At 43.2% G+C, this 144179-nt stretch overlaps 2 protein-coding genes across 9 annotated transcripts; both read right to left on the bottom strand.

The window, feature by feature from the left end:
* Positions 1-2962: 2962 nt before the first annotated feature.
* Positions 2963-46989, bottom strand: LOC102960464 (adhesion G protein-coupled receptor E4-like). The gene is made up of 17 exons (XM_007090652.2): positions 46959-46989; positions 42947-43039; positions 39562-39612; positions 37045-37164; positions 32217-32366; positions 29518-29558; positions 28756-28891; positions 28051-28158; positions 24897-25081; positions 24142-24309; positions 21604-21798; positions 12361-12596; positions 10349-10415; positions 9444-9535; positions 8095-8275; positions 6041-6136; positions 2963-3670 (listed from the first exon to the last, which is right to left on the bottom strand). Exons 2-17 carry the CDS (start codon positions 42975-42977, stop codon positions 3563-3565), a joined length of 1965 nt encoding a protein of 654 aa, XP_007090714.1. The 5' UTR covers positions 42978-43039; positions 46959-46989; the 3' UTR covers positions 2963-3562.
* An 11542-nt stretch (positions 46990-58531) lies between these two features.
* On the bottom strand, positions 58532-142465 carry ADGRE1 (adhesion G protein-coupled receptor E1). 8 transcript variants are annotated; one of them, XM_042977972.1, is made up of 30 exons: positions 142354-142463; positions 140196-140249; positions 134308-134393; positions 128766-128912; positions 126399-126554; positions 126173-126292; positions 124371-124517; positions 121974-122123; positions 107471-107626; positions 107243-107362; positions 105441-105587; positions 102951-103100; positions 88410-88565; positions 88180-88299; positions 86377-86523; positions 81778-81918; positions 81555-81692; positions 79855-79943; positions 78141-78224; positions 74673-74850; positions 73736-73855; positions 72328-72539; positions 71215-71385; positions 69534-69728; positions 68056-68291; positions 64951-65017; positions 63625-63716; positions 60920-61088; positions 60706-60810; positions 58532-58892 (listed from the first exon to the last, which is right to left on the bottom strand). In XM_042977972.1, exons 1-30 carry the CDS (start codon positions 142401-142403, stop codon positions 58887-58889), a joined length of 3909 nt encoding a protein of 1302 aa, XP_042833906.1. In that variant the 5' UTR covers positions 142404-142463; the 3' UTR covers positions 58532-58886. The 8 variants fall into 8 exon arrangements, with proteins under 8 accessions (XP_042833906.1, XP_042833908.1, XP_042833909.1 ...); XM_042977974.1 differs by lacking the exon at positions 86377-86523 and having other exon boundaries at positions 142354-142464; XM_042977975.1 differs by lacking the exon at positions 121974-122123.
* Between the last annotated feature and the right edge of the window lie 1714 nt (positions 142466-144179).

Genomic DNA, 144179 nt, shown 5'->3' with positions numbered 1-144179 from the left:
ATAGATAGCCAAAGTATGGAAAGAGCCCAAATCCATTGACTGATGAATGGATAAAGAAGACGTGGTGCCGGCGGTGTTGTGTGTGTGTGTGTGTGTGTGTGTGTGTGCGCGCGCACACACGGATTACTAGTTGGTAATCGAAAAGAGTGAAATTTTGCCAATTGCAAAAACATGGATGGAACTAGAGGGTATTATGCTAAGTGAAATTAGAGAAAGACACATATCACAAATGTGGAAGTTAAAATACAAAACAGATGAACATAAGGGAAGGGAAGCAAAAGTAATATCAAAACAGGGAGGGAGACAAACTGTAAAAGACTCTTAAATACAGAGAATGGAGGGTTGCTGCAGGGGTGTTGGGTGAGGGGATGGGCTAAATGGGCAAGGGGCATTAAGGAGGACACTTGTTGGGATGAGCACTGGGTGTTACACGTAAGTGAAGAGTCACTCAATTCTATTCCTGAAATCATTGCTACACTAGATGTTGACTAACTTGGATTTAAATTAAAAAAAAAAGGCATAATCAAATTATGGAAAAAGCCCAAATGTCTATCGACTGATGAATAGATAAAAAAGATGCGCATGCACACACACACACACACACACACACACACACACACACACACTCTGGAATATTACTCAGCCGTAAAAAGAATGGAATATTGCCATTTGCAACAGCATGGATGGAGCTAGAATGTATTATGCTTAGTGACATAAGTCAGTCTGAGGAAGACAAATACCAGAAGATCTCACTCATATGTGGAATTTAAGATACAAAACAGATGAACATAGGGGAAGGGGAAAAAAAGGGAGACAACCCCTGAGAGAACAAACTGGGGGTTGCTGGAGGGAAGGTCGGAAGATGGGCTAAATGAGTGGTGGGTGTTAAGGAGGGCACTTGTAACGAGCACTGGGTGTAGTACGTAAGTGATGAATCACTCAGTTGTACTCTTGAACCCAATATTATACCACATGTTAACTAACTAGAATTTAAATAAAAACTCAAAACATAAAAAAAGAATTCCCTGTAGAGTTTGTTAAGCCATGGATTCCTGGGCCCCCAACTGTAGGGATTCTGTGTCTGGTGGTGATTCTCAGGTGACATCTGAGATTTGCATTTTTAACAATATCCCAGGCCATGCTGATGATGCAGATCCATAGACCACAAGTTTCTCAAACTTTGACTTGCATAGAATCTCCCGGAGATCATGTTAAAAAGAAGGGTCCTATTCACTGGATCTGGGATGGAACCGAAGATTCTGCATTTGTACCAAATTTCCAAGTGATTTGCATGCCACTATGCTGCTGATTTTCAGGCCACATTTGGGCAGCAAGACAGAGCAGCTAGATTTCTATTAGTTGCAACTGAGAACATCCATGATTCATGCACTGCCTATATGTATTTTTGCAGGGAAAAGACTCACTTTTTAAAAATCTGACTCTCAAAGTATTCTGTGATGCAATAAAAGAAAATCTTAAGAGCCCCCGGCTTGGAGTCTCTTAATTTTATTTCCTCTCCTCTGCAGCACAAACCCAAGCAGGGGACCCTTCTCAGCAAAAGTACATGTTGCAAAGAAGCAGATGTGGGTTTTGATGAATAGTCTCTGCCACAGCGAGGTGGGCAGATCCCAGAAAAGAAAGCTGGCCAGACAAGAGGTGTTCCCCATACGTACCACCCCCTTGGAGTGCAGAGCATGTGCGTAATAACCACATTCTGACTGAGTATTCATTTCCTGGAACAGCTGGGTGACCACAAAGGACTTTTTCACTATGAACTAATGCCTAAGCCAGTAATTCTCAATAAGATCACTTCTGTTCCCAGGTAGCAATGTCTGGAGACATTTCTGATGGTCACAGTGGGTGTGTGTGGGATGGGGGAGGTTACTGGCATCTAGTGAGTAGAGGCCAGGGATGCTGCTGCAAATCCTGCAATGCACAGCAGCTCCTGCCCGCAAAAAGAATTATCCAGGCCAAAATGTTAACAGTGCAGAGCTTGAGAATTAATGTTCTAGGTGGAGGCAGGGAAACTATCACTTACCACCTTGCAATTGATCATTAAAACATCTATCATTCTTGCCTTCCAGAAGTTTATAATCCAGGCAGGAATGATTTACAAGCACACACGTATCACGTGTGCAATAGCACACAAAATATAGGGTAAGTCACGTCATACTGACGGTAATAGAGTAAGGAATTTCACTGAGGTCTAGAAGAATAAAGGGCTCTCAAAGGATGAAGACACAAGTTCTTAAAGAAAGCGAAGGGGGTGAGCAAGGCAGATAAGAGAAAGAAAGCAGACTTGATGTTGGGAGGAAGTGAAAATATTGAATAGAGAGCTCCAAACCCGAAGCGCCTAGAACATTTGGCTTGTTTATTCACTTTTTGCAACTGTTTTGGATGCAAAAACAGCAGCGACATTAGCGGGGCTTAAGCACAAGGATCTGTCAACTGCCCAGGAAGGTTGCATTTCATGCAAGTTCTATTAGTGTATATTTGAAATTGCAGGATTTAAAAAGTCACACCGCAGGCATGCATTTTGAAACCATGTGAATCTCCCCAATTTGTCTCCCTGAGACGAATCACATAATTTTAAAGCCAGCAAGTGGAGTGAATCATGCATTCTGTTTGCATCGCCACCATGTGGAAGAGACACTTAAGCTGATTAAGCAGAAAAAGGGACAGTCTTTGGTTCATGCCTTAAAAACTGCACAAGAAATCTCTTCAAATGAATCACGGTGAGTCTCAGCTGCTATTTTTACATTTCCTGCTGTTATTATTTAAAGTTGCTTTTAAAATACTGTCTGGTAACAAAGTTAGCCATACATTTATTTATTTTGGTGCCGAAAAACACACTAAATCCAATGACTTTGAAAACAAAATTAGAAATGTTAAAACTAAATACATAAGGCCAAAGGACTGCTGTGACACCCCCCCCCCCCCGCCGCTATTGGTTTGGCAGTATTTCCATGAGGACATGATGTGACATTAAATATATGTGCTACTAAAGCGAGTGCTTGAGATCACACTAAAATTAACCCGAGTATATGAGTAGGTTTGAAAGTCATCAAGCAAAGAAGACAGTGCTGGTCTCCTGACCACTAGACATTTCCTTAGGACGCCCTCCTGAGTGGGATGGAGGTGTATTTTTACAACGCAAGAATACAACCCTGTTTTTAATATTTATTCATATGGGAGTTATTGAACTATGAAAATGTTGAGTGATGCAAGATCTTCAGGAGTATAAAGTGGAGCCAAAAATTCAGAGAGAGAAATCTGCAAGCTGAATCCAGATGTTGGCCAATAAATCCTGGGCAAGGTAGTATTAGCTGGAAGATGAAAATCCCCTTATTTCCCTCGTTGTTAAAAAGAATTCTCTGAGCATTTAATGGCACACGATATACACTTCTGGGTTTGGGGGTCTCAGTAGTCTCTCGACACCCCTTTCTTTCTACGGAGACAGAAGCCAAAAAGGGAAAAGAGTCACGACTGCTTTCAGGAGAAAGACAGATGGTGGCATTTGTCCCATCCATGTGTCACCACAGGGGGCGCTGTCCACAGCAGCTCAGTTTTCTGGTTTTAGCCAAAGAGCAGAGATCAGAGTCTGAGGCTGTGGTTGAACAGACGCAGCGTCTCTTCTGCGATAGAATTCTGATGATGTTGTTGGTTCCTCCTATTTGGGGGGAAATAATGTGTAGAAAAAGCTGAAGAGAAATTAGCACCTCAGAAATTACCTAGGACTTCCAGCAGTGCCTAGATAGAACAAGCAAGAATTTCTCTAAGGTCCAAAGCTCAGTAAAGAGGTCCTAATATATGGCTTACAGCCTCTCCCGTCCCCAAACACCATCTGCGATGGTCTTTTTATTTGTTTGATCTTTTCACAAACATTTACAGGGTGTTTACTGTGGACCAGGCAGCGTCCTAAGCTCTTAGCACATATGACCTCACTTACTTCTCATGATGAGATAGATACTATTGCCATCGTCATTTACAGATGAAGAAACTGAGGCACAGAGACATTAAGTGGCTAGCGTAAGCTGATGCAGCCTGGAACTGGTGGAGTTGTCACTTGAACCCAGGCACGTTGGCTCCATTCAAACAGTGACGAATCGGGGCACCTGGGTGGCTCAGTCGGTTAAGCGTCCGACTTCGGCTCAGGTCATGATCTCGTGCTCCGTGGGCTCGGGCCCCGCATTGGGCTCTATGCTGACAGCTCAGAGCCTGGAGCCTGTTTCAGATTCTGTGTCTCCCTCTTTCTCTGACCCTCCCCTGTTCATGCTCTCTCTCTCTCTCTGTCTCAAAAATAAATAAATGTCAAACAGTGACGAATCACTTAAATGCTACAGAGGATCAGTAATGACTGTAAGGATGGATATGTGCTTTTTAGAGAGAAAAGTGTTGTCCAAAGATAAGGGGACAAGATTACTGTTTGGGGCCTTCTATGTAGCTGACTTTTGATAATTTTGTATTAATAAAAAGCAGCGTTGACATGGTTCAGAGTAGAGCAAAGTGCTTTCATGTACATTGTTTCGTTCCTCAATCAATTGGGCATTTCAATGATGAATGAATTGAGGCTCAGAGAAGTTAAATTATTTGCCCATCATCTACCACCTAAAACCTGAAAGAGTCAAAATACGAACTCAAATCTGGCGAACCCCAGAATCCACACTATGGATTCTACTATGTGACATGTTTTGGGGGACTACAAGCATTGGGAAAGTTCTTTTACACAGTTCAGGTTGACATATCCTTTGGCCGCTGCTGATTCTAGCCAAGAGGTGAACCTGTGGCATACACTGATAGGACATAGTCAGCAGCCACTAAGCAGAATTGTCCTTAATATGAGAGTGCATGTCCTATCAAGCTGGTCCCAATATTGTTGACAATCTGGGGTGACAACTCTGGTGACAACTAAGGAAAGCTGTCAACTTTCAGAGAAAAACAGACCCAAGTTGGAACCCTCTACCCAGCTGAGTAGCTTTGAGCAAATCATGTGGACTCTCCCAGTCTGTTTGCTCATCTGTAAGCAAGGAATTTAGACACTCAACATCTTTTGTGGGCCAGGCATTGCTCTAGGTAGAAGGAAAACAATAGTGACCACAACAGTGAAACTTACAGGGGAGCAGAAGCTGACCAAAAGCAAATACTTCAATGTTTTTAAGACTAAGACAAATATCATACAGAGAGGCACATCATACAGAGAATTAAAATAGAATGTAATGACAGAGACTGTGAAGGGCTGTCACCGTGACCACCTTACTGAAAACCAAACTCCCCTCACCCCGTGCGTCCTGATTTCTCTTCACTGCTCTGTATTTTTCTATAGCACACATCACTTTGTGATGTACTGTATAATCTACACTTGGGGGTTTATTGTCAGCCCCCCCCCCCACCTCACTCCAACATCAGTCCTGTGAGGGCAAGGATTTTTGTCAATGTGTCCACTGCTGTTTCCCCAACACCTAATACAGTATCTAGCATGTACTGGATAATCAATAAATATTTGTTAAATGAATGTTGTTAAATTATCATTTGGATATTTGTGGAATATCCAAATTTGTGGAAAGACTGGGGAGAGGGAGAGAAAGAGAGAGAGAGGGTGAAAGAAAGAGAGAGAGAGAAAGACAGGGATGGAAGGAAGGAATAAAGGAATGAATAAAGGAGGGAAGAAGGAGGAAAGGAGGGATGATAAAGGAGGGATAGAGGATAGGGAAGGAAGGAGGAAGGAGGGAAGGAGGGATGATAAAGGAGGGATAGAGGATAGGGAAGGAAGGAGGAAGGAGGGAAGGAGGGATGAAGGAAGAAAGAAAGGGAGGGAGGGGAGAAGGAAGGGAGGGAGGGAAGGAGGGAGAAAGGGAGAGAGAGAAAGCAAGCAAGCAGAACTCCACTGGTTTTGGTCTCAAAAACCAGAAACCAGCAGCATAATGCAGGAAGCTAATGAAATTTCTCTTTTCTTTTAGATCAAGGACCAGGAAGCTCTTGGTTGTAGGAGACGTTGGGTTTAGCAAGTACACATCACTGCAGAGAAGCTGGTCTTACTTACCATTTTGGTTTGGATCGTAGAGCGAGATACGTCAAAGCTTTCAGTCTCAGTCGCTTTCCAGATCCCACTAAACCACTTCTTGTATTCCATTCGCACCTGAGGAATACAGAGGTTTGTGTCATGTCCAGAGCTTGGTTAGAGAGAAAGGACCCCAAATAGGAGGCCAAAGATATAGATGCCAAGCCCTATGACTGCCTTTTCATTACTTTTCTGTATAGTCCTCTTGTTAATTCATTCTGAAATTCAACTTTCTCATTGTGGAAAAGGCATTTACTAGATGTTGGGCACTACAAAGTCTCTACAGAGAGGTGAGACTTTGAACCCAGTGGTTCATCAAAGTGGTGGTTATGATGATGCTGAGAACAAGGAGGAGGAGGATGGTGAAGGTGATGATGGTGATGCTGCTGGTGGCGATTATAAGGATGAAGCTATGTTCAATACACTTTGCACCATATGCAATGTAATCTTCCATAAACCAAAGGAGAAAGGCTCTTCCCTTATCAGCAATTGAAGGTAAAGAATCTGAAGCTTGTGGAAGTACATGGACTTGCCCAAGGTCATACAGACAGAATTCAACACCTCATGATTCTTACTCAGGGCCCCAAACTAACCACTACGTACAAACACCCCCTGTGATTACACGGATTCCCTTCATGTAACCTGCTTAACATGTCTGAAAAAGATATTTAAATACTTAATACTCAACATTATTTTACCAAGACACTTAAGTTGTACTTCATTTTTGGGTGTGAGGAGTACCAAGCATTGAGAAGGCACTAGAAGACGACAGAGAAATTAATAAAGTGTTACGATGGTCTTTTTGCCACAAGCATCTTAATTGATGGTAGTTCCACTCAATAGCAAAGGGAGTGTGGGGAAGTCAGGAAAATTGTTTCCAATATTCTATGAGGAGTAAAATTATAATAATGACCCTCACAAGAACTGCGTGAGGAGATTCATATTGCATGATCTCATTTAATTCTCAACCCTGTGAGGCACGTATTGCCATATACACAGATGAGAAGATTGAGGCTCAGAGAGGGTAAGAAAGCTGCCCACACAGCAGCCTACTCAGTGTAAAACCTAACACTAGAGCTGAAGTCTCTCTGTTTTTGGCATATTATGCCAAATTTTCCAGTGCCCCTCCCTAAAGTGCACTACACTGTAAGAGGATTATGTGTCCTCTTTCTGGTGAACTCAGGTATGGCCACATGACTAGCTCCAGCCAATGAAAGAGAACTAATTCAGGTACAGTTGGCCAGGATCTCCTTTCCCTTTGCCACAAGAATACCAATATTCCAGATAAGGGCTGCCCCTTCAGCCTGTATCCCAGAGTGAAGACAATGTAGATCAAGACACAGTTATGTAGCATGAGCAAGAAATAAACTTTATTGTTGTCACCCACTGAAATTAGAGGGTGGTGGCTATTTGTTACCACAGCATAATCTCCCTTAACCTGACTGATAAATTCTCTGCTATGGACTAAGTTGTGTCTCCTCAAAATTCATATGTTAAAGGCTTAACCTCCCAGGATGATTGTATTTGAAGATATGACCTTTATAGGAGTGACTAAGAATAAATGAAGTCCTAATGGTAGAGCCCTGATCCAATAGGATTAGTGTCCTGTTAAGAAGAAACAAAAGCTCTCTCTCCTTGTCTCTCCTATGGAAGGACACAGCAAAAAGGTGGACTTCTGAAAAAAAAAAAAAAGAGCATTCTCACCAGAACCCAACTGCACAGTCACCCTGACCTCAGATTTCCAGCCTCCAGAATTATAAGAGATATTTCTGTTGTCCAAGCCACATGATCCATGATATTTTGTTCTGTCATCTCCAGCTGACAAAAGCACACTCTTAAGATAGAGATTGGAATGTGAAATTTAGTCAGATGCACCCAGAACACACAGCATACCCAAGCAGCACCTAAACCTTTTTCCCAGAATCAAGGCAACCACAAGATACAAATATAAAAGATCAGAAAAGGGTGAGAATGTGAATAGCCATTCAATAAGATGGTGGGACTCAGCTGGTGATAAATAAAACAATTAGCCTTACCTGGTGATTAAGGAGACAGTGTACCACAAAGAGCAAAACCCCCTGCAGGACATTGATGATGGTGAATGTGTAGGCAATGACTGATCCGATCACCTTCCCGAACTCTTCAACCATAAAATAGCCAAGGCCCCAAGAACAGCCCAGTATAAATAGCTGAGCAATGGCTTTAAATGTCATGACTCTGGGAAGGAACAGGAGTAATAATAACTATCACTGATCATTATATGTTGGGCACTGTGCTAAATGCTTTGCACACATTACCTGATTTAAACTTAGCATCACCTCATGTGCTTAAGTGACTCATGCAAAGTCATACTACTTGAAGATGAGGCAGAACCCATGCTTTCAATCACTGCTTCTGAGAATAATGCTTTCTCCTATTCTTGGAAATGATTTATCTGAACCTATTGGAAGATGTGTGGAAAGTGCCTTCTAGAAAGTTGTACTGAAAATGTGTACTGATGATGATATCATGACTTCAGATCATAGCATGCTGTTGGGCTTCTTCAAGAAAATTGTGTTTTATCAAATAGAAGGGTTGTTGATGGCAACTGTCTGGGACAGCTGACGTGTGTGAGTGTGTGTGTGTGTGTGTGTGTGCATGCACATGGTGTGTGAGCCTACACTCATCCACACATGTGTAGAAGGATGAGGAAACACCAAGAAGGGGGACACTCTGACCCGCTAGGGCAGAAAACACCAAAGCTAGGAGATGTTGGTTTGTATGATAAGTAGAGGAGATCAAAGCCAGGGTCTGAAGTTGGAAAGATGCTCCTTAAGTTTTGTTCATCTGACTCACCAATGCACCTGACTCTTGCCCACTTTTGGGTAACATGAGTACCTGCTCCTCATATCAATGGGGAATAGTAGTCATGCCCACCTCATAGATTGGAGTTATAGGCATTCAGTGAAACAATATTGGTAAATTCCCATCATCTATCAAGTTCCTAGTTAATATTAGTTGTTCTTATTATTTCCAGTTATTTAGATCAGTGCCAGTAAGAACTGAGTGTCTACACCCAAGGATAATGGAGCCCCCAGAAGTGGGTGGACTCACGAGGTTGGGGAGAGATGATAATATTGATACTCTTGGCATGAATTTCATATGAACACTATGCTACACACAGGAGCACCCAATGAATATTTGTTGAGGAAAGAGATCAAGGAGTACATTAAGCTACCTGAAAATTATAGTTTTTACTTCTAGAAATTGTACCCCACTTACCCTTTATCCAGTACCAGGATATTTTATATTAGATTTTTATATGGGTTTTTCATTCCCAGTCAGAAAGAAAAGTAGTCCTGTAGGAAAAAATCTGTGGATACCACGGATTCTAGGGCCTTCTTACCTGGTATCCTGAATGGTAGAAACTTCTTTGTTGAGGGAGGAAAGTTTACTTCTCAAAATCCACAGGATTTGAAAGTAGAACACCAAGTTTATCTGTGGACACAGAACTAAAAGTTGACTTGGAATTTTCTCTGGAGTCCAGGTCATGCAACCTAGTTTGAGTTGGACCTAAGAATCTTTCCCCAAAATATACAGGCCTCGTTGGATGCTATGCTATGGTCTGGTCTTTTATACAGCACATTGTGTATATATGAACTTGTGGCACTTGGTGCTTGATTAGGGTGACTATATAATTTATCATTCAAACCAAGACACCTAGAAAGTGAAAGAGTACTCTTGATAGCTATACCAGGACAATGATCTGATCAGGAAGCTGCTGACAAACAGGAAAACATATCACTCTATGAAGAGTAGATATTTGCTGAATATTTGTTAAAATTTTTTTAAAATGTTTACTTATTTTTTTTAAAGAGAGGGAAAGAGAGTGCGAGTGGGGGAAGGCCAGAGAGAGAGAGAAACAGAATCTGAATCAGGTTCCAGGCTCTGAGCTGTCAGCACAGAGCCTGATGTGGGGCTCAAACTCACAAACTACGAGATCATGACCTGAGTGAAGTTGGATGTTTAACCGACTGAACCACACAGATGCCCCACTAAATAGTTGTTGAATGAACAAATGTGGGATTTTTAGAAGAATCTCCAGCAGAGGGTTATATTACATCAGAGTAACAAGTGAACCAGGAGGGAGCCTGGGAAAGAGATATGAAGACAGTGTTTTCAGGAAGAGGGGTAAATCACATTAGACTATATTTTCCTTATCTTCACCTCACTTCTGCTTTAACAGAAAGAAACACACTATGCTTGGCAAACCCAGGGCAGGCACATCAATAACTATCACTAGTCACCCACCAAGATAATGACTGCCACTGGTCCCATAAAACTCCAGATGAACGCTTTATCATGCTTGAGCCAGCAGCTGTTGAGAGAAAGGTGTGCATTAGCTATTTCTCAGAAGGCAAAGGTCTTGAATTCAGACTCCTATAGCAAGATCCAACCAGTGCCAGGAATCATTTAATTCAGAGCCTGGACTTTAGATGGAATCAGACATGGTCCTCATCTGACATAAGCTGTGCGCTCTAAGCCTCAGTTTCCCCAAGTGTAGAGTGGGGGCAAACAGAAGGATTAAAAGATTAAATAATTACTGTGGTTATATGCAAAGTCTTGAAGTCAGGTAGGGTCACTCCTATGACTTTGTTCTCCTTCAATATTGTGTTAGCTATTTAGGGTCTTTTTCTTCTCTGTACAAACATTAGAATAATTTTATCAATATCTACAAAATAATTTTCTGAGAATGTGGTTGAGAATGCATTCAATCTACAGATCAAGTTGGAAAGAACTGACAGACTGACTTCTTGACAATATTGAGTTTTCCTATCCATGAACATGGATTATCTCTCCGTTTATTTGAAACTTCTTTTATTTCTTTCATCAGGATTTTGCAGTTTTCCTAATATAGATCTTGTAGGAAACATTAAAATGAGATAACGTATATATAAATTTGAGTACAGTTCCTGGCAGAGGTAAGGCTCAATAAACAGTACCCTAATAATGATTGCTATAAGAAAGAGAGTAAAAATATTAACAGCTACAGCAAGAAAAACTACCAACACAAATTAAATATGTTCCATATACCAAATACTCAGCTGCCCAAATACCTTTTATTATGTCATGGCTTATGTTGGCAAAGTTAGCATAATTTATTCTAAACAGAGACCTCACAGCATAAAACTGGTCAATTTAACAAGCAATTGCCAACACTGAGTGGGCAGAAAAGCTCCCACACTTAAGTTCTATTCTAAGGGTTGTAAACAATAGCCCACAGGGCAAATCCAGTCACCCCATGTTTTTATAGATGAAGTTTTATTGAAACACAGCCACACTCATCTATTAACATATGGTCTATGACTTGGCTTCTCTCTCACTACAAGGACAACACTGGGTAATTGCCACAAAGACCATACGACCTGTAGAGACAAAAACAGGTACAATTTGGCCTTTTATAAAGTTTACCAACCCCTGATCTACCCTGCCACTGTACCTCCAGAATCATTCTGGCAGGATGTATGGTTCAAGCTGGAGATGGGGCTTCTTTTTTTCAAGAGGGACACCTTCGTACATGATACCTTAGTACATGCATACCTACTTCCTAACCTAAGCCCCATTGCCAATATACTAGCTTCTTCAACTAACTTTATGGAGCTTTCTAAACTTCTTTAGTCAGGCTAAAAATGCTGCCTTGGGAATTCTGAACTTACTCTCTTTTTAGCTGTGACCTTGAGAAAGTTTCTTAGATGGACTAAGTACCAGGTGTCCTGTGTATGAAGTAACGAACAGTGCTGATTCCACAGGGTCATGGGGAGAATAAGAAAATACTGCGTTATCTCTGATACAGAAGAGGACCTCTAGATTTATTGCTATTGTTGTTACTCTTTACATTTGGGGGATTAACCTCAACCTATTCAACCTACTCTTTCAGAATCCTACAGAACATAGAGGCCACAGGGGGGCTTTTATGTTCCTGAGTTTCCCAAATGTGCTTTTCTTTCTCCCTAATTTCCTAAACTGAATTCAAAATTTTATGTGTAAGTACATTTGTCTGAAAGGTACATTTCCCTATTTGGGGAAATAGGCTCTAGGTTTTACCAAAGTTCTTAAGAGGATCCAACCCCAAAGATGCTGAGAACCATTCCTCTAGGAATTTTGAAGAGAAAATAGAATTCTGGCTCAAAAAAAAAAAAAAAAAAAAAGGATTGGTTTGATGTATAGCTCACAACAGCAAATGTGCTGAAATATTTTTTGATTTCAGATCTTGCATCAGCCATGGGCACAACTTCTACCCTAAAGGCACACATCATTCTTACCGATCATATGTTCCATAATTTTGGGGTCCTACTATTGCAGACACAGCCACAATCAGAGCTGGAACCCCATAGCCAAAAGGGTACATGAACCTCTTCTTGAATTTGCTTGCACTGGTGTAATTGGCCACCTTGAGGTTTCTGACAGTTAGGAAAAGATGTAGCCCTTCAAGGAGCATCCAGGTGAAGGAGGCCAGGTAGAGGTAGTGCAGCACACCAGCGATGATGGAGCACAGCACCTGCAGGGGAGACAAGAGTTAGGAGTGTTGTCTCCACCTGATCTAATCCTCAGCAGTTGACATTTCCTGGATGTTGACCTGCATTTTCTTTTTATTTAATGTTTATTTGCTTTCGAGAGAAAGACAGACAGAGCATGAGTGGGAGAGGGGCAGAGAGAGGGAGACACAGAATCTGAAACAGGCTTCAGGCTCTGAGCTGTCAGCACAGAGCCCGACATGGGCTCAAACCCATGAACTGCGAGATTGTGACCTGAGTCGAAGTCAGAGGCTTAACCGACTGAGCCACCCAGATGCCCCCTGCATTTTCAATCCTAACACCTATGACATTTTGCCTATGGGCAACACATTTTGGGGAGCTCTCACTGGCCCATGCTTACCCCATGGATGGGGCAGGCCAGAAGTGCTGAGGAATAAATACCACACAAACAGTCCTCAGATCCATGATGGATCAGAGTTGGTAGATGAATATTCCATGGCCCTTATCCTTTGGGTAGGTGAGATGCTTAATTTTTTGTGTTAACTGAGCTAAGGGAAATGCCCAGATAACTGGTAAAACATTATTCCTGGGTGTGTCTGTGAGGGTGTTTCAGGTATATATTACCATTTGAGTCAGTAAACTGAGCAAAGAAGATAACCCTAACCAATGAGGGTGGGCATCATCCAATCAATGGAGAGCCTAAATTAAATTTTTATGGAGGAAGAGAGAATTTGCTCCATCTATTTGAGTTGGGACATCTCTCTTCTCAAGCCCTCAGACGTTGGTAGTTATGGTTCCAATAAAAAAAAAAAAAGACTATTTTACAGATTTTTTTTTTTTTTACAAAAACAGAAGGTAGGCCTGACTCAGCCTCAGCACTGTCATTTGCCAATCTCTGCCCATTTTCTAATGAGGAAACTAAAGCCCAAAGAGATTAAAATCTCACCCAAGATCATACAACTAAAAAATAAAAATGGATTTGAAATGCAAACCATCTTTAAAGACTATACTTAATCTTTTTAAATTTTTCTTATTGCTTATTTATTTTCGAGACAGAGAGGCAGAGTGAGAGCAGGGAGGGGCAGAGAGAGAAGAAGACACAGAATCCGAAGCAGGTTCCAGGCTCTGACATGTCAGCACAGAGCCCAATGCGGGGCTTGAACTCATGAACTGTGAGATCATGACCTGAGCTGGAGTTGGATGCTTTAACTGACTGAGCCGCCCAGGCACCCCAAGACTATACTTACTCTTTTTTAAAAAATTTACATCCAAGTTAGTTAGCATATAGTGCAACAATGATTTCAAGGGTAGATTCCTTGAATCTGTGCCTCTTACCCATTTAGTCCATCCCCCCTCCCACAACCCCTCCAGTAACCCTCTGTTTGTTCTCCATATTTAAGAGTCTCTTCTGTTTTGTCCCCCTCCCTATTTTTATATTATTTTTGTTTCCCTTCCCTTATGTTCATTGTTTTGTCTCTTAAAGTCCTCATATGAGTGAAGTCATATATTTGTCTTTCTCTGACTGATTTTGCTTAGCATAACACCCTCCAGTTCCATCCACATAGTTGCAAATGGCAAGATTTTATTCTTTTTGATTGCCAAGTAATACTCCATTGTGTATATATACCACATCTACTTTATCCCTTCATCCATCGAGGGACATTTGGTCTCTTTCCATTCTTTGGCTATTGTTGATAGTGCTGCTATAAACATTTGGGTGCTTGTGCCCCGTTGAAACAGCACACCTGTATCCCTTGGATAAATACCTAGTAGTGCAATTTCTGGGTCATAGGGTAGTTCTAGTTTTAATTTTTTGAGGAATCTCCATACTGTTTTCCAGAGTGGCTGCACCAGTTTGCATTCCCACCATCAGTGCCAAAGAGCTCCTCTCTCTCCGCATCCTCGCCAAAATCTGTTGTTGCCCGAGTTGTTCACATTAGCCATTCTGACAGGTGTAAGGTGGTATCTCATTGTGGTTTTGATTTGTATTTCTCTGATGATGAGTGAGTTGAGCATTTTTTCATGTGTCGGTTGGCCATCTGGATGTCTTCTTTGGAGAAGTGTCTATTCATGTCTTTTGCCCATTTCTTCACTGGATTATTTGTGTTTTGGGTGTTGAGTTTGATAAGTTTTTTATAGATTTTGGATACTAAACCTTTATCTGATATGTCATTTGCAAATATCTTCTCCCATTCTGTCGGTTGCCTTTTAGTTTTGCTGACTGTTTCCTTCACTGTGCAGAAGCTTTTTATTTTGATGAGGTCCCAGTAGTTCATTCTTGCTTTTGTTTCCCTTGCCTCCAGAGACGTGTTGAGTAAGAAGTTGCTGTGGCCAAGATCAAAGAGGTTTTTGCCTGCTTTCTCCTCGAGGATTTTGATGGCTTCCTGTCTTAGGTCTTTCATCCATTTTATTTTTGTGTATGGTGTAAGAAAGTGGTCCAGGTTCATTCTTCTGCATGTTGCTGTCCAGTTTTCCCAGTACCACAGGCTGAAAAGACTGTTTATATTCCATTGGATATTCTTTCTTGCTTTGTCTAAGATTAGTTGGCCATGCATTTGTGGGTCTATTTCTGGGTTCTCTATTCTGTTCCATTGATCTGAGTGTTTGTTCTTGTGCAAGTACTGTACTGCCTTCATGATTATAGTTTTGTAGTACAGCCTGAAGTCTGGGATTGTGATGCCTCCTGCTTTGGTTTTCTTTTTCAAGATTGCTTTGGCTATTCGGGGTCTTTTCTTGTTCCATACAAATTTTAGAATTATTTGTTCTAGCTCTGTGAAAAATGTTGGTGTTATTTTGGTAAGGATTGCATTGAATACGTAGATTGCTTCGGGTAGTATTGACATTTTAACAATATTTATTCTTCCTATCCAGGAGCATGGAATATTTTTCCATTTTTTTGTGTCTTCTTCAATTTCTTTCATAAGCTTTCTATAGTTTTCAGCATATAGGTTTTTCACCTCTTTGCTTAGATTTATTCCGAGGTATTTTATGGTTCTTGGTGCAATTGTAAATGGGATTGATTCCTTGATTTTTCTGTTGCTTCATTGTTGGTGAATGGGAATGCAACCGATTTCTGTGCATTGACTTGATATCCTGCAACTTTGCTGAATTCATGAATCAGTTCTAGCAGTTTTTTGGTGGAATCTTTTGGGTTTTCCATATAGAGTATCATGTCATCTGTGAAGAGTGAAAGTTTGACCTCCTCCTGGCCGATTTGGATGCCTTTATTTCTTTGTGTTGTCTGATTGCACAGGCTAAGACTTCCAATACTATTTTGAATAACACTGGTTAGAATGACATCCCTGTCTTGTTCCTGACCTTAGGGGGAAAGCTCTCAGTTTTTCCCCATTGAGGATGATATTATCAGTTGTTCTTTCGTATATGGCTTTTGTGATCTCAAGGTATGATCCTTCTATCCCTACTATCTTGAGGGTTTTTATCAAGAAAGGATGCTGTATTTTGTCAAATGCTTTCTCTGCATCTATTGAGAGGATCATATGGCTCTTGTCCTTTCTTTTATTGATGTGATGAATCACGTTAATTATTTTGCAGCCTTGCATCACAGGTATAAATCCCACTTGGTCGTGGTGAATAGTTTTTTTTAATGTGTTGTTGGATCCAGTTGGCTAATATCTTGTTGAGGATTTTTGCATCCATGTTCATCAGGGAAATTGCTCTATAGTTCTCCTTTTTAGTGGGGTCTTTGTCTGGTTTTGGAATCAAGGTAATGCTGGCCTCATAGAAAGAGTTTGGAAGTTCTCCTTCCATTTCTATTTTTTGGAACAGCTTCAAGAGAATAGGTGTTAACTCTTCCTTAAATGTTTGGTAGAATTCCCCTGGAAAGCCATCTGGCCCTGGAATCTTGTTTTTTGGCAGATTTTTTATTACTAATTCCATATATTTACTGGTTATGGGTCTGTTCAAATTTTCTATTTCTTCCTGTTTCAGTTTTGGTAGTGTATATGTTTCTAGGAATTTTTCCATTTCTTTCAGAATGCCCATCTTATTGGCATATAATTGCACATAATATTCTATTATAGTTTTTATTTCTGTTGTGTTGGTTATGATCTCTCCTCTTTCATTCTTGATTTTATTTATTTGGGTCCTTTCCTTTTTCTTTTTGTTCAAACTGGCTAGTGGTTTATCAATTTTGTTAATTCTTTCAAAGAACCAGCTTCTGGTTTCATTGACCTGTTCTACTTTTTTTTGGTTTTGATAGCATTAATTTCTGCTCTCATCTTTATTATTTCTTGTCTTCTGCTGGTTTTGGGTTTTGTTTGCTGTTCTTTTTCCAGCTCCTTAAGGTGTAAGGTGCATCTGAGACCTTTTTTCCTTCTTTAGGAAGGCCTGGATTGCTATATACTTCCCTCTTATGACTGTCTTTGCTGCATCCCAGGGGTTTGGCTGTGGTGTTACCATTTTCATTGGCTTCCATATACTTTTTAATTTCCTCTTCAACTACTTGGCTAGCCATTCATTCCTTAGTAGGATGTTCTTTAGTCTCCAAGTATTTGTTACCTTTCCAATTTTTTTCCTGTGGCTGATTTCAAGTTTCATAGCATCGTGGTCTGAAAATATGCATGGTATGATCTCGATCTTTTTGCACTTGCTGAGGGCTGATTTGTGTCCCAGTATGTGGTCTATTCTGGAGAACATTCCATGTGCACTGGAGAAGAATGTATACTCTGCTTCTTTAGGATGAAATGTTCTGAATATATCTGTTAAGTCCATCTGGTCCAGTGTGTCATTCAAAGCCATTGTTTCCTTGTTGATTTTTTTAAACGTTTATTTATTTATTTATTTATTTATTTATTTATTTATTTATTTATTTTGAGGCAGAGACAGAGCATGAATGGGGGAGGGGCAGAGAGAGAGGGAGACACAGAATTGGAAGCAGGCTCCAGGCTCCAAGCCATCAGCCCAGAGCCTGACGCGGGGCTCAAACTCACGGAATGCGAGATCGTGACCTGAGCTGAAGTTGGACGCTTAACCAACTGAGCCACCCAGGCTCCCCATCCTTGTTGATTTTTTGATTAGATGATGTGTCCATTGCTGTGAGTGAGGTGTTGAAGTCTCCTACTATTATGGTATTATTATCGATGAGTTACTTTATGTTTGTGATTTATATATTTGGGTGTTGCACATTTGGTGCATAAATATTTACAATTGTTATGTCTTCTTGGTGGATAGACCCCTTAATTGTGACATAAGGACCTTCTTCATCTCTTGATACAGTCTTTATTTTAAAGTCTAGATTGTCTGATATAAGTATGGCTACTCGGGCTTTCTTTTGTTGACCATTAGCATGATAGATGGTTCTCCATCCCCTTACTTTCAATCTGAAGGTGTCTTTATGTCTAAAGTGGGTCTCTTGTAAACAGCATATAGATGGATCTTGTTTTCTTATCCATTCTGTTACTCTAAGTCTTTTGATTGAAGCATTTAGTACATTGACGTTTAGAGTGAGTACTGAAAGGTATGAGTTTATTGTCATTATAATGCTTGTAGAGTTGGGAGTTTCTGGTGGTGTTCTCTGGTCCTTTCTAATCTTTGTTGCTTTTGGTATGTATGTATGTATGTATGTATGTATGTATGTTTGTATGTATGTATTTTCATCTTTTCTCCCCTCAGAGAGTCCCCCTTCAAATTTCTTGCAGGGCTGGTTTAGTGCTCACAAACTCTTTTAATTTTTGTCCATTTGGGAAACTTTTTATCTCTCCTTCTATTTTGAGTTATAGCCTTGCTGGATAAAGAATTCTTGGCTACATATTTTTCTGAGTCAGCACATTGAACATATCTTCCCACTCCTTTCTGGCCTGCCAAGTTTCTGTGGATAGGTCTGCTACAAACCTGATCTGTCTTCCCTTGTAGGTTAAGGATTTTTTTTTCCCCTTGCTGCTTTCATGATTTTCTCCTTGTCTATTTTGTGAATTTGACTACAATATGCCTTATTGATGGTTGGTTTTTGTTGAATCTAATGGAAACTCTCTGTGCTTCCTGGATTTTGATGTGTCTTTCCCCAGGTTAGGAAAGTTTTCCGCTATGATTTGCTGACATAACCCTTCTACCCCTATTTCTCTCTCTTCCATTTCTGGGACCCCTATGATTTTGATGTTGTTCCTTTTAAATGAATCACTGGTTTCTCTGATTCTTAAATCGTGCTCTTTTGCCTCAGTCTCCCTCTTTTTTCTGCTTTATCATTCTCTATAAGTTTGTCCTCTATAACGCTGATTCTCTGTTCTGCCTCATCCATCCTTGCCGCCGCAGCATCTGTACAAGATTACAGCTCAGTTATAGCACTTTTTATTTCATCCTGACTAACTTTTACTTCTTTTATCTCCGCAGAAAGGGATTCTACTCTATTTTCGACTCCAGCTAGTATTCTTATTATCGTGATTCTAAATTCTGGTTCAGACATCTTGCTTGTATCTGTGTTGGTTAAGTCCCTGGCTGTCATTTCTTCCTGCTCTTTCTTTCGGGGTCAATTCCTTTGTTTCATCATTTTTAAGGGAGAAAAGGAATTAATGAGGTAGAAAAAATTAAAATGAAAAAGTAAGAAAATATTAAAATTAAAAAATTAAAAGCAAACACACACACACACACACAAAATCGAATAAATGATGCTAGATCCTAGGTGTATTTGGTCTGGGTGTTGAAAGTGGCTTGATATATTAGTGAAAATAGGAGGGGGAAAAAGGAAATCATTTGAAAATTTGAAAAAAATGAATACAGTGAAGTAGACTAAAATGAAATGATGGAAGTAAAATAGAATTCGAAAAAATTACACAAAAGTAAAAAATATAGTAGAAAAAAATTAAAGAAAAATATTTTTAATAAAAATTGAAAATAAAAATGAATTTTTCTTTCTGTATTCAAGAAAAAGAAACAAAAAAGAGAAAAGAAAGGAAGAAAATTGAATAGTTGTACTGACTAACAGACTGAAATATAACTGAAATTACTTCATTTTCCCCTAGAAGTCAAACTATGAAGCACTTTATATAGTCTATCAGCTAAGCAAGAGGTGAGACTTGTGTTCTTGAAGAGTGAGGTTGGCCAAGTTGGGCGGGGCTTAGTGTAATGGCTCTGTTCTCCACTAGTCGGCGCTGCTTAGCTTACTGGGGTGGATTGTTGTGGGGCTTGTAGGTGTGTATGTACATGCGCAGGAGCGGTGAAAATGGCGCCACCCAGCTACCCAGTCTCTAGTATCGGAACTCTGTTCTCCCCAATCAGCAATCGCACACCCGTCCTTTGTTTAGGCTTCTGTCCACTCCCCACTTTTACATTGTCCATGACCAAGCCCCAGGCAGCACCTCCCTCCCAAGTTTTGTCTCAGATGCATCTGTCTTCCGTGGCCCCCCACTTCTGAGGGACTGCGGCTTTGACCCCCTCCACCCCTCACCAAGCAATGGTCGGGTGCTGGCCACATCCAGAAATGCTTGTGGGACCATGCTGCTGCTGATGCCCAGAGACTGTGGCCAGGTGCCAGCCTGCCCAGAAAAAGTTCACAAGACAGTGTAGCAGCAGCACCTCAGGGATTATGGAAAATCACAACACACATCTGGCACCAGCCTTCACCCTTAATGACCTTGTTCTAGCACCAGAGAATGTGGCCGTTCTCCAGGGTCTGCTGGGCCCAGGTGGCCTCACAGCCTCTATCAAATGTCCTTCCAGCAGTGGAGCCACTTCTCCCTGTGTGGCCTGAGAGCCTCCCGGGCCCCACTCTGCTCCTGGGGATTCGCCCTTCCCACCAGAGCACCGCCGGGTATCGAGCTGCAGAGTTTCAGACTCTGCACTCCCCGTTTACAGTCTTAATGGAATTTAAACCCTCTCCTTTATTCTTTCTCCCTTTTTAGTTCAGTCCCTGAGGCTGTTTCCAACTTTCCACCTTCTCTCCAGCTGCTTTTGGGGAGGGGCGTTTTCCCCATATTCTCCCCCCATCTCCATCCTTTCTCTGCACACAAAAGTGACTGCCTGTCCTCTGTGGCTTCTGTCTCCCCCGGTTCACCTCTCCGTGCTGCATCCTGCTGAATTCTGTGGTTCATATTTTGCAGATTGTTGTATTAATCTTCAGATCAGTGTTCTAGGTGTGCAGGATGGTTTAGTGTTGGTCTGGCTGTATTTCGTGGACGCGAGACACACAAAAAACTTCCATGCTGTTCTGCCATCTTGGCTCCTCCACCAAGACTATACTTACCCTTAACTGTAATAATATACTGCCTCCCCGGGAAGGGGGGAAATAGTACTTTCATAACCTTCTAGCTGTGAGATCATAGTCTTTTAGGGTTAAAAGGAGCTTTGGAAAACATTTAGCTCCAATTCTTCCTGAATATGATGATGAATGTAATCATGATGAAGACAAAAGCTAACAGTGGCAAAGCCAATGTCCACCCGAAATTCAAGACTCACTCCACTCCTGATTCCAGACTATAGACATGTCACTGGGATGGGACTTCCCAGCCAGAGACTACATTTCCCAACACCCTTTGTATTTGGGTGTGACAACATCACTGATTTCTAGCCAATAGGATGTGAAGGGAAGTGATGTGCACCATTTTCCAAGATGGCCCATATAAACTTCCCTCACGGGACTCTGCCTTGTTCTTTTCTCTTTCCATTTGGCTAAAATGGAAAGGACTCTTGGATGACCTTGAAAGCTGTGTATGGTAGATAAAGAAGTCTCCATCAGCCTGAAGTTGGAGGATAGACACCCTTCAAACCAGTTTTCTCACCCTCTGTGGATACATAAGTGGGAAATTAACCACTCTTGTGCTAAGCCACAAACATTTTGGAGTTTCTTTGTTACAGCAGGTACTGTTACCTTGGTTAATGCTATCAGTCTGACTCTCTATCAGCTTGCTAAATGGCTTCTCAGAAAGTACCGGTCTTATTCAGAGTTACAGATGAGGAGAATTGAAATGGAAAGTTGTTTTTCCCCCAATACTATCACTGCTGATTCTTGTCTCCCTCCCCATCCTTCCTCAAGACAAAATGGCTAGATTTGATTATGACAACAGACAAAATAGCACCTACCTCAGGCTTAGTTTGGTCAATCCCTGTTAGGAAGAGCAGATGGGCCAGGAAGAGACAAATGGAAAGCTGCAGGTGGAGGAAGGTGCTGGTGTTCTGGATGGGTCGGCACAGGAGGAAGGTGAGGGCTGCCAGGAGGAGGCACAGCAGAGAGAGGCTCAGCCCCACATAGGTGATCATAGTCAGCACAGGATCCACCTATGAGCCAAAGTGAAGAATCTGTTATAGTTTCCAGCTCTGTGCTTATGTGCCTGATGGAGAGTTATATGGGTGTCCCAGTTCAGTCTCTCCAACTGACTTAATCTAAGAGTTGATATTCCCATCTTCAAAATGGGTGCATTTACCACACAAGGTTATTGAAAACCCAAAACCACTAGCCTTGTGCTGTTCAACAGAAATATGTGAGCCACATGTGGAATTTAAAATTTTTTAGTAGCCATATATTTTAAAATGTGAAAAGAGGGTGCCTGGGTGGCTCAGTCAGTTGAAGATTGACTTCAGCTCAGGTCATGATCTCACAGTTTGTGTAGTTTGAGACCTGCATTGGGTTCTGTGTTGACAGATCAGAGCCTAGAGACTGCTTTGGATTCTGTGTCTCCTTCTCTCTCTGCCCCTCTACCCCCCTCAAAAAATGAATAAACATTAAAAAAATGTTTAATGTGCAAAGAATCAGCTCCAATTAATTTAATAGTGTATGTTCAAAATATTATCAGTCCAATGTACTATATATAATATGACCAATATAGCAAAAGTGTAATCAGTTTAAATTACAATCAATGTAAATAAACTATTAATGAGGTCTTTGGTATTTTTTTCCACATTAAGTCTTCAAAATCCAGTGTGTATTTCATGCAGAGAGAGAGGGAGACACAGAATCAAAACAGGCTCCAGGCTCCGAGCTGTCGCACAGAGCCTGACGTGGGGCTCGAACCCACAAGCTATGAGATCATGACCTGAAGGGAAGTCAGACGCTTAACTGAGGCACCCAGACACCCCCAGATCCTATTATTTTTGATGATAGAAGTGAAATGAAGTCCTGCCAATGAAGTTGTGTTTAATGGAAAAACATTTCACACTGCTTCTTAATTTAAATAAATTAAAATTAAATAAAATTTAAAATTTAGGGAGGGGCACCTGGGTGGCTCAGTCAGTTGAATATCCGACTCGATTTTGGCTCAAGTCATGACCCCAGGGTCATGAGATCAAGCCCTGACCCATGCTCAGCACAGAGCCTGCTTAAGATTCTCTCTCTCTCTCTCTCTCTCTCTCTCTCTCTGCCCCTCTCCCTTGCTCACACACTCTCTAAAATAATTTTTTTTAATTAAAAATTTGGGGGGCACCTGGGTGGTTCAGTTGGTTAAGCTGACTTCAGCTCAGGTCATGATCTCACAGTTCGTGGGTTCAAGCCCCATGTCAGGCTCTGTGCTGACAGCTCAGAGCCTGGAGCCTGCTTCAGATTCTGGGTCTCCCTCTCTCTCTCTCTGCCCCTCCCCTGCTCACACTGTTTCTCATTCTCAAAAATAAACATTAAAAAAAAATTTGGTTCTTCAGTGACACTAGCCACGTTTCAAGTGCCCAATAGTCACATGTGGCTGTGATCTTATTGGACAACAGGGCTCTCCAAAGCCATCTGAAGGTTGGGATTTATCTGTTTTGTTCTTTGCTGTATCCTCAATGCCCAGAACAGCATCTAGCATATAGTAAGCAGTCATACACGAATTTGTTGAGCGAATAAAATGAGGTCATGCATTTAAATGTGCAATATAATGCATGACCTCATTTTATCATGCAGTCATACAGTAACTGTTCAATAAATGAGAGCTAAAAAATGTTTTGTGATACAGTAACTGTTCAATAAATGAGAGCTAAAAAGAAATAGGGGAAGAAATTAGGCAAATTTCTTTAAACGTGGCTTATCGTAGCTGTAGTTGGGACCTGGGAAGTTGAAGGAGCTATGCTTTTTCGTTAGTGATAGTCAGTGGCTTTCCTTCCCATCTCACCAGCTGTAACCACTGCTTGCAGAATAATGGATGTTTGATTCCAGATCATCTTAGATTCCACCCAACTGTCCAATGTTTGACAGGGGCTGACAGTCCAACTGTCCAATGTTTGAAGGATTTACCTGATAGCTTGAGCTTACTCTGCTCATGCCCATGGAAATGCCAAAATTAACAACCCCTGGGTGCAGCTTTCAACCAATGCCTGAGAGGAGGTGGTGTATAAATACCCCTGCTCTCCCACTGTTCAGTTAGGATGACTCAGGTGTGTCTCCTACACTGATTCCCAGAATACTCCAGAAGGAATTAAGTTCCAGATGCCCACGGTGGTAACTGGCTTGATAACGCTGTCCACATTAGCTTGATTTTTTTTCTTTTCTCATTTCACTTCCCCAGTCCCTTTACTGGTGCTTCCTGGAATTACCTCTCAAGGGAGCCACTGCCACTTGATTCCTTATCTTAGAGTCTCTTTCTAAGACATGGAGAGGACGACCTCACCCTTTGTAGGACACAGACTCCAGGAGGGGGCCATGAATCTTGGTACCTTGGGAACAAGAGCCATGAGAACAGCAAAGCTGGAAAGGTGGAAGCATTTGCATCGGGTGTGTGAATCGTTGCTGCCCACATGAGAGCAGCCCTCCGTTGACCAGGCGCCCCCCTCCTCTGATGCATTCCAGGAGACACAGAAATATTTTGCTCTTGCACCACCAGGCTGGAAAGAGAATAGCATGAGAGTAGAGCTCTTTCTGGTTTGATTATCTCAATTTTATAGGTTAGTCATGGATGCATTGCTTTGGAAACTGGAATCAGAGAAAATCCTATCGTGGAGAACACTTGTGGGGAAGACTTTCATATGACCACATTTACTGTGGGGTTTATTCTTCATTTATTCTGCCATTCTCTGGTCATCTCAGAGCCCCAGGGACTGACCCTTATGAACTGCTTTACCCACGTTCCTTGTCGTTGGGACAACCAGTGAGAGGTACCAGTGAGAAGTCCTTAGATGAAAGGAGGAGGTCAGGTGTTTTGCTAGATGCTTCTTCTGTTCCAGGATGCCTCCATCTCCAGCAGGGCAACCCTCCAGCTTTCCTTGGGCTCAATAATTCTCACCCTTCCATTGCCTTTTGAGGCTTAAATATGATAATAACTTCTCTTGGTGGCAATCTCTGGGTGCCTTAACATTTCTTGTTGGTTCTCTTAACTCTGAATAAGCAGAGTTGGATTCAGTTTCTTGCCAGAACCCTAATAACATACCTCTTTGAGGTAATGCACAGAGATCCAGCCCTGGAGTTTGCTCACCTGTATATTTTGGAAGGTCAGGAACACAGGTTCAGAGAGATATACTTTTTCCTTCATACCAATGGTGCCACTTGTGACACGAGAGTTCACTTTCACCCCCTGTGTCCCTCTTCCATCATTAAAAAAAGATCCATTCAGAATATCCCCAAGAGATTGATAAGTGATAAGTGCAACTGCACTTCTACCTGAGAAAACAGAAGAGAAATCGCTTTAGAAAGCATCCATATTATGGGAAATTGGTACACTAGTATCTTGTGTGAGAGTCATAAGGCAAATGTTACATACAGTCAAAATTGCCCTTGGAAAGCTCTTATGTTGCCCCATCAATACATTATGTGTGGTTTCAGGTATAGCACTTTGTATATGTAGTACATATTAATACACATACAAACATAATTAATACATATCAAAATGCACCACACATAAGAGATATACATGCAACATATCCAGTGATGTATTGTAAAAATATACATGAGCACTTAGATATCAAAATCAGAGCCATGAGGCCAGATGTTTGTCCTCAGAAAGGCAGGTGGCACTCAGGTAGGATGAGGAAACCACACCTTCCCATTGTCCATCTCAAGCTCACTCTGGGATATCCAATTTAGAAAAGTATGGGAAGATATGCAGGATGATGCATTCTATTTAATTCATTCTCTCATTCTTCCCTCTTTCTGTTTCTCTCTCTTTCTCTCCCTCCCATCCTCTTCCCCTCCTTTTTTCATGCAAAAAGAATTTAATTCACAGAAGGTAAATGCACATATGATGCTCTGTAGCATGATGTAGTATTTCTTTTTTTAAGGTTTATTTATTTATGTTGAGAAAGAGTGCATGTGAGCATGAGTCGGGGAGGGGCAGAGAGGAGACAGAGAATGCCAAGCAGGCTCCATGCTGCCATCACAGAGCCTGATGCAGAGCTTGATCCCATGAACCATGAGATCTTGACCTGAGCTGAAATCAAGAGCTGGACGCTTAACTAACTGAGCCACCCAGGTACCCCACATGATGTAACATTTCTTAAACTGCAATTATTCATCAGCCACCATCCCAGTTTTAGTCAAATCCACTTACCACCTATATTATTATTTACTCCATTTAAAAAATCAACTCATTTTAAGATCTTTTCCCTCTCCCTTCTCCATCAAACAGCTCATAATAAGGAGTGAAGATTAATCACTGTGGAAAGCTGGGGGTTTTCTGAAGAAAATGCAGCTGGTATTTCACCCTCTCCAGAGAACCAGGTCTTTCTCTTTGAAATATTTTTTCATGCATTCATTCATTAATTTATTCATTCATTCATTCAAATATTTATTGAGCATCGAGTGTGTGCCAGATAGTGTTTTAGGCATTATGATACAACAATGAAGAAAAGAGGCTGAGTTCCTGCCATCAGAGAGCTGATATTATAGCAGGAGATGAGCAACAAACTAATTAAGAAAATATTACACAGTGTGGATTCTGTGCGGAAATTTAAATAGGATGATGGAATAAAGGAGGGGTGGCAAACTATGACCTGAGAGTCAAATCCAGCCTACTACTGGTTGTTGTACATAAAGTTTTATTAGCACACTATCATACCCTTTTATTTACATATCGTCTATCGCTGCTTTCCCACTACAACGTCAGGCTTGAGTAGTTATAACAAAGATCACCTTGCCTAAGCAAGGCCAGGGAAACAAAAGCAAAAATAAACTATTGGGATTTCGCAAAATAAAAAATCTCTGCACAGTGAAGGAAACAATCAACAAAACTAAAAGGCAACCTACAGAGTGGGAGAAGATATTTGCAAATGACATATCAGATAAAGGGTTAGTATCCAAAATCTATAAAGAACTTATCAAACTCAACACCCAGAAAATAAAATTCACTTAAAAAATGGGCAGAAAACATGAACAGACATTTTTCCAAAGAAGATATACAGATGACCAACAAACACATGAAAAGACGCTCCACATCACTCACCATCAGGGAAATACAAATCAAAACCACAATGAGATACCACCTTACACCTGTCAGAATGGCTAAAATGAACAACTCAGGCAACAACAGATGTTGGTGAGGATGTGGAGAAAGAGGATCTCTTTTGCACTGCTGGTGGGAATGCAAACTGGTGCAGCCACTCTGGAAAACAGTATGGAAGTTCCTCCAAAAGTTAAAAGTAGAATTACCCTATAATCCAGCAATTGCACTATTAGGTATTTACCCACAGGATACAAAAATACTGATGTGAAGGGGTACATAATAGTTAAATCACAAAAAGAGCCCAAATGCCCACTGACTGATGAATGGATAAAGAAGATGTGGTGTGTATGTGTGTGTGTGTGTGTGTGTGTGTATAATGGAATATTAGTTATAAGAATGAAGAATGGAATCTTGACATTTGGAAAGACGTGAATGGAGCTACAGTGTATTATGCTAACAGAAATAAGTCAGCCAGAGTAAGAAAAATACCATATGATTTCGCTCATATGTGGAATTTAAGAAACAAAATAGATGAATACAGGGGAAAAAAGAAAAAAAGAGGGGCAAACCATAAAACAGACTCTTAACTATGAAAAACAAACTGAGGGCTGATGGAGGAAGGTGGGCAGGGGGATGGGTTAAATGGGTGATGAGGATTAAGAAGGGAACTTGTGATAAGCACTGGGCATGTATGTGATGAGTCACTGAATTCTACATCTGAAATTAATATTACACTATATGTTAACTAACTGGAATTTAAACAAAAACTTGAGAAAAAAAATTTACTACCTGGTCCTTTCACAGAAAAAGTTTGCCAACTCGTAGTACAGAGGAAGACTGGGGGACGATTTAAAATAGGGTGATTATAAAGTACTTCTCAAGGGAAAGAGCATTCAAGGTAATAATCATCTGCCACCTGCAAGTGCTGTCTTTTCAGACCATCATATGGAAACCAAGCATACATCAGCCTGTCCCTTTTAAGGAAGCATGTCAAGGACACCTGTATGAACCTCAGTGTGTCATAAAGTACACACACCAAGTGTGTCCCTCAAATTGCCTGGTTAGTGACCACCATGTAGAGTCCCCCCTGCCTCAAAAACTTTAAGTCCCCACCTCCTGCCCCAGCCACCTGGAAATGAGACAACAGTGCCTAGAATTTGGAGGTCAGGAGAATCCAACTTGAACACAGTACCTCCTATGGTTCCTTTGAAAGCATCAGTACAGTTGATATCCATAGTGTTATTTCCAGCCTCCAGAAGAGTCTTCTCACTTGTGTCATTGCACCTCTTGGTTTCATAAACTGGAAACATTAAGAGAGTCCTGCTTTGTTCACTTCTCACACATATGAAATTTGTTGAAGAACTAACTCCCTTCTTTGAAAGGCACCCTACTGGTGATTTCCTTTTCTGTATGCAAGGTAGGCCAGATGGCACTCCCTTCCACATCTCTGGCTGATAGGGATGAGATGGTCAAAATGAGCTAAGCAGCACGCACTGGCCACAGCCACCCAGGGGAAGAGAGGAGATGGCCATGCTTCCTGAAGCTGGAACTAGGGTGAGCAATCTCAGACTTTACATACAATATTTAAAGATCAGGGTGTTGTATGGAAACCAATTTGACAATAAATTTCATATATTGAAAAAAATATTTAAAGATCAAAAAATTTTAAATCATCTTATACTGGAGTACCTGGTAATGGGGGGGGGGACTTACTTTTTTTAAGCAAGAGAAGCTAAACATTTAAAAGTTTTCCCAGAAAAGTCATTTTGGAACAGGTCTGCATTTGGGAAAAATCCCTTGAATTCTCCATGTCACATAAACACATAAACACAAAGTCTGACAAAAGATCACACTCATAAAATTTTTTTGGTCATAAGGAAAATGCTCTGTTTCTTACCTATACCAAGCGTAGCATTCTCATACTTTCCTGGAAAAGCTAAAGTCTCAGTCCATATGATCAGTTCCATGTCTTGAAGTACTTGGGTTGCCACTTTTGCAATGTGATTTTTGCTCCCATTGTTCACCAGAATTTCCTTGCAAAGAAATAAAGCTAATTAGGTAGACTCATACTAGAACTTAAGAAAGCAGGAATTTACTTGAGTGTGGTTGGGTGAGCCTAGAAGGCAAAGCTCTGTGCTTTCAACCTGGAGCTTGTCTTCTCATTTATCATGCACAGCCCTGTGAAGGGAGAATCATTCACTCCATTGTATTTATGGGAGCACGAGGGCCTAAAGGGTGAGGTGTCTGAAACTCACGAAGAGTGCTTTACAGAGGAAGACAGGGATAGAAGTGATGATAGGGGTGGAATGAAACTCGAGATGTCTGGTGCTGGTCTTTGAACAACAGCTGAGGCACTAAAAGCCTTTCCCATGGTTTCTCAATTTCTATTAACATTTGGGACCAGATAATGTAGCATAACAGCATGCCTGGTCTCTACCCACTCAATGCCAGTAGCACCCTAGTTGTGACAATCAGAAATGTCCCCAGACGTTTTCTGAGGTACCCTGGGAGAGAGGAAAAAATCATTCCTATGTGAAAGCTGGTGTGTCCTAAACCAGAGGGAACACTGGCAGAGGGAACCATGGTAGTTATTTAAATGAGAGAATAACATGGAAAGATTGGCCAGATGTCTCCCAGACCTAGGCTTCACTTTACTCACCTGAGTGCCCCTTGAGACCTGTATCTCCTCACCAGTGGCCTCTGAAAAGAAAAGTAGCCATTGAGTGGGATGTGGGAGATAACATGCCTAGCTCACATCTCTCTTCCAAACACTCTCAAGTTGGGTCTTTCTCTGATGCTTCCCATCCTTGCCCAAGTCCCCTCTAAGAAGTCCCAAATATCTTCTACAGTAGAATTTAAAAGAGAATTAGGGTGGAGCCTCCAGTTCAATAATTCAGTCAATAGTATTTTTTGCACAGCTACTAAAAGCCAAGAACAGTATTGAACCTTATGGGTAGAAGTTGATAAGGAGACAAAGAAGTTTGAAGTCTGGTGGGAAAGTCACTAGGTTAATGAAAAAAAATGATTAAGTCATCGCAAGGTACCAGCATGTTCTTAATAGGATGAGATATCTTGGGAGTGCACAGAGAAGCTCCAGCACATGTGGGGTGCAGAGAAGGCTTCCTGAAGGAATGGGTATTAACTGGGCTAATATTATACAAGCAATAATAGTACGGGCAGTTGTATACACAACATGGTATATAAAGTGCCTTAATACACACTATTTCGTGTAAAGAAACACAGAAGGTTCCAGAACAGGGTCATGTGACTTAATATTTATTGAGCCTTCCTAGGTACCTAGCACTGCACTGAGTATTTTACACATCTTAATAATCAAAATGGGTACGTGAGGTGTGTTAGTTTCCTAAGGCTGCTGTGATAAAGTACGACAAACTGGGTGGCTTAAAACAATAGAAATGTGCTTTTTCATGGTTCTGGAGGCTTAAAGTCCAAAATCAAGGGTTATTGGCAGGGCCACACTCTCTCTGAAGGTTCTAAGGAGGATCCTTCTTTGCTTCTAGCTTCTGGTGGTTGCAATCTTCTCTGTTCCTTGGCTCCTGGCAGCAGAACCCCAGCCTCTGTGTCTGTCTTTGCATGTCTGAGTGTATGTGTCTCTACATCCAATTTCCCTCTTTCTTTTTTTTTTTAAGTTTATCTGTTTTTGAGAAAGAGAGAAAATGTGTGAGTGGGGGAGGGGCAGAGGGAGGAGGAGAGAGAGAATCCCAAGCAGTCTTTGTGCTGTCAGCATGGAGCCCAGTGCAGGGCTTGCTCTCATGAACCACAAAATCACGACAGGAGTCAAAATGAAGAGTCAGGTGCTTAACTGACTGAGCTGCCCAGGCACCCCCAAATTTCTCTTTTCTTATAAGGATAGCAGTCATATTGGATTAAGGGCCCACCCTCATCTGGTACGACCTCATTTTGATTTTATTAGATATGTAGAGACTTTCTTTCCAAATAAGATCATGTCTCTAGGTTCCGGATAGGCATAAATTTGGAGAGATTCTGTTCCACCCAGTACATGGGATAAGCAGGTGTCTGAAGGGACTCTCAGTGATCTCTGCCATTTGGATCCCTCCTCCCCTGATCAGACCCCTGCTAATGAATAGAACTCAGCAAAAGTGATAGGATGTCACTGCTGAGACTGGGTCATAAAAGACTTCAACTTCTCTTTCATTTGTACTCTCTTTCCAGCTATTCTTATGTGCTTGCTATAGCAAAGCAAGCCAGAGAGGCTGACAGCTTCTCACCAGCCACCAGAAAGGGACTGAGGCCTTTAACCCAGTAGCCTTTAAAAAACTGAATCCTGCCAGCAGCCACGTGAGTGAGCTTGGAAGCAGATTCGCCCCCAGATGAGCCTTCAGATGAGACTGCATCCCTGCCCAACACTTTGTAGCTGTGAGAAACCTTGGAACAGAGGACCCAAGGGAGTTATGTCCAGATTCCTGGCCTACATACACTGTAGGAAAATAGGTGTTCTTTTAAGTCATGACCACTGGGGTAATTTACTATGCAGCAACACATCACTCGTACAGTAGGTGTTATTGTTATTCCCATTTACAGGTGAGGCATATAGAAGTTAGGGCATTACGCAAAAGTCATCTGGTTCAGTGGTAGAGTCAGAAGTCCAATGTATTGAACTCAAAACAAGAATGAGCATATTCTGGTGAGCGAGAGCCAGGTTCTTGTGTCAGAGAAAGTTACAACAAAGGACAGAGGGAAGGCTAGAGCAAGCCCTGATGGATGAGAATTGGAGGTGTCCATGTGAACTTGCAGGGTTTAGTACATAGACAGATAAATATAGAAATTGAATTTAAAGTAAGCAGAGGAGAGGGGCGTCTGCGTGGCTCAATCAGTTGAGCATCTGACTTTGACTCAGATCATGATCTCACGGTTCATGAGTTCGAGCCCCGTGTTGGGCTCTGTGCTGACACCTCTGAGCCTGGAGCCTGTTTCAGATTCTGTGCCTTCCTCTCTCTATACCCCTCCCCTGCTTGCTCTGTGTCTCTCTTGCTCTCAAAAACAATAAACATTAAAAAATTTAAAAAAATAAAGTAAAGCAGAGGAGAAACAAGTAGGGAAGTCCAGCAGAAAATCAGAGATGTCATTTTGGAAGCCCAGGAAAGAGACCCAGACAGGAGACTTACTCTTACAAGGCAGCTACACAGGGATGACGATTGGTGCTGGGGGCTTGGGTGGTGCCTTCTGAGAAAAGATTACCAGGGACAACAGGGGGGATGCAGGACGAGGGCCAGGACATATCTGTTCTCTTGCCCTGGCCTGAAATGAATGGAGCTTTCAAAGTCTTCCCTCACCCCTCCTTTTTTCACAGTGGAAAGAGTATTTGGAAATCCTTACCATAACACTCTTTATAATCTAATTTAAACAAGCCAGCCACAAAGTTGAAGACAGAATTTGGGATACAGCTGCAGTAGTAACTTCCAATTTCATTTCTGCAGTAGGATTTCTTCTTGCACTTTGCCAGACCAGTCTCACACTCATCGATATCTGCAAATCAAGAGGAAACATCACTTTTTTTGTTCTCAAACTATACCATCCTCCCTTGTACATGGAGTCTCAACTACCCAGCATCATTTATAAACAACACCTGTTCTTGGATAAGATGACTCAGTATCATAGAGGTGATAGTTCTTCTCAAGTTAATTTATAAATTAACTAGTGAAAAACATCTACCCGGACTTTAAGGAGTAAGGCAGTGGATACAATCATGCAAGAATAGCCAGAAAAACTCTGCAGTGAGGATTTGCCCTACTAGATGCTAAAATCCACTTTAAAGCCTCAATAAAACGAGGGCTGGTGCATGAACCAAGAAGTAGGCTAGTGCAATGGACAAAAGTCCAGCAACAGACACTAGTGCATATGGAGCTTTGATGATGGTGGTATGTCAAAACACTGAAGGAAGGAGGAGTGGTTCTTTCAATTCTTGGATCACACAGTTTGCTATGTCAACTTAAAACACACAGCAAGGAGCAAGGGGAAAGAGATAGGGCAGGTGCACATGCCTTTAAGAAATGGTACAAGTGAAGCATAAGGCTCACCTTTTGCTACCTAAGTCCTGGCACGTGCAATATTCACACATCCTGCATCTATCTGCCACATCTATCTGACGGACCAGAGTTGTGACTCAAGCAAAGGGACTCACAGATGGAAGGTGCCCTGAGCCAATCAATGACTCACACTTGTTCCCTCTGTGGGGAGGACTCAGGACAAGCACACTTAGCCAAAAGCTGCAACTTGCCTATTAGTCTATTATGGGTTTTATTGGTCTAGGGGTGTGTGTGTTGGGTAGAGGGTACATGGGCCAGAATGGTTATCACTAATGAGTAACTGAGTTAAGACCTCATAAATATTAAGTGCTTGTGTATATTTTGTTTATATTGTACATCTTGGGCATCAAATGCCTCTTATTTATGTGCTATGAACATTTAGCACCTACGTTCTTTGAATTTAAACTGTTGTTCTCTCCATTCCATTCTATGTTTAACGCACATATGTTCTACCCACTAACTACTTACAGCTATTTTTTTAAGTGTTTTTATTTATTTTTGAGAGAGAGAGAGAGCATGAGCGGGGAAGAGGCAGAGAGACGGAGACAGAGGATCCAAAGCTCACTCAGCACTGACAACAGAGAGCCTGACGTGGGGTTCGAACCCACGAACCATGAGATCATGACCTGAGCCAAAGTCAGATGTTCAACCAACTGACCCACCCAGGCACCCCACTACTTATACCTATTTTGACACATCTTATGCATTTCACATATCCCATTGGATTTTTTTCTGTCTTCTGCCACAGAACCAAATAGTCTCAAACAGTCTAACAAGTGCACATTTTACCTTTGTACATTTCCCTTCTTTAAACGGGGTTCCCCTTCATCCTGGTTCTGGATCTTATTAAAAAATAAGATAAAATGAGACCTGGATCTCATACAATTCTTAAGAATAAACTCTACGTGGATCAGAGATTCAAATGTAAAAATGGAGCCATACAAATACTAGAATTAAACAGAGGTGAATTCTTTGATCTCAGTGCAGGGGAAAACATTTTAATGAAGACTTAAGTGCCTTAATAAATTTGCCTATATAATTTTTTTAAAATAGTTGCATGGCTAAATAAAATACATAAACAAAGTCTAAAGACAATTGACAAACACGGAGAAAATATTCTCCATGTATACTACTGACAAGGGACCCAGATCTCTAACCTATAAAGAAATAAAAATTGGGAGAAAAAGAAACACTCAGTAAAAAATATAGGGGAAAGATGTGAACAGAAATTCAGAAAGAAGATACAAAAATGATCCACTAACATAAAATGTTCAAGATTGTTCATAACTAGGGGCACCTGGCTGGCTCTTGATCTCAGGGCTGTGAGTTCAAGCCCTACATTGAGCATACAGATTACTTTAAAAATTGTTTCATAATTAGAGATGACCATGAAAAATCTACTGAGATGCCATTTCTCACCTAGCATACTGGCAATGCATTCTGAAAACATGTTCTGTCGGCAAGATGGTGGGGAGACAGGTGCTTTCATGCAATGGTGATGGGAATGTCAATTGGTACAACTCTCCTGGAATTAAATTTGGGGTAGCTAATCAAGGTACATATGGATTTACCTCTTAACTAAGCCACCTCACCTCCAGGACTCTACCCTGAAGACACATCTCCCACAAATATTGGAAAGAGCCTAAGTATTCAACTAAAATGCCCTCACACACAGAAGAGGGTTGAATAAACTATGGTTTACCCACACAGCTACGTAAAAGAGTGGGGAATATCTCTACATGAATTGGAGTAATTTCTAGGATATACTGTTAATCAAGAAAAAAAAAAGCAAAGTGCAAAAGGGCATCTCTGGTGTCCTACCAAACGTGTCAAAGTCATGGAAGATGAGAAAAGGCCAAATATCTGTCACAGATTGCTGTCTCAGGAGCATGGCAACTAAATAGGATCCTGAAATGGTTCTTGAAGCAGGAAAAAAGGACAATGGGAGAAAAATTGGTGAAACTGGTAAAAAAAAAAAAAGTCTGTGGTTTATTTAACACGATTAGACCAATATTAATTCCCTGGTTCTCATCATTGTAGTATGGTCATATTGTTAGCTAACCTTAGGGGAATTGGGCAAAGGGTAATACAGAATTCCCTGAGCTGTTTTAAAAACCTTTACAAATAGATACATCCAATGTTTTATGATTCCACTTATAGGAGGTCCCCAGTGGAGTCAAATTAATGGAGACAGAAAGTATGATCATGGGAGCCTGGGGAGGGAGAACGGGAAGTTAATGTTCAGTGGGGACAGAGTTTCAGTTTTGCAAGATGAAAAAAGTCCTGGAGATGGAGGGTAGGGATCGTTGCACAACATTGTGAATATACTTAATCCCAGTGAACTGTACACTTAAGAATAGTTATAGTGACTCCCACCTGTCAGAATGGCTAAAATTAACAACACAGGAAACAACAGATGTTGGCAAGGATGCGGAAAGGGGAACACTCTTACACTGTTGGTGGGAACGCAAACTGGTGCAGGCACTCTGGAAAACACTGTGGAGGTTCTTCAAAAAGTTAAAAGTGGAATTACCCTATGAACCAGCAATTACACTACTATTTACCCAAAGGAAACAAAAGTGCTGATTCAAAGGGGCACAAGCATCCTGATATTTGTAACAGCATTATCTATAATAGCCAAGCTAGGGAAAGAGCCCAAATGTCCTCAGCTGATGGAGGGATAAAGAAGATGTGATATCTATATCTATATCTATATCATATCTGTCTATCTATCTATATGATATATATATATATGTATATATATATATATATAATTATGCTAAGTGAAATAAGTCAGAGAAAGACAAATACCGTATGATTTCAGTCATATGTATAATTTAAGAAACAAAACAGATGAACATAGGGGAAAAAAGGAGAGGCAAACCATAAAACACACTCTTAATGACAGAGAATAAATTGAGTGTTGGTGGAGGGATGGGGGTTGGGGGATGGGCTAAATGGGTGATGGGGATTAAGGAGGGCACTTGTTGGGATGAGCCCTGGGTTTTATACATAAGTGATCAATCACTAAATCCTACACCTGAAACTGATATTATACTATACGCCAGCTAACTGGAATTTACATAAAAATTTGAAGAAAAAAACATACCAAAACAAAAACAAAAAATGTTTCACAAGTAAAAAAAAAATATTTACAGTGATAAATTTTGTTGTGTATATTTTACAATTAAAAAAATTAATTTAAATAAATAAATCCAGTATTGTCTGATTTCACTCACAGGAGGTCCCTAGAGGAGTCCCATCCACAGAGACAGAGAGTAGATGGTGGGAGCCAGGGGTGGGGGAGGGGGTGGGGAGTCTGTGTTTCATGGGAACGGAATCTCGGTTTGGGAAGATGAATAGGTTCTAGGGATGGACAGTGGGGATGGTTGCACAACAATATGCATGTATTTAATGCTTCTGTAAGATACACCCCAAAATGGTTAAAGTGGTACATTTTACATTGCATATATTTTGCCACAATAAAATAGAGTAAATCCTAAGTCATCTACCATGGTTCGCTTTGCCTTCTGAATTTACACAACTCCACCAAGCCATTATCCATTTCTACTGGTCAGATATTCAGGAGTGGTTTTTGTCTTTGGTGTACTCAAATAGACCTTTAGAATTTGTGGAAATGAGAAAGGCTTATTTAGGCTGGAGCAGAAGGGAGCAGTGAAAAGGGAAACTGAAATACTAAGCTGGGGCCAGATCATGGAAGATATTGTCAAGATAGTAAGTTATTCATTTGTTCTCTTGGACTACACATTTTTATTGGGTCTCTGTTATGTGACATTATTCTCTGTCCTCAGCATACAGCAATGAACAAAACAGATACGGTCCCCACCCCTGTGGATTCTCAGACAAACAAACAAAAACCAGTGCTTGAAACGTCAAGGGTCCTGGGAACTCTACCTTCCTCTAAAGAAAAACATGAAGCCAGCCTCAGAGAGAGTGAGGGGCACACAAAGGGTAGGGACTTCTCTAGGGGCACTGAGACAGCCCTGACATTTCCATCCTGTAGCACGACTTCATCTTTACGTCACTGGCACACCCATAGAACACACATGCCCCTGCCTCGTCCAGGGATTCCAGGATGATGTGGATTCCATCATTACCTTCACACTTCTCATGGGGCTCAATGTACTTCCTCCCAGACACGGACTGAAATCCGTCTTTACAAGCACAGTGGGTACTGTTGGAGCAGCTGGCATTTTCAGGGCACTTGGGACAGAGACCTGCAGAGAACACAGGATCATTCCATTCATGTACTCATTCATTCAAGAAATATTCCTTAAGCCCTTACAATGTCTCAGATGCTGTGGTCAGCAGAATAGCGCTGTTAGCCTCCACTGCCCACCCCTCCTACTGCTGAACACAGATGCTTGCAGTGTCTGCCCCACACACATCCAGCCTCAGCCACCAGCACCACTTATGCTCAACAGAACTTCCCACTGTCAGCACCTGAGTTTCTCTACCTGAGGGCTTTCTCTGGCCACCAGAGTCCTCTGTGCTCACAAGGCAGGTTAGCAATGGAGCAGATCCCTCAATCAATGACTGACATGAGTCAGGGTGTTTAAAAAAAAGGTGGGGGGGGGTGCCTGGGTGGCTTAGTCTGTTGAGCATCCAATTTTGGCTCAGGTCATGATCTCACAGTTCATGAGTTCAAGCCCCACATCAGGCCTCATGCTGATGGCACAGAGCCTGCTTGGGATATTCTCTCTCTCTCTCTCTCTCTCTCTCTCCCTCTCCCTCTGCCCCTCCCCTGCTCATGCTCTCTCTCTCTCTCTCTCTCAAAAATAATAATTAAAAAAATTATAGAATTACCATATGATACAGCAATTCTATTTTTAGGTATATATCCCAAAGAACTGAAAGCAGGGGTTTGAAGAGATATTTGCACACTTGTGTTCATAGCTGCATTATTCACAGTAGCCAAAAGGTGGAAACACCCCACGAGTCTACTGACAGATGAATAAACACCATGTGGCCCATCCATACAATGGAATGTTATTCAGCTTTAAGAAAGAAGGAAATTCCAACACCTGCTACAACAACATGAGTGAGCTCTGAAGACATTACGGTGGGTAAATAAAGCAGTCATCAAAGGATGACTACTGTTTGATGCTACATACAGGAGGTCCCTAGAGGAGTCGAATTCCTAAAGACAGAAAGCACATGGTGGATCCTGGGGCTGGTGGGAAGGCAAATGGGGAATTGTTCAATGGGGAAGAGTTTCAGAAGAGGAAAAATGTTCTGGAGGTGGTTGGTGGAGATGGTTACACAACAGTGTAAATGTGTTTGATGTCACTGAGCTGCACATTTTAAAATGATCATGATGGTGAATTTTATGTTATGTATATTTTACCACAAGTTTAAGAAGATAACAGCTTCCTTGCTCATCAAGGGGAATAACGCTGGGGTGCACACTCCTTAGTACATCCCAGCTCCCATTGTTACATGTAACCTGCTTGACAATGGACCCTTATGGCTCCTCGCCTTCCCAGGTAATTTCCCACTCCCACCTGGCACTTCCTAGAATCACCTCTGATGAGGGAACATACGGCAAGCTGACAGGCCACTGCAACCCTCGCCTCCCCACCAGGTGCAATATATGTGTGATATTCCTCTGGCTCTCCTGGCTGCCCAAGAACAAAGGGAAGGGGAAAAACACAGGGTTAACTAATCGAGATCATAGTCCTGCAGGACCTAAGTCTCCATCACCCCTCCATAGTGATGTGGGAAACAAAGGCAGAAGGAAATGGAAGATACAACTAAATTTCCTTATAATCTGCAGCCCATTGACAAATACTTGAGGCAGGCAGAGTAAAATGTTTCTACAGGAACTTCTTACTGTCTTAATGCTAATACTTTGCTAGAGGGAAAAACAACCTTAGCCTGACAATAGCTAGGCCTCCAGTATCCTGTGAGTCTTCTTAGGAAATATGAAAATCTCACTATAAACTTCCCCTGGACTAGACCTCCTACAACTCCATAGTATAACACCAGTTTCTCCTCATGGTCCCAGGGCAGCTCTTCCTGCCCAGGGGTCCTGTCCCCATGCTTCAATAAAATCACCTTTTTGCAACAAAGATGTCTTCAAGAATTCTTTCTTGGTCGTAGGCTCCAGACCCCATGAACTATCACCCCCCAAACTCATCAACCTCCCAGATAAATGACTTGTTCTCAGGTCCTTTTCTCAGGGTGTGCTTCTGGAGGGACACAACCCAGGACATGGGGAAAAGCAAAAGTATCTCCTGCCATGACTTGGACACAGGCTCTGGGAAAGAAAGGGCAGAGTCCACCATCCACCAGCTGTGCGACCTTGAGCCAGCTACTTCTCCAGAGGGCCACTGGTCAAGTGAGGATACGGTCAGGACCTTCTCTGTAGGAATGTCAGGATTGCATGGGATCAGTGTGCAATGTGCTTAGCATTGAGCCTGGTGCAAAGCACGAGTTACATAAATGGCAATGATGATGCAAGGGGGGGGGGGCAGTCCTTGGGAGCTGCAGGCAATAGGAAGAAGGCAGCAGGATTTATGTGGTCTCCCTTGAAAAGGGCTCCTTCCCTCTCCTTGAGGCAGGTCGCAGACCCTAATTTCCGTTCCCTGGAATTTGACAATGAGTAAGCTCACCTTCAGAATTTTTGACATGTGATCCTGACAGAGCCAGCAGGACAGTGAGACCTGGAACAGAGAGAGGGGGACAGTTCAGCTTGGCTGAAGCCCAATGGGGATAGGGCCAGACATACCCTGCTGACTTCATTGCAGATTCTTCCAGGCAGATTACAAAGGTGAGGGTCAGGGAGGGCATCATATACTAGTGATGCGGGCCAGGGCCATCTGATTGCAGCTGTAAGAGGGTCTACACCCAGTTTCAATGTGCGAAAGTTTGTGTGGGGGGTGGGGGGCGTTTCCCACACCAGCAATCAGTGCTCTGACACCAGCTAGGTGTCCTACAATTCAGCTCAACTTCTGCACCATCTACCCAGAGACAGCATCAGATCCCACAGGTTAAGGGCTTGCTCCCACAAGCCTGCCCCCCCTCCCCCTTCAGAAACCATAGAAAGCCTAAGTTGTCACCTCCCTCTCCTGCTGCATTAATGCTCTGGAGCAGCTCAGAGAAACATTGCAGTTACTAGATTGCTGACCTGTTAGGAAAAGGTATCACTCAGGAACACTGGATGGAGGAGGGATGGGGCAAGATACAGGGGAAGGGCACAGAGCCTCCTTGCCCTCTCCGGGAGGCCACTCTCCGCAGACCAGCTTCACCAGCCCCAGCAGCCTCTCGGGTCTTAGAGAGACTTCCTCACACAGGCAAGATTGATTAGACCTTTGACCCTCGGCTGGCTACTCACCCTCCAGCTCTTCGCCCCTCCCCGAAAATCAGGAGGTGGGGCTGAAAGGGGCTAGCCTGCTGATTACGTGATTGGCTCCCCGGCCCCGGCCCCGCCCAACCCTCCCCGCCCCCGCCCCGCCCCCAGCCCTAGCCCCGCCCTGCCGTGAGTTTCCCAAATCACCTTATTACCATAACAGGAGACACCTTTTTCAATCACTCTCCTCAGGGAAATTCCCAAATGGGGACAACGCCCAAAGACGTATATCTCATTATAAATCACAATATCATTAGCTGTGCGTCCCGATTTCTGAAAAGTCAGCGGCTCATAAAGCTTTTCTCCAAGCGTAGCACCGAAAGGCCAACTGCCAAACTCCTTTCCACATGCAACAGTGCACCTAGACCTGTCTAGACTTCTAGCCCCACACTGTCCGAGGGAGATATAATGTGAGCCACGTGGGTCCTTTTAAATTTGCTAGTAGCTGTGTCTTTAAAGGCTGAGAAAAACAGGTGAAAATTTTATTATTGTGTTTGACCCAGTAGAGTCAAGATGTGATCATTTCAACCCGCAATCCAGATGTGACAAATTATTCATAAAGTGTTTTGCATTCTTTCCTGCGTGTAAGATAGTCTTTGAGACCAAGGATGCGTTTCACACGTGGGGCCAATCTCCACTCAGGCTGGCCTGTTCTCTAGTGCTCAAGACCAACACGTGCCTGGTGGCTATGGTACTACATAGCCCAGGTCTAACTCCTAGTAACCAGTGCTTTCTCTGGAGTAAGAGGGGATCTGAATAGCACAGACCATAAGAAGCCTCAAAGTCCAAGACTGTGGGAAATTTGGAATGGATGAGCATGTTTGCGGCATGGTCCATTTTGAGGATGACTTAAAAATATCTCCCACATTTTTAGATGAAGCTTTATATGAAAGTTGGGGTGGCTCAGTCAGTTAAGCAACCGACTTCAGGCTCAGGTCATGATCTCATAGCTTGTGGGTTCGAGCCCTGCATCGGGCTCTGTGCTGACAGCTCGGAGCCTGGAGCCTGCTTCAGACTGTGTCTCCCTCTCTGTCTGGCCCTCCCTTACTCATGCTCTCTTTCTCTCTCTCAAGAATAAATAAACGTTAAAAAAATTTTTTTTTAAAGTTGGGGATGAATTTAGAAATGCAGAAAGCTTTCCACATGTTTCCTAATATCACTCCCTCAAGGTACATATAGGTGGCAAATAACCAGGCACTTGAAAAATGTTTTTTCTTGGATTTTTTTCTCTTTCCTCACAAGCAGGCTGTGCTGGGATCCTTTGCTAAAATCTGGAGGCATTGGCTTTCACAGCTAACTCCAGCCCCCAGGTGATTTAAGTATGGCAAGTAAGATGGAGGTAATTTGAATTTGTACCACACGGAAGGGGGAAGAATAAGAAATCTGCCCATGGCCCGTTTGGGTGATCACAGAATGAGACAGATCCCTTGGACAAGATAAGGCTCTTTCTGCCTCCTCTGTAATATTTACTATGCTTCATATTATGGGTACTGACAAAAACATGACCTTTAAGGATTCATGATAACAGGCTGAATCATATGACATGGCCATTTCTGTAAATCAAAAAAAAAAAAAAAAAAAAAAGCCCAAATACCAGCAATTTCCTTGTGAATGCTTTCTTCACAAAAAAGAAATATTACTTGGTTCCTATGGGGCAGGGGTCAGCAGACTATGGCCCACAGGCCAAATTCAGACCACTGCTTGTTTTTATATGGCCTGTGAGCTAGGAATGGTTTTTACAGTTCTTACATGGTCAATATAAATCAAGTTTTATTGGAACACAGCCATGCACATCAGTTGGAGGAAGGCTTGGGGGTACTCTTGTATGACAGTGCAGAGTTGAGGCGTTCAGAGGGAGACCACATGGCCCACAAAGCTGAGAACAATAATTATCTGGCCCTTGATAGAAAAAGTTTGCCCACCCCTGACATATACTGGACATCACATGCTTGCTAATAAGATCGTCTAACAAGCCTGGTTTAACCCATACCTTGCAGATTCAAAATCCCAGAGCAGAAGGGTAGGTATAGGCCCAGGTCATTGTACTAAACTAAAGTAGTCTAACCCTGGACCCTCTTGGTGGTTGATCACTATAGCAGACCCTTGAAGTGTCCCCCTATGGTCTTCCCCTGAAAAGGCTCCTATCCATACAGATAACTTACTCTGTCTTTCAGTAGGAGAGCATTTTCTGCAGCCTGTGGGGGACAAGCCCCAAATGTTCAGAAGTTATGCTGGAGTGGCTATCTAGCTGTGAGAGATGAGGACCAAGGGTGTATAGCCCAGTCTCCTTGCCCTGCTAAGGCACGTTAGGTGTTCCCTCTTGGGGGCTCCCCAGCAGTGTTGAATGGCAGTTACCCACAGAGGTAATTCATTGTTAACACATCCTTCATCTGCTCTTGTCTCTGTCCCATCTGGCATCCTCCACTCCCTCCTGTGTGCCTCCTGGGATCCCTTCCCAAGTGAACTACTTACATCCAAGTCTTTGTCTTAGTTATGCTTGGGGAGAGCAACTAAGAGACTCAGTGTGCGAGTTTCTAATCGGACTGGCTCACACAGTCATTTCTGCACAAAGAGCCAAATTTGGGGGAGCAACCCAAACTGGGATACCAGGGTCATGGGGAGAAGAGAGAATTCTTTGTTGCACTCACCTGAGAGCAGGGGCAGACACCTGCTTCCCATAGCACTGAGATATCAGAAGCAACAATTGAGAAACACTCTCAAACAGGACGTGCCAAGGGTTTCTGGAATGAATAAACCCCATGAAAGTCAATTTCGGATGGTCACAGACTTCAGGGGCCAGGTGGCCAATGCTTCTCAAAACCTTTTGATTTCTGCCTTTTTTTTTCTTTTTTAAATTTTAATTAGTTAACATACACTGCAATATTGGTTTCAGGAGTAGAACCCAGCGATTCATCACTTACATACAACACCCAGTGCTCATCCCAACAAGTGCCCTCCTTAATCCCCATCACCTATCTAGCCCATCCCCCACCCACCTCCTTCCATCAACCCTCAGTTTGTTCTCTATTGCTAAGAGTCAGTTATGGTTTGTTTCCCTCTCTCCTCTTCCCCACCTCCCCTTCCCATATGTTCATCTGTTTTGTTTCTTAAATTCCACACATAACTGAAATCCTATGGTATTTGTCTTTCTCTTATTGACTTATTTCACTTAGCATAATACATTCTAGCTCCATGTGTGTTGTTGCAAATGGCAAGCTTTCATTCTTTTTGATGAATATATTTACACTATATCTTCTTTATCCATTCATCAGTCAATGGGCATTGGGCTCTTTCCATCATTGGGCTATTGTTGACAGTGCTGCTATAAACATCAGGGTGCATGTTCCCCTTCAAATCTGTACTTGGTGTCCTTTGGGTAAATATGTCATAGTGCAATTGCTGGACTGTGGTAGTGGTTATGGTGATGATGGTGGTGGTGATGACAATGGTAGTGATGGAGGTCTCCCATGTCTCTTTCCTGACACCAATTATAACCACGACTTTGTGTGATAATGGATCAATTATCAAGAGGCGTTGAGAATTCACAGGGTCCTGTGAAGCTCCCCCAGGAACAAAGTAGTGGCCTCAGAAGGCCCCTTTCAGAAAAAACTCTTAGTCCCGATGGCCTGAACAGGCTAGTCACACATTATGTGCTGGCATCTAGCATGCAAGTCAAATTTTGCTGCACATACTTCTGTTAGCCTTCTATTCTCACGTCCCCAAAACATTTATGGAACTTCTGTGGTGGGCTAAGTCCCTTACCAAGTGTTTTGACACTATTGTTTCATTGAAAGCTCACAACCACCTTGTGATGTAGATCATATAATATCTTCCCACTCTTCCAGTGATGAAATTGAGGCTTGAAGAGAGTCTGTCACCTGCTCCAGGTGGCACTGCTAGCACAATGCAAAGCTAAGACTTGGAAAAGTCAGGCTGAGTCCAAAACCCACATATAAAGTACAATGAGATACTAAGCCTCAGCGTTTCCTAGGTGCAAAACATGTAATATAAATAAGCAAGGCCATTTTGGGGAAGCAAGGAGGAGTGTGGAGAACTGAAGATTTTGGGCTCTATCTAAAGACATACAATTCTACTTTTTCCCTAATTGCAGAACCAGTGGGCCACCAGCTTGCAATATCTGCAAGGGACAAATCATATAATTGCAAGTCAAATTCTGTACCTGGGAATCTTGGAGGACTTATACTTGTAATCTCCTGGATGCTTTCCCTTCTCTCAACATCCATTTCCTTTTTTTGATTCATGGCTCTCTTCCCTTCCAAAAACCTACTTCCAAAATATACTGTGGAAACTCTTCGTGTGAAGAAATTATGTCTACGGGCACCTAGCAGGTTCAGTTAGTAGAGCATGTGACTCTTGATCTCAGGGTCGTGAGTTCAAGCCCCATGTTGGGCATAGAGCTTACTTTTTATTTATTTTTTATTTTTTTTCAAGTTTCAAACATTTATTTATTTATTTATTTATTTATTTTTAATATATGAAATTTATTGTCAAATTGGTTTCCATACAATACCCAGTGCTCATCCCAAAAGGTGCCCTCCTCAATACCCATCACCCACCCTCCCTAGAGCTTACTTTTTAAAAAACTAAAAAAAAAAATCATGCCTAGATGAGGATAATTCTTTTCTGAGGCCTCTTTTGAAACTGGTTTAACTAAAATGAGCATTTTATGTGAAAGAGGTTATCATGTTTTTCAGAACCACTGAAACCTTTAGCAATGCTGATTTGGTTTTTTGGGTCTTCTTTTAAATGTTTGTTTATTTTTGAGAGAGAGAAAGAGAGCATGAGCCAGGGAGGGACAGAGCAAGAGGGGGAAGAGAGGATCCAAAGCAGGCTCTGCGCTCACAGCAGTAAGCGCAATGTGGAGCTCGAACTCATAAACCATGAGATTATGACCTGCGCTGAAGTCAGATGCTCAAACAACTGAGCCATACAGGGGCACCTCTTTTGGGTTTTTTAAGAGCACTTTACTGAGGTATGATTGACATGTGAACAGCTGTACATGTTCAATGTGTGCAACTCAATGAGTTTGGGCTTAAGTATATATCCATGAAACCATTGCCACCATCAAGGCCATAAAGATATCCATCACCTCCCAGAGTTTCCTCCTGCCCCTTTGTGGTTATCTGTGTGTGTTTATGTGTATGCACACATACATGTGTGATACAAACACTTAACATAAGATCTATCCCCTCAGCATATTGTAAGTATATAATAGTGTTGTTAGCTATGGGCGCCATGTTGCATAGTACATCTCCAGAACTTATCATCTTGCATAACTGAAATTTTGTACCCATTGACCATCACTTCTCATTTCCCCCATCCCCTAACCCCTGGCAACCACCGTTCTACCCTCTGCTTCTATGGATTTGAGTATTGTAACTCCGACATATAACGGAGATCATACAGTATTTGTCTTTCTGTGGCTGGCTTTTTTTTTTTTTTTTTTACATACCTAGAATGCTGACTCGGAGAGATTTTTGACCATGACCCACTATAAGAAATACATTTTCATTAGAGAGAGAGAGAGAGAGGGCAAACTGAACCAAGTTTCACAAATTAACATGCTACATTTGATATTTTATAATTATAGTCCCTTGCATTTCTTTTAAAATGCTGGTTATAATACCCACTAAGTTGGTTTCATGACCCTGCCCCCCTCCAGTGGGTCACAAACAGCTGGAAAAACACTGACCTGTACAGTGAGTCACTTTGGCCATGAACGAAATAGACAATCCTTTGACAGTGAGCCTTGCATTTAATTGTGCTGATGTGTTTATCGTGGAGGTGAGGCGTGCGGAGTGACAAAGCTTGTTAATTCACTATGTGACCTCAGTAAACATATTCGTCTTTCTAGGTCTTGTTTTCTTCATTTTCAGTAACAAATTGGTTGTATGCTACGTCTGCTTCAGGCTCGTTTCTTGAAACTTTATTACAGACATACCTCAGAGATATTGCACAGTGGGTTCCAGACCCCCTCAATATAATGAGTCAAATAAATGTTTTGGTTTCCCAGTGCATATAAAAATATGTGTACATTATACTGTAACCTATTACATAATGCAATAGCATTATATCCATATAAAATGTACATCCATTACGGAAAAATCGCTTTATTGCTGAAAAATGCTAACCACCATCTGAGCTTTCAAGAGTCATATTACTGATCACAAATCACCAAACATAATAATAATGAAAAATTTGAAACACTGCTGGAATTACCAAAGTGTGACACAGAGACACGAAGTGAGCAAATGCTGTCCAACAAATGGTGTCAATAGATTTCTTGATACAAACCTACAAGTTGTAAAAAAAAAAAAAATGCTGTATTTGCGAAGTGCAATTAAGCAAAGTGCAGTAAAACAAGGTATGTCTGGATTTTAATTCACCTGAAGCCCCTTAATACACAATTCATCATCTGTCGACAGCACCGAGGCATTTCAGTATGTTCTGCACTACCACATGTTGCACGACTGGAAGCTAGAAAACGATCCCTACAATAGCAGCTTTCAATAAACAAAGCAACAGGACATAGAACGAGGTCCCCTTGAACATTTCTCCAGTACCAGACATTTTCCTAGACCCAACATCACCTGTGAAACATTTTCTATTTTCTATGGAAAGACACTAATCAGTTCTTACCCACAAGATGAAAAGTTCTTGCTTCTTACCCTGGCAGCTTATCAGAGCTAATGAAGAAGGAAGTACATTGCTTCTTATCTGGAACTCCAATTTCTCAAGGAGTCTCGTGGGTGGATGAGAAGGCTGGGGGTGTTGACTGGGCAGCTTGCATAATGCAGGGTCCCTTAGTTCTCTTTTCATTTGGGTAATTTAAATAGTGCGTTACATTAGGGTGGATCATATTGAAGTGTCTCAGAAAATGAGTTTGGAAATGATGATGGTGTTCCGTGTGGAAAATCAGGTAATGGAGAACGGCATCAACTTCCATTTACACCAAGAAAATGGATCCAACTTTGGAGAGGCTTCTTTAATTTGGTGAACTTCTTAGCAAGAGAGAGAAGGCCAGGCTGTGGGAGAGTGTATCCCACTGTGCCAGTGTATCTATGTACCATCCAGTTCCTTATTATGGTGTCACTTCTCAGTTTACCATCTTGGGAAAATGACATACCCATATTCTTGGACTTTGAGATAGGGTCACTCATCCCGATTATACTCATCTACTAGGCTGATGAAAGTCTTGATTGGTCCCACTAGCATGGTGTCCTGAAATTTTCTTCTATTTCATATTAGAAGAATCTTTCTAAGAGCCAGCACAGGTACAGCAAAAAACAAAAACAAAAACCCTAGTTTAACAAGTCCAAATACACACAAGGAGTAAATCCTTATCTAGTGATTTACCCCTTATCTTGATTTTGTTGCATTTATCAAGTATCACCTTATTATCCCTGACATTTATTTTGTAAATTAATTAGAGTCAATGCAGTAAAATATTCAAATAATCATTTAGATATGGTCCACAGGCAGTTAGCCCCTCCATGTAAGACTCAAAATATTTGCACCATGTGATACTGAGAATGTTTCTTTTGAATGACAAATGAAAGAGAGCTTAGGTTTATCACTGTCAGCTGAGGTAACATGAAAAGTATCTGGACGTTAACCTGAAATGCCTGACCCCAAGAGAAGTCCCTGAAATTCTGAGCATTTTAAGTGCTTGCAGCCTGATTCTGCATATGACAGACTATTTGCACAAACATATGCAAGAATACTCCATCTTTGTGCATGGTCCTCCTATGCTGACTCTAGACTTGACCGTGTGGCTGGCTTTAGCCACTGGAACAACAGCCAACAGGATGGAAACAGAGATTTGAAAAGTTCTTGCCTATTGGGGCTTGCCCTCTCTTGCTGCACTTGATTCCCAAAATCTTAATGTGAAGGAGCCCAAGCTAGTCTACGAGAGGATGAGAGGCCACGAGGAAGAGAGTGAAGGCTCATTTGTTAGCAATCCACCACTCTGGTCGTCAACCTGCCAGTGACAGAAGTAGGAGTAGGGCTATGCTAGATCATCCAGCAACCAGCTGACCCATCAACTGACCACAAATGCATGGAAGAGCTCATCAGAGACCAGTCAGGCTAGACTAGACCAGAAGAAATGTCTAACCAACCTACAAAATCATGAACAAAACAATATGGTTGTTATTTGAAGCAAATGAAATTTGGGGGTGGTTTGTTACACAGCCAAGGCTAACTGATACACTTCACAAAGTGGACTGAAAGAAATTTTTACACACGTTGTCAGGCATGGTACTGTGTGACTTCACCTTCTAACCACAATTGATGGGACCATTTAGAACCAACAACCTATGAGGTGGCCCAAGCAGAGAAATCTACCTTAGAGTATTTCTCCATATTGAATGCTGACTGGCCAATCCATTCAGCTTCTCTCTTGGAGAGTTTGAATGTGAAGCCCCAGAGAGGGACACAGACAAACGGTAGAGTGGTCCATGAGGTGATGAACAAGCTGGGAAACAACAAAAGAAGCCATCAGACACAAGAATCCATTGATGAACTTCTTTAATCCCTACTTAGGATATCTCAAATTTCCTTGATGGAACAGTAGGTTGTCACCACAACAGAATCCCAGTCTGTTCCACAATCCAATCCAAAGAAGGAAATACCTGGTCTAGGGAAAAGTTTGGCAGGGTATGGTTGCTTCTCAAACTTTAACAAGCTCATAACAATTCATTCTGGGTGATTGTGAAAGAATCTGTTCTCCATCCTTCTTCACCCTGCTCTGTGCCCTGAGAGGTTGTCCTGCAGGGACTGAATTACCAGGCTTCTCTTGTGCTCTGTCTCCAACCCAGTTTGACCAATGGTAGCAGTGGAAGGAGAGTATAAGGCTGGAAGAGAGAGAGAGATGGGAATCTTTATTTTCCAAGCTCCTCCTCTCCTGCAGAGATTGCTCATTAGGGCAATGATTAGATTCTTGTGTCACAGGGTGAGGCATTTTCCAGATTCTCCATCCCCTTGCCCATTTAAGCCAAGGACTGAAAAGACTTCCCTCCTATTGCTAGCAACTTCTCCCCCCAATCCTTTGTTGGTTTCCTTTAGCTCTGCTGTGACATTGTGATTTGTAATAAGAAATACATATTTGGGCTTCATCCTGTTTCTGGCACAGAGCTCCTAAAACCCTTGGAATTTCCTGAGCAGTAAAAGCAATGGGAACATCTTTTGTCATATTCGTAGACACTGAAATGGGTGTCTTGTTATTCATAACAAGAACCTTGTCACCACAACTGGGTTTAAGCTAATGAGGTGACTTTTGAAAAGCACCTAAGGATGGGGGCTGGTTGCCAGGGGGAACCCACCAAAATAGAGGGTTGGAATTTTCAGTCCCATCCCCCAACCTATTGGGAGGAGAGAGGGGCTGGAGATTGCATTCAACCACCAGCCCGCAACGATTTGATCAAGCATGCTTGTGTAATGAAGCCCTTATAAAAACCCAAAAGGATGGGGTACAGGGAGCTTCCAAGTTGGTGAACACGTGGGGATTTGGGGAGCTTGGTGGTGCACCTGCAGAAGGTGGGGAAACGCTGTACCCCTTCCCCACATCTCACCCTGTGCGTCTCTTCAGTCCAGATGCTCCTGAGTTATATCCTTTCTTTTTAAAAAATTTTTAATGTTTATTTTTGATAGAAATTAACAGTGCAAGCAAGGCAAGGGAGGGGCAGAGAGTGAGGGAGACACAGAATCTGGAGCGGGCTCCAGGCTCTGAGATGTCAGTACAGAGCCTGATGCAGGGGAGGGTGGGGGGGCTTGAACTCATGGACCATGAGACTATGACCTGAGCAGAAGTCGGATGCTTAACCTACTGAGCCACCGGGGGGCCCCTATATCCTCTCATAACGAGCTGGTGATCTAGCAAATACAATGGCTCTACTCATTCTAACCAGAAGCCAAGTCTTTCTTATTAACTGTCTTGCAAGGGGAAGCCACATTTCAAGAAAAGAAGGAAACATCATCCTTTACCAACATGTAGAGCTGAAGCACAAAACTTAATGCCACTTCCCCTTTTGCTGCCGTTTAACCACTGCTAGTTTTGTAAAGTCTTTATTTTTTGTTTTTTTTTTCATTTAAGCAGTTTTTTAAAGTTTATTTTTGAGGAGAGAGAGAGAGAGCAAGCAGGGGAGGGGCAGAGAGAGAGGGAGAGAGAGAGCACCCCAGCAGGCTCCACACTGTCAGCACAGAGCCTGATGTGGGGCTCAAACCCACTCACCCATGATATCATGACCTGAGCAGAAATCAAGAGTTGGACCCTTAACTGGCTGAGCCACCCAGGCACCCTGTTTTTTTTTTTTTTTTAAGTTTAATTAGCTAACATACAGGGCAATATTGGTTTTAGGAGTAGAATTCAGTAATTCATCACTTATATATACCACCCAGTGCTCTTTAATTTTTGTTTTTAAGTAGGCTCCATGCCCAAGGTGGGGCTTGAACTCATGACCCTGAGATTAAGAGTCACATGTTCTTCTGACTGAGCTAGCCAGGCACCCCTTTGTGCCCGTCATTGTAAAACAGTTGATTCTCTGCAAACTTCCCATACTTTGAAATGGCGGTAGTCCATAGGAGCATTGACTGGAAATACAAAACATGGTGAGGCCCTCCACCCTGCAGGAACAGGACACAAGAACCAAGCAGAGCCCAGTGTTTGTGCCGCATCAGAACAGGAGCCTGGACTTAACGCTGAAACAGTTCTGGTCAGCACCTGGTTCCCTGGAAAGCAACCGAACCTTGCCCTTGGAATACACAGTCGACCTTGGAAACAACACGGCTTTGAACCGCGTGGGTCCATTTACACGCAGATTTTTTTTTCTAGATATAAATACAGTACGATACTGTAAATGTATTCTCCTTATGACTTTCTTAATGTTTTCTTTTCTCTAGCTCACTTTATGGTAGGAATGTGGTCTATAATGTATATAACATACAGAATATGTGGTAATCGATTATGTTATCAGGAAGGCTTCCGGTCAACAGGCTGTTAATAGTCATGACTTTGAGGAGTCAGAAGATATACACAGATTTTCGGCTGCATGGGGGTCGGTGCCCCTAAACCCTGTGTCGAAACTACTGTTACTTTTGTTTCAAACAAACCTGTCATGCCCAATGTGCTTGTCACCAGACATGGTTTAACGTGGCCCTGCAGGGTGGCAGTGACACATTTTGACTGTCGTAAAAGCCCTTGAACTATACGCTTTAAACACAGTTGAAATGTGAATTTTATGTTATGTGATTTTAATCTCAATAAAAAATGAAGAAAGGAAGAAATTACTGGTCCCATTCAAGTTTAAACAGGGAACCTGGTTGAATGTGTTTGGATTCTGGCAAAATCATATTCCTACCCATGGATTTGTTGGACCTCAGTTTCCATAAAATCCAGACAACACTGGCCTTTTGTCTTATCTTTATGGTGATCGTGTGGGGAAAGCAGGACGTGCAAAGATGAATATTAATTCCCTAAATTTCATAACTGAAGCTTTCTAAATTCTTTTATTTTATGTGGAAATAAAATCACAGGATAGGCTTTGGAGGCTTCAGAATTACACATGTAAAGCTTTTGAGAAAATTTAAGCATGGACATGGAGTAAGAAATTGTGATTGATGAGACTTAGTGTACCAGCTCATGGAGCTCTGTTCTTCATTCAAGGGACAGACAGCCCATGGTGACCCGCAGGAAAAGAGCTAAGAGAACAAATACTCTGACCTCACTCTCCTCCCTTTTCCTGATATCTGTTGGTGTTTCCCATTGGCTAAAACCAATAGGAAGCCAGTAGCCAAGGAAGTTTATCATTATTCTCCAAAGGCGTCAGCATTCTAGGCAGACAACTGGATGTATTTGGAGGGATCAACAGAAGACATCCAGCCCACTCAGAAAAATAAAAACTAAAAAATTTGATGCGTTGAAAAGATGTCTGCAGTGTGACAAGTGAAAAAATAAAGATTTCAAATATTTCACTTTCTCATTTGTTGAATCTCTCCCTGCCATCAGAATGTAAATTCCATGAAAGGAAAGGCAATGTACGTCTTGCTTAGTATCATAGCCCCAGTCTCTAGAGGGTGGAGACTTAATAAATATTTGTAAGATGAATAAATGACATTGCACAAATTCCTTAACATCTCCAAGACTCCTGAGTTTTCTTATCTATGACTTCTTGGGTGTTTGGGCTGGACAAGATGTAGAATTTAGATGCTTTTGGCAAACAATTGGGATATACCATAACAATACCTCCACAACACCTACCTGCACGAATGGACATGCATGGAGGTTTTGAGAAGAATCCTCTAGGAGGCAAAAAGAGAGAAGACACAAAGGTGGAGAGTACTGTGTGTCCAGCAGACCTATGTGGGTACTTGGAGGTCCTTTAAGTGAAGAGATAGAATGAGGCAGCTAGATGGTGCCATGTTTATGGGTCAGAAGTGACTCTGTGCCCAAGTAGAACAGCTCTGGGGCCCAGGAGACAATGACAGCCCCGAGCCGGGGAGAGAATATATGCTTCCTACAGCACAGGTCAGGATGAATCTCAGCATTCTGTGGATTGCACCTGGCATGGGGGTGGATCGCTGTGACAGGCAGAACAGATACTTGGGTAAAGCCTATGAGGAACTTGGACGAGGAGGTCAAAGTAGAGAAAGATGGGAGAAAAACATCCTGAGCAGAGACCAGAAGTCACTTTAGCAGCACCCGAGGAGGAATTTTCTGAGAAATGGGGAAGAGGAAGAAAGACGATCTGTGGTCAAAAAGCTTGATATGTAAACCGAGCCAGCCCATGTTTATAGTACAGGCAGATGCTGCTTGAGAATTTCAAACAGCACAGTTTTATCACAGTTGGAAATTACTTATGAAATAAGGTCATGGAAATGAGACATAACCAAGACTGGGTACTGATTATAAAGTGAGGTAATATTCAGGGAGGAAAGTCTCTCATGCTGTACGTTACAGGATTTCAGAGAGAAAGCGTCCCCCCTCCCCGGATAAGCAGTAGAAATGTCTCCTTCTAAAGCTTTTCTTGTTTTTTTTTAAAGATGAAAGCACTTGATATGTTTTGGTATATTTGGAAATGTAGACACGATTAAATTCTAGGGTCAATAAAGCCAAATGACAATGGTAAATTGTCAAGGAAGACACATTTTTAGTGATCTTTTAGTAAGTGGAAAGTTTTACCAGAAAGTCTAAGGAGCTGCAGCATCATTTGAAACAAACCTTTTGAAATGCAGTTCAAAATCTCATTAAAATGAGCTTTGAGCAAGTATCGAAGTGATTAATCCAACTTTCTTTTTTATATTTGATGGTCATGGGGTTGGGGGGAAGTAGTCGATATTGTTGATGTCTGTCCTTAATCTCCTTTTTTAGGCCAGCTGTCCTTTCTCCACATTGGCCTGAGCCAAACAGGAACTATAACGCACCTTCCCCCCACCAGGAGAGCAGCACACAGCCAGTGACTGACAGACACAGGGGCGTGAAAGGCTGGGCACCTTGCCTCAAAGGGGGGCCAACCCTGAGGTGCAATACAGGCATCAGAGCTCAATGTGGGATTGGGCTGAACCCAGGTCCCTCTCCTACCACATCCTGCTTCCCTCCCTTTCTCTCTTCTCAGAGCACTCCCTCAATAAATCATGCACACCAAAATCCTTGTCTCAGGCTCTGCTTTTAGGAAACCTTCCCTAAGTCACCTATTGTCATTTTAGAAATAGTGCTCGTAATGGAATTAGCATGGAATTGTTACTGGAAGCATAAAAGGGTCCTGTTTTAGTTGTTGGGCAAGAGCAGGAAATGATTTGGAAAACCCAGAGAACTTGTCCTTCAGAGGCCAGAATATCAGAACACTGTCCTGTTACTGTGGAGCAGCACACTCTCCTGGTGCATTCACTCAACAAACATTGTAGATTTGATCTGTGAGCCCAATCTTCTGCTGGGTCATAGGCATACAGAGATAAATCAGACAAGGGACTCATAGGATAGTCAGAGACAAAACACGTGAACATCTGATTATAACAGACCAAAGTTGGTAGCCTTAGCACAATAGAATGGAAAGGTTAAGGCAGGGAGGTGACCAGATGACTCAGAAATGATGACGGAAAGCTTCTCTATGGGTACACCCTAAGTAAACTTCAAATTACTGTGTTTCTAATGGCTTTTTTGATGGTTTGGGAAAGTTTTGATGGCTTTGGGACAGTTGTGTTTGTTTGTTTTTTTCAACCAGACATTAAGGAAGACATACAAGCTTCTTTCCACGCACAACCTCCTAGTAACCCTTAAAAGCACTTAAGTAGTAGACCATTTTAAATTTAGCTCAAAGACCTTCCTTAAAGCATTGTTTATACTGAAAACTTGGAGATGACAGAGCTCAGATCAAATACATGATGACACATGTATACCACAGATAACCATACAACCATCAACACAAAAGCCTTTTAAAAAGGCTTGATGAATTGAAAAGATGTTAACAATGTGACAAGTGCAAAATAAATAATAAATGAATATTTCACAATAGCATAGGCATACCTGTTCTAGGTCACCCTGGGGTAGGCATGAGACAGCTGTCATGGTCACATTATGGCTTTCCCTTTACATACAGGCAGGTGTGACTAACAGAGTATTATTAATAATCAAGTGTTTTTAAGCAAAACGTGCCAAAGATATCCCATTTCTTGAGAAACTAGCTATAAATCTCGCCCCCAAATGGTCAGGTCACAGTCAGGGCCAGCACAAATGTGAGGAGAAGACAACACTCATCTCAGCACAGTTTTGAAGAAGGGAATCCCTTCAGGAATCGAGAGAAGTACTACAACGCAACATTTCAAAACAGCAAGAGTCAGTGCAAGAAAACCCATGATAAGCATCCAGAATACCCAGTACTGTGCCTGGTCATAATGGAACCAGAGGCCAAAGAGAAAAATGTGTGCCCTTACATACACTTTCTTGATGTACTTTTTATTTACTTATTTAAAAATTTTCTTCAAATGTTTTATTTTATTTTTGAGAGAGAGAGAAAAAAATGTGAGCGGGGGAGGGGCAGAGAGAGAGAGAGAGAGAGAGAGAGAGAGACAGAGACAGATAATCTGAAGCAGGCTCTGTGCTGATGCGGGGCTCGAACCCACGAACCGTGAGAGCATAACCTGGGCCGAAGTCAGAGACTCCACTGACTGAACCACCTACCCCCGCCCCCCTTTAGTGTACTTTGATTTTTGGAAATATTATTGAGTTTACTTCCCTTAAAACTAAGAAAGTAAAATTTTAATAAATTCTGGTTTGGGCAAAATTAAAATGTTTAAACTGTTTTCAGCTCCAATACCCTTAACTTTTCAGTTTTTCAATCGTTTTTCACCTACTTTAATGTTCTGGGGGGAGCACACTGTAGATGGTCAACAAATATTTCTTGAATGATTGGATTTTATGTTTATGGGATCTGAGGACTGTGCAGGTTTTGAGTCCCTTTTGTCCCTCTAGTGGAGGTACATGAAGTTGCAGGGGGCAAAGGATTGTACCAAATGTAGCTTGATACGGAAGAAAAATTCTTCCCGTGAAAGCCACAGCTTTTACTTACCTTAGAAATATAGGGTTCCTTAAGGTGACTGTATTTTAGAGCAACATGTAACACTGTCGTAATGACAAAGCTTTGTGCAAGTCTTGTATCAGAAAGAACTTTAAGCATCACAAATGTATAGGTCCTGATAGCGAAGAGGAAATGAAGACCCAAATCCTTCTTCTCGTAGGTTCCAAATTGTTGCAGTTAAATACAAAATGTTGATGATCCATTGGTTACTGTATTTGCAGTGTGATTACTACAAATAACACTTCAGAGCAAACCACTTGTGAAACTCCATGCCTTAAAGCGATGATACTTGCTTGCTACTCCTGAGTCTATGGGTTGGCTGAACAGCTCTGCTAATCTTAGCTGGGCTCACTCACGTGGTTACAAGTCAGCCAGCTGGCTGACTGAGGACAGCCCCAGCTGGTATAACGGGATGATGTGGCTCTCCTCCATGTCTCTCACACCCCTCCAGCAGGTGAGTGGGGTATGTTCTCAGGGCGGAGGCAGGGATGCAAGAACAAATAAAACTAATCATGTCGAGAGCAAGAAGGAATGCACACCCAATTTCAAAACCCTCTGTGTTTGATCATTCTCTTGACCAAAGCAGGTGTTAAGGCCAAGCCAGAGTGAGAGCAGAAAGAGGTTACAAAGTAACGGGGAAGGGGTGTGAAGAGATACAGGCCACCTCTTGAGGCCATGGGTGTGATCAACCTACCACAAGTGGTGTTGGGTAGGAGTCCTGCCATCTCTTGCTTCAACACCCCTTAGAACTGTCGCCTCTGTATTGAACACTATGGACAAGCCAAGCCCTGAAGACCAACCTACCTTAGGTGAACTCATGTGTCAGCTTCCTTCTCAAACTGTGACTGCCATAAATAATAAAGACTGAGCCTCCGGGCACCTGGGTGGCTCAGTCGGTTGAACATCTGACTTCGGCTCAGGGCATGAGCTCACATTCATGAGTTTGAGCGCTGCGTCGGGCACTGTGCTGATGGCTTGGAGCCTGGAGCCTGCTTCGGATTCTGTGTCTCCCTCTCTCTCTGCCCCACCCCCAATAGCACTCTGTCTCTGTCTCAAAAATAAAATAAACGTTAAAAAATTTAAAAAAATGAAAACAAACATTAAAATTTTTTTAATGTTTGTTTATTTTTGACAGAGAGAGAGAGAGAGAGAGAGACAGAGCATGACTGGGGGAGAGACAGAGGGAGAACCAGAATTCGAAGCAGGCTCCAGGCTCTGCGCTGTCAGCACAGAGCCCGACACACGGCCGGAACTCACGGACTGCGAGATCATGACCTGAGCCAAAGTCGGATGCTCAACCGACGGAGCCACCCAGGCGCCCCAAAATAAACTTTTTAAAAAAAGACTGAGACTCCATCAACCAAGTTTAATGTTATCAAATTGTCCAATACATGATCATTACTAAGTTAACTGAATCTTAGGTGGTAACTTGATCCAAAGTAAATATCTAGTCTTTCCTCTGTATCCTCAAACTAAAAATTTCTGGGGTCAAAGGAAGAGAAGGAGAGGAACAAGGAGCTCTGTGGTCAAGAGCTCACAGCCTAGCTCAGCCACCTGAGGCTGTGTGATGTTGAGAAAGTTATTTAACCTCTCTGAACCTCAGTTTCCTTACCCTCAAAATAGAGAGTAATCATTCATTTGCTCATTCATTCAACATACTTAAGGAGAATCTACTAGAATAATTCCCTGTAACTATAGAGCTCACTTTAAGCTGGAGATGCTGGAGAGAAAGAGAAATTTTAATACAGGGCTAGAAAGCATGAAGCCCTCAGGACACACAGAGAGGCACATCTAATCCTACTTCAGAAGATTCATAGAATGCTCCTTCATGGAGTTGATGACTGAGGCTCAAGAAAAAGTAGAAATTAGCCAGATTTTGAGGAAAGGTGTCCTAGGAAGAAGGAATGGCAGATGCAAAGTCCAAAAGCCAAGAAGATACTTGGCTTCTGGTTCTAAGGACAAGCTCTGCTATCATTATGGCAAACTGAAGAATATTCCAGAATATTCTAGAACATTCATTCATTTATGTATACAACACAAATCCCCTGGGGCGTTCATTAAAATGCAAGTTCTGGTTCAGCCAATATGAGGTGGGTCCTGAGATCCTACTTTTCTAACAAGGTGATGCTGATGTATCTGGTCCACAGACCACACTTTGAGTCGGGAGGTATTAGAGTGGTCATGGAAGGGGGGACTCTACATTTCATTGGTCCAATTTTAGTATATGTGCAGCCAAAGCGAGCACAGAGGACACCTACATTTAAAACTTTCATCTCCCTCTTCTCCTTCTGGCAATCAGGACTTTACGGAGGATGGAGGCCAAGGTGGGATGGTGATAACTTTGTGAGCAGTGTGAATCCTAGACGAGTTCCAAGGAAGTTCCTGGAAAGAAGAGAGATGTTGGTTCCCTGAAAGGTTCCAGGAAACCAAAACACTTTCCAAAGGGTGTTGCCATCAAGCACTGCAGCCCTCCATGAAACACTGGGGTCCTGCCCCATCCAGAGCTCCTACTCACCAATAGAGCTCTTGGAAGTGTTTGTGCAAAAGTAGTCTATAGGTCTAAGTGTTTTATTCATACCCTGGGCCACCATTACTGTGACACTGTTTCTTTAAAAGCAGCAGGAATCTTTGTCAAAGGCTAAGTCGGTCAGTCATATGAGAAATAATTTATTGAGGGCTGCTCTGTGTCAGGCACATGATAGGTGCAGGAGAAGTACACTTGGAGCCATACAACAATGAATTTAGAAGAAACCAAAATGGTAGCCAGGTAATCTTGGTCATGCCGTTGCACCGGGATCTGTTGCTTCCAAAAAAATCTGGGAACTCAAAGAGCAGAACTGATAATCTGAAACAGAAATTCTTGCTTCCCAGAGAGTTCTGGGGCTGGCAGGATCCCACATCTGCACATTAAGCCAAGAAGAGATTTCAGAGAAGGCTCCGGTAGGTATCTGCTTTCCTCAAATGTTGCTTCATAGCATACTGGCAGTAAGAAAGATCTTTAGCCCTGTGAGAGAGAGATCAGAATTAGAATCAGCAGCAGGACGAGTACAATGTGAGTCTAAGGGTTTTAGAAATACTTGGGTCTTATAAATACAGAGAGAGAAATATGGAAACAAACACTAGAAAGATAAACATTAAAACTTTAACAGGGCAGTCTCTAGCGTGGCAGGCACTGATGGCAAACTCTAAAGCTATTCTCAACCTCTTCACCATGAATAGCTTCCACTCTAGAAGCAAGAAAGCCAAATACTTGCTTTGTCAAATTTCTTTGTAAGTATGTATGGTCAGGTGATACAGTTCTAACCAATTAGTAGAAGGGAAGCCCAATGACGGGTTTCTGGGAAAGATTTTCTTTCCTGTGGAAGGAGAGTTTGTGGCTTCTCCCTACCCCTCTTCTTCCCTTCAATGTGGTCATGATGTCCGGAGCTATAGCAACCATCTTACAACCATGAAAATCCTTTGATGAAAAGTCAACAAGCTCATAGTGGAATGCAAAAGTAGAGAAAACCTAGATCCTTTCCAACACCCCTGAGCAACATAACCAATATCAGCAACACCTAACTCTGGGCTTCTATTCTTGCAAAAAAAAAAAAAAAAAAAAAAGAGTTTTTTTCCTATTTAATTAAGCCACTGAATCTTAGTTACTTGTTCTTGGAATAAATCAGTGAAAAAAATAAAAAATTGTAATGGGGGATAGGAGAGCTATTGTGTAAAGTGTAATTTTACAACTCTGTAGATTTTAAATCAATGATAGCAATGCAAAATTGTGGAATTATGTGTAAAAATCAGTCTTGCTTCCATTTGCACATTCATTTCAATGTTTCTGAAATTAAATATGTGTAGTGTAAGTCATGTAATCCATACATTTAAATAATTCGCTTTCATACTATATAAGAAATTTTATATATTGTATATCACTGTATAATTATATAATATATAACTTTATAATTATATGTATAATCCTATTTATATTTGTGATTATATATAAAATTATCTTTTTTTAAAATTTTTTTTATTTTTTAATTTTTTTTAACACTTTATTTTTGAGACAGGGAGAGACAGAGCATGAACAGGAGAGGGTCAGAGAGAGGGAGACACAGAATCTGAAACAGGCTCCAGGCTCTGAGCTGGCAGCACAGAGCCTGACGCGGGGCTCGAACTCACGGACGGAGATCATGACCTGAGCCGAAGTCGGCTGCTTAACCGACTGAGCCACCCAGGCGCCCCTGTAAAATTATCAACAAGATGTTATAACTGGTTCAAAAAAGAATGCAAGGAACAGACCTATGTCTGTTTTATGTAATATATATATATATATATATATATATATATATATATATATATATATATAAAATACATTATATATACGTATATGTATTACGTAAATATATATATAATGTATACTATCTATAATGTATGCAATATATGAGATATATATGATACCTCTTACATAATACATAATATACATTACATCATATGTATGTGTGTTCTGTGAATTTTCTTTTGAGCCAGTTTAACATCTGCCTCACTTCCTCACTGATTAATGAGTAGAATAAAATCCTTAATGTATTCTCATCTTATATCTATATAAGTCATTTTATCTTCTTTAGTTCACACAGCTACCATGGGGCAAAGCTGGGATTTAAGCCCAGGCTGCCTGGCTCCTGGACCCCAACTCTTGAACCCCACACTTTATCAAATGTGCAAATATACGTGGACACACAGCTCACAGCAGGTTCTCCGTGCACAGCACTGGTACTGCTAAGAAGTGGCGATTCCATTTGAATGGAAGCTGCATAGAGCACACTGTCTCTCACCGATTTAGAGGTGGAGGGGACAGAGGACAGTAACATCCCTGAGGTCTGGGACTCAGGGCCACGTTTAGTCTTCTGGGTAATGCACTTCCTGTATTCTTCCCGCACCTGGAGGAAGAGACAGGTCACAAGGAGATGAGTGATTCCTAGATGCAGGCACGTGGCTGACACAGGTGTGTTCCCCAGAAGGACGGGCTCAGGAAGGGCAGTGCTGTACCTGGCGGTTGAGCAGACAGTGAATGATGAAGATAAAGGTCCCCTGCAGGCTGTTGATGATGGTGAACAGGTAGGCCATGATACTGGCCATGGATCCAATCTGGAAAATGCCCAACACCCAGGAGCACCCCAGGATGAAGAGCTGGGCAAACGCCTTGAACGTCAGTAACCTGGGGGGAGAGATTTGCAGAGGATAAGGTTCCTGGAAGTGGCTGTTGTCCTCATGGACCAGGCTGCCACCATATCACCCGCCACCTGGGTGGGAACAAACGTGGGGTAGAGTCTGCAAGCCCAGAGGCAGGGAAATCGAATCCTATTGGTATTTAAAAGGCAGCTGGCCTACAGATACGCAATGCACAAAGATGTGTGGATGTATATATAATGCAATATTGTTTAGAGCGATCAAATGCTTGGAGGACCCGCAGGTCCAATAACTGGGGAATGGTGACGCCATAAGTATGAAATACGATGACATTTTTCTTGGAGAAAAACTCACATAACATAAAATGCACTATTTTAACCATTTAAAGTGTGCGATTCAGTGGCATTCGGCATATTCACAGTGCTGTACAAACATCATCACCTCCCAGTTCTAAGACAGTTTTATTGCCCCGAAAAGAAACCTGCACCTATGAAGCATTCGTTCCCCACCCCACTCTTCCCCCAACTAAAGCAACCCAAAGGTTCATCTGTTGATGAATGGATAAAGCAAAACATGGTCCGTCCATACAGTACAATATTAGCCATAAGAAGGAATGACGGCTGATAACCTGCTACAATGTGGACGAAACTTGAAGACATTATGCTCAGTGAAAGAAGTCAGACGTAGAAGGACACAGAGTATATGCTTCCATTTGTAGGAAATATCCAGACTAGGCAAATCTATAGAGACTAAAAGCAAATTATAGAATCATTTTTTTAAATGAGATGAGAGTGACCATATACTATAGGGGGTAAGGGTACAGGCTCTGAACACCTGTGGATTTGTGCCTCAGTTTCTTCAAGTTGGTATAGAGATAATAATACAATACCTACAGGGTGGTATTAATTGTTCTACAGATTAAATGAGATGGTAAGTCTCTAAGGATGCTTACAGCAGTGTCTGGCAAAAAACCATTTTTGTTAGTTTTTAACCACAAGTATTGAGATGAAATCAGCTACCTATTATGTAGGGGAAAAAAAAGTTCAGAATGATATGTATAATATCCTATCATTTATGTAATCAGAATGTGGATGTGTAAGCATAGAATATTCTAGAAGGAAGCTCAATTCAAGTGATAATGGCTGCTTAGGGTGGGAGAGATCTGGGAAGAGAGAATTATTTCCCATGTATTCTCTTTTGTACTGATTAATTTTTCTTACCATTGCATGTATTAATTTTGTTTTCAACTTTCTGTATTAACTTTTAAATATTTAAAATTTAAAATTTAAAAATATTTAAATATTCAAATTTTAAGATGGATGAGGGACTGGACACTGATAGGAAAACAAGCAAAGGACATCATATGGTTCCTGACAATAAAACCTAGACAATGTCTGACTTTGGTAGGTTCTTTTCTTTTAATGTTTATTTTTGACAGAGAGAGAGAGTGCATACAAGCTGGGGAGGGGCAGAGAGAGGGGGAGACAGGATCCAAAGCAGACTCTGCACTGAGAGCGGAGAGCCAAATGTGGGGCTCAAACTCATGAACCATGAGATCATGACCTGAGACAAAGTCAGACACTTAACTGACTGAGCCACCCAGATGCTCCTGACTTTGGTAGGTTCTTAAAGTGAAGATTAGTTGAGTGATGAAGTTAAAAACACAAATAGTCTATAAGAATATGAAAATGTCCCACATCTGTAATATAGACAAAACTAAAATAATAGGATAGTATATTTCACTGTTATATCAGCAAAACATCACAACAAAAATGATAAACCCCAGTGTTGGCTAAGCTGTAGGTAAGCAAGCACTCCTGAAATGGAAACAAATTTTCTAGAAAACAATTTGCATTATATACTAAAAGTATGACAATCCAACCTGCCCTTTAACTCAGGCAATTTCACGCCTACTGTTATGATCAAATAACCACAGATATGGAAAAAGATCTATCTACAAGGGCATTTGAGACCACACTGCTTATAATAGCCCTCCCCTTCCACCCTCAAAAAAAAAAAAAACAGTAACAACTTGAATGTCCATGAATAAGGCATGATTTAAATAAGTTGTGCTGCATTATTACATTGAAATGCTTTACAAAAAATGAGAAAGATGTTGTCAAAGAATTTCTAAATGGAAAAAAATATTCATGACATTAAGAGAAAAAATGGCCCTAAAAATTGAGTAGATAGTATGCTTCTATTTTTGTAAATATACACATATAGTTATGTGCAGTAAATGAATTAGAAAATGTATTAATGGTTACAATATATGAAATACTCACCCTTCCTAGTAACTGTATTAATTAATGCTTCATAAGCCACAGTAAGTGGGCAATGTTAATATCCCCAGTATACAGATGAGGAAACAGTTTCAGAGAGGTTGTGTAACTTGCCTAAGGCCACACAGCTTGTAAATGGCAGACCTGGTGTCTGAGACCCCAGATCTAGAAACTGTGCTGTTCTGTCCTGGGCACAGGACTAAGCACACAAAAGGTACTCAGGGAATGTTTGTGGGAAGAATGAAGGAGACTGAGAGAGAGGAAGGGAAGGAAGGACTGTACCTGGTGTCTTTGAGCGTGGAGACCTCAGCATTGACACTGGAAAGCTTCTGCCTCAGGATACACAATGTGCAAGTCAGGAGGATGGAATTGATCTACAGAGTCAAGCAGAAAGGACTGAGATGTTGGGGGTGTACCAATGGGCAATGGCCAGACCACCCGCCAAAAACCCATAGTGTGCGGCTATCACTCCAGAAGCCAAGTAATAAGCCCTACGGCAATCAACCCTAAACAGCCAGCTGTTGATTGTTGGCTCACAGCCTCCCTAACTTCTGCCCTCATTTCCAACATAGGACCCAAAGGAAAAAGCAGAATGTGATCTTATTTGAAGATAGGGTCTTTACCAGAGGTGATCAAATTAAAATAAGCTCATTAGAGCAGACCCTAATCCCACATAACCTTATAAAACAGGCAGATTTGGACACAGAGGCAGACATGCACAGAGAAAGCCAAACATCTATAAGCCAAGGGACTCCTGAGTCTACCAGTCTCTTGGTTAGAAGACTGGAATGGAGGGGCACCTGGGTGGCTCAGTTGGTTGAGCTACTGACTCTTGATTTAGGCTGAGGTCATGATCCCAGGGTCGTGGGATTGAGCCCCACATCAGGCTCTATGTTGAGTGTGGAGCCTGCTTGGGATTCCCTCTCCCTCTGTCTCTCTCCACTCCCCGCCCTTCGCCTCTCCCCCTGCCCCCTGTCTCACACAAAATAAAAAATAAAGAAAATAAGACTGGAACAGATCCTTCTCCTGGGCTTCCAGAGGGGACATAGCCCTGCCAACCCATCGATGTTACACTTCCAGCCTCCAAAACTGGAGTGGGAAAGTTCACGGAAGTCTTCCTGGAGGATGCCAAATTCTGTTGTTCTAAGCCACCCAGTTTTGATACTGTGGATACTGTGTTTGTGATACACAATTTTTATTTGTCAGTTATACCTCAATAAAGCTGAAAAAAGCTGAAAAAAATCTCTAGGCTTCCCTTTCTTCCATCCCACTGTTTTCTTCTCACCCCCCCCCACCAATTTCTCTCCATTCCTTCCTTTTCTCTCATTCAACATCTATCCCCAGAAGACATCAACAGACCCATTCTTACTGAAACACAAAAGACAGATAAGATTGTGTTCCCCTCCAGGGGATTTGCATGTTGGCAGAGGAAAGAAAAAAAAAATCACAAGTCAAAGAAATTGCACTCTAATTTGGAAATCTCAAGAACCAGGGATCAGAAGGGAGAATGTTTGACCTCAGCTATAGGCAACATTCACTGGCACTTCTTGGTTCCTCGGGTTTCCTTGTTTCTGCTCCCGAACACCCTGCACCAAGCAATTTGCTTACCAGGATGATGGTGCAGACTGGTCCCAGGAAGCTCCAGACGAACCCTGTCTCTGTGTTCAGCCAACAGCTACCAAGAGAAACAGGAGTTGGTGCCTGTTTTAGTTCTTGACCCTACAGTTACTCAGGCCCCAACAAATCTACTAATGGAGGATATTATAGGCAGCCGACCCTGAGATGCTCTCATGACGGGGCGGGTGACAGTTCAGTTTTCTTTGGCCCACGTCTGCTGTCAGACCTTCTTCCTGGGCAAACGTTCCTGAAGTGTTCACGCAGTGTCCAGAGTAGAGCTCGCCCTCAGCCCGTAACCTTTGCAACCTCTTCCCTTCTGTTCAGACCTCTTTACTGGCCCACCTGGTCGTTCAAATCTCAGCTCTAATGTCATCTCCTCTGAAAAGCCGCTTGGGACCCTCCCTACCCCTCGTCTTTTTCTAGCAGAGCATAATGCTTTTCTTTTTTTATAGCATCTCTCGGTATCATAAATCATGGTGGTGTTTGTTTCCTTGAAAATTGTCCTTCTCCGCCTTTCCAGACTATGAGCTGTATGAGAATCTGGACCTCGAGCTTTTGTTTGTCTCCAAATACCCAGCACTCAGTGCAAAGCCTGGCATGGATGAGGCATTCCATAATTATTTTTTAAATGAAGGGAGGAAGGACTAGGAGGGAGAGAAGGCATTGCCTCTTTCCTTCAGGCCTCTGGTAGATTTTTGCTGTTTTTACCATCTGACAACCATTCCACCCGCGTTCAGGAACCGCACCCCAATATTCCTTCAGCGGAAGTGTGCCTTGCCCCCACAAGAGAAGGAAAATAATCAAGGTTGGCCAACCAGATGTTCTCTCCCTGGAATGTGAGTCTCCAAGTCATAGCAATAAAAAAGGTGGAGATTGCACAGAAGAAGCCGTCTCTGCTGTATCAGGAACAACAGCTTCAGTAAATAACCGCCAATTCCCTTATAAGCTTCTGCAACTCCTCCTGGAGGCATCAGACTGAAAACCCTGGAGAATTAGTTCTCCTGGGAGCAGCCCTCGACCAATGGCTGCTGCGACAGAGATGTATAAATATGCCCCCTGGGTGGGATTTTGGAGGCACACGCCCTACACAGTTTCCCAGGGATACCCACTGGGATGGAGCCTGTTACCCACAGCTGCACCTGCTCAGAATGCACCCCATGTTTGCTCCTTCTCTCGCCCCACTCCCCGGTGCTTCTTCCTAAGGTCATCTCAAATCCTTCTCAATACTACTCCTGTCTTTCAAAACGTTCTGTGGTTCCCACCACCTGGAAGGTATTCTCCAAATTCCATGCCCCTCCCCCTCTCCCCCCCATCTTTCAGTCCTATCCATCTGCTCTCCAAACACACCTTAAGCCCTCCCTTGGGCAAGCTATTGCCCTCACCTATGTTGCCACGACCTTTCCTCTTTGCCTATGTACATTTCAATAGAGCTTAAGGCTCATTCAAATTCCACATCCTCTAGGAAGCCTTCCATGAACCTTCCCACCCATATACCATCATCCTTCTCTGGCCTGTGTCAAGGCTTATGTTACCCACATCAACATCAGGCACTTCATCATGGTGGCCTTGCACTGTCACCACCATCCCCTGACAAGGCAGTCAGATCCGAACTCAGCTTGGACATTTATTAGCTGTGTGACCCTGGGCAAATGCGCTGAGTCTCTATTTCCTCTGAAGCTACCATTTATTAAGCTGTTACTTTATGTACCGCCATGTGCAACAGCACAGGTTGCACACTGCACAAATCTGGGGGACATTATGTACACCGTATGCAATGGAGACTCTTAGTCCTCGCACATAGGATTTCTGTTGAGAAGTACCAGAGATAATACCTGTTTGTAAAGCTTACAGGATTTAGATTTGATGAGTGCTCACTTACTATGAATTCCTTTCCCTCACCCCTTATCTCATGGCCTCACCTATAAACCATCAGTAGTAGGCAGGGAGGAAACCTGAATATTTAGTCCCCTAACCACAATTGAGCAATGCCTATAACACAGGGTGATAAGTGCGGGCCCTGGGATTGCAAAGACCTAGATTTGTGTCCTCACGCTGCCCTTTATCAGTGTAATGGCAAGAAAGCTTCACTTTCCTCATCTGTAAATTAGAACAGCACCACTATCTCAAGGGTCTGTCATATGACGTAGTCACTTAGTCTCTGCCCTAGCCACATACCGCTTATCGTGTCGTTTACCTGATTTTATTTTATTTATTTAAAAAAAAATTTTTTTTAACGTTTATTTATTTTTGAGACAGAGAGAGACAGAGAGAGACAGAGCATGAATGGGGGAGGGTCAGAGAGAGAGGGAGACACAGGATCTGAAACAGGCTCCAGGCTCCGAGCTGTCAGCACAGAGCTGGACGCGGGGCTCGAACTCACGGACCGCGACATCATGACCTGAGCCGAAGTCGGCCGCTTAACCGACTGAGCCACCCAGGCGCCCCTCATTTACCTGATTTTAAAAGTTGGTTCATTTTTTTTAAAACTTACAAATGGACTCATGTCTATATCATGAGTTTGGCTGGTATGCTGGCATTTTTTTCCCCTGATGTCCCATAAGATAAATACAAAAATATTTTTTATATTATACCTACCAGCATACTACCCAAAATCATCTCGCATGCAGCCCTGTGACAAACACCGTTCTAAATGTTTTGCAGGTAATAACTCATTTAACCCTCACAACACTATGATGTAGGCGCTGCTCTTAGCTTCTATTGTATGGATGAGGAAATGGAAGCCTACAGAGGTTAAGTAACTCGCCCAAGGTAGCCCAGCTAGAAGGTGGTGGAACCAGGACTCAAACCCAAGCAGGTTGGCTCCAGAATCCATGATTTTTAAACTGTACAACCGAGTTTCATTGTTTGCACCACCACCGTTCACCTGTTCTATAGTGCAAACAGTGGCTCCTGGATTTGTGCAGTGTGCAAGTTGTGCTACTGGACACGGCAGCCCTGAGACCCACAAAGCATAAAGAGCTCAATAAATGGTAGACACAATAACCAGTCATGTTACTGCTTTTCTTGTTGTTCGTGTAATTGTCATCGTGAACCATGATAGCAGGGTCTTCAGGGAGAGAGAAGGATATGACTTACCGATTACGCATCCCGTAACCCTGTGGTTGCACACCGGCTGAGACAGCCACCACCAGCCCTGGGAGCCCGTAGCCAAAGGCACAGAGGTACCACATCTTGATGTTGCGAGAGCTGAAGTAATTCATCACCTTCAGGTTCCTGACCATAAGAAAGAGCATCACAGCCTCCACCAGCATCCAGAAGAAGCAGGCGAGGAAAAGGTAGTGCAGGAAGCCTGCAATGATGGCACATCCCATCTGGAGAAGAGAGGCACACCCACTCAGGACCCCTGCTCCCTCCAAGGAGCAGGTTCAGGTGACAGGGCGGGGGTGCTACTTTGATTGGAATTCCCAAGTACAGCCTACTCATTCATCCCTTTGGTAGGGTTTGCCCGGGACTGGTGTCTCCCAGGACATGGGACTTTTCAGTGTTAAAACTGGGAGAGTTTTGAGAACAGATAGCTGATTGCCCTACTTCAGAGGATGTTTGAAGATATTGAGTGTGGGGGTCAGCACACTATAGCCATCAGGCTGGCTGCCGGTTTTGTAAATAATGTTTCACTGGCACAAAGCCACATCCATTTCTGTATTTTCTATGGCAGTTTTCATGCTAAAACAGCAAAGTTGAGTGGCTGTGACAGAGACCCTAGGATCTGCAAAGCGAAAAATATTTATGCCTGCTTCTTTAAAACAGAAGAAGTTTGCTCGCTCCGGGTCAAGTGATGGGAGGGACGTGTGGTACTAGCATTGAGTTCTCAAGGGGTCTGGGACGCTAAACATGTGACAGTAAACTGCACAAAGAATGATCACCCCAGCCAAAATGTCAATAGTGCTCCTTCTGGAAAAACCCTAAGAACCTACTATGTTTCTGGTATAGCTATAGGGAGTAAATTGGCCAAAGGTCTTGCTGTCATGGGGTTCACAGTCTACTGTGTGTGTGTTGAGGGGGGGAGGAATATACAGCAAGTAAATCAACAAATAATCAATATGGTTTCAAATAAAAGCTGGGAAAGAAAGCAAAATAGACTGATAAGGGACAGAGTTTCTCAGCTGTGGTATTGTTGACATTTGTAACACTATTGCCAGATTATTTTCTTTCATGGGGGCTGTTCTGTGGACTGTAGGGTGTTTGGAAGCATCCCTAGTCTCCACTGGATGTCAGTAGCACCCTCTCCCAGGGATAACCACCGATAATGTCTCTAGATATTGCTGAGTGTCCCCTAGGAGTAAGAATCATCCAAGGTAATAACCAGTTTAAAGAATAATAGGAGAGACCACCACAATATATAACATGACCAGGGAAATGATTTTAAACTGACACCTATCACAAGAATGAGTAAACCAGGTAAAGAATTGGGGAACAAGTATTATCAAAAGAGGGTCTAGCACGTGCAAAGGTCCTGAGGTGGGACCTAGCATAGAGATTATTGGGTAGGATGAGCAGGGGCAGATATGGAGATGGTGGGGCTGGGCGAGGACACAGCCTGAGGGATGTGAGACCTGGTTGTCAGTCTTGTCTACACCGGTGAGGAAGAGAGTCTTGGCCAAGAAGAGGCACACGCAGAGGTGCAGGTGGAGGTAGGTGTTGTGGTTGTGAATGGCACGACACAGCAGGAAGGTGGCGATGGCCAAGATGAGACACACCAGGGAGATGATCAAACCCACGTGGCTAATGATGTGCAAGGGTAACTCCATCTGTCAGGAAGCAGATACATCATTCACAGAAGGGTCGACATCCCTCCAGGCAGAAAAAAAGAATTATCCAGACTCCTGACCAGGGCAGAAAGGGCTCAGGGACCTTTTCTCCTTCTGACACTCAGAGTGACCGAGATATTGCCCATCGTCATCCTTTGGCATCCATCAACACCCATTCCCACTCCTGTCCTCTGCCCCACCCCCTGTCACATTAGGGCAGGATGTCTATAAACTACATTTCCCATAATGTCCTGGGGGTATGGTCCTGGATGTTCTTTAGGTTTTCCAATGAGATGTATGCATGAAAATTTTGGAAGGCAGAATGGAGGCAGACACCAGCCTTCTAGACAGGAGCAAGCTATGGCTGGACTCCACATTCTAGCTGTCCCTTCTTCGATTGGGTGGAGGTGGGGTGATCCGACAGCAGCAATTTCTGACCTCTGGATTACAGCTGCAGAGGGCTGATCTTGAGGCTAAGCCACAAGTGGCAACCCCTGACTTCAACGCCTCCAACCCTCCCTGTGATTTTGTGGGCATCCTGTTCCCTATTTGAAATACCTAGAGTGATTACCATTTCCTGCACTGAACCAGGCCTGCCATACAGGCGTTCTGAGATGCCCCAATTTCTGCGAGTAGGCAGGGCAAGCCGGGTCCTTCCCCTGTGCCATTACGCATGACTCATTTAAAAATGTTGAGTTCCTTCTGTGTTAAAGATGTGCCAAAGCACACCATCTCCTGAGCTAGTCCCTATGACTTTGTTACTTTGTTACTTTGTTTTGTGGTGGTTAAGAGAACGGACTGTACTTTTGGCAGCTTCTAGCTGTTCCAGCTTGGAAAAGATACGTGGCTGCCCTGTGCCTCAGCTCCCTCATCTGTTAAGAGAGGATACCAATGAATACGCTAAGCGATACTAAATGAAAATACTTCAAGTGCTCACAGCTATGCAGGGAGCATACAAATGCCCTCTGTGTCCTCTCCCTCCACTGCGTCTGCCCACTCACCAAGGCTCACTTCACCCGTCCCCACCCTGACCTATCACCAGCTCTGACGGACACACTTCTGGATTCCTATAGCACAACTTCTCACACACCATTTACTTGGTTTTGTGGAAGGAGACTGTCCTGGGTTCAGGTCTCATCCCCAGCCACTTAGATTTCTGAGTAAGTGGGCTAAGGAACCTCAGCCTCCATCCTGTAAAATGGCCTGAAAACATTTAACTGAAAATAAAGGGTCCAACACAGGATAGGCTCTGTAAATGGGATCTGTCATTATTAACCTGTTCAGGGTCATTTCTCCTTTCATATGTGAATGTCACGGCTTCCCAGCCAAACTATGAATTCTCCAAGGGCAGAGGCATTGCACACCCTGCCTGTCCCCCATGACGCCGTCCCACAACACCCAAGGCCATGGGAGACACGCAACGGGTGTTCGTTCAATATTTTCCCCTTGGATTTGGAGAGCCAGAACAAAGAGAATCGGTACTGACCGTGAGCTCCCCAGAAGCCATGATGACGGCCAGGTTCATCATGTGATAACAGCTGCACGTAGTATACATCTCAGAAACTTCATGGATCTCACAGCCAGAGGGTATCCACCTGCCACCCTCCATATCTGTGTCCCAGGAAACACAGATAGGACTCTCAAACGTCTGCTTTGGCTGAAAACGTAAAGGCTCTGGTCAAACGGATTCAGTATGACCAACTTGAAGAGTCATCTCAAGATGACCCACAAGAAGATGCGGGTAGGTCTGGGAGGGAATGGAGGGCGATGTAATATTTCAATGTGCGAGGATGGAGAGAAAGGTTGTGGATGCAAGAGATGCCTCTACAACCGAGTTGGTCATGGCCAAGGTAATAAAGTCCCTGTAAATGTTCCCGCATCAACATTCCTCAATCTGAGCCCAATCTTGCCCAGTGAGGAATGGGTGACTCTAGGTACTGTATATAATATATGCTATGTAGGGGCTCCTGGGTGGCTCAGTTGGTGGAATTGAGGCTCAGGTCATGATCTCATGGTCTGTGAGTTCGAGCCCCGCGTCGGGCTCTGTGCTGACAGCTTGGAGCCTGGAGCCTGCTTCAGATTCTGTGCCTCCCTCTCTCTCTGCTCCTCCCCCGCTCCCACTCTCTCTCTCAAAAATAAATATTAAAAAATATTTTTTTTACATATGGAAAGAGGGGCAACTGGGTGGGTGTCTCAGTCGGCTGAGTGTCCCGACTTCGGCTCAGGCCATGATGGCCCCATGTCGGGCTCTGTGCTGACAGCTCAGAGCCTGGAGCCTGCTTCAGATTCTGTGCCTCCCTCTCTCTCTGCCCCTCCCTTGTTCGTGCTCTGTCTTTGTCTCAAAAATAAATAAACATGAAAATTTTTTTAATATGTGCTATATATATTAAATATACTATATGCTACTTATATATACTATATACATATAATATATATATACGAGAGCCCACTCCTCTGGAGGTGGATTTGGGGGACGGGCTTGACTTGCTAGAAGGTTGATGCCTTCATGGGTCTTTATCAGAAAGGAAAGTTAAGCTCACTGTGGGGTGAAGTGTTCTCAGTAGGTAGATGGGGGTTCGACAGGGACCACTTCACAAACCTCGATGTTCTCCAGCGTGTAAATGACTGGGTTAGAGAACCCATCTTGCTTCTCCCCAGTCATGATGCCCTGCACAACGTGAGAATTCATCTTTAGCCTCCTCTGGGAATTGGCCAAGGGGTTCTGAGGGTCTTGGAAGAAACTCTCATCTAAAAACAACTCCATCCTCGAAAAGGAGACAAAAGCTACCCCGATGGTCCCTGTGATATTCCCTAAGTGCAAACAAAAAAAGAAAAAGGAAAAGGAATAATTTGCTCAGTAGTGATTATCAATGACCCAAAAAGTACACACATATACAGACTCTAATACCCCACGCACCTCCGGACCTCCACGGGCCTGCTCTGAGCATGGCAACATTTGGCTACATTTAAAATTAATACAGGGGCACAGCTGGTTAAGCATCCAACTTTGGCTCAGGTCATGGTCTCACTGTGCGTGGGTTCGAGTCCCATGTCAGGCTCTGTGCCGACAGCTCAGATCCTGTGTCTCCCTCTCTCTCTCTCTGCCCCTCCTCCGCTCATTCTCTCCCCCCCCACTCAAAAATGAATAAACATTAAAATTTTTAAAAACAAATATGAATTTATATCTTTAAGGGATAATCAAACTGAGCAGTGAGGTACAAGTCCCCTCCCACACTGATGGTCAGTCTCGTTCCTCTGTTTGGTAAGCTTCCCCTCTCCATGTTGGTGGCCTTGAGGGATGTCCCAGGCCTGCTCCCTGAGCCCTGCACACCAGAGAGTGGGAAACAGCAGCCCATAGGCCAATCTGGTCACTGCCTGTTTCGTGTAAATGAAACTTACTGTAGCACAGCTACGTCTATTCATTTACACGTCGTGTATGAACGTCTTTGTACTTTGAGACTCTTTTGCCCTCCATGCCTGAAATACTTACGAATCCGCCCTCTATAGGACAAGCCTGCCGATCCCTGATACAGATCAGCGCTGTCTGCTAGAATTATAACATGAACCACACAGGTAATTTAAAATTTTCAGGTAGCCAGATTTTACAAAAGTCAAAAACAGGTAAAATAAATTTTAATAATTAATTTTGCAACACATGCAAAATATCATCATTTCAGCCTAGAATCCATATAAGAAGTATGCATGAGATTTTCTCCACCATTTTTTTGTAGCAAGCCTTTGGATTCCGGTGTGTACTTTACCAGGTCATAAAGTACAGCCTGGCCACATTTCACGTGCTCAATCACAAAACATGGCTGGTGGCTGCCGTACCAGCCAGCCAAGGTCTTGGTCGTCCATTATTGGGAGTGTTTATGTATTTAATATCTGGCTCCCTGAGGGCAGGGGCCTTACCTCACTGGTCTTGGAACCCAAGAGTTGACTGGTAAATGTTTGCCAATCGGATACACCGCAGCCCCCCTCCCTGGTTCTCAGGAGCAGCTCTGTACCTATGGATTTAGATTCCTTGATTGTAGAGCACCGGATTTTCATCTCATTCCCTTTGGCTTTGAAGTGAAGGATCATGTTCTCTTCAGCACATTCTCCCTGGATGATCTTGCTTTCAATTTCTAAAAGGAGATAGGGAGACTTTGCCCGAGGTCCCCCAGAAAGTGGGTCCTAAATTCGGTTTCCTGCCCCACAAAGTTATACCTACCTAGTTGCAAAGAATAAAAAAGGCCAGTTCATCATGGGAAAGACCTCGAGCCCCGTGGTGAGTGAGTGACAGGAGGATGATAGCCGCAAACAAATGAGAGAAACCCAGGGGGGGGCTGCAGGGGTGAGCTCTCACACCTTAGGGGGTGCCTCAGGGAAAGCTGGGGTTGAGGCCAACAGTGATGGAAGGCAACAGAGTCCGGACCCTCTGGCTGCTCTAAATGTAGACAAGTTTTCCAAAGCCAGAGGAAGTAGGAAGGGGCTGGACGAACCCAGCAGAGTGGACAAGGGCTCAGAGGCTGCATTTGCTTCTGCCACTCAGCAGCTGTGCAAACACAACCAATGACTTAACCTCTCTGAGTCTCAGGTCTCTCACCTGTGACATGGCACTAATTGCAAGGGTCCCCAGGACAACAAAATAGGCAATGGAACTGGAGGGAGCCCTTTAAAATGTAAGCCAGGTAATCAGTGGCACAATCTCTGTTTCATTTACTAGATCTTTGTTTACTGTGGGGCTCAGATAGTTGTTGAATGAATCAATGACACACACCCTTACCTCAAGGCCAGGCACTCAGTAAATGGGAGATGCTGTTACTATCCTGGGACTTGCTTTTCTGTGAGCTCTGAGGTTTGAAACAGTTGGGGGAAGTAGTGTACGGGAAGGCCATGGGGCATAGCATTGCCCACGGCCCCCCTCAAAAGCAGCACCCAGATGTAACCTTGCCACCTTACCCAAGTGTTCCGTCTGAACAGTCTGAGTGACATTGGCTGAGGGTTTCAGGAAAGCTGCCAGGGTGCTGCTTTTCACACTCTCCAGTATGACGGTGGCCAGGGCAGAGGTCTCCTCTTGGGAGAAGTTGGACCATGTGGATGTTTGTTCGAGCACAGAGGTAAGGCTCTCAGCCGCACTCTGCAAGGAAAGGTGTGTCTGTGCATGTGCGCTCTCTTCCTCTTCCCCTGCCCCTGAGACAGCAGCTCTTCTCCCTCTCTCCCTTCTTCTCCCCCTTGTCTCCCTCTCCCTCCTTCTCTCCCTCTCCCTCTTGCTCTCCCCCCCTCTCTCCCCTCCTCCCCCTCTCCTTCTCTCTCTCCCCTTCTCAGCTCCCTCTCTCTCTCCTTCTCTCCTTCTTCCTCTCTCTCCCTCCCTCCCTCTGCCTCTCTCTCTCTCTCCCCTTCTCCTCCTTTCCCTCTCAAATTGGTGTAGCCTTTAAGTCAGCACCTGGAATAGCCCCGCTTACACCTAGCTCTGACCCAGAGGTTTCCCTTCCTGGAATTAGTCCTTCCAGAAATGCTTAAAAACTGTGCAAGGATCTTGTCCAGTGATGTTTATTTCAGTATGGTTTCTGACAACATGAAGTTGGAAAGTCTGAATGTCCAACAGATTGGCTAAATAAATGACTAAATCAAATCACAGAATAATACACAGCTATTAATAAAACAATGATCACACACACACACACACACACACACACACACACACACAAGCAAAAAGGTCAGTGAGCTGTTGTTAAGTTAAGCAAATTACAGGATAACATAGATATTATCTCATTTCTCTTAAAAAACAAGTATTTTCATTAACATTTTTGTATTTATGATAGTAATATTTCTGGCACACAGAGATAAAAGTAAGACTTTCTTGTGAGCCAAGTATTAAGTACCTTATGTATGTTAACTTCATTTTAGAAAGAAATCTATGAAGTAGAAACTATGATTTCCATTTTTGTGTGGGGAAACAGAACACGTATAGGAGGTGGGAGAAGCAAGATTTGAACCTTTGTTATCTAGCAGCAGAGGCGGAATCCCTCTAGTAAGTGCTCACTAAATGGCTTCAGTGTGTGTGTGTGTGTGTGTGTGTGTGTGTGTGTGTGTGTGTTTTAGACATACATTCACAAAGTGAAAGGATATGGTTATACATTGAAATGTTAACATTGATTATGTCAGAGGAATAGAGTTAAAGAAATAGCAATAATAATATTGACATTAATGTCAATACAATTCCTTTTATTGATTATTGTCAATAAACTGGCTTGTGCAATGACTTTGACCCCAACAACAAAAAAATATGAAAAGGATTCACAGCCTAATAAATACGAGGAAGAAAGTAATGGACTCCGGTCACATGGGGAAGGAAATTAACTGAAATCTGAGTAGGAATAACAATTTCTATTTACCCAAATTGGACAATAAAAACATGAAAAGAATTTCAGTAAAACATGGATGAGGGTATAACTTGAGATGTTTGTTCTGGAGAAACAGGACGTGACCATATGCCAGGTGAGTTTGGGGTCCATCCCCACCGACGTACAGAAAAGTATCAGGTAGAATCATCCTGGGAAAATGTGGTCTTCAATTCTACGGCTGAGGAAATCTTAAAACTCCCTTTGAGGGGGGCCCGGGTGGCTCAGTCAGTTAAGCTTAAGTGTCCAACTTCGGCTCAGGTCATGATCTCATGGTTCGTGAGTTCAAGACCCGCATCCGGCTCTGTGCTGACAGCTCATAGCCTGGAGCCTGCTTTGGATTCTGTGTCTCCCTCTCTCTCTGCCCCTCCCCTGCTCATGCTCTGTCTCTCAAAAATAAATAAATAAATGTAAAAAAAAATTTTTAAACCCTCCCTTCAAAATGTGAAATCTATTGTTGGCTGGGAAGGTGATTTCATTTCCTTGGGAAAGTAAAAAATTAGTAGGCAAACTAAAACTCCACAGGGTTACCACTTCTGTGCTTTATTTACAAAGTTTTTCCATCTTTGTCATACTCTGAGAAGGGGGTGTTGAAGGGGTTTGGAGCAGTTCCATATGTTAGAGAAACTAACTGATTAACCACGAGAGTTCGCTGCCTAAAGCATTTAGATGTGAGATGAATATGTGTTTCATATGAACAATTTCAGAGAATGTGGCTGCTGATAAATGGTTTTGAACATTTAAAAATATGAATTATTATATTTATACATTTGGTTGATTGGATTTATAAATCCCTCGAGCGCATAATGACTTTGCTTCTTAGCTCTGTAAATATTCCTCATTAGGTATTCAAAATTTGGTGGGGGGGGGATAAGAATATTCATAAACACAGTATAAAATGAGAGAATTTAACCTAGTTTGTCAGAAGGTTTGTTGCTTATGGAAATTCAGTCTGAAAACCTTATGAATGAATGCACACTTAATGGACAACTATATTATACCCAATAAATTAATTTTAAATCAATCAAATTGCAAAGGAAAGTATCATTCTTGTTTTTGTACAAAAGCAACTGAATTTTTAAATAAAACAACAGCCATAAGTCATAAGCCATAAGCAACATAAAATCTTAAGCATAAGCCATAAGCAACATAAAATCTTAAGAAAAAGCCATAAGCAACATAAAATCTTAATCATAAGCCATAAGCAACATAAAATCTTAAGAAAAACTAAAATCTTAAGAAAATCTTTTAAAGTCTATCATTGTAAGGACTGAGTAATCCCACCTCTAAGTATTTACCCCATAGAAACAAAAAATCAGGGACACACACACACACACAAACTGTACATGAATGTTTACAGCAGAAAAAAACAAGAATTGAGACTACTGATCACAACCTTCATGAATCTCAAAGGCATTATGCTGAGTGAGAGAAGCCACATCCTGTGTGATTCCGTTTATATAACATTCTTGAAAAGACAAAACTCCAATGACAGAGAAGAGACAGGGATATACAGGAGTTGGTGGTGGAGAGAACATCTAACAATGAGGGGGAACCCCAAGAGAATGTTTCGGGAGGAAAAGGAACTGTTCTATATTCTGATTGTGGTGGTGGCTACCCAAATCCACTCAGCTGATAAGACTCATAAAACTGGGTGTCTCTGGGTGGCTCAGTTGGTTGAGTGTCCAACTCAGGGTTGTGGGATTAAGCCCTGCATCAGGCTCTGCACTAAGTGTGGAGCCTGCCGGAGATTCTCTCCCTCTCCCTCTGCCCCTCCCCCCGACAAGTAAAATAAAAATAAAAAAACTCACTAGACAGAGAAGGGAATTTTACTGTATGGTAAATTTTGAAATTTACTGTGTGGTAAATTTTGAAACAGGTTTCAAATTCTGTAAAAATACAGAATTTATTAATTTTGTAATAAATTAAATGTTAATCCATTTAAAGAGGACTTTCTGTGCCCAAAGTGTCCCCCCCACCAAGATGTTTGAAGCTCAAAACACAATTATGAAGACTTTGCTGTTACCTTCAGAGAAACCACGGTGGTTTTGTTTTCACAGGCATTGTCCAGAACACTGAAGGTGGTATTCATTAGTGTGCAGAAGGAACCCTGTGCCCCAGAAGAAGAACATGTGTGAGCACTGATCAATCCATTCCTCAGTGTGTAAAGTACAAATTGGCCATCTAGCCCACCATATGGTTGGTCTTAAACTCCCAAGTTTAAGAGCTGCTAGAAGCAGGCTTTAGAATTCTCAGGAAAATAGAAACTTGCCTTTTCAGCAGAACTGGGACCACAGTACCTTTTTCTTCTGTGAATAAAAGGAGCAAATGGAAAGAAACAGCAAAACTACTTTGTGGAGTCAAAGATGGGGGAAATGTGTGAGTAAACCCCAGTGGTCCAAAAGGAGTATTATTCAGCCACAAAAAGGAGTGAAGCATTGGCAGCTGCTACAATGTGGATGAACCTTGAAAACATCGTGCTCAGTGAGGGAAGCCGCACACAAAACCCCACGTATTCTGTGATTACATTTATATGAAATATCCAGGATGCAGAAACTGATGGACACAGAGAGCAGATTACTGTTTACCAAGACCTGGGCACAGGGGCAGCTGGAGAGCAATGTTGCTGGGGACAGGTTTCTTTTGAGGGGATAAAAATGTCTGAGAGACGGCAGTGGTGGCTGCACACCACTGTGAATATACTGAATGCCACTGACTTGTACACTTAAAAGTGGGTAGAATGGTCAATTTTTAGGTGTATTTCACCTAAATTTCTAAATCACCTAAATTCTTCCAAAAAATAACATTGGTCCAAAGTGCATGGGAATTTGGGGGCACCTGAGTGGCTCAGTAGGTTAAGTGTCGACTTTGGCTCAGGTCATGATCTTGCGGTTTCTGGGTTCGAGCCCCACGTCGGGCTCTGTGCTGACAGCTCAGAGCCTGGAGCCTGCTTCGGATTCTGTGGCTCCCTCTCTTTCTGCCCCTCCCCTGCTCGTGCTCTCTCTCTCTCTCTCTCTCTCTCTCTCTGTGTCTCTCTCTCTTTCTCTGTCTCAAAAATAAATAAACATTAAAAAAAATTTTTTTAAAGTGCAGGGAAATTTGAAAGCTAATTTATAAGCTCATATTGAAAATTGTCACGTCAATTCCTGAAGATGCTCATGGAGGCTTTGACCACTGGAACAACTTCGTTAGAGAATCAGGATATCCAAATTCCTTTATGCCTGGCCCAGGGTTTGTGCATCTCCCCTCCCATATCACACAGACACAGCACCAGCACCTTCACTAGTAACGAGACTCCAACATCCCTTCTTCTATTTGGAAAAGAATTCCCAAGTTTTAGATAGACAAATGCCCTCCCTTCTCAGCTTTCCTTGAAGGTAGGTGTAAGCAGAAGTGATATGGGGTTATACCCTTAGAGAAGAACTGTGCCTTTCACGTCACCATCCCCCCTCCCCACCAGCTGGAATGCAGACGTGATGGCAGGGGCTGGAGCAGCCATCTTGGACCACAAAGTGGGAGGGCTGGTGTTGCTGATGGCAGAGCACTTGCAGAACCATCATATCAACTCTCCACAGCTGACACCCAGATTGTTACAGAGAGAGAAGGAAACTGCTATACGATTTAGGCCACTGTTATTTCGGCCTTTGTGAAAGCTGCAAAACAACATCCTACTTGAGTGACTTCTAGGCTAGAAGCTCTTCTAGGAACCTCAAGAGCTAGGAAGCCTCAAAAATACTTACATATTCAGCCATCACTGCTTCTCCCACTTGGCATTGCTGGACCCACTCGTTGTTGGGTATCACATCTTCTTTACACTTGAAGGGAATCCCTAGGAAGGAAATGAAAGCTACCAAGTCAGAGCTCAACCACAGCAAGCTGTGATTAAAAGACAAGTCTGATTTCATTATCCCCTGCCTAAAATCTATTCGTCACCATATTACATGACAGCGGAAATGAGCAAACCACAGCTACACGCAGAAACACCACGGACTCTGAGAAGCAGGATACTGAGTGAAAAGAGCAAGTCGGAAAAGATGACACAGAGCACGATGCTATCTTTATAGAGCTCCAAAGCAAACAAAACTAAACAAAGTATTGTTTAGGGATACGTACATGGAGGTCATTTTTTTTTTTAAAGTAGGGGAATTATGACTACAAAGTTCCAAGGAGTCCTCTCTGGGGAGGAGTAGGGAAGATGAAATAGGGAAGGAATATGCATGAAACACACGAAATTGAGGAGATTCTAGCTCTCATGTTGACATACTATTATTGTATAATATTATACATATTATACTTCATTGCCTCCATATAAACTACCTCTATCTTTAATGTATCAAGTAATCTACAATTAAAAAAATTAAGCTGTTGGGGCGCCTGGGTGGCTCAGTTGGTTGAGTGTCCAACTTCGGCTTGGGTCATGAACTCACGGTCTGTGAATTCGAGCCCCGCGTCGGGCTCTGTGCTGACAGCTCAGAGCCTGGAGCCTGCTTCAGATTCTGTGTCTCCCTCTCTCTCTGCCCCTCCCCCATGCACGTGCGTGCTCTCTCTCTGTCAAAAAAAAACAGGGGCACCTGGGTGGCTCAGTCGGTTAAGCGTCTGACTTCAGCTCAGGTCACGATCTCGTGGTCTGTGAGTTCGAGCCCCGTGTCGGGCTCTGGGCTGATGGCTCAGAGCCTGGAGCCTGCTTCTGATTCTGTGTCTCCCTCTCTTTCTGTCCCTCCCCCATTCATGCTCTGTCTCTCTCTGTCTCAAAAATAAATAAACGTTAAAAAAATTAAAAAAAAATAAACATTAAAACATATTTTTTCAATAAAAAAATCAAGCTGTTCAGTTTCCCATTGTTCTCAGCAAAAAAAGAAAAAACAGAAAGAAAAGAAAGAAAACAAACAAACAGAAAACCCCCCAAACCTTCAAAATTCTTCACATGGCTCACCAGTTCCTGCAGGACCTGAACTCTGCCCACCTCCTCAGGTATACCTAATGCTTCAGGGCCTTTGCACATGCCACAACCTGGGCCACTCAGATCTCCACTCATCATCTGGATAATTCCTACTCTTGCTTCAAGCTTCAGCTTAAATATCACTTGCCCACAGCATATTAAATATCTCATTACTCATTCCAAAGTACACTATGATTGTTCAATTGCCACACTGATTGTGGTTATTACGTGATTATGTGTGTGTGCTCTACATACATCATCACATTCAGGATTGAATTCTCAGGACCTAGTGCAGGGGCCTGTTTGACTAATTAATAGATGCCCCCCCCCAATAATTTATCGAATGAGTGAATCAATCTGTGAGTGAATGAATAAATGAGAAAGAGAGGATTGAGGATGAAGCAAAGGTAAAAGGAGGATCCAGAGGTTGGGTGGATGGAGGGGTTTACAACCAAACCAGGATGCAGATTCCACTGCTGAGAGGCACAAGGAGATAATTACTTTTGCAGTTGAAGTTGAAGGAGCCTTCTGGATTGGGACGAAAGCCCTCCATGCAGCTACAGCTGTAGGAGCCCGGGACATTGGTGCAGACAGAACTGGGGCCACATGGTGATGGGTCCTGGGAGCACTCATCGATATCTGCAAAGGACTCAAGAGTGTCAAACAACCCAGAAGAACGAGGACATACTTCTTTCCAGGGAGAGCCAGCAACCCCTCTTCTCACCTCTGCATTCCACGTCTTGGCCTGTGAAGTTCAGCTGTCCATTGCTTGGTGCAAAGCCAGGAGAGCAGGTGAAGAAGTAGCTCCCAGGGGTGTTGGTGCATGTCACGTTGGAAAGGCTGATGTAAAGGCACTCATCAATATCTATAGGGTTGAGAATGGGCATGAGGCAGAGCTGGCTAGAAATCCTGCAAAAGTTATGCTTACAAAGCATAGAGTTGTCACCAAAAAAAAAAAAAAAAAAATGGTGACCCAACCAGGGACAACATTTCCCAGAACCTTCTGCATCTAGGTTGGGGCCATGTGACTAGTTTTCACTTATGGAATGTGAGCAAGTACATTTGCCACTTCTGGGCTGAGGTGGTTACAAAGTGGGTGTGCCTTCTCCCTCTTTCCCCACCACTGGCTGAACCAGGGATTCCAAAGCCACAAGGCATATAAGGACCAACGGATGTAAGGAAATGGATCCCTATATCACCACGTGGAGAAAATCTGCCCACTGGCCAGGTGCATCTATATTGGATGGGTATGAAAGTCAGAAGTTGCTATTTAGCTAGTGGTTCTCAACTGAGGGCAGTTTGCACCCCGACCCCCTCCAGGGGACATTGGGCAATGTCTGGAGACATCTTTGGTTGTCATGACTGAGCTGGGGGAGGGGGATGTACTACTATGATCTAGTGGGTAGAAACCAAAGATATTGCCAAATATCCTGCAGCGCACAGGACAGCCCTCCACCACAAAGAGCCATCTGGCTCAGAATGTCAATAGTGCCAACATTGAGGAGCCCTGGCCAGCTTACTGTGGCAACACGGGATTACCTCTCCTTCTGGGGATCTCTGAGGATCTATGGAATAGAATGTCCTGGGGAAAAAAAATAATCAGGAAGGAGGTAAAGGCAAAACTTCTCATATTCCTATGTCAGTTCACAAAACAGGAGGGGTAAACAGGCAGCATCCACTAGTGGCTTGCACAGGTATATGGTTGTTGCACTGGGCGCTACCATGGAGCGCTGGAATGGGAGGTCCTTGTGGGATGAATGCAGACTAACTTGGAGGTCTCGAAGGACAGGAAAATGACCCACGGTTGGGAGGTATGGGGAAGTGATTCTCCTCCTGGTATCACAGAAACGTCTCTGACCAAGGAGCGGGCTTCTAGTTGCAGACTCACTTAAGCATCAGGTAGGTGAACTCTTGTCAGAAATGACGCAAACAGTGGGGCGTCTGGCTGGCTCAGTTGTAAGCATCCAACTCTTGATTTCAGGTCAGGTCATGATCTCACAGTTTGTGAGTTAGAGCCCCGCATGGGGCTCTACGCTGACAGTGCAGAGCCTGCTTGGGATTCCCTCTCTCCCTCTCTGCCCTTCCCCCACTCATGCTTGCTCTCTCTCTCTCTCTTTCTCTAAAATAAATAAACTTTAAATGAATGAATGAATGCTTCTTAAAAACAGCATAAATGGAATTTATATTTTGCAAATGGAACCGGACTAGGCATATGATTTTCAAAACTTTTTGGCTGAAGAAAGCTTTCACTTCCTGCAAAGTGAAACCTATTTAGGAGGTAAGACAAATAAGAGAGATGATAATCTGACCGAAACAGGGGCTCTGAAGAGATTCCGAAGAACCCACAGTGCTGTATTAATCTACCTCTGAGGTTCCTTTCAAATTTGCCTCACTATTGTTCTGCCTACAAGAATGTCAGTAGCTGGTGAACATCAAGGTGAAAAGAAATACAACATGTGTAATGACAAGAAGCGTGCATTTCCCCAGGGGGTTGAAGAATATAAAATGTGCTCTGCAGTATGTTAGATCCTCCAAAGATGACCCCCACCAATTCTTTCATTTCCTGTGTGTACTTGTTGCTTGCCCAGCGATTTGGGGAGTCGATTTCCCCTTCATTTGCCTGTTGGCTGGCCCCATGACTGTGACCAGGAGAACAGAACAGAAGGAACATTCTGGCACTTCCAAGCCCACGCCTTACAAGAACCCACAGTTTCTGCTTTCTTCCTCTTGCAGCTTCCTTTCCTGCAAACCAGCTGCCATGTTCCCAGGAAGCCCAAGCAACCATGAGGAAGGGCCCCTGAGGGAAACCAAGGGGCCCAGTTGAGCTCCCACCCAGAGACCAGCACCAACTACCAGCCATGTAAGTGAGGCCATTTTGGACCTCCCAGCAATCCTATTGCCACCACCACCCCCCCCCCAAACCATGCAGTCAACCCACAGAGTCATGAACAAGCAGAAAGGTGAAAAAGAACTCAGGCAGGCAGGAGCAATGGTATTCCCCCAGGGTGTTGGTACACACTGAGCTGAGGCCACAAAGAGTTGAGTTCCTGGCACATTCGTCCACATCTAAGCAGAAAACTAGGCTGAGTCAAAAGGATAAAGGATGCTGAGGCCATGGCAGTGCACAGCCCAATCCTGACTAAAGCCAGCAGGTCTCCCTGGCTCTGCTCGCACCCTCTTAAACACTGCTGAAAGGAAGTGCAAAGAGCCAGGATGTGACCCACACAAATCTTTTGATGAGGCTCTCCACGCTTCGGGATAAAATCCAAACTCCTCTTTAGAACACATGAGACTCTGCGAGTTTGGACTCACCTAAGCTCACCTAACTCATCTTTCCTTGCTAACCCCTTAGTAATTCCTGATCCAGATTCACTGATTACCTGTAGGTCCAGGAAGTCTCACTGTTTGCTCCCTCAGCCTTGAACTCCCTGGCCCCCGTTCCTTGATAAGTCTCAATTCCTCCCCCTAAGAAATACTATGTTATCAGTAATAATAATAATGACTGAGAGGCATCCAAGTGGAGGGGTGCAAAGCATGGACAGCCTGGGCTCAAAGCTTGGCTCTGGCCCTATAGACTGTGTGTTACTGGGTGCTGTGGACTGAAATATGTGCCCCCAGATTGATATGTTACATTCCCCACACGGTGAGATGGTATCTGGACAAAAGGCGTTCACAAGATGATTAGGTTGATGAGGTCTTAAGATGGGATTCGTGCCCTGGAGCATCTGGGTGGCTCAGTCAATTGAGCATACAACTCTTGGTTTCTGTTCAGGTCATGATCTCACAGCTGGTGAGTTCGAGCCCTGCTTGGGATTCTCTCTCTCCCACTCTCTTCCTCTCTCTCTCCCTATCTCTCTACATCTTCTGCATGCTCTCTCTCTCTCTCTCTCTCCCACTCTCAAAAATAAATAAACATATATAAATGGGACTGGAACCCTTAAAACAAAGAAAGAGACACCAGAGCTCACTGTCCATGAGGACCCAGAATGAAGGCAGTCATCTGGAAGCAAGGAGGACAGCCCTCTCCAGAACCCAGCTGTGGTCTCAGACTTCCAGCCTCCACAATGGAGGGAAAATAGATCTCAATGTTGAAACCACCCTGTCTGCAGTGTTTTGTTCTGGTGGCCCTGAGCTGACAATGCAATGGGCAAGATAGTTCACCTCTGTGTGTCTCAGTGCCCGCATCTGTCAGATAAGGATAATAATAGTTCTTCCCCCATAGGGTTGTTTGGAGCATTGAATAAGGTGTCATCTGTGAAGGACTCAGAGCAGAGTCTGGAGAATAACAAGTATGAGGTAAGTACTTGTTAGCTAAAATAAAAAATTAACTGCTAATATGTTGAGGTTTTTGTGACAGACACTGAGGAACATCCCTTACATGCACCTGCTCGAGGAATGCTCACGGCAGCCCTGTGAGGTGCACACTAACATTACTTCCATTTTTCTGATGAGGAAACTGAGGCGTTACAATTGTGCAGAGTCACACAGCCTGTGAAAGGCACACCAGGATTTAAAATCAGGTTCAGTCTGGTTCTGGACTTCTTAGATGACAGCTTCCCAGGTGGTCTTGAGTCAGAGTCTGGAAATTTGGACTCAAGTCAATGATGGCCAGTTCAGATCCTGACTCCCCTACTTCCTAGCTATTTGACCATGGAAGAGTTGTTTTACCGCGATGGAGGCTCAGGTTCCTCATCTATGAAATGGGCATAAAACACCACTAATACCATCAGGTTGTTGGGCAGACAATGAGTACATGTCCGGAAGAGCTTAGCACCTTGGCTGCGATCCTGCCTCCAGACCTTTGTATCTGTGGTTCCCTCCTCCTGGAACACCCTTCCCCAGATACCCAATATCTCACTCCCTCATATCCTTCACATCTTTTCTCAAATATCAACTTTTCAGTGTGGCCTTTCCTTTCCACTCTCTCTACTAAAAGTTGACCCCTACTCCCAATGCTGCCTATGCACCTTTCCTGCCTTATTTATCTTTATTTCTTTCAGATACTCCTGGCACACATATGGCCATGCCTTTATTTTGCTCTCTATCTCCCTTAACCCTAGATGATGAGTTCTAAGAGAACAAATCGTTTTGCCTATGTTATTTGGTGCTGTATCCACCAGCTCTAGAAGAGTGCCTGGCATATAGTAGGTGCTCAGGAAGTATTTGTTGAATGAGTGCATGAGTGAATGGATGAGCAATTTTTGGCATCAGCTTAGCAGATGAGGTCCTTGAGCTCAGCCCAGACATTCTAACCCCTCACCCACCACTGTTGTCTTTGCATGCAGACTTGGACCAGGTTCCCTAACAAACCCTTCCCACCGACCTTCACATATGTCTCCTGGGCCCTGCAAGCTCATGTTTCCACTGCTGGATTCAAATCCTAGGTTGCAGACACAAGAGTAGCTTCCAGGACTGTTGTGACAAGTTGCGTGCTCCGGGCAAGTTGTGGGGTCAGCACATTCATCCACGTCTGGTCAGTGGAGATGAAAACCCAAGACAAAGCAGATGAAGACATGAGAATAGGAGACTGCAAACAGAGATTCACTGTGCATGTTCTCCCCTTACTCCTCATCTCCCTTACACTTAGGCTTGGCCACGAGAATAAATTCTGACCCAAAATATATAAGTGGAGGGTGGTGAATAGCTCCAAGACAGATGAACATAGAATGACTGTGCTCCTTTACTCCTCCCTGCACCCACACCATGGGATGCAGATGGTGCGGTGCAGTGTGACTTTGCCACTCCTCCTCTATGATGGGAGCTTGTTTCCCCACACCTCGAATCCAGCTTGAATCTGGCCTATGACTTTCACTGGCCAAAAGAACACAGCAGAAATGATGTCGTGCCAGTTCCAAGTCTTAGATTTCTAGAGACTTATTTGCTTCTGCTCATTCTTTAAGCCCCTTGCTTCTGCCACATGAACAAGCCCTAGACTCACCTAATGAAGAAGGAGAGACAAGGTGGAAGAGAGATGGATCATCCCACAGGAGCCCCCGACACGTGAGGCAGCCCAGCCGAGATGAGCAAGCTGACTCACAGCTGACCACAGACACACGAACAAGCCCAGTACAGATGCAAGCAAGTGAACAGCAGAGCCCAACCTAAATTTCCAATGCACAGAACAGAAACCACGTATATGGTGCTTGTCTCTAGCCACTGACTTTCAGGGTGATCTGTTTTTCAGCAATAGCTACTGCTACAAATGTATCAGAAAAATCAGAGAGGACCTCAAATATCTCTGACTCCAAGTCCAGGGGATGTGATAAGGGCTGGATCACTCCATGCCTTGCTTGATGGTGTCACCTTCCTTACCAACGAGCATGGAGAACAATAGTTCTCAACCAGATGCAGGGAGATGGAGCCCTTGCTTCTTGTGAGCAAATTCTGGCTGCAGTTTGGAAGGATGGATTCGAGGGGACAAGAATGGAGGAAGGACAGGCCCAGGGAGGACACTGCTAAACTAATGATGAAGCCCGAACCAAGCATGAGGAAGAATGGAGAGATTCAAGACATATTTAGCAGGTAAATTCCCCAAGCTATGATGACTGATTTAGTATGTAAGGCATGGGGTAGGGGTTGAGGGTAACCCTGAGGTCTTGAACCAAAAACATGATAGGAAATAGTTCTGAATTTTGAGTTTGAGCTCACCCTATCACGCAGTTTCTCTGTCCCAGAACTAAAGACATCTGGGACCAGATTATTTTTGGTTGTAGGGAAGCTGTTCTGTGCATTGTAAGGTGTTTAGCAGCATCTGTGGCCTCTGCTCACTAGACAAGAGGAGCCCATCGCCACCACCAGTTGTGACAATCAAAAATGTTTCCGGGAATTTCCAGCATCCCCCTTGAAAGTTATTGCTCATGGGACACAGCACCCTCCCGCCCCCCGCCATTGCTCTCAAGTATTGTCTGACCCACTGCTGCACTCAGAGTAGACCCTTGACTGGTGTTCCAATCCTGGCTCTTCTACTTAGTAGCCGTGTATTTTGGGGGAAGTTACTTCAATGGTCTGAGCCTTAATTTTCTCACCCCCAAAATGAAGAATATAGTCTCTAACCTCACAGGACCATCAAGTGAGGTGGTTGTTAATTAATTGAGTACCTACATAAAGAAAAGCAGGTCCTCTATACCTTCACAGATCGAGTTGTGAGAGATGAATCCAACCTGGCAGCTGCAATTGTAGCTTCCCAAGGAGTTGATACACTCAGCATGCTCTGGGCAGACCCCATCGGAGAGGCATTCATCGATGTCTGAGGAGCAGTGGAGGAGAGTGAGCAGACCAAAGATTGTGTGGCTAAGGTGAGAGACACTGCCCACTAGTGGTCACTGTCCACCCAAGACCCATGCCTGAGAGCATTACCTGTGCATGAGAAATGACCCGGCTTTTCCGGGGTCCAGTCATTTCCAGTGGGAGAAGAGAAACCAGGCAAGCAGCTGCACTTGTATCTCCCCTGCAGGTTTTTGCAGGCTGAGTTGGCACCACATGGTTGGGGGCTTTGAGAACATTCATCTATATCTGGACACAGAAAGAGTTGGAGTCACTAATTTGCTTCATCTTGTGTAGCAGATTGTATTTTCAAAGATGGTGGAAACAACATCTTCCATGCCATATGGCCTTCATTCTATGTGAACTTGTACTCCTTCCAGCAAGCAGTGCCATCTACATTCCCTTCTCGTGAACCTGAGCATGCCGGGACTCTGAGAGTGGTGGCACTATGTCATAAAGATACTTCGCACCCCTTCCGTAGTCTCTCAAGATGCACATTCTTGGAACTTAGCTGCCATATGTGAGGAAGCCCAACCAGCCATGAAAAAGCAGTTCACATGGAGAAGAACCAACACCTCCAGGCTGAATCCCTGGTGCAGCAATCAGCCCATGGCCAACAGCAGCTTGCCAGCATTGTGTGTATGCTCTCTTTCATGTGGGTCTCTAGGGGTGCCTTGTTGGCTCAGTCACTTAAGTGTCTTCATTTAATTTCAGCTCTGGTCATGATCTCACATTTGTGAGATCAAGCCCCACCTTGGGCTCTTTCTGGGTGTGGAGTCTGCTTGGGATTCTCGCTCTCAAGAGTGGAGTTCAGATGGTGGAGTAGTATGGGGACCCTGAGCCTGTCTTGTCCCTGAAACACAGCTAGTTCAGCATCAAACCATTTGAACACCTAGGAAATTGATCTGAGGATTAACACGAAAATCTGCACAATTTGAGCAAGAGAACCTGAAAGGAATATGGTGTGGAGAGCTGCACTGGGGGTGAGAAAAGCCAAGGTTGTGCGGAGGGTAGGGAGATGATTTTATAGACAGAGGATAGAGAAAGAAAGAGAAAGGGGGAGTTTCGCACATTAGAGTCATGCAAGAAAAGCACTCCCCCTGAAAGTAGCTGGAGAGAATGTGAGAAAGAATGAAACCACTCACAGTGGACTGGATAAGAAATCTGTTCCTCAAAACCATTGATGGGAAAAAGGCAGAGGGTTGCAGTACTTCCAGTTTTCTATAAACAGTCTAGTGCAGAAACTGATGTTTCAGTGCTCAGTGCCTGGTGGTGCTCCAGGAGGAAGCAAAGTAAATCCCTGAGAGAAGGCATCATGGTCTGAGGGACCTGTGTGCCATATGGGGAGAAGCAGTTTCCCTGGTCGGAGTGTGTATGGTAGTGGCAATCAGCCTCCCGTGGGCAAACGTCCCAGCGGGTCCCAGAGAGCTGCCATGTTTACTGATATTGGGCCAAAGAGAACAGCTGATTGCAGCAAAACCTGGCGCCAGTTGTGTGTTGTGATTTACCGTAAACTCTGAGCCTCTGTCACTTTGCTACCATGCACACATTTTCTGGGACAAGTTGATACCTGGCCATTGCTCTGCAAGACCTTCCCCCATAAAATCAGCACAGGTCCAAGACCTGGGGTCTCTGAGTTGTGGGGTTTTGAAAACCAGACCCATTGGAGATAAGGAGGGAGGTGCCACCTGGCAGGCAGACAGCTTGGGCATGTACAGGGTAGAGGTGGGGAGTGGACAGAGGCCTGAGACAAAGGAAGTTGTGCTTGATCACATATCTGTGATGGTGCAAAATTCCCACGCCAGAGACAAGAGAGCAGGGTGAAGCCATTTTCACCTCTAGCACACTCACACTGATTCAGTCCAGTGAGCCAGGCAGTGCCACCAAGTGAAAAATGGAACTGTTACACGGACCATTACCCACCTGCGCCCTCCAGGCATATCCCCTAGAAGGCCAGTACAAATCCTTTCCACCCACTTACTCTACACAGTACGGTGTGCTTCAAAGTTGTAGTTCTAAGGGAAACCGGATCTAGCTTCACTTGGGTTTCATTTTGTTTCCTTGTTTATCTGTTTTTTTTCTCTGCTTCTGTTTTACTTTATGTTATTTTCTTTTATCATTCTTTACGTTGTCTTTCTTGAATACAGGAAGAGCAAATTTTTTTATTCTATTCTATTCTACTTTACTCTATTTTATTATTTAAATTTAAACAAAATTTTAACTTCTTTTTCCTTTTCTATCAAGATTCTCTCAAAAAGCAGATCAGAACATACTTAGAATCTAGCTTCCTTTATTTGATTTTTTCTTTTGTTTTTAATTTTCAAATTTTTATTCTTTATTTTATTACCTTTTTCTTCCTCCAAAATGACAAGATGGAGGAATTCACCCCAAAAGATAGAAGAAAGGACACGCAGGGATTTAATCAACACGGACATAAGTAAGAAATCTGAGTTAGAATTTAAAACCACGATTTAGCTAGGGTTGAAGAAAGCATAGAAGACACCAGAGAATCCCTTTCTGCAGAGATAAAATAACTAATATCTAGTCAGTTCAAAATGAAAAATGCTGTAACTGAGATGCAATTTCAAATGGATGCTATGATGGTGAGGATGGATGAAGCAGAACAGTGAATCAGGGATACAGAAGATAAAATTATGGAAACTCATGAAACAAAAAAAAAAGAGGGAAACAGAGGAGGATCCAGAGTGGTGGAACAGCATGCAAGTTTTTTGTGTCTCACATCCATAAAATACAGCCAGATCAACACTAAACCACCCTGCACACCTAGAAATCTTACTTGAGGATTAACACAACAATCTGCACAACCTGGACCACACAACTCAACGATTGCTGACTGGGGAGAAAAGAGTTCTGATACTAGAGACTGGGTACCTGGGTGATGCCATTTTCACCCCTGCTGTGCATGCGCATACACACCTACAAGCGCCACAACAATCCACACCAGTAAGCTAAGCAGCGCCACCTAGTGGAGAACAGAGCCATTACACCAAGCCCCACCCAAATGGGTCAACCTCACTCTTTAAGAACCACAAGTCTCTCCACCTGCTTAGTTTACAAACTAAAAAGTGCTTCGTAGTTTGACTTATAGGGGAAAACGATGTAATTTCAATCGTATTACAGTCTGTTTGCTGGCCCATCTATTCAATTTTCTTTTCTTTTTGTCTTTTTCTCGAATATAGGAAGAGAAAAAAATTTCTTTTTATTTTCAATTTTATTAGAAATATTTTTCTTTAATTTTGTCTACTATATTTTTTAGTTTTGTATAAATTTTTCAAATTCTATTTTACTTTTATCATTTCATTTTATTCTATTTCATTGTTTTCATTTTCTCAAATTTTCAAACGTTTCCCTTTTTTTCTTTTTCCCTTTTTTCTCTCTAATCTATCAAGCCCCTTTCAATACCCAGACCACAAACACAACTAGATCTTGCATCATTTATTTGATTTTTATGTATGCGTGTGTGTTGTTTTTAATTTGTTTTAATTTAATTTTTTTAATTTTAAATTTTGTTTACCTCATTAATTTCTTTCTATCTTCAAAATGACAATGAAGGAATTCACCCCAACAGAAAGAGCAGGAAGAAATGACAGCCAGGGACTTAACCAACGCAGATACAAGCAAGATGTCAGAACAAGAATTTAGAATCACGATAATAATACTAGCTGGAGTCGAAAATAGATTAGAATTCCTTTCTGTGGAGATAAAAGAAGTAAATCTACTCAGGAATAATTGAAAAATGCTATAACTGAGCTGCAATCTCCAATGCATGCCACGGCAGCAGGGATGGATGAAGCAGAGCAGCAAACCAGCAATATAGAGAGAAACTTATGGAGAACAATGAAGCAGAAAAAGAGAGAGAGACTAAGGCAAAAGGGTACAATTTAAGAATTAGAGAAATCAGTGACTCACTAAAAAGGAACAACATCAGAATCATAGGGGTCCCAGAAGATGAGGAGAGAGAAACTTGGGTAGAAGAGTTTATGTGAACAAATCATAGAAGAAAACTTTCCTAACCTGGGAAAGACACAGACATCAAAATTCAGGAAGCACAGAGGACTCCAATTAGATTCAACAAAAACCAACCATCAACAAGGTATATCATAGTCAAATTCACAAAACACTCAGGCAAGGAAAGAGTCATGAAAGCAGCAAGGGACAAAAAGTCCTTAACCTACAAGGGAAGACAGATCAGGTTTGTAGCAGACCTATCCACAGAAACTTGGCAGGCCAGAAGGGAGCGGCAGGATATATTCAGTGTGCTGAATCCGAGAAATATGCAGCCAAGAATTCTTTATCCAGGAAGGCTGGCATTCAACTAGAAGGAGAGGTAAAAAGTTTCCCAGACAAACAAAAATTAAAAGAGTTCATGATCACTAAACTAGCCCTGCAGGAAATTTGAAGGGGGACTCTCTGAGGGGAGAAAAGGTAGAAAAAATAATATCAATGAAGGAATGAATGAATGAATGAATGAATGAATAAATAAATAAATAAATAAATAAATAAATAAATAAATAAATAGAACCAAAAGCAACAATGACTAGAAAGGGCCAGAGAACACCACCAAACACTCCACCTCTACAAGAAACATAATGGCAATAAATTCATATCTTTCAGGAATCACTCTAAACGTCAATGGACTAAATGCTCCAATCAAAAGACAATGGGTAACAGAATGGATAAAAAAACAAGATCCATATATATATGCTATTTACAAGAGACACACTTTAGACCTAAAGACACCTTCAGATTGAAAGTAAAGGGATGGAGAGCCATCTATCGTGCTAATGGTCGCCAAAAGAAAGCTAGTGTAGCCATACATATATCAGAGAATTTATATTTTAAAATAAAGGCTGTAACAAGAGATGAAGAAGGGCATTACATCATAATGAAGGGTTCTACCACCAAGAATACCTAACAATTGTAAACATTTATGTTCCAAATGTGAAACACCCAAATATATAAATCAATTAAACTCAAACATAAAGAAACTCATTGATAATAATACCATAATAGTAGGGGAACTCAACACCCCACTGACAACAATGGACAGATCGTCTAATCAGAAAATCAACAAGGAAACAATGACTTTGAATGACACACTGGACCAGATGGACGTAACAGGTATATTCAGAACACTCATCCTAAAGAAGCAGAATATACATTCTTCTCCAGTGCACATGGAATGTTCTCTAGAACAGATCACATACTGGGACACAAATCAGCCCTCAACAAGTACAAAATGATCGACATGATACCATGCATATTTTCAGACCACAACGCTATGAAACTTGAAATCAACCACAAGAAAATTTGGAAAGGTAACAAATATTTGGAGGCTAAAGAACATCCTATTAAAGAACGAATGGGATAACCAAGAAGTTAAAGAGGAAATTAAAAGTACATGGAAGCCAATGAAAACGATAACACCACAGCCCCAAACCTCTGGGACGCAGCAAAGGTGGTCATAGGAGGAAAGTATATAGCAATCCAGGCCTTTCTAAAGAGGGAAGAAGGGTCTCAGGCATACAACCTAAACTTACACCTTAAAGAGCTGGAAAAACCACAACAAATAAAACCAAAACACAGTAGTAAATGGGAAATAATAAAGGTTAGAGCAGAAAACAATGCTATTGGAGCCAAAAAAAACAAAAAAACAAAAAAACCACAAACGGTAGAACAGATCAATGAAACCAGAAACTGGTTCTTTGAAAGAATTAACAAAATTGATAAACCACTAGCCACTTTGATCAAAAAGAAAAAGGACCCAAATAAATAAAATCAAGAAGGAAAAAAGACAGATCACAACCAATGCAGCAGAAATGCAAACAATAATAAGAGAATATTATGAGCAATTATATGCCAATAAAATGGGTACGCTGGAAGACATGGACAAATTCCTAGAAACATATAAATTACCAAAACTGAAACAGGAAGAAATAGAAAATTTGAACAGACCCATAACCAGCAAAGAAATCAAATTAGTAATACAAAAATCTCCCCCCAAAACAAGAGTCCAGGGTCAGATGGCTTTCCAGGGGAATTCTACCAAACATTTAAGGAAGAGTTAACACCTATTCTCTTGAAGCTGTTCCAAAAATTAGAAATGAAAGGAAAATGTTGAAACTCTTTCTATGAAGCCAGCATTACCTTGATTCCAAAACCAGACAAAGACCCCACAAAAAAGGAGAACTATTGACTAATTTTCCTGGTGAACATGGATGCAAAAATCCTCAACAAGATATTAGCCAACTGGATCCAACAACACGTTAAAAAAATTATTCACCACGACCAAGTGGGATTCATACCTGGGATGCAGGGCTCGTTCAATATCCACAAAACAATCAATGTGATTCATCACATCAATAAAAGAAAGAACAGGAGCCATATGATCCTCTCAATAGATGCAGAGAAAGCATTTGGCAAAATACAGCATGTTTTCTTGACAAGAACCCTCAAGATAGTAGGGATAAAAGGACCATACCTCCAGATCATAAAAGCCATATACAAAAGACCCAATGCTAATATCCTTAATGGTGAAAAACTGAGAGCTTACCCCCTAAGGTCAGGAAAAAGACAGGGATGTCCACTCTCGCCACTGTTATTCAACACAGTATTGGAAGTCTTAGCCTCAGTAATCAGACAACACGAAGAAATAAAAGGCATCCAAATCAGCCAGGAGGAGATGAAACTTTCACTCTTCGCATATGATAGGATACTCTATATGGAAAACCCAAAAATTCCACCAAAAAACTGCTAGATCTGGTCCATGAATTCAGCAAAGTTGCAGGACATAAAACCAATGCACAGAAATCCGTGGCATTCCTATTTACCAACAATGAGGCAACACAAAGAGAAATCAAGGAATCGATTCCATTTACGATTGCACCCAAACCCATAAAATATCTAGGAATAAATCTAACCAAGAGGTGAAAAATACATACACTGAACTATAGAAAATTTATGAAAGAAATTAAAGAAGACAGAAAAAAATGGAAAAATATTCCATGCTCCTGGATTGGAAGAACAAATATTGTTAAAAATCACTAGTATCCAAAGCAACCCATGTATTCAATGCAATCCCTATCAAAATAACACCAGCATTCTTCACAGAGCTAGGACAAACCATCCTAAAATTTGTATGGAACCAGAAAGACCCCGAATAGCCAAAGCAATCCTGAAAAAGAAAACCAAAGCAGGAGGCATCACAATCCCGGACTTCAAGCTGTATCACAAAGCTTTAATCATCAACACAGTATGGTACTGGCACAAAAACAGACACTCGGATCAATGGAACAGAATAGAGAACCCAAAAATGGACCCACAAACGTATGGCTAACTAACCTTTGACGAAGCAGAAAGAATATCCAATGGAATAAAGACAGTCTCTTCACTAAGTGGTGCTGGGAAAACTGGACAGCGACATGCAGAAGAATGAACCTGGACCACTTTTTTACACCATGCACAAAAATAAACTCAAAATGGGTGAAAGACCTAAATGTAAGACAAGAAGCCATCAAAATCCTCGAGGAGAAAAAAACCTCGAGGAGAGAGCAGGCAAAAACCTCTTTGACCTCGGCCACAGCAATTTCTTACTCAACACATCTCTGGAGGCAAGGGAAACAAAAGCAAAAATGAGCTATTGGGACCTCATCAAATTAAAAAAAACTTCTGTGCAGCGAAGGAAACAATCAGCAAAACTAAAAGGCAACCAACGGAACGGGAGAAGGTATTTGCAAATGACATATCAGATAAAGGGTTAGTATCCAAAATCTATAGAGAACTGATCAAACGCAACACCCCAAAAAACAAATAATCCAGTGAAGAAATGGGCAAAAGACATGAATAGACACTTCTCCAGAGAACACATCCAGATGGCCAACCGACACATGAAAACATGCTCAACATCACTCATCTTCAGGGAAATACAAATCAAAACCACAATGAGATACCACCTCACACCTGCCAGAATGGCTAACATTAACAACTCTGGCAACAACAGATGTTGGCAAGGATGCAGAGAGAGAGGATCTCTTTTGAACTGCTGGTGGGAATGCAAACTGGTGCAGCCACTCTGGAAAACAATTAAAAATAGAACTACCCTATGGCCCAGAAATTGCACTACTAGGTATTTATCCAAGGGATACAGGTATGCTGTTTCGTAGGGGCACATTCACCCCAATGTTGATAGCAGCACTATCAATAATAGCCAAAGAGTGGAAAGAGCGTAAATGTCCATCAATGGATGAATGGATAAAGAAGATGTGGTGTATACACACACACACACAATGGAGTATTTCTCGACAATCAAAAAGAATGAAATCTTGCCATTTGCAACTATGTGGATGGAACTAGAGGGTATTATGCTAAGCGAAATTAGTCAGAGAAACACAAATATCATATGACTTCATTCATATGAGGACTTTAAGACACAAAACAGATGAACATAAGGGAAGGGAAGCAAAAATAATATAAAAACAGAGAGGGAGACAAAACGTAAGAGACTCTTAAATATGGAGAACAAACAGTGGGTTACTGGAGGGGTTCTAGGAGGGAGGATGGACTCAATGTAAGGGGCATTAAGGAATCTAGTCCTGAGATCATTGTGGCACTATACGCTACAACTTGGATGTAAATTTTAAAAATAAGAATAAAAGAAAAAAAGAAAGGGAAACAAAGGCAAAAGATTGCAATTCAAGACTTAGAAAACTCAGCAACTTACTAAAGAGGAATAACATTTGTAACAAGGAGTCCCAGAAGATGAAGAAAGAGAAAAAGGGGCAGAAGGTTTATGTGAGCAAATTATAGCTTAAAACTTCCCTAATCTGGGGAAGGACACAGACATCAAAGTCCAAGAGGCACAGAGAACTCCCATTAGATTCAACAAAACCCAACCATCACTAAGTCATGTCACAGTCAAATTCACAAAATACACAGACAAGGAAAGAATCATGGAACTAGCAAGAGTACAAAAGTCCTTAACTTACAAAGGAAGACAGATGAGGTTCACAGCAGATCTGTTCACAACAATCTGGCAGGCCAGAAAGCAGTGGCAGGATGTATTCAATGTGGGAAAAATATGCAGCTAAGAATTCTTTATCCAGCAAGGCTGTCATTCAGAATAGAAGGAGAGATAAAGACTTTCCCAGACAACCATAAACTAAAGGAGTTTGTGACCACTGAGCCAGCCCTGCAAGAAATTTTAAGAGGTACTCTTTGAGGGGAGAAAATCAAAACAAAAAGACCAAGAGCAACAAAGACTAGAAAGAGAGTATCACCAGAAACACCAACCGTAGGCAACACAATGGCACTAAATTCATATCTTTCAATAATCCCTCTGAACGTAATGGTCTAAATGCTCCAATGAAAAGACAGTATCAGAATGGATAAGAAAAACAACATCCACCTATATGCTGCCTACAAGAGATTTATTTTAGACCCAAGAGCACGTGCAGATTGAAAGTGAGGGGATGGGTAACGATCTATCAAGCTGATAGATGTCAAAAGAAAGCTGGAGTAGCCATACGTACATCATACAAACTAGATTTTAAAATAAAGACTGTAACAAGAGATGAAGAAGGGCATTATATCATAATGAAGGGGTCTATCCACCAATAAGATCTAACAATTGGGAAATTTTATGCCCCCAACTTGACAGCAGCCAGACATGTAAATCAATTAATCAGACATATAAAGAAACTCATTGATAATAATACCATAATAGTAAGGGGCTTTAACACCCCACTTATGGCAATGGACACATCATCTAAGCAGAAAATTAGCAAGGAAACAATGCCTTTGAATGACACACTGGACCAGATGGACTTAACAGACGTATTTAGAACATTTTATCCTAAAGGTAGAATATACATTCTTCTCAAGTGTACGTGGTACATTCTCCAGGATGGATCACAAATCAGCCATCTGCAAGTATGAAAAGATCGAGATCATACCACGTGTAGTTTCAGACCACAATGCTATGAAACCTGAAATCAACCATAAGAAAAAATGTGGAAAAACTACCAATACTTGGAGGTTAAAGAACATCCTATTAAAGAACGAATGGGTTAACCAAGAAATTAAAAAAGAAATTAAAAAGTACATGGAAACCAATGCAAATGAAAACACAACAGTCTAAAATGTCTGGGAGGCAGTAAAGGTGGTCATAAGACAGAAGTATATAGCAATCCAGGCCTTCCTAAAGAAGGAAGAAAGGTCTCAAATACACAACCTAATCTCACACCTAAGGGGGCTAGAAAAAGAACAGTAAATAAAGCCCAAAACCAGCAGAAGAAGGAAAATAATAAAGATTAGAGCAGATATCAATTATATTGAAATTGAAAAAGCCGGTAGAACAGATTAATGAAACTAGGAGCTGGTTTTTTGAAACAGTTAACAAAACTGATAAACCCCTAGCCAGACTCATCAAAAAGAAAAAGGAAAGGACCCAAATAAATAAAATCACAAATGAAAGAAGAGAGACCACAACCAACACTGCAGAAATACAAACCATAATAAGAGAATGTTATGAGATAGTGTATGCCAACAAATTGGGCAACCTAGAAGAAATGGATAAATTCCTAGAAACATATAAACTACCAAAAGTGAAACAGGAGGAAATAGAAAATTTGAACAGACCCATAGTCAGTAAAGAAACTGAATCAGTAATCAAAAATCCGCCAATAAACAAGGTTCCAGGGCCAGATGGCTTCCCAGGAGAATTCTATCAAACATTTAAAGAAGAGTTAAATCTATTCTTTTGAAGCTATTCAAAAAAATAGAAATGGAAGAAAACTTCCAAACTCATTCTAGGAGGCCAGCATTTCCTTGATTCCCAAACCAGGTAAAGACCCACTGAAAAAGAGAATTACAGACCAGTTCCCCTGATGAACATGGATGTAAACATTCTCAACAAGATACTGGCAGATGAAATCCAACAATACATTAAAAGAATTATATACTGCGATAAAGTAGAGTTTACTCCTGGGCTGCAAGGCTGGTTCAATATCTGAAAATCATTCAACTTGATACATCACGTTAATAAAAGAAAGGATAAGAGCCACATGATCCTCTCAATAGATGCAGACAAAGCATTTGAGAAAATACAGCATCCTTTTTTGATAAAAACCCTCCAGAAAGTCAGGATAGGAGGAACATAGCTCAACATCATAAAGGCTATATACAAATGATCCAGGGCTCATTTCCCTCATTTTCAATGGGGAAAAACTGAGAGCTTTCTTCCTAAGGTCAGGAATATGACAGGGATGTCCACTCTCACCATTGTTGTTAAACATAGCACTGGAAATCCTAGCCTCAGCAATCAGACAGTACAAAGAAATCAAAGGCATACGAATTGGCAAGGAGGAGGTCAAACTTTCATTCTTCACACATGACATGATACTTTATGTGGGAAACCCAAAAGACACCACCAAAAAACTGCTAGAGCTGATACAGGAACTCAGCAAATTCACAGAAGATGAGATCAGCATACAGAAATCATTAGCATTTCAATACACCGATAATGAAGCAGCAGAAAGAGAAATCAATGAATCAATCCCATTTGCAATTGCACCAAATATCATAAGATACCTAGGAATAAATGTAACCAAAGAGCTAAAAGATCTGTACGTTGAAAAGTATAGACAGCATACGAAAGAAAATGAAGAAGACACAAAGAAATGGAAAAGCATTCCATGCCCAAGGATAGGAAGAACAGATATTATTAAAATGTTGATGCTACCCAAAGCAATCTACACATGCAATGCAATCCCTGTCAAAATAACATGAGTATTCTTCACAGAGCTAGAACAAACTATTCTCAAATTTGTATGGAAGCAGAAACGACTCCAAATAGTAAATATTTTGGAGGTTGCAAGCTGTGTGATCTCTGTCATGACCACTCAATACTCCAGTTGCTGTGCGAAAGCAGCCAAAGATCAAATGAATGAATGAATGAAAGATCAAATGAATAAATGTGTTTGTTGCAATAAAACTTTATTTATACCAACACGTGGTGGGCTGGATTTGGCCCATGAGCTCTAGTTCACTGGGTGCTGAATAAGGTTATTCATTTCTATTGTTACGGTATCCAGGGAGCCCTCAAATCCTTCTTTCTCTTTGAGTTACAGCTCATGGGTCATTTGGCAAGCTATAGTAGTCCTGATAGACCCCGGTTTTTCATTTTGGGTTGAAATCAATATTCCCCATCTAGAGGATAATGGATACTACAGCAAGGATTTCATCCCCTTTATGCTTTTGTCTCCGGTTTGGTGGCTAAGACATTGTGAGTATTCGATAGATATTTGTTGAATGAAGGAGCACATTACCTTATTCTTTATGCCAACTCCAGTTTTCATCATCAGTTATCAGTTGTTTCTAATGTTTTACTACCTCAAACAAAGGTGGAGTGAACATTCCTGTGATCTGATCTTGATGTCCAGGAGCAGCTCCAGATTTCTGTCTAGAAGTACAGTTTTCTGGGAGGAGGTGTAAGAGACGTGCCTTGAGGTTGTGTTTGCATGACAAGTACATAGCAAGTGTTTAGGCGACGTGACCAGGGCTGGAGGAGACTTGAGCTGGGCCTCCCCATGGCACCAAGACAACTCAATTTTATGGGTCCCTCAACTCCTTTGCAAGTAATTCTTCATTATCTAGTCCTGGGGAGATACTCAACTACATCAAACTTAGACATCAAAACTGAATGTCTCAAAAGAATGACAGTCATTTATTTTGTTCATGAATGTATCTGCCATTTGAGTTGAGTTCAGTGAGTATGGCTGGTCTCTGTTCCGTGCAGTCTCAGCTGAGTTGGCTTAAGTGGGGGCTAGAGGATCCACTTTAAAGGCAGCATACGCACAAGGCTGGCATCTGCTGCTGGCCGTGGGCTAGCCAGGGCTGTGGGCTGGAGGTCTTGGTTCTTCTCCAGGTCAGCTGCTTTTTCATGGCTGGTTGGGCTTCCTCACATATGGCAGCTAAGCCCCAAGAATGAGCATCTCAAGAGAACAGGGAGGGGGTGCATGGTATCTTTATGACTTAGTACCACTCCCAGAGTCCCAGCAGACTCAGATTCTAGAGAAGGGAACATAGGTACCACAGCTTGCTGGAAGGAGTACAAATTCATAAAATGAAGGGTATATAGCATAGAAGACATTGTTTCCACCATCTTTGAAAATACAATCTGCTACACAAGATGAAGCAAATTAGTGGCTCCCTGGATACCATAACACTAGAAATGAATAACCTTATTCAGAACCCAGTGAACTAGAGCTCATGGGCCAAATCCAGCCCACCACGTGTTGGTATAAATAAAGTTTTATTGCAACAAACACATTTATTCATTTGTGTATCATCTTTAGCTGCTTTTGCATACAACTGGAGTATTGAGTGGTCATGACAGAGATCACACAGCTTGCAACCTCCAAAATATTTACTATTTGGCCCTTTGTATTAAAAGTTCAATGATCCCTGGTCTTAGGCAGAGGTACAATCAGATCTTGACTGTCAAGGGGAGAATTGGGATTAAACACAAGAAATAGAGACACAGAATGTCACTCATTCTGGGGATTATTTCAATTTACATTACATATGTAAGTATTAGCTCTTGGGAGCATACATGTGCCTAGCACACTATGTACTTCATTGCACTTAATTTTCCCAACTATCCTTGGAGGTCGGTACTCTTATACGCTCATTCGGCAGATGGAAACATTGAGGCCTAGAGAGGGTAAATACGTTTCCCCAACACGGCACAACTAGAGTGTGGCAAAGGGTTGACTTGGTTCAGCACTGCTGTGAGAGTTGGAAAGACTTGGTTTGGAGGCCAGCCCAACCACACAGCCGTGAACAGCTCATTCCAGCACTCCAAGCCTCAGTGTCCTCATCTGTACAGTGGAGATCATCAGGATGCCTACACTCAATTTAATGTAAAAATGCACATAAATCCCTTCATTGGGGGCCTGGTGCTCAGCGAACGTTAAAAGTTCTTGTTTCCTTCATGGAGAGACAACCAAAAGATTTCCCAAAATGAAATCAGTGGTTAATTCTGGATATTGATTTTCACTCCTATTTTCATCTTAATGTCAGCTCCAAAAGGTTAGAATTTTGATTGAACAGGAATCATTGTCACTATGGAAAAAGAATGGAAAGAAGGCAGGGAAGGAGAGGGAGAGAAAATAACGTTTGGGACACAAAAAAGTACCTACATCCACTGCCCAGCCAGCTTCCACCTGATTATCCTACAAAATGGCGGAGGGTGTTGAGGAGGTGCGTACTCAACTTTTCATGTCACTCCTGGGTTCCTGAACTGCATCGGTCCATTGTTGGACAGAAAGCCTCTATTGCAAGTGCAGTAGTAACCATCCAAAATTTTGGTGTGGACAGGCCCATGAGGAAAACTGAAGGGCCTATCTGAGCTCCCACCCAGAGCCAAGCACCAACTACAAGCCATATAAGTGAGGCCATTTTAGACCTGGTGCCATCATAGTGCCCACCCCCACCTTCAAAACCATGCAGTCAACCCACAGGATCATGAGCAAGCAGAAAGGGTTGTTTGTAAGCCACTCTCTTCAGGGTACGTTGACATCCATTAAAAGTCCTCAGCATGGCTGGGAGCATTACCTGTACATCTGAAATCCTCTGGTTTCTCAGGGGTCCACTCAACAGGTGAAAAGAACCCAGGCAGGCAGGAGCAATGGTATTCCCCCAGGGTGTTGGTACACACTGAGTTGAGGCCACAAAGAGTTGAGTTCCTGGCACATTCGTCCACATCTAAGCAGAAAACTAGGCTGAGTCAAAAGGATAAAGGATGCTGAGGCCATGGCAGTGCACAGCCCCATCCTGACTAAAGCCAGCGGGTCTCCCTGGCTCTGCTCGCACCCTCTTAAACACTGCTGAAAAGAAGTGCAAAGAGCCAGGATGTGACCCACACAAATCTTTTGATGAGGCTCTCCACGCTTCGGGATAAAATCCAAACTCCTCTTTAGAACACATGAGATTCTGAGAGTTTGGACCCACCTAAGCTCACCTAACTCAACTTTCCTTGCTAACCCCTTAGTAATTCCTGATCCAGATTCACTGATTACCTGTAGGTCCAGGAAGGCTCACTGTTTGCTCCCTCAGCCTTGAACTCCCTGGCCCCCGTTCCTTGATACATCTCAATTCCTCCCCCTAAGAAATACTATGTTATCAGTAATAATAATAATGACTGAGAGGCATCCAAGTGGAGGGGTGCAAAGCATGGACAGCCTGGGCTCAAAGCTTGGCTCTGGCCCTATAGACTGTGTGTTACTGGGTGCTGTGGACTGAAATATGTGCCCCCAGATTGATACGTTACATTCCCTACACGGTGAGATGGTATCTGGACAAAAGGCGTTCACAAGATGATTAAGTTGATGAGGTCTTAAGATGGGATTCGTGCCCTGGAGCATCTGGGTGGCTCAGTCAATTAAGCATACAACTCTTGGTTTCTGTTCAGGTCATGATCTCACAGCTGGTGAGTTCAAGCCCTGCATCTGGCTCTGTATAGTCAGTGTGGAGCCTGCTTGGGATTCTCTCTCTCTCTCTCTCTCTCTCTCGCGCGCGCGCGCGCGCTCTCTCTCTCTCTCGCTCTCTCTCCCACTCTCTCTCTCACTCTCTTACTCTCTCTCTCCCTCTCTGCTCCTACTGTGAGCTCTCTCTTTCTCTCAAAAACAACTAAATAAACTTTAAAAAAGATGGGATTAGTACGCATAAAAAGAGGGAGATAAATCAGAACTCATGTCCATGACCCCAGAATGAAGTCACTCATCTGGAAGCAAGGAGGACAGCCCTCTCCAGAACCCAGCTGTGGTCTCAGACTTCCAGCCTCCACAATGGAGGGAAAATAGATCTCAATGTTGAAACCACCCTGTCTGCAGTGTTTTGTTCTGGTGGCCCTGAGCTGACAATGCACTGGGCAAGAGAGTTCACCTCTGTGTGTCTCAGTGCCCTCATCTGTCAGACAAGGATAATAATAGTTTTTCCCCCATAGGGTTGTTTGGAGCATTGAATAAGGTGTCATCTCTGAAGGACTCAGAGCAGAGTCTGGAGATTAACAAGTATGAGGTAAGTACTTGTTAGCTAAAATAAAAAATTAACTGCTAATATGTTGAGTTTTTGTGACAGACACTGAGGAACATCCCTTATATGCACCTGCTTGAGGAATGCTCACGGCAGCCCTGTGAGGTGCACACTAACATTACTTCCATTTTTCTGATGAGGAAACTGAGGCGTTACAATTGTGCAGAGTCACACAGCCTGTGAAAGGCACACCAGGATTTAAAATCAGGTTCAGTCTGGTTCTGGACTTCTTAGATGACAGCTTCCCAGGTGGTCTTGAGTCAGAGTCTGGAAATTTGGACTCAAGTCAATGATGGCCAGTTCAGATCCTGACTCCCCTACTTCCTAGCTATTTGACCATGGAAGAGTTGTTTTACCGCGATGGAGGCTCAGGTTCCTCATCTATGAAATGGGCATAAAACACCACTAATACCATCAGGTTGTTGGGCAGACAATGAGTACATGTCCGGAAGAGCTTAGCACCTTGGCTGCGATCCTGCCTCCAGACCTTTGTATCTGTGGTTCCCTCCTCCTGGAACACCCTTCCCCAGATACCCAATATCTCACTCCATCATATCCTTCACGTCTTTTCTCAAATATCAACTTTTCAGTGTGGCCTTTCCTTTCCACTCTCTCTACTAAAAGTTGACCCCTACTCCCAATGCTGCCTATGCACCTTTCCTGCCTTATTTATCTTTATTTCTTTCAGATACTCCTGGCACACATATGGCCATGCCTTTATTTTGCTCTCTATCTCCCTTAACCCTAGATGATGAGTACTAGGAGAACAAATCGTTTTGCCTATGTTATTTGGTGCTGTATCCACCAGCTCTAGAAGAGTGCCTGGCATATAGTAGGTGCTCAGGAAGTATTTGTTGAATGAGTGCATGAGTGAATGGATGAGCAATTTTTGGCATCAGCTTAGCAGATGAGGTCCTTGAGCTCAGCCCAGACATTCTAACCCCTCACCCACCACTGTTGTCTTTGCATGCAGACTTGGACCAGGTTCCCTAACAAACCCTTCCCACCGACCTTCACATATGTCTCCTGGGCCCTGCAAGCTCATGTTTCCACTGCTGGATTCAAATCCTAGGTTGCAGACACAAGAGTAGCTTCCAGGACTGTTGTGACAAGTTGCGTGCTCCGGGCAAGTTGTGGGGTCAGCACATTCATCCACGTCTGGTCAGTGGAGATGAAAACCCAAGACAAAGCAGATGAAGACATGAGAATAGGAGACTGCAAACAGAGATTCACTGTGCATGTTCTCCCCTTACTCCTCATCTCCCTTGCACTGAGGTTTGGCCATGAGAATAAGTTCTGGCCCAAAATAAAGAAGTGGAGGGCGGTGAATAGCTTCAAGACAGATGAACATAGAATGGCTGTGCTCCTTTACTCCTCCCTGCACCCACACCATGGGATGCAGATGGTGCGGTGCAGTGTGACTTTGCCACTCCTCCTCTATGATGGGAGCTTGTTTCCCCACACCTCGAATCCAGCTTGAATCTGGCCTATGACTTTCACTGGCCAAAAGAACACAGTAGAAATGATGTCGTGCCAGTTCCAAGTCTTAGATTTCTAGAGACTTATTTGCTTCTGCTCATTCTTTAAGCCGCTTGCTTCTGCCACATGAACAAGCCCTAGACTCACCTAATGAAGAAGGAGAGACAAGGTGGAAGAGAGATGGATCATCCCACAGGAGCCCCTGACACGTGAGGCAGCCCAGCCGAGATGAGCAAGCTGACTCACAGCTGACCACAGACACATGAACAAGCCCAGTACAGACGCAAGCAAGTGACCAGCAGAGCCCAACCTAAATTTCCAATGCACAGAACAGAAACCACGTATATTATGCTTGTCTCCAGCCACTGACTTTCAGGGTGATCTGTTTTTCAGCAATAGCTACTGCTACAAATGTATCAGAAAAATCAAAGAGGACCTCGTATATCTCTGACTCCAAGCCCAGGGGATGTGATAAGGGCTGGATCACTCCATGCCTTGCTTGATGGTGTCACCTTCCCTACAAATGAGCATGGAGAACAATAGTTCTCAACCAGATGCAGGGAGATGGAGCCCTTGCTTCTTGTGAGCAAATTCTGGCTGCAGTTTGGAAGGATGGATTCGAGGGGACAAGAATGGAGGAAGGACAGGCCCAGGGAGGACATGGCTAAACTAATGATGAAGCCCGAACCAAGCATGAGGAAGAATGGAGAGATTCAAGACGTATTTAGCAGGTAAATTCCCCAAGCTATGATGACTGATTTAGTATGTAAGGCATGGGGTAGGGGTTGAGGGTAACCCTGAGGTCTTGAACCAAATACATGATAGAAAATAGTTCTGAATTTTGAGTCTGAGCTCACCCTGCCACGCAGTTTCTCTGTCCCAGAACTAAAGACATCTGGGACCAGATTATTTTTGGTTGTAGGGAAGCTGTTCTGTGCATTGTAAGGTGTTTAGCAGCATCTGTGGCCTCTCCTCACTAGACAAGAGGAGCCCATCGCCACCACCAGTTGTGACAATCAAAAATGTTTCCAGGAATTTCCAGCATCCCCCTTGAAAGTTATTGCTCATGGGACACAGCACCCTCCCGCCCCCCGCCATTGCTCTCAAGTATTGTCTGACCCACTGCTGCACTCAGAGTAGACCCTTGACTGGTGTTCCAATCCTGGCTCTTCTACTTAGTAGCCGTGTATTTTGGGGGAAGTTACTTCAATGGTCTGAGCCTTAATTTTCTCACCCCCAAAATGAAGAATATAGTTTCTAATCTCACAGCATCATCAAGTGAGGTGGTTGTTAAAAATTGAGTAGCTACATAAAGAAAAGCAGGTCCTCTATACCTTCACAGATCGAGTTGTGAGAGATGAATCCAACCTGGCAGCTGCAATTGTAGCTTCCCAAGGAGTTGATACACTCAGCATGCTCTGGGCAGACCCCATCGGAGAGGCATTCATCGATGTCTGAGGAGCAGTGGAAGAGAGTGAGCAGACCAAAGACTGTGGCTCAGGTGAGAGACACTGCCCACTAGTGGTCACTGTCCACCCAAGACCCATGCCTGAGAGCATTACCTGTGCATGAGAAATGACCCGGCTTTTCCGGGGTCCAGTCATTTCCAGTGGGAGAAGAGAAACCAGGCAAGCAGCTGCACTTGTATCTCCCCTGCAGGTTTTTGCAGGCTGAGTTGGCACCACATGGTTGGGGGCTTTGAGAACACTCATCTATATCTGGACACAGAAAGAGTTTGCTAATTTGCTTCATCTTGTGTATCAGATTGTATTTTCAAAGATGGTGGAAACAACGTCTTCCATGCCATATGGCCTTCATTCTATGTGAACTTGTACTCCTTCCAGCAAGCTGTGCTGTATACATTCCCTTCTCGTGAACCTGAGCATGCCGGGACTCTGAGAGTGGTGGCACTATGTCATAAAGATACTTCGCACCCCTTCCGTAGTCTCTCGAGATGCACATTCCTGCAACTTAGCTGCCATATGTGAGGAAGCCCAACCAGCCATGAAAAAGCAGTTCACATGGAGAAGAACCAACACCTCCAGGCTGAATCCCTGGTGCAGCAAGCAGCCCATGGCCAACAGCAGCTTGCCAGCATTGTGTGTATGCTCTCTTTCATGTGGGTCTCTAGGGGTGCCTTGTTGGCTCAGTCACTTAAGTGTCTTCATTTAATTTCAGCTCTGGTCATTATCTCACATTTGTGAGATCAAGCCCCACCTTGGGCTCTTTCTGGGTGTGGAGTCTGCTTGGGATTCTCGCTCTCAAGAGTGGAGTTCAGATGGTGGAGTAGTATGGGGACCCTGAGCCTGTCTTGTCCCTGAAACACAGCTAGTTCAGCATCAAACCATTTGAACACCTTGGAAATTGATCTGAGGATTAACACGAAAATCTGCACAATTTGAGCAAGAGAACCTGAAAGGAATATGGTGAGCAGAGCTGCATTGGGGGTGAGAAAAGCCAAGGTTGTGCGGAGGGTAGGGAGATGATTTTATAGACAGAGGATAGAGAAAGAAAGAGAAAGGGGGAGTTTCGCACATTAGAGTCATGCAAGAAAAGCACTCCCCCTGAAAGTAGCTGGAGAGAATGTGAGAAAGAATGAAACCACTCACAGTGGACTGGATAAGAAATCTGTTCCTCAAAACCATTGATGGGAAAAAGGCAGAGGGTTGCAGTACTTCCAGTTTTCTATAAACAGTCTAGTGCAGAAACTGATGTTTCAGTGCTCAGTGCCTGGTGGTGCTCCAGGGAGGAAGCAAAGTAAATCCCTGAGAGAAGGCACCATGGTCTGAGGGACCTGTGTGCCATATGGGGAGAAGCAGTTTCCCTGGTCGGAGTGTGTATGGTAGTGGCAATCAGCCTCCCGTGGGCAAACGTCCCAGCGGGTCCCAGAGAGCTGCCATGTTTACTGATATTGGGCCAAAGAGAACAGCTGATTGCAGCAAAACCTGGCGCCAGTTGTGTGTTGTGATTTACCGTAAACTCTGAGCCTCTGTCACTTTGCTACCATGCACACATTTTCTGGGACAAGTTGATACCTGGCCATTGCTCTGCAAGACCTTCCCCCATAAAATCAGCACAGGTCCAAGACCTGGGGTCTCTGAGTTGTGGGGTTTTGAAAACCAGACCCATTGGAGATAAGGAGGGAGGTGCCACCTGGCAGGCAGACAGCTTGGGCATGTACAGGGTAGAGGTGGGGAGTGGACAGAGGCCTGAGACAAAGGAAGTTGTGCTTGATCACATATCTGTGATGGTGCAAAATTCCCACGCCAGAGACAAGAGAGCAGGGTGAAGCCATTTTCACCTCTAGCACACTCACACTGATTCAGTCCAGTGAGCCAGGCAGTGCCACCAAGTGAAAAATGGAACTGTTACACGGACCATTACCCACCTGCGCCCTCCAGGCATATCCCCTAGAAGGCCAGTACAAATCCTTTCCACCCACTTACTCTACACAGTACGGTGTGCTTCAAAGTTGTAGTTCTAAGGGAAACCGGATCTAGCTTCACTTGGGTTTCATTTTGTTTCCTTGTTTATCTGTTTTTTTTCTCTGCTTCTGTTTTACTTTATGTTATTTTCTTTTATCATTCTTTACGTTGTCTTTCTTGAATACAGGAAGAGCAAATTTTTTTATTCTATTCTATTCTACTTTACTCTATTTTATTATTTAAATTTAAACAAAATTTTAACTTCTTTTTCCTTTTCTATCAAGATTCTCTCAAAAAGCAGATCAGAACATACTTAGAATCTAGCTTCCTTTATTTGATTTTTTCTTTTGTTTTTAATTTTCAAATTTTTATTCTTTATTTTATTACTTTTTTCTTCCTCCAAAATGACAAGATGGAGGAATTCACCCCAAAAGATAGAAGAAAGGACACGCAGGGATTTAATCAACACGGACATAAGTAAGAAATCTGAGTTAGAATTTAAAACCACGATTTAGCTAGGGTTGAAGAAAGCATAGAAGACACCAGAGAATCCCTTTCTGCAGAGATAAAATAACTAATATCTAGTCAGTTCAAAATGAAAAATGCTGTAACTGAGATGCAATTTCAAATGGATGCTATGATGGTGAGGATGGATGAAGCAGAACAGTGAATCAGGGATACAGAAGATAAAATTATGGAAATTCATGAAACAAAAAAAAAAAGAGGGAAACAGAGGAGGATCCAGAGTGGTGGAACAGCATGCAAGTTTTTTGTGTCTCACATCCATAAAATACAGCCAGATCAACACTAAACCACCCTGCACACCTAGAAATCTTACTTGAGGATTAACACAACAATCTGCACAACCTGGACCACACAACTCAACGATTGCTGACTGGGGAGAAAAGAGTTCTGATACTAGAGACTGGGTACCTGGGTGATGCCATTTTCACCCCTGCTGTGCATGCGCATACACACCTACAAGCGCCACAACAATCCACACCAGTAAGCTAAGCAGCGCCACCTAGTGGAGAACAGAGCCATTACACCAAGCCCCACCCAAATGGGTCAACCTCACTCTTTAAGAACCACAAGTCTCTCCACCTGCTTAGTTTACAAACTAAAAAGTGCTTCGTAGTTTGACTTATAGGGGAAAACGATGTAATTTCAATCGTATTACAGTCTGTTTGCTGGCCCATCTATTCAATTTTCTTTTCTTTTTGTCTTTTTCTCGAATATAGGAAGAGAAAAAAATTTCTTTTTATTTTCAATTTTATTAGAAATATTTTTCTTTAATTTTGTCTACTATATTTTTTAGTTTTGTATAAATTTTTCAAATTCTATTTTACTTTTATCATTTCATTTTATTCTATTTCATTGTTTTCATTTTCTCAAATTTTCAAACGTTTCCCTTTTTTTCTTTTTCCCTTTTTTCTCTCTAATCTATCAAGCCCCTTTCAATACCCAGACCACAAACACAACTAGATCTTGCATCATTTATTTGATTTTTATGTATGCGTGTGTGTTGTTTTTAATTTGTTTTAATTTAATTTTTTTAATTTTAAATTTTGTTTACCTCATTAATTTCTTTCTATCTTCAAAATGACAATGAAGGAATTCACCCCAACAGAAAGAGCAGGAAGAAATGACAGCCAGGGACTTAACCAACGCAGATACAAGCAAGATGTCAGAACAAGAATTTAGAATCACGATAATAATACTAGCTGGAGTCGAAAATAGATTAGAATTCCTTTCTGTGGAGATAAAAGAAGTAAATCTACTCAGGAATAATTGAAAAATGCTATAACTGAGCTGCAATCTCCAATGCATGCCACGGCAGCAGGGATGGATGAAGCAGAGCAGCAAACCAGCAATATAGAGAGAAACTTATGGAGAACAATGAAGCAGAAAAAGAGAGAGAGACTAAGGCAAAAGGGTACAATTTAAGAATTAGAGAAATCAGTGACTCACTAAAAAGGAACAACATCAGAATCATAGGGGTCCCAGAAGATGAGGAGAGAGAAACTTGGGTAGAAGAGTTTATGTGAACAAATCATAGAAGAAAACTTTCCTAACCTGGGAAAGACACAGACATCAAAATTCAGGAAGCACAGAGGACTCCAATTAGATTCAACAAAAACCAACCATCAACAAGGTATATCATAGTCAAATTCACAAAACACTCAGGCAAGGAAAGAGTCATGAAAGCAGCAAGGGACAAAAAGTCCTTAACCTACAAGGGAAGACAGATCAGGTTTGTAGCAGACCTATCCACAGAAACTTGGCAGGCCAGAAGGGAGCGGCAGGATATATTCAGTGTGCTGAATCCGAGAAATATGCAGCCAAGAATTCTTTATCCAGGAAGGCTGGCATTCAAATAGAAGGAGAGGTAAAAAGTTTCCCAGACAAACAAAAATTAAAAGAGTTCATGATCACTAAACTAGCCCTGCACGAAATTTGAAGGGGGACTCTCTGAGAAAAGGTAGAAAAAATAATATCAATGAATGAATGAATGAATGAATGAATGAATAAATAAATAAATAAATAAATAGAACCAAAAGCAACAATGACTAGAAAGGGCCAGAGAACACCACCAAACACTCCACCTCTACAAGAAACATAATGGCAATAAATTCATATCTTTCAGGAATCACTCTAAACGTCAATGGACTAAATGCTCCAATCAAAAGACAATGGGTAACAGAATGGATAAAAAAACAAGATCCATATATATATGCTATTTACAAGAGACACACTTTAGACCTAAAGACACCTTCAGATTGAAAGTAAAGGGATGGAGAGCCATCTATCGTGCTAATGGTCGCCAAAAGAAAGCTAGTGTAGCCATACATATATCAGAGAATTTATATTTTAAAATAAAGGCTATAACAAGAGATGAAGAAGGGCATTACATCATAATGAAGGGTTCTACCCACCAAGAATACCTAACAATTGTAAACATTTATGTTCCAAATGTGAAACACCCAAATATATAAATCAATTAAACTCAAACATAAAGAAACTCATTGATAATAATACCATAATAGTAGGGGAACTCAACACCCCACTGACAACAATGGACAGATCGTCTAATCAGAAAATCAACAAGGAAACAATGACTTTGAATGACACACTGGACCAGATGGACGTAACAGGTGTATTCGGAACACTCATCCTAAAGAAGCAGAATATACATTCTTCTCCAGTGCACATGGAATGTTCTCTAGAACAGATCACATACTGGGACACAAATCAGCCCTCAACAAGTACAAAATGATCGACATGATACCATGCATATTTTCAGACCACAACGCTATGAAACTTGAAATCAACCACAAGAAAATTTGGAAAGGTAACAAATATTTGGAGGCTAAAGAACATCCTACTAAAGAATGAATGGGATAACCAAGAAGTTAAAGAGGAAATTAAAAGTACATGGAAGCCAATGAAAACGATAACACCACAGCCCCAAACCTCTGGGACGCAGCAAAGGTGGTCATAGGAGGAAAGTATACAGCAATCCAGGCCTTTCTAAAGAGGGAAGAAGGGTCTCAGGCATACAACCTAAACTTACACCTTAAAGAGCTGGAAAAACCACAACAAATAAAACCAAAACACAGTAGTAAATGGGAAATAATAAAGGTTAGAGCAGAAAACAATGCTATTGGAGCCAAAAAAAAAAAAAAAAAAAAAAACCACAAACGGTAGAACAGATCAATGAAACCAGAAACTGGTTCTTTGAAAGAATTAACAAAATTGATAAACCACTAGCCACTTTGATCAAAAAGAAAAAGGACCCAAATAAATAAAATCAAGAAGGAAAAAAGACAGATCACAACCAATGCAGCAGAAATGCAAACAATAATAAGAGAATATTATGAGCAATTATATGCCAATAAAATGGGTACGCTGGAAGACATGGACAAATTCCTAGAAACATATAAATTACCAAAACTGAAACAGGAAGAAATAGAAAATTTGAACAGACCCATAACCAGCAAAGAAATCAAATTAGTAATACAAAAATCTCCCCCCAAAACAAGAGTCCAGGGTCAGATGGCTTTCCAGGGGAATTCTACCAAACATTTAAGGAAGAGTTAACACCTATTCTCTTGAAGCTGTTCCAAAAATTAGAAATGAAAGGAAAATTTCGAAACTCTTTCTATGAAGCCAGCATTACCTTGATTCCAAAACCAGACAAAGACCCCACAAAAAAGGAGAACTATTGACTAATTTTCCTGGTGAACATGGATGCAAAAATGCTCAACAAGATATTAGCCAACTGGATCCAACAACACGTTAAAAAAATTATTCACCACGACCAAGTGGGATTCATACCTGGGATGCAGGGCTCGTTCAATATCCACAAAACAATCAATGTGATTCATCACATCAATAAAAGAAAGAACAGGAGCCATATGATCCTCTCAATAGATGCAGAGAAAGCATTTGGCAAAATACAGCATGCTTTCTTGATAAGAACCCTCAAGATAGTAGGGATAGAAGGACCATACCTCCAGATCATAAAAGCCATATACAAAAGACCCAATGCTAATATCCTTAATGGTGAAAAACTGAGAGCTTACCCCCTAAGGTCAGGAAAAAGACAGGGATGTCCACTCTCGCCACTGTTATTCAACACAGTATTGGAAGTCTTAGCCTCAGTAATCAGACAACACGAAGACATAAAAGGCATCCAAATCAGCCAGGAGGAGATGAAACTTTCACTCTTCGCATATGATAGGATACTCTATATGGAAAACCCAAAAATTCCACCAAAAAACTGCTAGATCTGGTCCATGAACTCAGCAAAGTTGCAGGACATAAAACCAATGCACAGAAATCCGTGGCATTCCTATTTACCAACAATGAGGCAACACAAAGAGAAATCAAGGAATCGATTCCATTTACGATTGCACCCACACCCATAAAATATCTAGGAATAAATCTAACCAAGAGGTGAAAAATACATACACTGAACTATAGAAAATTTATGAAAGAAATTAAAGAAGACAGAAAAAAATGGAAAAATATTCCATGCTCCTGGATTGGAAGAACAAATATTGTTAAAAATCATTACTACCCAAAGCAACCTATGTATTCAATGCAATCCCTATCAAAATAACACCAGCATTCTTCACAGAGCTAGGACAAACCATCCTAAAATTTGTATGGAACCAGAAAGGACCCCGAATAGCCAAAGCAATCCTGAAAAAGAAAACCAAAGCAGGAGGCATCACAATCCCGGACTTCAAGCTGTATCACAAAGCTTTAATCATCAACACAGTATGGTACTGGCACAAAAACAGACACTCAGATCAATGGAACAGAATAGAGAACCCAAAAATGGACCCACAAACGTATGGCTAACTAACCTTTGACGAAGCAGAAAGAATATCCAATGGAATAAAGACAGTCTCTTCACTAAGTGGTGCTGGGAAAACTGGACAGCGACATGCAGAAGAATGAACCTGGACCACTTTTTTACACCATGCACAAAAATAAACTCAAAATGGATGAAAGACCTAAATGTAAGACAAGAAGCCATCAAAATCCTCAAGGAGAAAAAAACCTCGAGGAGAGAGCAGGCAAAAACCTCTTTGACCTCGGCCACAGCAATTTCTTACTCAACACATCTCTGGAGGCAAGGGAAACAAAAGCAAAAATGAGCTATTGGGACCTCATCAAAATAAAAAAAAACTTCTGTGCAGCGAAGGAAACAATCAGCAAAACTAAAAGGCAACCAACGGAATGGGAGAAGGTATTTGCAAATGACATATCAGATAAAGGGTTAGTATCCAAAATCTATAGAGAACTGATCAAACGCAACACCCCAAAAAACAAATAATCCAGTGAAGAAATGGGCAAAAGACATGAATAGACACTTCTCCAGAGAACACATCCAGATGGCCAACCGACACATGAAAACATGCTCAACATCACTCATCTTCAGGGAAATACAAATCAAAACCACAATGAGATACCACCTCACACCTGCCAGAATGGCTAACATTAACAACTCTGGCAACAACAGATGTTGGCAAGGATGCAGAGAGAGAGGATCTCTTTTGAACTGCTGGTGGGAATGCAAACTGGTGCAGCCACTCTGGAAAACAATTAAAAATAGAACTACCCTATGGCTCAGAAATTGCACTACTAGGTATTTATCCAAGGGATACAGGTATGCTGTTTCGTAGGGGCACATTCACCCCAATGTTGATAGCAGCACTATCAATAATAGCCAAAGAGTGGAAAGAGCGTAAATGTCCATCAATGGATGAATGGATAAAGAAGATGTGGTGTATACACACACACACACAATGGAGTATTTCTCGACAATCAAAAAGAATGAAATCTTGCCATTTGCAACTATGTGGATGGAACTAGAGGGTATTATGCTAAGCGAAACTAGTCAGAGAAACACAAATATCATATGACTTCATTCATATGAGGACTTTAAGATACAAAACAGATGAACATAAGGGAAGGGAAGCAAAAATAATATAAAAACAGAGAGGGAGACAAAACGTAAGAGACTCTTAAATATGGAGAACAAACAGTGGGTTACTGGAGGGGTTGTAGGAGGGAGGATGGACTCAATGTAAGGGGCATTAAGGAATCTAGTCCTGAGATCATTGTGGCACTATACGCTACAACTTGGATGTAAATTTTAAAAATAAGAATAAAAGAAAAAAAGAAAGGGAAACAAAGGCAAAAGATTGCAATTCAAGACTTAGAAAACTCAGCAACTTACTAAAGAGGAATAACATTTGTAACAAGGAGTCCCAGAAGATGAAGAAAGAGAAAAAGGGGCAGAAGGTTTATGTGAGCAAATTATAGCTTAAAACTTCCCTAATCTGGGGAAGGACACAGACATCAAAGTCCAAGAGGCACAGAGAACTCCCATTAGATTCAACAAAACCCAACCATCACTAAGTCATGTCACAGTCAAATTCACAAAATACACAGACAAGGAAAGAATCATGGAACTAGCAAGAGTACAAAAGTCCTTAACTTACAAGGGAAGACAGATGAGGTTCACAACAGATCTGTTCACAACAATCTGGCAGGCCAGAAAGCAGTGGCAGGATGTATTCAATGTGGGAAAAATATGCAGCTAAGAATTCTTTATCCAACAAGGCTGTCATTCAGAATAGAAAGAGACATAAAGACTTTCCCAGACAACCATAAACTAAAGGAGTTTGTGACCACTGAGCCAGCCCTGCAAGAAATTTTAAGAGGTACTCTTTGAGGGGAGAAAATCAAAACAAAAAGACCAAGAGCAACAAAGACTAGAAAGAGAGTATCACCAGAAACACCAACCGTAGGCAACACAATGGCACTAAATTCATATCTTTCAATAATCCCTCTGAACGTAATGGTCTAAATGCTCCAATGAAAAGACAGTATCAGAATGGATAAGAAAAACAACATCCACCTATATGCTACTACAAGAGATTTATTTTAGACCCAAGAGCACGTGCAGATTGAAAGTGAGGGGATGGGTAATGATCTATCAAGCTGATAGATGTCAAAAGAAAGCTGGAGTAGCCATACGTACATCATACAAACTAGATTTTAAAATAAAGACTGTAACAAGAGATGAAGAAGGGCATTATATCATAATGAAGGGGTCTATCCACCAATAAGATCTAACAATTGGGAAATTTTATGCCCCCAACTTGACAGCAGCCAGACATGTAAATCAATTAATCAGACATATAAAGAAACTCATTGATAATAATACCATAATAGTAAGGGGCTTTAACACCCCACTTATGGCAATGGACACATCATCTAAGCAGAAAATTAGCAAGGAAACAATGCCTTTGAATGACACACTGGACCAGATGGACTTAACAGACGTATTTAGAACATTTTATCCTAAAGGTAGAATATACATTCTTCTCAAGTGTACGTGGTACATTCTCCAGGATGGATCACAAATCAGCCATCTGCAAGTATGAAAAGATCGAGATCATACCACGTGTAGTTTCAGACCACAATGCTATGAAACCTGAAATCAACCATAAGAAAAAATGTGGAAAAACTACCAACACTTGGAGGTTAAAGAACATCCTATTAAAGAACGAATGGGTTAACCAAGAAATTAAAAAAGAAATTAAAAAGTACATGGAAACCAATGCAAATGAAAACACAACAGTCTAAAATGTCTGGGAGGCAGTAAAGGTGGTCATAAGACAGAAGTATATAGCAATCCAGGCCTTCCTAAAGAAGGAAGAAAGGTCTCAAATACACAACCTAATCTCACACCTAAGGGGGCTAGAAAAAGAACAGTAAATAAAGCCCAAAACCAGCAGAAGAAGGAAAATAATAAAGATTAGAGCAGATATCAATTATATTGAAATTGAAAAAGCCGGTAGAACAGATTAATGAAACTAGGAGCTGGTTTTTTGAAACAGTTAACAAAACTGAAAAACCCCTAGCCAGACTCATCAAAAAGAAAAAGGAAAGGACCCAAATAAATAAAATCACAAATGAAAGAAGAGAGACCACAACCAACACCGCAGAAATACAAACCATAATAAGAGAATATTATGAGATAGTGTATGCCAACAAATTGGGCAACCTAGAAGAAATGGATAAATTCCTAGAAACATATAAACTACCAAAAGTGAAACAGGAGGAAATAGAAAATTTGAACAGACCCATAGTCAGTAAAGAAACTGAATCAGTAATCAAAAATCCGCCAATAAACAAGGTTCCAGGGCCAGATGGCTTCCCAGGAGAATTCTATCAAACATTTAAAGAAGAGTTAAATCTATTCTTTTGAAGCTACTCAAAAAAATAGAAATGGAAGAAAACTTCCAAACTCATTCTAGGAGGCCAGCATTTCCTTGATTCCCAAACCAGGTAAACACCCACTGAAAAAAGAGAATTACAGACCAGTTCCCCTGATGAACATGGATGTAAACATTCTCAACGAGATACTGGCAGATGAAATCCAACAATACATTAAAAGAATTATATACTGCGATAAAGTAGGATTTACTCCTGGGCTGCAGGGCTGGTGCAATATCTGAAAATCATTCAACTTGATACATCACGTTAATAAAAGAAAGGATAAGAGCCACATGATCCTCTCAATAGATGCAGACAAAGCATTTGAGAAAATACAGCATCCTTTTTTGATAAAAACCCTCCAGAAAGTCAGGATAGGAGGAACATAACTCAACATCATAAAGGCTATATACAAATGACCCACAGCTCATTTCCCTCATTTTCAATGGGGAAAAACTGAGAGCTTTCTTCCTAAGGTCAGGAATATGACAGGGATGTCCGCCCTCACCATTGTTGTTAAACATAGCACTGGAAATCCTAGCCTCAGCAATCAGACAGTACAAAGAAATCAAAGGCATACGAATTGGCAAGGAGGAGGTCAAACTTTCATTCTTCACACATGACATGATACTTTATGTGGGAAACCCAAAAGACACCACCAAAAAACTGCTAGAGCTGATACAGGAACTCAGCAAATTCACAGAAGATGAGATCAGCATACAGAAATCATTAGCATTTCAATACACCGATAATGAAGCGGCAGAAAGAGAAATCAATGAATCAATCCCATTTGCAATTGCACCAAATATCATAAGATACCTAGGAATAAACGTAACCAAAGAGCTAAAAGATCTGTACGTTGAAAAGTATAGACAGCATACGAAAGAAAATGAAGAAGACACAAAGAAATGGAAAATCATTCCATGCCCAAGGATAGGAAGAACAGATATTATTAAAATGTTGATGCTACCCAAAGCAATCTACACATGCAATGCAATCCCTGTCAAAATAACATGAGTATTCTTCACAGAGCTAGAACAAACTATTCTCAAATTTGTATGGAAGCAGAAACGACTCCAAATAGTAAATATTTTGGAGGTTGCAAGCTGTGTGATCTCTGTCATGACCACTCAATACTCCAGTTGCTGTGCGAAAGCAGCCAAAGATCATACACAAATGAATGAATGTGTTTGTTCCAATAAAACTTTATTTATACCAACACGTGGTGGGCGGGATTTGGCCCATGAGCTCTAGTTCACTGGGTGCTGAATAAGGTTATTCATTTCTATTGTTACGGTATCCAGGAGACCTCAAATCCTTCTTTCTCTTTGAGTTACAGCTCATGGGTCATTTGGCAAGCTACAGTAGTCCTGATAGACCCCGGTTTTTCATTTTGGGTTGAAATCAATATTCCCCATCTAGAGGATAATGGATACTACAGCAAGGATTTCATCCCCTTTATGCCTTTGTCTCTGGTTTGGTGCCTAAGACATTGTGAGTATTCGATAGATATTTCTTGAACGAAGGAGCACATTACCTTATTCTTTATGTCAACTCCAGTTTTCATCATCAGTTATCAGTTGTTTCTAATGCTTTACTACCTCAAACAAAGGTGGAGTGAACATTCCTGTGATCTGATCTTGATGTCCAGGAGCAGGTCCAGATTTCTGTCTAGAAGTACAGTTTTCTGGGAGGAGCTGTAAGAGACGTGCCTTGAGGTTGTGTTTGCATGACAAGTACATAGCAAGTGTTTAGGCGACGTGACCAGGGCTGGAGGAGACTTGAGCTGGGCCTCCCCATGGCACCAAGACAACTCAATTTTATGGGTCCCTCAACTCCTTTGCAAGTAATTCTTCATTATCTAGTCCTGGGGAGATACTCAACTACATCAAACTTAGACATCAAAACTGAATGTCTCAAAAGAATGACAGTCATTTATTTTGTTCATGAATGTATCTGCCATTTGAGTTGAGTTCAGTGAGTATGGCTGGTCTCTGTTCCGTGCAGTCTCAGCTGAGTTGGCTTAAGTGGGGGCTAGAGGATCCACTTTAAAGGCAGCATACGCACAAGGCTGGCATCTGCTGCTGGCCGTGGGCTGGCTGCTCCACCAGGGCTGTGGGCTGGAGGTCTTGGTTCTTCTCCAGGTCAGCTGCTTTTTCATGGCTGGTTGGGCTTCCTCACATATGGCAGCTAAGCCCCAAGAATGAGCATCTCAAGAGAACAGGGAGGGGGTGCATGGTATCTTTATGACCTAGTACCACTCCCAGAGTCCCAGCAGGCTCAGATTCTAGAGAAGGGAACAAAGACACCACTGCTTGCTGGAAGAAGTACAAATTCATAAAATGAAGGGTATATAGCATGGAAGACGTTGTTTCCACCATCTTTGATAATACAATCTGGTACACAAGATGAAGCAAATTAGTGGCTCCCTGGATACCATAACAATAGAAATGAATAACCTTATTCAGCACCCAGTGACCTAGAGCTCATGGGCCAAATCCAGCCCACCACGTGTTGGTATAAATAAAGTTTTATTGCAACAAACACATTCATTCATTTCTGTATCATCTTTGGCTGCTTTCGCACTACAACTGGAGTATTGAGTGGTCATGACAGAGATCACACAGCTTGCAACCTCCAAAATATTTACTATTTGGCCCTTTGCATTAAAAAGTTCAATGATCCCTAGTCTTAGGCAGAGGTACAATCAGATCTTGACTGTCAAGGGGAGAATTGGGATATAAACACAAGAATTAGAGACACAGAATGTCACTCACTCTGGGGATTATTTCAATTTACATTACATGTAAGTATTAGCTCTTGGGAGCATACATGTGCCTAGCACACTACGTACTTCATTGCACTTAATTTTCCCAACTGTCCTTGGAGGTCGGTACTCTTATACGCTCATTCGGCAGATGGAAACATTGAGGCCTAGAGAGGGTAAATACGTTTCCCCAACACGGCACAACTAGAGTGTGGCAAAGGGTTGACTTGGTTCAGCACTGCTGTGAGAGTTGGAAAGACTTGGTTTGGAGGCCAGCCCAACCACACAGCCGTGAACAGCTCATTCCAGCACTCCAAGCCTCAGTGTCCTCATCTGTACAGTGGAGATCATCAGGATGCCTACACTCAATTTAATGTAAAAATGCACATAAATCCCTTCACTGGGGGCCTGGTGCTCAGCGAATGTTAAAAGTTCTTGTTTCCTTCATGGAGGGACAACCAAAAGATTTCCCAAAATGAAATCAGTGGTTTATTTCTGGATATTGATTTTCACTCCTATTTTCATCTTAATGTCAGCTCCAAATGGTTAGAATTTTTAGTGAACAGGAATCATTGTCACTATGGAAAAAGAATGGAAAGAAGGCAGGGAAGGAGAGGGAGAGAAAATAACGTTTGGGACACAAAAAAGTACCTACATCCACTGCCCAGCCAGCTTCCACCTGATTATCCTACAAAATGGCGGAGGGTTTTGAGGGGGTGCGTACTCAACTTTTCATGTCACTCCTGGGTTCCTGAACTGCATCGGTCCATTGTTGGACAGAAAGCCTCGATTGCAAGTGCAGTAGTAACCATCCAAAATTTTGGTGTGGACAGGCCCATGAGGAAAACTGAAGGGCCCAGCTGAGCTCCCACCCAGAGCCAAGCACCAACTACAAGCCATATAAGTGAGGCCATTTTAGACCTCGTGCCATCATAGTGCCCACCCCCACCTTCAAAAACCATGCAGTCAACCCATAGGATCATGAGCAAGCAGAAAGGGTTGTTTGTAAGCCACTCTCTTCAGGGTACGTTGACATCCATTAAAAGTCCTCAGCATGACTGGGAGCATTACCTGTACATCTGAAATCCTCTGGTTTCTCAGGGGTCCACTCAACAGGTGAAAAGAACCCAGGCAGGCAGGAGCAATGGTATTCCCCCAGGGTGTTGGTACACACTGAGCTGAGGCCACAAAGAGTTGAGTTCCTGGCACATTCGTCCACATCTAAGCAGAAAACTAGGCTGAGTCAAAAGGATAAAGGATGCTGAGGCCATGGCAGTGCACAGCCCCATCCTGACTGAAGCCAGCAGGTCTCCCTGGCTCTGCTCACACCCTCTTAAACACTGCTGAAAGGAAGTGCAAAGAGCCAGGATGTGACCCACACAAATCTTTTGATGAGGCTCTCCAAGCTTCGGGATAAAATCCAAACTCCTCTTTAGAACACATGAGACTCTGAGAGTTTGGACCCACCTAAGCTCACCTAACTCAACTTTCCTTGCTAACCCCTTAGTAATTCCTGATCCAGATTCACTGATTACCTGTAGGTCCAGGAAGGCTCACTGTTTGCTCCCTCAGCCTTGAACTCCCTGGCCCCCGTTCCTTGATACATCTCAATTCCTCCCCCTAAGAAATACTATGTTATCAGTAATAATAATAATGACTGAGAGGCATCCAAGTGGAGGGGTGCAAAGCATGGACAGCCTGGGCTCAAAGCTTGGCTCTGGCCCTATAGACTGTGTGTTACTGGGTGCTGTGGACTGAAATATGTGCCCCCAGATTGATACGTTACATCCCCCACACGGTGAGACGGTATCTGGACAAAAGGCGTTCACAAGATGCTTAAGTTGATGAGGTCTTAAGATGGGATTAGTGCCCTGGAGCATCTGGGTGGCTCAGTCAATTGAACATACAACTCTTGGTTTCTGTTCAGGTGATGATCTCACAGCTGGTGAGTTCGAGCCCTGCTTAGGATTCTCTCTCTCTACTCTCTTCCTCTCTCTCTCTCCCTATCTCTCAACATATTCTGCATTCTCTCTCTCTCTCTCTCTCAAAATAAATAAACATATATAAATGGGACTGGTACCCTTAAAACAAAGAAAGAGACACCAGAGCTCACTGTCCATGAGGACCCAGAATGAAGGCAGTCATCTGGAAGCAAGGAGCACGGCCCTCTCCAGAACCCAGCTGTGGTCTCAGACTTCCAGCCTCCACAATGGAGGGAAAATAGATCTCAATGTTGAAACCACCCTGTCTGCAGTGTTTTGTTCTGGTGGCCCTGAGCTGACAATGCACTGGGCAAGATAGTTCACCTCTGTGTGTCTCAGTGCCCGCATCTGTCAGATAAGGATAATAATAGTTCTTCCCCCATAGGGTTGTTTGGAGCATTGAATAAGGTGTCATCTGTGAAGGACTCAGAGCAGAGTCTGGAGATTAACAAGTATGAGGTAAGTACTTGTTAGCTAAAATAAAAAATTAACTGCTAATATGTTGAGATTTTTGTGACAGACACTGAGGAAGATCCCTTACATGCACCTGCTCGAGGAATGCTCATGGCAGCCCTGTGAGGTGCACACTAACATTACTTCCACTTTTCTGATGAGGAAACTGAGGCATCACAATTGTGCAGAGTCACACAGCCTGTGAAAGGCACACCAGGATTTAAAATCAGGTTCAGTCTGGTTCTGGACTTCTTAGATGACAGCTTCCCAGGTGGTCTTGAGTCAGAGTCTGGAAATTTGGACTCAAGTCAATGATGGCCAGTTCAGATCCTGACTCCCCTACTTCCTAGCTATTTGACCATGGAAGAGTTGTTTTACTACGATGGAGGCTCAGGTTCCTCATCTATGAAATGGGCATAAAACACCACTAATACCATCAGGTTGTTGGGCAGACAATGAGTACATGTCCGGAAGAGCTTAGCACCTTGGCTGGGATCCTGCCTCCAGACCTTTGTATCTGCGGTTCCCTCCTCCTGGAACACCCTTCCCCAGATACCCAATATCTCACTCCCTCATATCCTTCACATCTTTTCTCAAATATCAACTTTTCAGTGTGGCCTTTCCTTACCACTCACTCTACTAAAAGTTGACCCCTGCTCCCAGTGCTGCCTATGCACCTTTCCTGCCTTATTTATCTTTATTTCTTTCAGATACTCCTGGCACACATATGGCCATGCCTTTATTTTGCTATCTATCTCCCTTAACCCTAGATGATGAGTTCTAGGAGAACAAATCGTTTTGCCTATGTTATTTGGTGCTGTATCCACCAGCTCTAGAAGAGTGCCTGGCATATAGTAGGTGCTCAGGAAGTATTTGTTGAATGAGTGCATGAGTGAATGGATGAGCAATTTTTGGCATCAGCTTAGCAGATGAGGTCCTTGAGCTCAGCCCAGACATCCTGACCCCTCACCCACCACTGTTGTCTTTGCATGCAGACTTGGACCAGGTTCCCTAACAAACCCTTCCCACCGACCTTCACATATGTCTCCTGGGCCCTGCAAGCTCATGTTTCCACTGCTGGATTCAAATCCTAGGTTGCAGACACAAGAGTAGCTTCCAGGACTGTTGTGACAAGTTGCGTGCTCCGGGCAAGTTGCGGGGTCAGCACATTCATCCACGTCTGGTCAGTGGAGATGAAAACCCAAGACAAAGCAGATGAAGACATGAGAATAGGAGACTGCAAACAGAGATTCACTGTGCATGTTCTCCCCTTACTCCTCATCTCCCTTACACTGAGGCTTGGCCATGAGAATAAGTTCTGACCCAAAATATATAAGTGGAGGGCGGTGAATAGCTCCAAGACAGATGAACATAGAATGGCTGTCCTCCTTTACTCCTCCCTGCACCCACACCATGGGATGCAGATGGTGCGGTGCAGTGTGACTTTGCCACTCCTCCTCTATGATGGGAGCTTGTTTCCCCACACCTCAAATCCACCTTGAATCTGGCCTATGACTTTCACTGGCCAAAAGAACACAGCAGAAATGATGTCGTGCCAGTTCCAAGTCTTAGATTTCTAGAGACTTATTTGCTTCTGCTCATTCTTTTAGCCCCTTGCTTCTGCCACATGAACAAGCCCTAGACTCACCTAATGAAGAAGGAGAGACAAGGTGGAAGAGAGATGGATCATCCCACAGGAGCCCCCGACACGTGAGGCAGCCCAGCCGAGATGAGCAAGCTGACTCACAGCTGACCACAGACACATGAACAAGCCCAGTACAGACGCAAGCAAGTGACCAGCAGAGCCCAACCTAAATTTCCAATGCACAGAACAGAAACCACGTATATGGTGCTTGTCTCTACCCACTGACTTTCAGGGTGATCTGTTTTTCAGCAATAGCTACTGCTACAAATGTATCAGAAAAATCAGAGAGGACCTCAAATATCTCTGACTCCAAGTCCAGGGGATGTGATAAGGGCTGGATCACTCCATGCCTTGCTTGATGGTGTCACCTTCCCTACAAATGAGCATGGAGAACAATAGTTCTCAACCAGATGCAGGGAGATGGAGCCCTTGCTTCTTGTGAGAAAATTCTGGCTGCAGTTTGGAAGGATGGATTCGAGGGGACAAGAATGGAGGAAGGACAGGCCCAGGGAGGACACTGCTAAACTAATGATGAAGCCCGAACCAAGCATGAGGAAGAATGGAGAGATTCAAGACGTATTTAGCAGGTAAATTCCCCAAGCTATGATGACTGATTTAGTATGTAAGGCATGGGGTAGGGGTTGAGGGTAACCCTGAGGTCTTGAACCAAATACATTATAGGAAAAAGTTCTGAAGTTTGAGTCTGAGCTCACCCTATCACACAGTTTCTCTGTCTCAGAACTAAAGACATGTGGGGCCAGATTATTTTTGGTTGTAGGGAAGCTGTTCTGTGCATTGTAAGGTGTTTAGCAGCATCTGTGGCCTCTCCTCACTAGACAAGAGGAACCCATCACCACCACCAGTTGTGACAATCAAAAATGTTTCCAGGAATTTCCAGGATCCCCCTTGAAAGTTATTGCTCATGGGACACAGAAGCCCCAACCCCCTCCCCGCCATTACTCTCAAGTATTGTCTGACCCACTGCTGCACTCAGAGTAGACCCTTGACTGGAGTTCCAATCCTGGCTCTTCTACTTAATAGCTGTGCATTTTGGGGGAAGTTACTTCAATGGTCTGAGCCTAAATTTTCTCACCCCCAAAATGGAGAATATAGTCTGTAACCTCACAGGATCATCAAGTGAGGTGGTTGTTAATTGAGTAGCTACATAAAGAAAAGCAGGTACTCTATACCTTCACAGATCGAGTTGTGAGAGATGAATCCAACCTGGCAGCTGCAATTGTAGCTTCCCAAGGAGTTGACACACTCAGCATGCTCTGGGCAGACCCCATCAGAGAGGCATTCATCGATGTCTGAGGAGCAGTGGAGGAGAGTGAGCAGACCAAAGACTGTGGCTCAGGTGAGACACCGCCCACTAGTGGTCGCTGTCCACCCAAGACCCATGCCTGAGAGCATTACCTGTGCATGAGAAATGACCCGGCTTTTCCGGGGTCCAGTCATTTCCAGTGGGAGAAGAGAAACCAGGCAAGCAGCTGCATTTGTATCTCCCCTGCAGGTTTTTGCAGACTGAGTTGGCACCACACGGTTGGGGGCTTTGAGAACATTCATCTATATCTGGACACAGAAAGAGTTTGCTAATTTGCTTCATCTTGTGTATCAGATTGTATTTTCAAAGATGGTGGAAACAACGTCTTCCATGCCATATGGCCTTCATTCTATGTGAACCTGTACTCCTTCCAGCAAGCAGTGCTGTCTACATTCCCTTCTCGTGAATCTGAGCCTGCTGGGACTCTGGGAGTGGTACTAGGTCATAAAGATACCATGCACCCCCTCCCTGTTCTCTTGAGATGCTCATTCTTGGGGCTTAGCTGCCATATGTGAGGAAGCCCAACCAGCCATGAAAAAGCAGCTGACCTGCAGAAGAACCAAGACCTCCAGCCCACAGCCCTGGCCAGCCCACGGCCAGCAGCAGATGCCAGCCTTGTGCGTATGCTGCCTTTAAAGTGGATCCTCTAGCCCCCACTTAAGCCAACTCAGCTGAGACTGCACAGAACAGAGGCCAGCCATACTCACTGAACTCAACTCAAATGTCAGATACATACATGAACAAAATAAATGACTGTCATTCTTTTTGACACATTCAGTTTTGACGTCTAAGTTTGATGTAGTTAAGTATCTCCCCAGGACTAGATAAGGAAGAATTACTTGCAAAGGAGTTGAGGGACCCATAAAATTGAGTTGTCATGGTGCCATGGGGAGGCCCAGCTCAAGTCTCCTCCAGCCCTGGTCACGTCGCTTGCTATGTACTTGTCATGCAAACACAACCTCAAGGCACGTCTCTTACACCTCCTCCCAGAAAACTGTACTTCTAGACAGAAATCTGGAGCTGCTCCTGGACATCAAGATCAGATCACAGGAATGTTCACTCCACCTTTGTTTGAGGTAGTAAAACATTAGAAACAACTGATAACTGATGATGAAAACTGGAGTTGACATAAAGAATAAGGTAATGTGCTCCTTCGTTCAACAAATATCTATCGAATACTCACAATGTCTTAGGCACCAAACCGGAGACAAAGGCATAAAGGGGATGAAATCCTTGCTGTAGTATCCATTATCCTCTAGATGGGGAATATTGATTTCAACCCAAAATGAAAAACCGGGGTCTATCAGGACTACTGTAGCTTGCCAAATGACCCATGAGCTGTAACTCAAAGACAAAGAAGGATTTGAGGGCTCCCTGGATACCATAACAATAGAAATGAATAACCTTATTCAGCACCCAGTGAACTAGAGCTCATGGGCCAAATCCCGCCCACCACGTGTTGGTATAAATAAAGTTTTATTGGAACAAACACATCCAATCATTTGTGTATCATCTTTGACTGATTTCGCAGTACAACTGGAGTATTGAGTAGTCATGCCAGAGATCACACAGCTTGCAACCTCCAAAATATTTACTCTTGGCCTTTTGCATTAAAAAGTTCAATGATCCCTGGTCTTAGGCAGAGGTACAATCAGATCTTGACTGTCAAGGGGAGAATTGGGTTTAAACACAAGAAATAGAGACACAGAATGTCACTCACTCTGGGGATTATTTCAATTTACATTACATATGTAGGCAGTAGCTCTTGGGAGCATACATGTGCCTAGCACACTACGTACTTCATTGCACTTAATTTTCCCAACTATCCTTGGAGGTCGGGTACTCTTATACGCTCATTCGGCAGATGGAACCATTGAGGCCTAGAGAGGGTAAATACGTTTCCCCAACATGGCACAACTAGAGTGTGGCAAAGAGTTGACTTGGTTCAGAAACTGCTGTGAGAGTTGGAAAGACTTGGTTTGGAGGCCAGTCCAACTACACAGCCGTGAACAGCTCATTCCAGCACTCCAAGCTTCAGTGTCCTCATCTGTACAGTGGAGATCATCAGGATGCCTACACTCAATTTAATGTAAAAATGCACATAAATCCCTTCACTGGGGGCCTGGTACTGAGCGAATGTTAAAAGTTCTTTTTTCCTTCATGGAGAGACAACCAAAAGATTTCCCAAAATGAAATCAGTGGTTCATTCTGGATATTGACAAATGGCACGATGTTTACTTTTATTTTCATCCTTATGCTCGTTCCAAATGGTTGGGATTTTTAGTGAGCAGGAATCCTCGTCGTCATAGAAAAAGAAAGATAAATAGAGGCAGAGCAGGAGAGAGGGGGAAAACAATGTTTGGGACACAGAAAACGTGCCTACATCCATTCCCCAGCCAGCCAGCTTCCTCCTGACTATCCTGCAAAATGGCGGAGGGTTTTAAGGAGGGGGTGCTCACCTTTGCATGTTACTCCTGGGCCCCGGAACCGCATCAGTCCATTGCTTGACAGAAAGCCTCCTTTGCAAGTGCAGTAGTAGCTGTCCAAAGTGTTGGTGCAGGTTGCATAAGCTGGGCACACGGTGGTATCGTCACATTCATTCACACCTGGGCAGCGCAGAAGGAAGGGTGTGGGTTAGAGCCCTGGGGTGGGCATCAGGGACAGCCAGCATGAAAGGGTGAAGGGGACTGTTGTGGGCTGACATGTACCCTCCCTCCCCCCAAAAAAATGTGCTGAAGCCCTAAATCCTGGTCCCTGAGAATGTGACCTTATTTGGAGATAGGGTCTCTGAAAATGTAATTAAGACCCAAGAGAGCGTGAGATCCTATTGGAGCTGGGTGGTCTGTAATCTGATAGGATTGGTGTACTTACAAGAAGAGGAGAAGAGAGGCACAGACAGGCTCAGGGAAAACACGACGTGGCAACAGAGGCAGACACTGGAGTGATCCGCCTTCAAACTAAGCAATACCAAGGATTGCCAGCCACCCCAGAAGCTGGGAAAGAGGCACAGAACAAACTCTCCCTTAGAGCCTTCAGAGAAAGCATGGCTCCATGGACACCTTGATTCAGACTTCTGGCCCCCAGAATGGTGAGACAATAGATTTCTGTTGTTTTGAGCCCCCTGGTTTGTGGTAACCTGTTACAGCAGTCCTGAGAAACTACTCAGCATGTCAAGGACCTTGTAGACCCTAGACTCCTCCTGTTCCAAGTGTAGTTCCCGGGCAAGGAGCATCAACACTGCCTGGGAGTTTGATGGAAATGCAGCATCTCGGGCCCCTGCCCCAAAACTGATGAACCAGAACCTGCATTTTAGCAAGACCCCTGGGCCATCTGGGTGCACGTGAGAGTGTGAGAAGCACCGGTGTTGACACTTGGCTACTCCATGTGTGGTCCTCGGACCAAGAGCAGCTGCCTCACCTACATCCTGGATCTGGAAAAAGAAGATGCTGATTCTGCAGGTCTAGGAAGGAGCCCGAGAGCTTGTACTTTTCACAAGCCCCTGAATGATGCTGATGCTGCTGGTCCTTGGACCAGCAGCACCAGGAGCATCAGGGCTCTAGACAGAAGTGTTTGAGAGTCAAAATTTCAGCCTTTGGAGCACAGAAGACCTGGGTAAAGCTCCAGCAGTGAACCTCCAAGCGGAGAATGGCAGCTTTTAGTAACACAACCATCCTGTTAAAGATTGCATTCCCAGGGTCTCCTGCAGCTCATGTGACTCAGTTCTGCCCATGGGCATGTGCGTGGAAGTGATATGTGCATCATTTGGCCATGTTCTTGAGAAGAATAAACACGTTGGGGCACCTTGGTGGCTCAGTCGGTTGAGGGTCCAACTTCAGCTCAGATCATGATCTTACAGCTCTGTGCTAACAGCTCAGAGCCTGGAGCCTGCTTCAGATTCTGTGTCTCCCTCTCTCTGCCCCTCCCCTGCTTGTGCTCTGCTTCTTTCTCTCTCACTCTCTCGAAAATAAACGTAAAAAAAAAAAAAAAAGAATAAGCAGGCTGTCCCCTTCCCCTTGGGCAGGAACATGGGCAGAGTGGGCTGATCTGCCCTTAACCCTGAGGATGATGGTTTGGGAAACCACCACGCCAAGGAATGGAGAGGCAACAAGGTGGAATGATCTCCTAGACCAGGCAGCCTGGTCACTCCGTCCCATCTATAAGTTAGAGATCTACAAGAAGAATGAACTTCTAAGAGATAAATGTCTAAGTTGTTGTTTGGTTACTATGGAAGCAGTCAAAACTACACCCTAGCCAGTCCAGCTCTGGGACAAGTGATTTCACCTCTCTGTACCTCAGTTTACCTGTTTAGCCCTCACCCTCACTTTCAGTGGGTCCCCAAGCCCTGTTGGTTCTCTATCCAAATAGCATCTGATACGCACCCACTTTTCTCCATCGCCACAGCTGTTCTCGGTACAGATCCTCCTCTGGCTTCTACATCCCTTTGTCCTCTGTTGTCCCCTGCAATCTCTTCTCCACATAGTAGTCACCTCTGAATGCAGATTTGATTATCTACCCCCACCTCTGCCTACAGTGCTCCCTGTTGCACTCAGAATTAAAATCCAAATCACTTAAACAGGACCCACAGAACCCCAGTGACCACACCCAACCACATCTTTAAACCACATGTTGTGTTACTCTCCATTTCTAGACTTCCCACCACAGGGCCTTTGCACATTCTATACCCTTTGCCTCTGCTTTGCCTGGCCAGCTCCTACTCATTCTTCATGTCTTGCTTAAGTGTCATTTCCCCCAAAAAAGCCTCCACTGTCCTCTGTGCTCCCACAATGCTTCTCGTGCTCCTTCTTTATGACACACGTCATAATTATAGTTGCTTATTTGTATGGTTAGTTTTCTAGTAGTCATTTCCCCCACCACACTGTGAGCTCCAGAACAACAAGCCAGAGGTGGAGGCAGGCTTCTAGGAGATTGTGAAGAAACTTATTCGATAGTGTCATTCCTGTGGTCAGCAGAATAATGGCCCCTCTAAAGATGACCACATCCCTTTTTTTAAATTTAATTTAATTTTTTTTAATATACATCCAAGTTAGTTAGCATCTAGTGCAACAATGATTTCAGGAGTAGATTCCTTAATGCCCTTTACCTATTTAACCCATATCCCCTCCCACAACCCCTCCAGCAACCCTCTGTTTGTTCTCCATATTTAAGTCTCTTATGTTTTGGCCCCCTCCCTGTTTTTACGTTACTCTTGCTTCCCTTCCCTTATGTTCATCTGCTTTGTATCTTTAAGTCCTCATGAGTGAAGTCCTATGATATTTGTCTTTCTCTGACTAATTTTGCTTAGCATAATACCCTCTAGTTCCATCCATATAGTTGCAAATGGCAAGATTTCACTCTTTTTGATTGCCGAGTAATACTCCATTGTGTATATATACCACATCTACTTTATCCATTCATCTGTCAATGGACATTTGGGCTCTTTCCGTAATTTGACTATTATTGATAGTGCTGCTATCAATATTGGGGTGCATGTGCCCTGACCACATCCTTTTTTTAAATGCTTATTGTCAGGATGTCCCTGGAACCACAGTGGAGGGCACGGCCATCTTGCCAGTGGAAAATTCCCAACAGAAAGCCCTGGGCAGCGCGCCAGAATGAATTGAAGGTCAACCAGTCACTGAGTGACAGCACAACCTGGCGTGAAAAAGGCCCACCCGGACCTAAACCCGGAACTGTTGCAGCTTAAAAACCCTACCCCACCCCACCCGGGTGCGACTTCCCTTACTCCTCTCTCTCTCTCCCTGAGTCACGGAACCTCGCCCAAGACCTTAGTTCCCAAATAAAGCCTTTGACTGCTAAATTTTTTTAGCTTCTGACTCATATATTTACCCTGCCCTACGACTGACCTTAACATTTATTTACTATTTTTAAGAGAGAGAGAGAAAGAGAGTGAGAGCAGAGGAAGGGTATAGAGAGAGGGAGACAGAGGATCTGAAGCAGGCTCGACACTGACAGCAGAGAGCCTGATGTGGGGCTCAAACTAATGAACCGTGACATCATGACCTAAGCTGAAGTTGGACATCCAACCAACTCACACAGTGGGTCACACAGGCGCCTTCAGAGATGACCACGTCTTAATCCCCAGAACCTATGCTATGTGGCAAGAGAGAACTAAGGATTCCAATGGAATTAGCTGATCCTGAGATGAAGAGGAAACTCTGGATTATCCAGATGGGGTCAATGTAATCACCAAGGTCCTTAAAACGGAAAGATGAAGCCAAGAGAGGCAAAGTGACACAATATGAGAAAGACTTGGCCAGTCATCGCCAGCTTTGAAGATGGAGGAAGAGGGACCCAAGCCAAGGAATCCAAGTGGCCTCCAGAAGCTGGAAAAGGCAAAAAGACACAGTCTCCTCTAGAACCCCCAGAATGGAACTCATCCCTGCTCACACCTTGATCTTAGCCAACTGGGACCCATTTTGGACTTCTGACCTCCAGATCTGTAAGATAAAGTTTGTGGTAATTTGTCATAGCTGCCATAGGAAACTAATACAATTCCCATTATACAGATGTGGAAAACTGAGTCTCAGTGAGGTTAAGTAACTTGTTCAAGGACACACCGCTGGTGACTGGCATCCCTGGGCCTGTCAAAACCTGAAGTGAGTGATTTTCACTGCTGCCACCCAAGAAGAGGTAGATCTGGCTGGAAATGGAATCAATGTTCAGGCAATTTCTACGACCATTCTTTGAAAAAAAAACCTTTGTAATTGGTTCTTTTAAATCCGTTTCCCTGATGGACTTTGAGCTCCTGGAAGGCAGGGATTTATGTCTGTCTCCTTCACTGCCGTGTGCTGAGTGACTACAACAGCGCCTGGCACACAGTCGGTGCTCAACAACGAAGAAAGTAACACTGGAACAAAGGCCAGGGGGAGGTGAGTAAGATACGTACGAAGGTGCTTAGGGCAGAGGAAACCGCAAATGCATGAAGGACCCAGGGGCAGGACCACAGCTGGTGATTTTGTGGAATTACAGGGAGGTCGGCGTGGTTTGAGCAGAGTGCACAGGGGGAAAGGGGAGGCGTGGACACAGCCAGGTCGGCTAAGATGGGCTAGATGACTGTCACACCCCAGCTTTCTATCAGAGAGCGACGGGAGCCATGGCGGAGTCTGAGCACAGACAGCACATGGCACGACTGAGGTTTTAACAGGATCCTCTGGTCGGAAGATGAACGGTAGAGGGGCAGAGGCAGGATGGCCAGGGAGGAGTCACCGCGCCTGTCCAGGTGAGCGAGGGTGGTGGGTGCAACCCGGCTGAGAGCAGAAGCAGCATGAGATTTGGGGTTTGCTCAGAGGTGATGTCAGCAGGACTTGCCAGTGCGTTGGATGCAGGATGTGAAAGAGAGGAGTGGAAGGTAATGCCAACACCGATTGATCTGTAGGGGGGGGAAACGCTTGGTAAAGGGCCCCCCCCAACTTCGAGCGATGGTTCAGTCAGGCTCTTCGCTTCCTGCCACGTGCCTTGTTTACGCCCCTTCCCTGCACGGCCCCTCAATTGTATCTCTTTTCTTACTAACAGCTTCCTCTTTCATCTGTAGAGGCAACATTGTCCTTTGCAGACTTCCGGCGCATTATCACTTGCGGTCTCTCATCTGAACTTCCCATTACCCTCTTCCTCTGGCTCAATTGCTCGCAGCGCAAACCCGCCCTAAACCAGAATCACAGCCCAGGTGACTGGGCATCTGGCAGCCTCCCCAGCTCATCTCCTGCCTTGTCCCGTCAGCCTTGCTCACCTTTGCTCAGCTTCCCAAATGTTCTCCGGGCTCGGGACTTGTGCACATCACCCCGAAGGTTGTGGGACTTGCCAGCCTCCCTAGTCGCATGAACCAATTCCTTATAATGGATCTTTACCTATCTGCATCCATCGTATTGTTTCTGCTTCTCTGGACAACTCTGACAAATGAAAGCCACCTGCTGTATGTCAGGCACTATTCTAGGCATTATGTATTAAGCCTTTGTGTGGGACAAGACGCACAAAATTCCTCACCTGCCGCTGAGCTGATCATCTGGAGAGGTGAGGGCAAGGGATACGATGTCAAAACTAGGGTAGTCACTGAGAAGATGACACATGAGCTGAAAATAGAGAAGGGAGGGAGGGAACCATGTGTTTATGTAGGGCAAGAACATCCCAAACAGAGGGCACAGCTCATGCAAAGGTCCTGGGGCAGGACGGGGCCTGGGGTATTGGAGGAACAGTCAGGAGGTGTGTATGGCTGGAGGGGAGCGAGTGAGGGGGAGTGAGGGATGAGGGCAGGGCAGGGTGGGAACGAGGCAGGTCCTACAGTGACTTGGGGGCCTCAGGGAGGACTTGGGCTTTTATCCCAGGGAGGTGAGAGCCCTGGAAGGCTGTGGGCAGAGGAGGGCAGGACCTGACTCGGGTCCTCTGCTGGCCTCTGCAAAGCCAAGAAGCCAGGAGACCAGAGAAGAGGCCCCTCCAAAAATCTACCTGAGACAGATACGTGCTCCTCAGTCATGAACACAACAACTTAACAGACGATCACTTAATCGACCCAAGCGTGAAATGAGACTCCAAGCGGCAAAAAGACTTTCAAAAATATAACTAGAGCTTTTGTTTCCTTGGTGCCTCCCGAGCACCAGGCCCCTTCCGTGCATTTTCTGCAGACCCCACGATACTCCTTCCAGGTGGGGGAACTTTCCTGCTGTTAGCGCTCAAAGTCCAGAGTCCCAGGAACCCCTTTCCTGGTCTGAGGCAAGCCAGGACAGTTGGTCGCCCTACCTGAAGGTACACATTAGGACTCCATTCTACAGATGTGCAAACTGATGCCCAAGAGAATTTGTATAGCCTCCCCTGGGTCACAGAAGGCAAAAAAAGAATAGGTAGAACAAATTGAAAGAAGTTTGACAGTGTGTCCAGGGATCCTGGTCGTTGCCCTGACTGTGCCTCTGCTCACTGTCTACCAGCTTTGGCCCAGCCAGTCAGAACCAGATAATTCGTGTTTCCCTGAGAAGAGGGAGGGCTGACATAGTTCAGCACCTGCTATGTTCCAGGTACCAATTAACACTCATCGAAACCCAGTCGTATTCACCACCCCCCAGCCCCGTTTTCATGGAAACTGAAGTCTCAGGGGATTTACTGCGATACCCGAGTGCCGGAACCAAGACTCGATCCCAGGAAATGTGACCCCAGAGCCTACCTCTTAACGATCGCGCATGGAGCTGAACCCTCACAACCATCCCATTACATTGGGTGAGGGTCGTCGCCATACCCATTCATCAGATGACAAAACTGAGACCTGGCGGTGCTTGCCCAAGGTCTAATTGCCTTCCGTCTGGGGGAGTCTCTTACAACACGCGTGCCCTGCCACCCAGCCTGCAGGCAGAGGAACAAGAAGCCATCGGCTCCCTTTGAAAGTGGCCGTGAGCCAGCCAGTGTCTGTATTTCTGTGAATGACAGTGATTCAGAGGCAAGTTACAAAAGCAGCAGTAGGTACGTGAAGGGGAAAACCCAGTCTCTTCCTGGGCATTCACCTACATCAGCACGTGACTTCTTCCTATCTTGCCAGGTCAGGAGGGCGTAGGACAGTGGCCACTCTTGGAACCCCCTCCATCTGCGTTACTGGGTTGGCATACCTATCCCCCAGCTGTTTCACTGGCTCGGAGGCAATGACCGGCAGACAGATGCTGGAGTGTGACAGCAAGCCTCCCCTGTGCCTCTGAACAGGTGACCCTCTGGGGTGCACTTCACCCTGCAGGGCTGCCTGTGGGAGCAGGCTGTGGCCAAGGCACTCCCAAAACACCTTCCGTGTGGCTCTGGCTCTGCTCTGCCCTGCTTCCCTCGCTGCCCTGCAAGTGTCTCCAGACAGCCCTCCTTCAAGAAATCACTCACACAAGAATCCTCTCATCAGGCTCTGCTTCTACAGACACTGGCCAAAAGAGACGGCAACCCTAATTTTGGTACATTTTTGTTTTGTTTACATCTTTTTCTAAGAAGGCAATAATTGCTTGCAAAGGAAAACCTTGGGGCACCTGGGTGGCTCAGTCAGTTAAGCGTCCAACCTCAGCTCAGGTCATGATCATCTCACGGTTCATGGGGACAATGCTGTTGTATGATTACTTGCTTTTTCGCTTAGGGTAGGTCTCGCAAACCAAGAGAAGCAAGATTTGTCACGTACGGGAGCTGGGTGATGGGTACGTGGGGGTTTGTTTTACTATTTCCCCTACCTTTGAAGCTTTAAATGTTTCTATAATAAAAATTGGGAGAAGAATATGTTGGGGTCAACTTTCCAAGTCAGTCCATACAGACCCGACTCATGCTTTTGAACAGCTGTGTATTTTGCACTGTGTCCATGGGCTGTAACTGCGCCACAGGTGGCTTCGTGGCTAAACATCAAGCAGATGCTCCACACTCTCCTTTCCAAGGTACGGAACTGTCACTGCAGTGACAGCGGCCCAACCACCAACTACATTTCCCAGCTCACCTCGTGTCCAGGCATCGTCATATGACCGTGAACAAATATAGTATGCATCATTGCCAGAGCTGGGTTTTTATAAAGTGGGTGTGCATTTCCATTGTTCCTTTTTGCTCCTTCCACAGTCTGCAAAAGACTCTAAGACCTTAGTGTGGCTGAGCCACAAGGCAGAAGGAGTCTGGGTCTCTGAATTACAGCTTGGAGGAAAGCCACCCACTGACCAGAAATATTTGCACTGGATTCTTTAAAAAAAATTTTTTTTATGTTTATTTATTTTTAAAGGAGAGAGAGACAGAGCATGAGCAGGGGAGGGGCAAGGAGAGGGAGACACAGAATCCGAAGCAGGTTCCAGGCTCTGAGCTGTCAGCACAGAGCCTGACGCAGGGCTCGAACCCACGAACCATGAGATCATGACCTGAGCCAGAGTCGGAGGCTTAATCCACTGAGGCACCCAGGTGCCCCATATTGGATTCTTAAACAAACAAAAATTAAATTTCTTTGTATTAAGCCACGGACAGTTTTGGGTTTGTTACAGTAGCTAGGGTTACTCTAACAAACACAACATTGTATCCAACTAGTCCCCTTGTGTAAACATTGTTTATTCCAAGTTGTTACCAGAAGAGCATAAGTGCACATCCCAGAGTCTATGGTGAGGTATCTCTGTACGTTGTATGAATATCTCTTTGGAATAAATTTCTGGATTAGGAACTGCTGTGTCAAAGTGTATATGCATTTAAAGTTTTTTAATGTTTATTTTTGAGAGAGAGAGAGACAGAGACAGAGAGAGAGAGAGAGAGAGAGAGAGAGACACAGAGACAGAGAGAATGTGAGTGAGTGAGGGGCAGAGAGAGAGGGAGACACAGAATCTGAAGCAGACTCCAGGCTCTGAGCTGCCAGCACGGAGCCCGATGTGGAGCTCGAACTCCCAAACCGTGAGATCATGACCTGAGCCAAAGTCAGACGTTTAACCAACTGAGCCACCCAGGCACCCCAAAGTGTATATGCATTTTTATAATGTTTTATCAAGTATGATAGGAGAAAAGCACAAATATCATAAGTGTGTGCTCTGATGAACTATCGCAAAGTTAACATCCCTGTGTTTATGCATTTTTAATCTCAACAGTGCCTAGTTTTCTCAAATATTAGGCCTTTTGAATTCCCACTTACAAATTCCTTGTACATGCCTCGACTATAACATCTCTCACATTCTCTATGTGGGGCACACATTCATTCTTTTATTTATCTACCCAACTTGCCTGCACTGTATCGAGCCTGGGCTAGGTCCCCAAGCTGTGGAGATTAATACAATGACTTCCTCACTAGCCAAGGGCTTTCTGGAATCAATAATAATGATGATTTTTTTTTAATTAATGTGACCCTTTTGGAAATATATTTCCACTTACACGGATGTGAACCCACTCCCCCAACACATTCTGCCAAAGGATTTCATCTTGTTCAGGAAAAAGTTAAGGTGTCTTAGCAGCAGACACACAATGAAAGCAAAACAGTAACGTTCAGGTTTTAATTACCAAACTGGATGTTCGGGTTCCCCACAAGACAATAGTCTTGAAAGAAAACCGTATAAGATGAATGAGTTTGGGGATCTCCTATATGGTATGGTGACTCTAGGTAACAATACTGTATTACAGGGGCACCTGGGTGATTCCGTCAGTTAAGCAAGTGTCCAGCTTCAGCTCAGATGTGGGTTCGTGAGTCTGAGTCCGAGCCCCGTATCCATCTCTCTGCTGACAGCACAGAGCCCACCTTGGATCCTCTCTCTCTGCCCCTCCCCTGCTCACACACACACGTGTCCACACTCTCCCAAAAATAAATGAGCATTTAAAAACAAAACAATACCAGCAATGCCTGGTTAGCTGCTACGAGTACGTCTTAAATACCTTCACACAAAAAGGAATGGTAATTATGTGAGGTGCAAAGATGTTAGTGGATACTATGGCGGTAATCACTTCTCAATATATGTGGTTATCAAGCCAACACGTGTGCACCTTAAACTCGCACAGATTGCTATATGTCGATCATAACTCAATAAAAATATTTGGCAGTAGTCGGGTTTGGAGGGCTGGGAGGTAGTGTTTTCATTAAGCCGTGGTGTAAGGCAAATACCTATCACAAGGGAAGAGAAAAAACTATGGGAAGCTCATAAAGAGAGGAGATGAGAAGGACCCACCAGGAGCCCTTCTCCTCTTGCCACCTCACCTCAGAAGATTCTACATAGGAATGGGTGGATTTAGGACTATCAAGGCTAGGGGCTGACTTCTCCCAACAAGAGCTGGGTGGAGTTTCCCAGTCTAGAAGAGAAGCTTGCTTTCTGTGGCTGTCACATCCAACAAGGCATGAGAGCCAAAGATTAGAAGCTGCAGAGGGAAGTAGGTGGTAGGTTGTTCTAAGAAAAATCTTCTTGTGTCCTGTAGCCTGAACACAGGAAGCAGAAGCTCTTGCACGGACCCCTGGGGAATGCAAAGCTGTTGAGAGGGCTACTAGGCAAGCAAGATGGGGCCATCCTCTACCAGTAGACCAAACACCCCGTCCAGAGTCCACCCTTGACAGCCACAAGATCCTACAAGTTGCCCCTATACCAACACCCAGCTGCCATGTTGGGAGGACCAAGAGAAGGGTAGGACATTTGCAAGATTAGCTATTTGTACAACATAGACGGAGTTTCCCAAATAAGGCGGAGCCAGGAAACTGAGACACTGAGAACACTACGAACTGGCAATATTTGTCCTCTCCATCCAGCAGGAGCTTCGGTGGAAGAAGGGGAGACTTAACACATTTTAAAAATGCATTCTCAGGGCGCCTGGGTGGCTCAGTCTGTTGAGCGTCTGACTTCGGTTCAGGTCATGATCTCGCAGTTCATGGGTTCAAGCCCCGCATGGGGCTCTGTGCTGACAGCTTGGAGCCTGGAACCTGCTCCAGATTCTGTGTCTCCCTCTCTCTCTGCCCCTCCCTCGCTCATGCTCTGTCTCTCTTTCTCTCTCAAAAATAAATAAACATTCAAAAAAATTATTTAAAATATGAATTCCCACCACACCACCATTTATGAAGCTCTTCTCACACGTACCAGGTGGTTAACTGAGCTTCACTTAATTTAAAGCTTAAAAGTGATTTAAGCTTCACTTTTGATTTAAGCTTCACAATATCCCTGTAGACGGGAACCCTTGCTATCTGTATTTCACAGCTGAGGAACATGACAATCAGAGAGGTTTTGTGTGTTATCTGAAGTCACACAGTGAATGCATGGCCACATAGGTAAGAGCCTAGAGCAGGATCCAGGAGACCTGGGTATTATTTACCTGTTTCTCTGCCACTAAGTAGCTCCCAGCAAGTGTTAGCTGCAGCTCAAACTCCTGAGACAGAAGGTTCTCCTCCCCAGAAAACCCCCCCCACACACATTGAGCATATGGATTCTCTTCGACCAACTCACCAATTGTCGCGGATTTTGTTGAGAGAATACACGAGCTGTATAAACCACAACACCCTATAAACAAAGAAAAGAAGAATACCATGAACCATCAAGAAGCAATGTAGGCTCAACCTGAAAAAGTACTACAGGTTTGATGAGCCTAGATGAGAGATCCACCTGCGTGACAAACATACAATATTTCATATAACGTTCACAGAAGCAATTCCTGCTTTTTTGCACTTTATGGTTTTTATTTTGTTTGTATTGTCTTAATTTTCTTCTCTTTTTAAAAAAAAATTTACATTTATTTATTTTTGAGAGACAAAGAGAGACAGAGCACAAGCGGGGGAGGGACAGAGAGAGAGGAAGACACATAATCTGAAGCAGGCTCCAGGCTCTGAGCTGTCAGCACAGAGCCAGACGCAGGGCTCGAACTCACAGACCGTGAGATCTTGACCTGAGCCGAAGTCGGAAGCTCAACTGACTGAGCCACCCAGGCACCCCTGAATTTTCTTATCAATGACAAAAAAAAAGTTCCAGCTGATTTTCAAAAACATACACTAAGATATGTATTCTCAAACAAAAAAAATGACATCTCTTCCCACCCACCCCCACCCCCGCCAAGTAGGCAAAACTTAGTTCTTGGGGAGAGATGGGGAAAAAATCTTATTTTTTTGGCATAAGACATATATAGAAATGATACATATAATACATAAATATATGTACAGTATATCTATAGCATTAAAATGGCATGGGTGGTCAGGTGGTTAGTTTTTTAAAAATTACCTGGAGGCACCTGGATAGCTCAGTCAGTTGAATGTCCGACTCTCGATTTCAGCTCAGGTCATGATCTCAAGGGTTGTGAGTTTGAGCCCTGTGTCGGGCTCTGTGCTGACAGTGTAGAGCCTGCTTAGGATTCTCTCTCTCTGCCCCTCCCCTGTGCTCTCTCTCTCTCAAAAATAAATAAACTTAAAAAAATTAGCTAAAAGGCAGTGCAGCCTCACAGCACTTAGCTCTTTTCCAACATTACAACCCCCACGACCATCACTCTCTCAACCCACTACCACTAACAGGGCCGACAGGCCAAAGCAACAACTTGGCATTCCTGCATTTGGGGCCCACGAGTTACCTGCTCCTTCTAATGAAGCCTGTCAGTCAACAGGTCCCACAGCCCCCAAATTCCAACATTCCCGTTCGTTATCACCAGTAGAAATTCTCTTGCTTGTTAATTATTTTAGAGGCAACAGAGCATCATTTTTCAGCATGCAAACTCTGGAGTTAAAATACTTGGGCTTAACAATCTGGCTTCACCAGTTACTGACTGCATGGCCTTAGGAAAGTTGTTTAGTCTCTTTGGGCCTGAGTTTTCTCTTCCGCAAATAGATGCACTGGACCCCAGCTGAGGAAGCCCACACCTGTTGCTCAAAACACTGTCCCGCATTCATAGATTTGAACCAGTGACCAACACTTGAAAGACAGGAAAACAAACAAACAAACACAACAGAGACAATAAACAAGACCAATATGAACTGACGCCTGAAGAAAGGGAAATAAGAGACAGGAAGGCTCCACCTCATGGCTCAGGGCTCAGCACAAAAATCACCCCCTCTGAGAGGCCTTCCCTGACTTCCCCCTTCAACATAACCCCCAGTCACTCTCTTCTTGCATAGCACTATCACTGCCTGAAATGCTTTTGTGTAGTTATTATTTGGGACAGCATAGCATAGTGATAAGGGATAAAGTGTAGTACTTATTAGCTAAGTAGTCCTGGGAAAGTCATGTAATCTCTTTTACCTCAGTTTCCTCCCTTGTAAAATGGGGCTATTAGGGACCCAATATTGGAGGAGTTTGGTGAAGACATTTGATGAGCTTACAACGGTGCTAGGCGGGTGGTTGCTGTTACTGTAAGTAGCTTCTTTTCTGCCTGCCCTTCCTACTATGATATCAGACTCACGACTGCAAGAAATACATGCCAAATGAATGACTATAAAGAAAGTCTACCTGGAGAGAGGGAATTTCCTATGCTGAGTGATTTTTTTCCTACAAAGAAGGTGCTGATAGTGTTCAGCCTAGAATTGGGGTCTCTGGCTGGTTGCCCCGTGGCCTTCCCTTTCCCCTGGTTCTATTTCCAATGCAGGCTTCCCCCAGCCCTCCCACCACCATTCAGCCCCACACTCACCCCAGAAGAGGAGCAAGCTGAAGCTCCACATGGTCCCGTGTTTCTGTCATTAAAGAAGGGAACCTTGCCTTCGTTCTCCGCGTTTTCAGTAACAGAGGGTATGGGGAGAGGGGAGGGGTGGAGCCAGAATTGCTCAACACTGCCAGAGCAAGACAGCCTTTTTTGCTGAATCGCTGCTAGATGAGGACAGTGTGGCAACCCCCTAATTTTCTTTCCGCCACAGTGAAGAGAAGTTATACTAGCTGGTATATAGTATATACACCTTCTCTCTCCTTCCCCCCAACTCTTGCTTTTCCTTCCCCACCAGCGCCTACCTCTCAGCCTTCTTCCACTGCACCTATAAGTGAGCTACCACCACCTGTCCCCAGGGAAGCGAAGCCCAGACTCAAAGATCTCTTCCCAGCAGGCCCCACGCAGACAGCCATCACGGGCATCGTGGACCAGGTGCCGCTCTAGACACATCGCCAACGAAATTCACTTTCATCCTCACGTCCACATCATCGAGCAGAGATTCTGACCCCCCAGCCATTTTACAACAACAACAAAAATTAAAATTAAAAAGGAAAGCAAGGCATGGAGAAGCATTGCGACTTGTCCAAGGTTACTTAGAGTCAAGATTTGAATCCAGGATCCTCTGGCTCCAAGCCCTAGCTCTCGAACCACTCCATATGCCTCTAGCTCTCCTACGTTTTACCCCAGCACAGCAGCACCCCCACCCCGTTCCCAGCCCTAACACACCTGCGTGCACGAGCTCACACACTCAGAGGGCTGATAATGCCTCAGCCAGGGTCCCCAGAAGCAGATGCTGAGACTGGGATTCTAGTGAAAGTAGTTTATCAGGGAGGTGACCCGAGGAAATGCCAGCTGGGGAGGGGAGCTGGGAGATGGGGACAGGAAAGGGTCCCCAGTGGCCGTGCATTCTAGCAAGTTGCACAGTGAGAAACTGAGCCCAGAGCAGTCTTCAGTTACCCCAACTGAGAGGCAAGGGAGCTGGGGTATTTATCCACTGGCTACTGCCAGGCACAGATTGAGGCTGGTGTCTACCCACAACACCTTGGGCCTGGCCTCCAAACACACAGAATGGGCATAACCCGAGTGCAACCCTGTGGACTGACAAATGTGAGTCTTGTGTGCCCTGAGGGGCTCAGGGTCATGGGTGTGGGTAGGCACCAAAAGCACCTACCACAGGCTAAAAATGAGGCACAAAATCCAACCCCAAGTTCCTGGGAAGAAAAGTCCCCACGTGCTTCTGCATTCTCCCTTTTGCTCCACGCACTGCAAAATACCCACCTTGGAGTTATGATCACTGAAGAAGATACATCAGTGGCCCCCTGTGTGCGCATCAGGGGGCCCTGCCCAGCGAGGCTGCACTTAGGAGCAGCACAGAAACACAGCAAATGCCACCAAGTAAGAGGAAAACAACCGCTGTGTCTGTCACGGATAAGCGCTGGAGGACAAGCAGACTCTAGAACCAGATCCCCAGGAGTCCGAATCCCATCTCCCCTGCATGCTAGTCATGTTCTTAATCTCTCTGTGCCTCAACATTCCCGTGTGTAAAATGGGCCCAACGATAATAGGCTCCACTTCGTGGTGCTGATGTGTATCTGAGGAGTGGGCACTCCTGACATGTCCAGAACAAATCCTGGCATGTGGGAAAAACTCCCAGTGTTGGTTGTGATAGAGAATCAGACCTAGGATCAAATCCTGACTCCAGTGTGTTCTCAAAGTGCCCTTGGCAAGTGGCTTGCCTCTCTGGGTCTCAGGTTTTTCGTGTGGAGAACGAGGGTGACGAGAGGCCATGTCCCAAAGGATCGCTGTGGGGGGCA

The sequence above is a fragment of the Panthera tigris genome, chromosome A2, assembly GCF_018350195.1.
Source record: "Panthera tigris isolate Pti1 chromosome A2, P.tigris_Pti1_mat1.1, whole genome shotgun sequence".
NCBI lineage: Eukaryota > Metazoa > Chordata > Mammalia > Carnivora > Felidae > Panthera > Panthera tigris.
Note: the sequence above shows the minus strand (reverse complement) of the source record. Positions and strands in the feature narration are given on the sequence as shown.

Bases quoted from the DNA above. Each gene is read 5' to 3' on its own strand.
- LOC102960464 (XM_007090652.2), bottom strand. From the start codon at position 42,977: ATGGGAAGCAGGTGTCTGCCCCTGCTCTCAG. The intron at 39,613-42,946 runs GTGAGTGCAACA...TCTCTGTTCCAG, and splicing joins GTGTCTGCCCCTGCTCTCAG to GTCTCACTGTCCTGCTGGCT. The intron at 24,310-24,896 runs GTGAGCAAACTC...TTCTCTTTCCAG, and splicing joins TGACCTTCCAAAATATACAG to CCTGGTGGTGCAAGAGCAAA.
- ADGRE1 (XM_042977972.1), bottom strand. From the start codon at position 142,403: ATGACAGAAACACGGGACCATGTGGAGCTTCAGCTTGCTCCTCTTCTG. The intron at 68,292-69,533 runs GTCTCACATCCC...TCTCTTCTCCAG, and splicing joins TAGACAAGACTGACAACCAG to ATGGGATGTGCCATCATTGC. The intron at 65,018-68,055 runs GTAAGTCATATC...TTCTCTTGGTAG, and splicing joins GGTTACGGGATGCGTAATCG to CTGTTGGCTGAACACAGAGA.